Here is a 134,058-nt window from a genome sequence, read left to right as displayed (position 1 = left end):
TGGGCTTGGCACCCAGCGCTGGGTGCAGCCCTGCGCACGGATCAACACCCAGGGACGCCCTCCCGCCAAGCCCCTGCATGCAGAACCCATTCCCTGTACCCAGAGGCCCTGTGAGGTTCCGGGGATGCCCAAGAGCACCTTGCAGCCACCCTTCCCGGATCCCCACTGCACCTACAGACCACTCAGTAACATGCTCAGGACACAGACACGATAGGAACAGAGACCTTGTGCAACCCAGCTCCCACCCTGGACTGTACAGGGCCACTGCTGCAGACCCTGCAGAGCTGCCAGCAGTGCCCACAGGCTTGGTACAGCCTCAGTGGTGCTACAGTGCCCCATAAAAGCCCAGGTGTTGGGGACATGGCCCAAGAGAGCTGTGCAGGGTTCCAGGCACAGGCAGAGTGTGTGGGCAGGTACAGGGGGATCTGAGTGTGCAGGCTGGGGGGGGGGTGACTGAGGTGTCCCTGCTCTGGCCATGCACTGCTTGGCTTGAGAGGGCTCTGGAGGGTCTTGCCAGGACACTGGCTGGGACCTGCACCCCCCAGCAAATCTCATCTTGTGCTCATATCACCCCATGACATCCCCCTGCCCAGCCCCCCACTGATCTAGCTGTGGCTGTGCCCCCCCTGCCAGCTGCTGCTGGCCACAGCCCACCGCAGCCTTCTCCCCTGGTGCCACATCTGAGAGGAGGTCTCCGTCCCGCCACGCCGACAGGGTAACACCTATCTACACAGAGGAGGTGACCCGGGGGTGCCAGCGAGGTCCCCCCACCACGTTCACATGATGTCGTCCAGGAGGTTGGGGCTGGCCACCCAGTCGAGGGTGCGGGGCTCGGAGGCTGCCATGATCATGCACATGAACTGCTTGCCCGTCCTCTTGTCGATGGGGTAGATGGTGGTGGGGGTGAAGCGCTTGTTGCTCTCCACGAAGTCACAGAGCTGCTCGTAGACAGCAGGGAACTCGTGCCGCAGGAAGACGCCGCGGGTGCGCAGCTCCCGCTGGATGTTGATGAAGCAGACCTCCCGTGCCTTGCGGCCCTCCTCCCCCTCCTTGTCGATGTCCGCCGTGCCGGGGGGCGGCGTCAGGATCAGCGTCTCCATGTCCCGCTCCTTCTTCAGGATCTTCTTCTCGGGGCTGGCGGAGGCTAAGGCCACCTTGGCGTATTTCCTGACCGTCGGCACCTGCGTCTTGGGCGAGGGCCTGTCCGGCACCTTCTGGGTGACGGCCACGGTTACATTCAGGAGGAAACATTCGTTGGGGTCGTACTGGTTGCCCGTCTCCCGCAGCTCGCGGGCGTAGTCCCCCAGGTTGTCCGAGTAGCTCTCCAGCTCCCGCAGGGACAGGTAGGTGGGCGACATCAGCAGGCTCTCCAGCCCGAACTGGAGGAAGTTCTCGGCGGAGCCGGCGTTGGGGAAGCCCAGGAAGAGGACGCCGCGGCCGCGCGAGAGGTACCCGACCTTGGCGATGCGCGAGAAGGCCTTGTGCACCTCGGCGTCCTCGCGGCAGAACTGCAGCACGTGCCGGCAGACGCTGCCCACGCGCCCGTAGACGCAGCTGGCCTTGTGCGTGTCCCAGTCCTCGCGGCGGCAGTGCCGCGAGCAGTAGTAGGTGTAGCAGCTGTGGCACGACTTGAAGTACAGGCAGGCGTTGAACATGGTCTCGGTGCGCCGGCACTTGGCGTTGGAGCACATCATCATGTCGTCCTCCTCCGCGCTCAGCTCGGGCGAGCAGTTCTCCGGAGACTTCTCGAAGGCGCCGACGGAGAGCGGGACGGGCGCGGGGCGCGGGGTGGTGGCGCGGGAGCTGGGCGCCGGCTGCTCCTTCGTGGGCCGGGGTCCCTCGTGCACGCTGAGCGGGACCCTCCTGCCCTCGCCGCGCCGCGGCGGCCCTGGGGTGTTGCTGCTCAGGAGCTGCTTGAGCTGCTCGGCAAGGCTGTCCCTGTCCCCGGCGCGGTGGCCTGGCGCCGGCTTGTAGTCAATGACGAGGTCGGTGATGAGCTCGTCCAGCTGCTCCAGGCTGCGCTGGCGCCCCGAGCCGCTCTCCCTGGGCACGGGCTGCGGGGCGCAGGGCACGGTGTAGGGACCGCGCTCCCGCCCCGTGTCCAGCATGTCCCAGCTGGCCGAGCGCCTCTCGCTCCTGCCCAGCCCGTCGGCGCGGATGTCGTTGTCGGTGATGGTGATCTCCGGCGTGACGTACCAGGAGCGGCCCAGGGGAGCGCGGCCGCCGTCGGCGTGCACCCTCTCGAGGATGGAGCTCTCCGAGAGGGACAGGGCAGCGTAGCGCTTGGGGGAGCTCGACAGGTTGATCACCACCGGCTGCCGGCGCTCCTCGGGGGATAAGGCACGGTGCTGCTCCTGGGCCAGCAGGTTCTCGTAGCTGCGCCCGCGCTGCAGGACCTCCTCCCTGCGTGCTGCTGGCGCCAGGATGTTATCCCAGGATTTGGAGTAGTGCTGGCTCTCCCGGGCCAGCCGTGGCGGGGTCACGCCGTAGCTGGTGTGCCAGGAGGAGAACATGGCCTCCCGGCCGCTCGGCTGCGGTGCCATGCGTGACATTTGCAGGCTCTGGTAGGGCAGCGTGCTCCGCTCCGGGCAGTACCAGTCGCTGAAGTGCAAGGGCTGCGTGCTGCGGGGCGGGGGGCACGTCCGCGACAGCACCTCCCGCTCCCGGTACTTCCCATAGTCCTCGGCGTAGAAGACCCTGGCAGAGGAGCCGAGGGCCGGGTACGTCCGAGCGTCCTCGGCATAGAGGGTTTTGACGGGGGTGCCGCGGGGGTGGTAGAAGCGGGGCTCCTCCCCGTAGAAGGCGCGGGCAGGTGCCTCCTGTACCGGGTAGCTCCGGGGCTCCTCCACGTACAGTGTCCGTGGTGGCATTGTGTGGATGGCAGCTTTGGCTGGGTCCTCGGCGTAATAGTGTTGGGGGACGCTGCTGTGGCGGATGGGGTAGGGGTAGCTGGCATATCCGGAGCTGCGGAGGGGCATGGCAGGGCTGGGGCACCGTGCCGGCTCCTCTGCGTAGTAGAACTTGGCAGGGACGCCAGGGGCTGAGAAGGTCATGCAGCCCCTCTCCGGGTACTCCCTGAATTCCCGTGAGGCTGGCACCGGCACCGTCTGGTACGCCAGCGCCCGGGGGTCTGCCTCGTAGTACTCACCAGGGTAAGGCAGGAGCGTGGGGTCCCCGCTGTAGGAATCGCTGGGGGTGGGCGTGCGGGACATGGAGGCCTGCCTGCTCCCGGGCACGGCCAGGCTGCGGGCAGCCCCGGGCGCACGGAGCACGCGTGGCGGCTCCTGCCGGGCCTGGGCCGCCCGCATGCTGCGCGCCGCATGCACCAGCACCGCCTCGTCGGGCTTGATGTCCACCCGGCACTTGACGTGGGGGCTGGCGCCCACCTTGAGCCCCGGCCCCTCCTCCAAGCAGTTGCTGCCCACGCAGAGCGGGGAGATGCGGCTGCCGCTGCTGCGCTGCGGCTGCAGCTTGATGGGGTGCACCTCGTTAGCCAGAGCCCGCAGCGGCGCTTGGCTCTCCCGGCGCGGCGAGCGCTCGGCGCGGGAGGGCTCCCGTGCCACCCGCAGCGCCTCCCTCCCGCGGCGGGTCGGCGGCGACGCCGACACGGCGATGGGCACCGCGGTGAAGGTGGACTTCACCCGCGGCGCGCTCTTGGAGCGGGCACGGCGCTTCGGCTCGCTCCGGGGCGGGGGCGCTTTGCCCGCCTGAGGGTCCGGCTTTGGCGGTGCCCTCCTGCCCGGCAGCCCCGGTGCGGGCTCAGGGGTGCCGGGGCGTGGGCAGGAGCGCTCCATAGCCGGGGGGGTGCCCAGCTGCTCGTCCAGCGACTCAATGAAGTCAAAGCTCCTGCAGTGGCGCTTGTTGAAGGGCTGCGGCTCGCGGGGCATGGGTGAGGACATGGAGGCATCACATCGTGCCACGGGCTGGCAGACGATAGAATCCCCGGGGGCTGCGGTGGCCACCTTTATGTCTTGGTACACCGTAGACACCAGGATGTCAGGTGGGTCCGTTCGTGTCATCTTAAAAGCGACTCTTCTCTGCCAGCTCCCCTTCAGATGGCCTCAGAAGGCAGCCAGCCCTGCAAGAGAAGAGAGGAGCTCCTGAATCGCGGTGGGGACCTCGGGGAGCTGTGGCAGCGCAGGATACATCCCCGCAGCTCCTGGCTCAGGGGGGCTTGGTCACCTCTTCCAAAATGGGGGTGCAGGGGCGTCCCAGCCTCCGCTGCTGCTGTCTATATTTGGATCCTGACTTGGGGAAGAAGTTGGAGAAATTGCTCCAGATCTGGGGTACCAAGATAGCAGGGCACCCGTGGGAGCACTGGGCACCACGAGGGAGCTGGGGAGGGGTGCCAGCTCCCTGCAGGGAAAAGAGGCCACTGCCCATCACGCCCCTGCAGCAGAAGTGCAGGACATGGGGACCCTCTTGCAGCACCAGCTGGAACGGCAGCTCTGAACAGCGCTGGTGGGAGCTCATCTCCAGGGCTTTCCGTAGCGGGCAGGGAACGTGTGCCCAGCCCCCTGCTGCGAGCGTCCAAGGGTCTGCGGGGGCTCCTGGGACCGTGTGCCCACGTGCCAACTCATGCTGTGCCCAGCACCAGCACTGTAAGCAGTGGAGGATAGGAGCCAGAGCTTCCACCGTGGTGCCTGGGAAATCCCCCACAGCTCTGGGGCTCCTGGGGGGAGGAGCTGTAACTCCTCTCCGTGGTGGCTGCACCACCATGGCCAACGAACACCCCTGCAGGGTGCCGAAAGCCCCAGCTGCTTGCGGCTGCATCACCCCCTGGGGCTCCTCTGGACTGGCACAGGGGGCACCGGCGGCTGGCAGAGGGGTGTGTGGCAGGTGCCCCAACCCCACATGCCACCAGCAGCTCCTCCATTGCTTCCCACAGCTCCAAGCAGGACAGGCCAGGGTCCCCCTGCAATAACCCCGCACCAGAGCGGCTGTGCTGGCTCAGTGCCCACTAGTGTCCTGTGCCCACGACACACCTGCTGGGCTGCAGAGCAAGTGGGGTGGTGGCTGCAGCTTTCGTAGGACATGGGGCCTGGCACCCACTGTGCACCAGCACCGTGCACAGCATCTGCTGCATGGGTGGCCACGGTGGGCAGTGTGACACAGCTGTGTGGCAAGGGAGCACACCAGCACCAGCCCCCCAGAATGCCCAGGGGAGCAGATGAGGAGGTTTGCCCTCAGGATCTGCTGGGCTGTGCCACTGATCTTCACCAGCAGCCCATTGAGAGCCAGCTGCAGGCTGCCACCAGTGGACACCCAGCTGGCTTTGCCCACGGTGGAGACACCTGGGCAGCTTTAAAGCTCATCATGTTCTAAGGGTATTTGGTTCTTCTGTCACCTGGCCATGGGACCCAGCCGTGCAGGTGGGCACTGCTGCTCCACCAAACACTGGAGGTGCATGGCAAGGGTCAGCAAAAGCCATTTGGCTTTAAAGAGCAGCAGAGGACCGCAGGGCAGCTGCTTCTGGGAGGAAAGGACTCTGTTTGGCAAGAAACAGAATGGATCAGGCAGAGATGAGGAGGGGGACTTGGGGACCCCACCTTGCTACCCAGATAAAGCCCAAAGGTGGGGGTGCAGATGCCAGGGCTGAGGTGAAGCCAGTGGAGTTGGGCTGTCTGTCCCTGGGGTGGGCAGAGGAGAGCTTGATGCCAGGGGGAGACAGGGGATCCTGGTGCCTCTGGGGCTGGTGGAGCCGAGTTGCCCCCATGGCAGTGGCTCAGCATCAGTCCCCTGTGTTACCATGGGAGCTGGACTGGAGTCAGGATGGCAGCACCCTGAGTGCCACCAGCGGCACCCCAAGTGCCCCCAGCAGCGCTGGGAAGCCAATCCCCATGGCGCCGCGGGGCTGCTGGGCAGGGACCCGCAGCTCAGGGTCCTACCTGGTTCGGTGGCAGCAGGGAGGGGGTGGGAGGGCTGAGCTGGCTGAGGGCCCCGCGGCGGCTCCATCCCAGCGCTGCAAATAAAAGAGCCACGTGAGGGGCCCGGGACCCCCCTGGCCACGGCAGAGGGGCAGCTGCCAGGGCCATGGGTGCCTTGGGGGGACACCGAGCACGATCAAGAGAACCCTTTGGCCACAGCCCTGCTGAGCCAAACTGAACTGTGGCCCAGCGAGGCCACCGTGCAAGTCCCTGTGCCCTGGGGCCACGGGCACGGGGATGGCACCGCACGGGCACCGCATGACACGGACCCTGCACCGCACGGGCAGTGCATCCCACTGCTGCATCCCCCCACCCACCCCAAGAGTGCAGTGGCAGCGGGGGACCCGGGGACAGCGCGGTGCTGGCATCCCCAGCACCACCCGGGGTTGCCATGGTTTCTCCAAATTATTCCTCCTCTGCGAGGACAGCGTGGGGGGTGCGTGGGGAGGCTGCGGGGGGGGCGCGGGAGCCAGGCTTTTGCAGCACGGCAGGGAGAGCAGAGCACCCACAAAGCGATGGGCACCCTCTGCCCGTCATGGGAGCAGGGCCGGGTAGCCCCCTGGCACTGCCAGTGCCCAACACCACCGTGCTCCCACACTGCACCGGTCCCCCGGCACCGAGTCCCCTCTGCGGGGAGAGGATCTCTCATCCCCTCTGCTCTCCCACCCCCTGGATGGTGGGCACCGGGTGCCTGCCCCACTTCAGCCCCCGCCCTGCCCGCTGTGGGCAGGCTCCTGTCTCCCTGCCCAAGGTATCCGTGCTGTGTCACCCCGGGCATGCTGACGCCGGCTGGCAGCGCTTCCAGGGCTGCCGATGCTCGCTGAGCTTCCTGCCTGGAAGCCATCCCCTGGCCATATGACTGCTGGGCACACAACCAGCACCGTGCCCATATGCCCACCACGGGGAGAGCCCAGGTGGTTGTTGCAGAGCCCCCCCCCGCCCCCCGCCCAGTTTGCCCCTGACACAGCAGTTCCCTTCCAGCACACCAAGGGTGTTGCTGAGGGGCACCCTTCAGGTTGGCACCCCCTGTGCCAGTCCACAGGACCACCCCTCAACTCAGCCTGGCAGCACTGCAGAGCCTGGTGCTACCCACACGATTCTGCCCAGCTCAGCATCAGCCCTGCTCTCACCACTGCTCATGGGGCCCTGCCTGCAGCCAGGGCTGCCCATCTCCCAGCCGGGCACCCCACACTGCCTGGCACGCTGCTGTGCCATGTGTGAACTGTCCCTGGCAGCTCAGCATGAGGGTACTGGGGCCGGGAGTGAGGTCAGAGCTGCTGGAGGGGCTGTGAAGGTTGTGCAAAACTGGGTCACTGCCAGCGTGTGGCACATGTGGGCTGTGCAGTGGTGCTGTGCAGTGCCCTGCCACTGCATTCTGCCCTGCCCAGGCACTGCAGCACCCTGACTGTGCACTGCTCACCCTGCTGCCTGTCCCAGGACCATGGCAAGGGCATTGCCAGCCTATTCTGCACTGAGCACTGCCAGGGTACTGCCCACACACTGCCCACGCTGCACTGAGCTCTGCCAGCACACTGCATTACACACACTGCACTGAGCGCTGCCAGGGCACTGCCAGCCTGCTGCTGCCCCATGCACACAGCAAGGATGCTGTGTGCCCACACTGCACCAAGTCCACTGCCCTGAGCACACTGCCTGGGCGCTGCTCTATGCCCTGTCCACATGCTGCCTGGGCACGCTGCAGCGGGCACACTGCCAACACATACAGTGCACTGAGCATGCTGCTGCCAGCCCCAGCACACTGCCAGTGCATGCCATGCTGCACTGAGCTCACAGCCTGTGTGTGGTGCCTCGGGCACTGCGAACACGCTGGCAGCACCTGCGCTGCCCCGAGCTCCCTGGCAGTGCCCACGTCTGCCAGGGCAGCATCACCTGTGTGCTGCAAGTGCTGTGCTGGTGCAGGCGGTGCTGGAGGCGCAGCGCTGTCTGTGCAGCGCCTGCACGTGCTGTGCCACGGGCGCTGCCAGCCCACAGCCCCACTGCACACAGGCCTGGGCACTCTGTGTGCTGGGAGGGCACTGATGGCTGACACTGCCTGGGCACTGCCTACACAGGGAGATGGCACATGGCATTGCCTGCTGCTAGTGAATCCACCTTCCCCCTGGCCCCTGCCCTGTGTATGTGGCAAAGAGACTTCCCCTCAGCCCCCCCCGACACACACAGTGCCCTGGTGTCCCTGTGACATTGCCCCTCCAACACCCCCTGTGTCCCCCCAGCCCTGCCCCTCCCAGCCTGTGTGCCCCTGGCACCCTCCCCCACTCCCCCCAGCCCCTGTGCTCAGCCCTCCAGGCTTCCTGCACACATGGCACAGCCCCGCTGGTTCCTCAGCACCTCCCGCTCTGCCCGCACCCCTGAAGGGGCAGCATCCCCCTCCCAGGCGGGTACCCCCCCGTGCTGGCAGCCAAGCGAGGGGTGGGCAGCCCCCCGGGGGGGGATGCCCCCCAGCATCCCCCACTCTGGAGGGGAATCCGCAAATGGACGAGGCCCGGGGCGGGTGGCTGGGGGAGGCTGCGGGGCGGCCCCGGGCGCTGCCGCGGCCGAGCCCCACGGATCCTTCTCGCTGCGCAGCGGCACCGGGCGGCACCGGGCCCGCTGGTGAGCTCGACCTCCGGAACCGGGGGCGAGATGGCCCGGATCGGGCACTGCGGCGGGATGGGAAAGAGGAGGACGGGGATGCGGTGAGGAAAGGGATGGGATGGGAGTGAGTCTGAAGACGGGGATGGGGATGAGGATGGGGATAGGGAACGCGGGGGGATGGGGCTCAGTGGGCTGGGATGACTCGGGTCCGGGGAACGGGATGCGGGTGGCCCTAGGAGGCCTGGAGGGATGGGATGGGGAGGGTACGGGGGGGACAGGATGGGGCTGGGAATGTGGGGTGGGGTGAGGGGAAATTGGGGAGGTATGGGGGGATGGGATGGTTTAGGAGGGCCCGGGAGGGTCTCGCGGTGGGATGGGGATGTGGAATACGGGGGAGATGAGATGGGGGAGATGCGGGGGGTCGCGGGTGGATGACCCGGTCAGAGCCCCCGGGAATCTGACAGGCCCCAGCCCCCTTGCCCGGTGTCCCCGTTACCTGCTCCGCGCCCGGGGCGGCCCCCACGCCGCATCCCTGCCGCCGCGCTAGGCTCGGGCTGCCACCGCCCCCGTGGTCATGGCCCGGCTCAGCCCAGTTCCGCTCTATCCGGCCCGGCTCGGCTCCGCTCGGCTCGGCCCGACGCTCCGCCGCGGCCGCCCGGCTCCGCCGCCGCTTGTTTTCCCATAAATACGGCAGGCGGAGTTACCGGCCGGGGCCGCACCGGGAGCCACCCACCAGCGCCGCCTCCGGCCCCGGTCCTCGTCACCGGTCCCTGAACCCCGGTTCGGCTCCTCTCGGCCCCGGTCCCCATCCCCACCCCACGCAGCACCCCCCGCCCGCTGCGGAAAGCCTCGGACGGGGTCTGGGAGACCCCTGCGCTCCGTTCCCCTCTCCGGAGCCTTCCTTCGGGGAGGTTCCCCTGTAACCGCAGGACCCCCGGTACCCCCGCACAAGGCACGGGCATCTCCCGGGCCGTGCCGGCGGCTCAGCTCCGGGACTTGCACCATGTGCCTACCGTACCTGCTGTGCCCTTACGGGTGCCTGTCCTCATGCCAGCAGCTCCCCGGTGCCAGTAGCCCCCCGGTGCCACAAGCCAGCCAGGCCCTACGCCTTGGCCTGACCTTGGCACATCATCGTGGCCCTGCCAGCCGTGGCCACCCGGGCAGCGCAATCCCCTGTAAGCTGCCTGCGGAGTGCTCTGCTTTTCCCAGAGGCCCCGGGGCCGTCTCTGCCTGAGGCAGTCGGAGCCCCGCGGGGGGATGTGCAGCGATGCGCCGGGCAGTGTGCCCGAGACGGGCAAGGGCAGCAGCTTGGCACACACTGGCCCCAGCCCCCAAGCTCTGCCTCAGTTTCCCCAACTCCCACCTCGCTGAGCCGGCTGCCCACAGCCCCAAAGGCGCCAGGGGACAGTTGAACATCTCAGCACCTCTGGGTGCCCAGCAAGGAGCCTTGGCGCTGGGGATCTCCCAGGAGCTCAGGTGGCTCCAAGCCAGGATCTGAGGTCTGTGCCTGCTGCATGTCCCTGTCCAGCAGCTGACTACCAGGGTTTGCCTGGTCTGAAACCCTGCGTAGCCAAGACTCTGCCCTTGGCTAGGAACATCCTTCCCTGGTCTCCCGTGCCCACACTGGCCAGAGGAGTGCTGAGGTGAGCCCAAGGGCTGCAGGACACTGGTGTGGCTGTGAGTGCTGCAGGAACGCAGCCCCAGCTGATGGACTGTGCCCCAAAATGCTTCCTGTGCCCACAGCAACGTCCCCCGGGCCCAGCAGCATCCCCTGCCTGGCACCGGGCTGTGCCCCAGGAACTCATTGTACAGATGAGGAGGTACCACAGTGCCGGGACAGCAGGGGCAGCAGGGGCAGCAGGGAGTGGAGGGAGTGCAGGGGCAGCAGGGAGTGCAGGGGCAGCAGGGGCAGCAGGGAGTGGAGGGAGTGCAGGGGCAGCAGGGAGTGCAGGGGCAGCAGGGAGTGCAGGGGCAGCAGGGAGTGCAGGGAGTGCAGGGGCAGCAGGGAGTGCAGGGGCAGCAGGGGGTGCAGGGGCAGCAGGGAGTGCAGGGGCAGCAGGGGCAGCAGGGAGTGCAGGGGCAGCAGGGGGTGCAGGGGCAGCAGGGAGTGCAGGGGCAGCAGGGGTAGCAGGGAGTGCAGGGGCAGCAGGGAGTGCAGGGGCAGCAGGGGCAGCAGGGAGTGCAGGGGCAGCAGGGAGTGCAGGGGCAGCAGGGGGTGCAGGGGCAGCAGGGGCAGCAGGGAGTGCAGGGGCAGCAGGGGCAGCAGGGAGTGCAGGGGCAGCAGGGAGTGCAGGGGCAGCAGGGGCAGCAGGGAGTGCAGGGGCAGCAGGGAGTGCAGGGAGTGCAGGGGCAGCAGGGAGTGCAGGGGCAGCAGGGGGTGCAGGGGCAGCAGGGGGTGCAGGGGCAGCAGGGAGTGCAGGGAGTGCAGGGGCAGCAGGGAGTGCAGGGGCAGCAGGGGGTGCAGGGGCAGCAGGGGGTGCAGGGGCAGCAGGGGCAGCAGGGAGTGCAGGGGCAGCAGGGGGTGCAGGGGCATCTCGTCCCTGCCGCACGGAGCGGCAGCCTCCGGGGCCACTCCCAGCAGGGCTCCCTGCCTCCACCCCCAGCTCTTCCCCGCAGGACCCCGCGCTCGGCTGCCGGTTCGGCCGCTCCGGCTGCCCTCAGCTTCCTGCCCCCGCGGCCCCCTCCGTGCCGCTCCATCTGCTCCCTGCCTGTGCCAGCCCCGCGCTGGGCTGAGCGCTGGCACGGCTCATGACGTGGCTGCTGATGCATGTGGGGGCACTGCCCAGACCAGCCCAGGGGGTGCCAGGGCTCAGCGTCCCCCATGGGCCTGGTCACCCAAAATGATGTAGGAGCCCCAGTCCTATGGGAATGCCAGACTGCTGGTATGGAGAACGTGCTGCCAGCTAGGCACAGAGTTGCCTACCCTGAGGGCATCCCATGGTGCCACCCTCTGTCCCTCCAGCTATGGCCCTGGGTGACACCTGTCCAGTACTCAGTCACGGGGCCCTGGCTGCCTGAGGGCAGGGGATGAGTGAACCACGTCCCCTGATTCCCGTGGGGAGGTGGTGGGCACCATCTGCTCCCCCTGTGCAGCTGCTATTTCAGGCTGGAAAGCACTGAGGGCACATCTCCCTGCCACTGGAGATGGCAGAGCCATGGCACGTCTGGAGGTCACTGGGGCTCTGGACATCCTTTCCTACTCCTCCTCCTCGAGCCAGTGACAGCCTTGGGAAGGGAAGACCCCACAGGAGGAGGATGGAGCTGAAGACTGTGGCCACGCTGGCTGGCCAGGGCTTGCTGGGAGCTGGTCAGAGAAGCTCTGGCAGCAGCTGGCACCTTTCCCCAAGCACTGGGGCACGCTGCTGCTTTGGGCTGTGACACCCTGGGGCACCCAGTCTGGGGCACCCAGTCTGGGGCACCTTGGGAGGGAGGCAGCCCTTAGCTCAGCCCCACAGGTGCTGAGAAGCCCCAGAGTGGCCCTTGGGCAGGGGTGAGGGGCTGGCCCTTGACGTGTCCACTGCCCACAGGGGTGGCAGCCCCTCAGATGGAGAGGACCCCCTTGGCACGGCCCCTGGCAGCAGCACCACACGAACTGCAGGGCTTGGTGGGGAGGGACAGGCTGTCCCCTCCCCTGGTGCAGAGGACAGCAGCGCTGGGTCCTTGCCATGGCTGTGCAGGTCTGGGCTTGCCCCTGGCTGGGCTGCTGGGGGCCCCTCTCCTGCTGGTGGGGGACACACAGGCAGCCAGAGGGACGAGCTGGGCTCATTCCCTGCCAGAATGCAGAGCCCAGAGCCTGACCCCGACCAGGAGCAGCTTCTGCCCCCACGGGCAGCCCCAGGTGCCAGGCTGTGGCTTGCCATCGGAGCCAGGAACAGCCACGCTGGGGCAGTGCCAGGGCACGGCAGGGGGGCAACCCCCCCCTGCTTTCTGCCTGCTCAGTTCTCCCCCAAGCCCTGCAGGAAGCAGAGCCAGGATGTGCACTGCAGCCCCATGACTCAGTTTCCCCTCCAGCTCCTGCCATGGTCTCTGCTTCTGGTGGTTGGCAAGAGGCCTCCCTGTGCCCTGCTGGAGCTGCCCACACTTCTTCCCTGGCTGCTGGCACATGCTGAGCAGTGGCACGGCCTGGCGTGGCTCAGCACAGGCTGGGGCTGAGGGCTTGGTTTGTCACCTCCCTGTCACCATGTTCTGGGACCTGCTCAGTCAGGTGTGCCAGGCTGGCAGATGCCAAGCAGCCAGCGGGTCCCGAAAATGCCCAGCCTGGGGAGACAGGGACCGAGCTGCCTCCCCACAGGGTGTCCTGGCAAGCCCATGGGACAGGGCGGGCCTGATCCTGCCCCATGGGTGCTCAAGGGCTCGAGAGGCCTTGGTTTTGCCGGGGAAGGGCTGGGGGGCCCTCAGTAAAGGAGGGGATGGGAGGCGAGCAGCCCCTGCGCGGCTGCAGCTCAGAGCAGGGCTGCGATGGGAAGCGAGAGCTCGGCACGGGCAGCGCCAGCCGGGGCCGGCGGCAGGGCAGTCGCGGCTGCGGCGGAGAGCTCCGCGGGGGCCGGGGCGGGAGCCGGGGCAGCACGGACGAGGAGAAGGCTTCGGCGTCTCGCTTGGCTTCCCAGGGCAGCGGCAGCGCTGCCCGGCCCTGCTGCGCGGCTGCAGCTCCTGTGTGCAGCGCGGGGACATGATGCAGGATGAGTGCCGTGCCGTGCCGTGCCGCGCTGTGCTGTGCCATGCCGTGCCGTGCCACCCGTGCCCCGCACTGCTGCCGGAAGGGGAGGCAGCAGGGGCTGGCCAAGCTGGGCGGGCAGGGGCTGGCTGCCAGCCCTGGCTTCAGCCCGGGGCTGTCACCCCCGTGGGTGCCGCAGCAGCGCTCGGCAGGGTGAGGGCTCCAGCTCTGGGGAGTGCTGTGGGACACCCGGAACGGAGAGGGGGTGATGGGCACCCAGCACCTTGCCGTGCTCGCAGAGCCCACCGGGGAGCCGTGTGCAGTATGGGTGGCACCGGTGTGCTGCTGGCAGCGCTGGCAGTGCCCAGCTCCCTCCCACACTGCTCATTTTACAGCAGGGATTAATATTTGATACCTTCCCGTGCCCGGGCTCGGCGTGCCCCAGCTGCCGGCCCCCTGCCTGGCAGCCCTGCGGGGGACGGCGCACCCCCGCCGGGGGCAGCGCGGCGGCTTTGGGGCGGCCAGGGCTGGGGACTGGCAGCTGTTAGAGTCCCTCCCTGCCCACGGGAGGGGCTGAGCTGGGGAGCAGCATGGGCAGGCCTGGGGGGACGGAGCAGCGGCATGGAGAAATCCCCTCCCCCACCAGCCCACCGCAGGCAGCACCGCTGCAGCCTGCCGAGAAATCCTCTGTTTCCAAGGCAACGAAGGGATCCAACAGCTGGGAGTGGGGTGGGATGGGGTGGGACAGGGATGGGATGAGGATGGGATGGGGATAGGAAGGGGATGGGATGGGATGGGATGGGATGGGATGGGATGGGATGAGGATGGGATGGGGATAGGAAGGGGATGGGATGGGATGGGATAGGATGAGGATAGGATGGGATGAGGATGGGATGGGGATAGGAAGGGGATGGGATGGGATGGGATGAGAATGGGATGGGACTGGGATGGGATGGGATGCTGGCTGCTGCCCTGTCTGCTGGGCACCCCACAGCTCCTGCCTGGGGGTGATGCTCCTTGTCCCTGAGAGAGGAGCAGGCAGCTGGGCTGGGGGCAGGATGCTCTCCCCTCCTTAGAGCCACTCTCCTGCTCTCTCCACTGCTTGCCCTCTGTGCTCTCTGCTGGCAGGGCTGCCAAGGAGCTGGGCAGGGCTGGGAGCTGGCTGGGGGCCGCTCCAGGCAGACATCTCCTGCTCCCCCGTGGGATGCTGCTGGGCTTTCCCCAGGGCTGCTCCGTGCTGAGCCCAGCTTCAGCCCTGCCTGCCCCACAGCTCACCTGAGCCAGCTCTGCCTCAGCCCCTCAGGCTCAGCCACCACCTTCATCCCTGAAGGTGCCAGGGGATTGTTTCTCCCTGTGCTCAGCAGCTTCTCTGCAAGTGGCTGGAGGAGGAGTCTGGACACTCACCAGGAGCCAGCCCAGGGCCAGGGCCGTGTGAGACATGCCTGAGGTGCTGAGGGCTTCTTCTGGGGGCAGATCCCCAAGTGAAGGAGCCTCAGGCACTTGCCCTGCTGCCTCCAAGCAGCTGACTGAGCCAGCGCTGGGTTCATTTGATTATGCCACGACTGAGACTGTTGCTAAGCTACAGCAACTGCTGCCTCAGCCCAGCCTGCTGCAGGATCTCCCCAGCACCCCTGGTTTGTGAGCTCAGAGGCACCCCAGGAGGGCAGTGATGCACCCTGGGCTCTCCAGGAAGGAGCCTTGCCTGCAGGGATGCTGCAGGCAGCAGCCTTGTCAGACATCTCAGCCCCAGCCCAGCTCCCTCAGCCCCCTTCAGCTCTGCTTGGCCTGGCCTGTGCCAGGGCTGCTCCCAGCTGGGGTCTCTGCCCAGCTTCGTGAGCCTCTCCCCAGAGCACCTGCAGCTCCCCACATTCCCCTTCTGTCCTGCTAAACCCCAGCTCCAAGAACCTTTTCATGTTCACTGCTGGAGGGAAGCAGCAAAGTCCCACCCTGGGCCTTGGAAAGCCAGGGAGAGCCTTCTGGGAGCAACAGGCACAGGGGGCAGCTGGAGCCCTCACGGGAGGCCCTCGATGGCGAGGGCTGAAGACCTGGCACACTGTGAGCTGCAGCTCCCCAGCAGCACTCAGCAGGACCTCATCTGGCCTGGCCTGGCCACAGGAAGATGAACTCAGAGGGGAGCTGGTGCCAAGGATGGCTGTGAGCAGGTCTGGGCACAGCCTGTCCAGCAGAAGGAAGGCAGAGCAGGGGCACAAGCCCTGGCCACAAGGGGTAGGGAGCAGCATTTGCACTGGCAAAGCAAACCTTGGCCAGGAATAAACCTGGATGACCCCAGGAGCCAGCTCCTGTGTGCCAGGGCAGGCTGCTGGGCACTGAACTGGCTGCAAGGGCTGCTCAGCCTGTCCCTGTGCTGCTCTGCTACCTGTGTTTGACCAGGGGGTGGAGGAAGCCACAGGCTGGGTATGGAGAGCTGTGGTCCCTTTGGCAGGGGCTGTGCCATGCAGGGCTGGGCTGCCCAGCTCAGCAGCAGTGCTGAGCAGCTTGCATGCCCTTGCAGGACTGAGTTTTGTGACAGCCACTAACAGAGCAACACAAGCAAGAGCTTTAGCCAGCAGAGATGGGCACCTGTGCCAAGGGGAGCTGGGCCAGCAGGAGGAAGGTGCTGTGCCCGTGCTGCCTTTGCACAGGAGTCCTGGGGAGAGGAGGCACAAGCAGAGCAGTCAGACAGCTCCAGGCCTCTTGGGCTGGAGGTGAGCTGGGAGGGCTCCTCGAGACTGGCTCCCAGCTGGGAAAGCAGAGGGATGCCAGCACAGGAGGGATGCCAGCACAGGAGGCAGGCTGTGAAGCTGCTGGGATCAGGATGTCTGTCTGCTCTCAGAGTGTGGCTTCAGCCCTGCCTTGTTGCAGCAACTGATCAAGAAGCTGCCAGGAGGGACAGGAGCTGCTGCCAGGCTGGATCACCCCCCTCAGGGCACAGCTCAGCACTCCCTGAACACTGCCATGGTGTCCCGGGCGGCAGCACAGCCCTGGCTCAGCTCTGCACACGCCGTGCACAGCCTCCCGCAGCCTGCCCTCCCCTGCTGCTGCGGGGCTGCCAGGGCACGGAGGCTGCTCCGGGGTGCAGTGGCTGGGGGGGCACAGCAGGAGGGCACAGGGGACCTCGGAGCCACTGCTGGCTGCCGCTGGCCGCGGGCCGGCAGGGTCGGACCCAAGCTGCGGTCGCATTGTGGCCGGGGCCCTGTGGCTGTCAGGCAGCAGTGCAGGGCAGCAGCACTGCAGCTCTCAGCCCGCACGGCTGAGGCTCCCCTGGCTGTGTTTGGGAACCGGGCCCAGGGGCAGGTAACAAACCAGGGATCGATCCGTGCCCCTCTCCCCCGCTGCTCCACCTGCACTGCCCCCAGGGCGCTGGCCACAGCTGCGGCAGGCAGCACGAAGCTCCAGCCTGCGCTGCCTGCGCGGCGCTGCAGCTCCTCGGCCTCAGGCTCCGGCTGGCTCTGGGATGCCTGCTAAAGCCACTCCCCTGGTACCTCCCGAGATGCTCACAGGAGCTATTTATATCTGGAGAGCCTGCAGCAGCCGTGGCAGGCACAGACACAGCTTAGGCTGAGCTTGTTTGACAGGCTGGGCACGGGAGAGCCCAGCTCAGACCAGGTTTGTCTCCTCCTCCCCTCACACTGCTGGCACTGGATCAGACCTTCAGCTGTAGCTCTAAACCAGTCCAGCACTCTCTGAACCGGGGAGAAGTCCAAGTGTACAAAGCACCTGGACTGTTACCTGCTCCTGCCCTTCCCTTCCATGCTCAGGGAGCTCCCTGACCCTGCTGCCAGAGCCAGACCACAGCACACAGCCTCCCGGGGTGCTGGGCTAAGCACAGAGCTCCCACAGCTGAAGCAGCCTTGTGCCCAAGCTCTGCTTGGGTTTGTCTCAGCTCCTTGTGCTGGCAAGGGACAGGAGCTGTAGGGAGTGCAAGGGCTCCTGTGGTGGCCACATCAGCCCAGGTGAGAGACAACCCAATGCCAGCATCAGTGCTTCAGAACCATGGAATGGCTTGGGTTGGAAGGGACCTCAAGGATCATCCAGCTCCAACCCCTGCCCTGGGCAGGGACACCTCCCCCCAGCACAGCTTGCTCAAGGCCTCATCCAGCCTGGCCCTCAGCACCTCCAGGCAGGAGGCAGCCACAGCCTCCCTGGGCAGGCTGTGCCAGAGTCTCCCCAGCCTCACTCTCAACAATCTCTTCCTCCTCTCCACTCTCAGTCTCCCCTCTCCCAGCTCAAAGCCATTGTTCCTCATCCTGGCACTCCCAGCCCTTGTCCAGAGTCCCTCCCCAGCTCTCCTGGAGCCCTTCAGGTACTGCAAGGCTGCTCTGAGGTCTGCCTGGAGCCTTCTCCATGCTGAACAGCCCCAACTCTCCCAGCCTGGCCCCACAGGGGAGGGTCTGCAGCCTCTGATCATCTCTGTGGCCTCCTCTGTACCCTCTCCATCAGCTCCAGGTCCTTCCTGTGCTGGGGGCCCCAGGGCTGGGGGCAGTGCTGCAGGTGGGGGCTGAGCAGAGCAGAGCAGAGGGGCAGAATCCCCTTCCTGTGCTGCTGCTCTCCCTGCTCTGGCTGCAGCCTAGCACACAGTGAGCTGCCCTCCTGCCAGCCCCTCCTGCCAGCCCCTCCTGTGGTGAAGAAGACAACCCAGAGGCAGTTGTACAACAGAGCTTTATAGTCAGAATGGATTGTACCAGGGTTTGGTTTTCTTCTTGATGCCAAAATGGAACATGACCCAAAACCTCCACAGAGCAGAGATGCAGGCAGAGGGAGACACAGGCAAAGGGTGAAGGGCTGGCCTGCAGTGCCTGGCAGAGCTGCCACTGGGCAGGCACTGCAGACCAGCCCTGCACAGGGCACCAACCCAGGGGGGCATCACTTCAAAGCAAAAAAAGAACTGGGCTGGGAGGAGGCCTCTGCCTCAGAGGAATGGTTGTCCCTCCCTGTGCAGAGAGGCTGTAAGGATGCCTGAGCCATGCCAAACACTTCCCTGCAGACACTGCTGAAGCTCTGGGAATCTCCAGTTCCACATTGAGAGTCAGGTCCCTGAGAGGTCCCGAAGGGAAGGCAGGGTTCTGCTAGATGCAAATCCGAGGGTGGGGGCTGCAGAGCAGCACTGATTTCTCTCTCTCTCTCTGTCTCCTTTCTCAGGTCAGCTTTGCACTTTGCATTGTCTTCCCCCAACTGCATAGCAGCTTACCTGTAGTGTCTGGGACACTGGGGCCTTGGCGACACCCCGAGGGGTCCCAGCAGCAGCACTGCCCAGCGCCGACCAAGCTGCTGCGCAGAGAGGGCCCCCTCCGAGTCACACACACAGCCTCTGGCCCCGTGGCTGCTGCCAGAGAGAGCTGCACCACCACAGCGTGCCTCTGCTCCACTCCAGGCCCACCAGCTGCTGGCTGCAGCCACGTTTCTCAGTACAAAAATAGGCAGGATAAAAAGTGGAAGGCTCGGGAGGGGGAGCGGGCTGCGGGCGCGGGCTGCCGCGCTCCCCGGCCACACGGCGGCCGCGGGAGGGGGGCAGCAGGGGCAGCAGGGAGCAGCTCCCCTTCCCCTCCCACGCTCTGCCAGCTGCCCCAGAGGGCAGCTCTGGAAGGAGGAAAAAAACCAAGGGCCTGGAAGCGGGCTCAGGAGCCCTGCCCTGAGCCTTCCCCTTCTCAAGCGTGTCCCAGCTGGAGCTTCGCTGCGTGCCGAGCACACCAGACCAGCACAAGCAGATGCAAAGCTTTTGTGTTGCCAGCTCTGTTCTGAGAGGATATGCAGCAAACAGCCAAAGCTTTGCAGGTCTGCAGCTGTCCTGGTGTGGCTCTGGGGAGGGGTGGGGACAGCCATGGCTGGAGTCCGCCGCGGCGCTGCCCTACAGCTCCTCGTAGTCTCCTCCTCGCGGCTTGCCCGCGCCGGCTGCCCCTCCGCCGAGGAAGGCCTCCAGCTCATCCAGCTCACTGCTCTTCTCCTTGCTCTTCTTTTTCTTTCTCTTCTTCTCCTTCTCCTCTTTGCTCTCCTCCTTCTCTTTGCTCTTCTTGTGCTTGCTCTTCTTTTTCACAGACTTCTCCTCCTCCTGCCAAAGGAGAAGGTTGGTGCTGGTGACCCCCCGGGAGCCCAGAACCCTGCCTTGAAGCTTGGCTCTGAGGGGACCCGGCCTGGGCTGCAGCATCTCCCAGCAAGGCTGGCTGGGAGTGAGTTTGGACAGAGGAGTGGGAGGACCACCTGCCTCACGTGTGGCATGGGTGCTGGACAGGCAGGAAGGTCACAAAGCCTCCTGCAGACTCTGCTCAGTGCCTCAGGTCTGCCAGGGACACCTCTGTGCTTGGACAAAGCCACAGCCTCAGCCTGGCAGCACTGCACTGCCGTGGCTGAGCCTCTGCTCGACAAACTCAGACACTGCCCTGTCAGAACTCAGCTCTGCTAAACCCTGGTGTTGAAGCTCAACAGCTGCAGAGCCCTGGAGGCACAGCCTGGGCTGCAGGATGGGAGAGTGGAAGGGGCCCAGCAGGTACAGAGGGCACACTGCAGAGGGCACCCCTCTCCTGGGCTGGCAGAGAATGTGGCACAGCAGCTCTCAGCAACTGGCCATTACCTCTTTGCTTTTCTTCTTCTTCTTCTTCTTCTCCTTAGCAGATTGTTTGTCTGGAACAAAGCAAACACAGCTCTGAGTTCAGCTCCTGTGGCCCCCACGGCTGCACCCCACCCCGGCTCCCGGCCTGAGAACACTTCCCACTCTGCAGCCAAGAGCAAAGGCAAATCCTGACAGCTGTGGACAAGCTGCAGCCCTCCAGAGCCCAGCTCAGGCCCCAGCCTTCCCCCCTCACTTCCCCACAGCTCTCTGGTTTGAGAGGAGCTTGCTGTGAGCTGCGCTGCGCGGAGCAGTGAGCGCTGCCTGGCCCTGCAGTGCACCACAGCAAACTGCTCCACAGCCAGGCTGGCTCCACAGGACCATTTCCTGAGGAAGAGGTCCTGGGAGCGATTTTCTCCTTACCACTAAATACTCAAAGGCAGCTGGGGATCCCAGCAGGCCTGGTCTGGGCCTCTGAGTGAGCTCCTAACGGGAGGAGCGCTCAGGGCATGGTGCCAGTGGCAGGGAGCACCTGGCCAGGCTGCCACACTCTGCCCTGCAAACTGGGCAGGGAAACTGCAGCACCACGAGGCCAAAGTGCTGCAGCCCTGGACTGGAACATCTCCTGTGAGCACAGCCTGAGGCAGCTGGGGCTTGGGGCTGGCAGCAGAGCAGCCTGAGGGCTGCCCTCAGTGCTGGGGATAAAGATGTGCAGGGCTGGGGCCAGGCTCTGCTCAGGGCTGGCCAAGCACAGCACAAGGGGCACTGGGGGCAAGCTGGAGCAGAGGAGCTGCCAGGGGAACAGGAGGGGAAACTTTGTCCCTGGGAGGGTGCTGGAGCCTGGAGCAGGCTGCCCAGAGAGGTTGTGGAGTCTGCTCTGGAGGCATTCAGAGCCTGCCTGGCTGTGCTCCTGTGTGAGCTGCCCTGGGTGCCCTGCTCTGGCAGGGGGCTGGGAGTGGATGATCTCCAGAGGTCCCTTCCAGCCCCTGCCCTGCTGTGCTTCTTCAGGCTGTCACCAATGATTCCCAGAGCCTGTCCCTGCCAAAACCTTTGTCTGAGGTTCCTGTGGCTCTTGGCTGCTGCTTTGGCTGCTGCCCACTGCCTCTGCACACAGCTCTGTGGGCAGCAGAGCATCTCTGTGGCTGCCACACAGGAGGCTCTGTGCCTGCACCACCTTCTGCATGTGGTAACCAACTGTCAGTGGGAGCTGCACACTCTGAGCTGAGCTGTGAACACAAGGCAGCCATGGAGGTGCCCAACTGCTGGTCAAGCTCCAGCAGACTGCCTCTCAAGATAGGCTTTTATATTTAGCCCAGGAAGGGGAGCTGGGAGGAAGGGGAGCTGGGAGGAAGAGGAGCTGGGGGGAAGGGGAGCTGGGGGGGAAGGGGAGCTGGGAGGAAGAGGAGCTGGGGGGGAAGGGGAGCTGGGGGGGAAGGGGAGCTGGGGGGGAAGGGGAGCTGGGGGGGGAAGGGGAGCTGGGGGGAAGGGGAGCTGGGAGGAAGGGGAGCTGGGGGGAAGGGGAGCTGGGGGGGGAAGGGGAGCTGGGGGGAAGGGGAGCTGGGAGGAAGGGGAGCTGGGGGGGGGAAGGGGAGCTGGGAGGAAGGGGAGCTGGGGGGAAGGGGAGCTGGGAGGAAGGGGAGCTGGGAGGAAGGGGGGCTGGGGGGAAGGGGAGCTGGGGGAGAAGGGGAGCTGGGGGAGAAGGGGAGCTGGGGGGAAGGGGATCTGGGAGGGAAGGGGAGCTGGGAGGGAAGGGGAGCTGGGAGGGAAGGGGAGCTGGGAGGGAAGGGGAGCTGGGGGAGAAGGGGAGCTGGGAGGAAGGGGAGCTGGGGGGGAAGGGGGGCTGGGGGGAAGGGGAGCTGGGGGGGAAGGGGAGCTGGGAGGAAGGGGAGCTGGGAGGAAGGGGAGCTGGGAGGAAGGGGAGCTGGGGAGGAAGGGGAGCTGGGAGGAAGGGGAGCTGGGGGGAAGGGGAGCTGGGGAGGAAGGGGAGCTGGGAGGAAGGGGAGCTGGGAGGAAGGGGAGCTGGGAGGAAGGGGAGCTGGGGGGAAGGGGAGCTGGGGAGGAAGGGGAGCTGGGAGGAAGGGGAGCTGGGGGGGAAGGGGAGCTGGGGGGGAAAGGAGAGCTGGGGGGGAAAGGAGAGCTGGGGGGGAAAGGGGAGCTGGGGGGAAGGGGGAGCTGGGGGGGAAGGGGAGCTGGGAGGAACCTGTGCTGAATTATTAAAGCTGCTGAACTGAATGAAATGACTGAGCTGGGCCTCTGCAGATGCACTCTGAGCTATTTCAAGCTGTGCTGCTCAGCAGCTCTGAGTGACAAGGCAAGGAAGCCATGGAGCCTGTGCCACCTTGCTTGCACTTTGGGAGCAGCTATTCCAAGAGACTCCCCCCTGGGGCTGCTTACAGCTTCCCCCACCTTCAATCTCAGCTTCCCATCTTTCCTGGTGGCCCCAGGGCAGGTCCCCAGGAAGCTGCTTTGCAGGAATGCCAAGGCAGCAGCAGCTACTTGAGTGAGATTTGTTGCCCTGGGGGACTGAGGGGTGGGGGTGGGCAGGGTTAGGGTTATGAGGAATGCTGAGGTGATGAGGAGCCCACCCCCCCCTCCCAGAAACAGCAGCTCAGAGTGGCAGAGCAGAGCACCCTGCTCAGGCTGAGCCAGACTCTGGGGGGGAGGACACTGCAGTGCTCCAGCACTTCCCTGGCAGGAGAGGCAGAGCAGGAAGCAGCTTGTGAAGGATGTGCTGCTTCCAGCTGGGACTAAAATAACACAGGGCTGGAGCCATGGATGAGCCAAATTCCCCCTCCCCATGGGAAAAGAAAGGGATGATTCCATGGGGAAAAGGTGCTGGGTTGAAGCACCTTAAGGCCTGGGGCAGGGCACTGCTGGGGGGCTCAGGGGGGGCTCAGGTTGGGTCACTCCCAGCCTGGAAGCAGGTTGGGAGATGCAGAGGCCTGAAACGACCATCAGGAGGGGCAGCAAGGAGTGACCCTTACCTTCCTCACTGCTCTCCTTGGGACCAGGCTCCTCCAAACCCAAACCAAAGAGGTCTGAGTCATTCTTCAGCTTGAAGGAGGGGACTGCTGCCTTCACAGGGGGGGGAGGCTTGGCCAGGGAGCCCTCATCATCCTCATCCGACAGCTCAGAGACATCTTCCCGGACTGGGAACTCATCCTGCAGAGAGGGCAAGGCAGAGAACACCCCCAGAGCCTCACCCAGCCTGCACCAACCACCCCTGAGCATGCTGTGGACAGAGGGTGCAGGTCTGCAGGTGGGGGGGAGGGAAGGAGCTGAACCAAGCCCTTGGTGCCACAAGCTCTGCTGCCTGCCTTGGCAGCTCTGGCACTGGCAGTGTGCTCTGCAGCTTCCCCTGCTTCACACAGACACAGACTGCTTGGGCTGGAAGGGAGCTCAAAGCTCAGCCAGCTCCAGCCCCCTGCCATGGGCAGGGACCCCTCCCCCCAGCACAGCTTGCTCAGGGCCTCATCCAGCCTGGCCCTCAACACCTCCAGGCAGGAGGCAGCCACAGCCTCCCTGGGCAGCCTGTGCCAGAGTCTCCCCAGCCTCACTGTGCAGAACCTCCTCCTGATGTCCAACCTAAATCTGCCCTGCTCCAGTTTCAAAGCTATTGTCCTCATCCTGGCACTCCCAGCTCTTGTCCAAGGTCCCTCCCCAGCTCTCCTGGAGCCCTTCAGGTCCTGGGAGGCTGCTCTGAGGTCTGCCTGGAGCCTTCTCCAGGCTGCACAGCCCCAGCTCTCCCAGCCTGGCCCCACAGAGGAGGTTCTCAGCCCTCTGATCATCTCTGTGGCCTCCTCTGGACTTTCTCCAGCAGCTCCAGGTCCCTCTTATCAGTGCTATCAAAGTCACACTGGTGATGCAAAGGGATTAAACAAGACCTTCATGCCTGACTGTAACTCAACAGCATCAACCTCCAGGTGCCCTGAGAGGCAGCTCTGTTTTGGCAGCAAATTCACCTGCAGACCTGACAGACAAAACTCTCCTGCTGGGCAGCTCTGAGGGGTCTCATGCAGCAGAGGCAAAGGGCTGGGGAAGGGGTTTGTGTCTGCAGAGTAACTCCCTCCATGGAGCCACCAGGGAGTGTGCTGCCAGGGCAAACCTACCCTGGGGGTGTGGGCTAAGCCCCAGGACCTGCAGGCTGGACACCACCAAGCCCCTCTCTGTCACTGCATGATGAGATTGGAAATGAAGGTTAACCATCTGCTGACACCTGCCAGCTCCTCAGAGCTCACTAAGCTCTCTTTGTGTCCTCCCCACTGACCTCAGCTCACCCTGCTGCTGCCCCAGGCAATGCCCCTGCTCCCTGCTCCCTGCTGGTGGGGGAGGCCCTGCTGCTTTGCCTGACCACTCAACCCTGTAGGTAAAAGCCAGTCCCAAGCTGTGGGGCAGCTCCCTGCACTGCTGCAATGCCCTCAGTGTCCTCACAAACCCTGCTCCTCACCACCACAGGCTAACAGAAGTCAGCTTGCTCCAAATACTTCTGCTTTGCTATCAAAGAGCCAAGGGAAGCAGGTGCTGAGAGTGCCACAGGGATGGAAAATTACTTAACAAATAGTGTGACAAAGAGGCAAGGTCAAGGAAATGGCACAGCCCCTGCTCTGCAGCAGTGCTGCCAGCACACAAACCATTCCCAGCCACCAGCTGGCCCAGGCAGCAGGAGCAGCCCTGAGGAGTGAGTGTCCACCCCAGGCAGGGCCAGCAGCCTCTGGAGCCTGCTCAGGTCACTGGCACCAGGCATGTCTGGAGCCACAGCAGCATGGTCCTGCCAGCCCAGAGGAGGTGCAGGTGCCTCCTCCATCCCCACTGTGGGCACAGGCTGGGAGAGCTGGGGCTGTGCAGCCTGGAGGAGAGAAGGCTCCAGGCAGACCTCAGAGCAGCCTTGCAGCACCTGAAGGGCTCCAGGAGAGCTGGGGAGGGACTCTGGGCAAGGGCTGGGAGTGCCAGGATGAGGAACAATGGCTTTGAGCTGGGAGAGGGGAGACTGAGAGTGGAGAGGAGGAAGAAATTGTTGAGAGTGAGGCTGGGGAGCCCCTGGCACAGGCTGCCCAGGGAGGCTGTGGCTGCCTCCTGCCTGGAGGTGCTGAGGGCCAGGCTGGATGAGGCCTTGAGCAAGCTGGGCTGGGGGGAGGTGTCCCTGCCCATGGCAGGGGTTGGAACTGGATGATCCTTGAGGTCCCTTCCAGCCCAAGCCATTCATGGCTGTATGCATCAGCAGCTGGGGCAGAGGGGACTCCTGCTGCACTCTGTCCCAGCAGAGCCCTGCAGGCAGCAGTGTCCCAGGGCCGTGGCAGCCAGCCTGGATAGCCCTTCCCAGGCAGCCTCCTGCTTCAGCAGGAAGCTTTGCCAACACACTGGGGCTGGGCTGTCTGCAGGGAGCTGGCTCCCTCTGCCATGCACACACTGCTGCCCCTGGATCCTGGGGGGCAAACCTCTGCCCTGGGGGTTTGATCCCTTCCCCTGCTGGGCTGCTCTGGCCTCGCTGAGAACCAGCAGCCACACTAAGAGCCACAGGCCCAGGCCTTGCTGCTGTGTGGCTCCCACACTAGGGCCTTGCTGGGTTTGTGCTTGGCTCTCTCCAGGCTGCTGGGCAGCTGGGCTGCTGCTGGGGAGGGCAGCAGGGGGGCTGTGCCCGGGGGCAGCTCCGCGGCCGGGCGGTGCAGGGCGCTCACCGCTCTCTTCCTGGGGCTGTCAGAGTCCTCACTCTCGAAGTCAGGATCATCCATCACAAATGACAGCATCTGAGTGGCTATTGGCCCCTCCTGGTCGCTGTCAGACTCCTCAGGCTTCTCCTCTTTGCTCCCTCTCTGCCTGAGAGGCTGTGCCCTGCTTTGGGCAGCGCTCCTGGGGGCTGCGGCTGGGGGGGCAGCGGCTGGCAGGCTGCCGCTGGCCTTGCTGCTGCTGCTCCTTTCGGACCCAGAACGTGGAGGGAAGCTGGCAGCAGCCTTCAGCTCAGTTGCTTTGGTCAAAACTGCTTCACTCTGTGGTTTCAGAGAATTTCTGGAAGACCTGAGAAGACAGAAGCATGTCAGAGCCTCCTGAGAGGCCCTGGGACGCAGAGCACAATGAACAGCTCGGCCTGGCCCAAGGGCTGCAGTGTGCACCTCAGCAGGACAGAGAGCTCACCACAGGGGCTGTGTGGCCAAGCACACAGCACTGAAGAGGGCTGGAGACAACCTTGGTGTCCCTGTGGGTGCAGGCCCTGCATGGCTGTCACCCACAGGATGTGGGGAACGTGATCCAGAGGTGTGCTGGAGACCTCCGCTCCCTCCAGCACAGGACTTGGCTCCTCTGCCCTCCTCACCCCACCTCGGGAGCCCAGCTCAAGGCTCTGGTTCAGACCTGAGGAAAAGCCTGGGCCAGCCCAAGCAGGAACCTAGCAAGGACCACAGGAGCACAGTGCTCAGGGGAACACTGCCCAGGAGCGGTGCAGGAAACAGCCCAGGCAGAGCCCCAGGCTGGAAGAGCCATCAGGATTTGGCCTGCAGGAGCTCCAGAATGGTTTGGGATGGAAGGGATCTGTAAATGGCATCCAGTCCAAACCACCTTCAACCAGGGCAGGTTGCTCAGAGCCCCAAACAGCCTGACCTGGAATGGCTCCAGCCATGGGCAGCCTGGGCCAGGCTCTCACCTCCCTGTGTCAAACATTTCTCCCTTCTCCCCAGTCTGAATCTCCCTCTTGCAGTTCAAACCCTCAGCCCTTGGCCTGTCCCCACAGCCCCTGCTCAGAAGTCTGTCCCCAGCTTTCTGCTCAGCCCCTGAAGCCCTGCAAGGCCACCAGAAGGTCTCCCTGGAGCCTTCTCCTCTCCAGGCTGCACAACCCCAACTCTCTCAGCCTGGCCTCCCAGCAGAGGGCTTCCAGCCCTGCCAGCACTGCTGTGGCCTCCCCTGGCCCTGCTCCAGCAGGTCCCTGGCTGTGCTGAGGGCTCCAGAGCTGCCCCAGCACTGCAGGGAGGTCTCAGCAGAGCAGAGCAGAGGGGCAGAATCCCCTCCCTGCCCCTGCTGCCCACCAGTCAGTGAGAAGACTGAGAAGAGGCCCAAGTCTGCCCAGCACAACCCCCAGGCTCTGGGCTGTGCTTTGTTACCTTTTTTTGTCCTGCTCCTTCTCAGTGTCAGCTCTGGCTGTGACCTTAGAGTCCTTCAACTCTTCCTCCTCCTCCTCCTCCTCACTGGAGAGGGTGATGTTCTTGCTGGGCACTCGTTCTGCTGCCAGCACGGACCTGCTGGGGATTTTGTCATCCAGATCCAGGTCATCTTGGAAGCCTGCCACCATGGGGTTCCCTCCAGGGGCTTCTCCATCACTGCAGAGCAGAGGGGGCAGAGTGAGGCAGAAAGGAGGCACAGAGCCTGTCCCTTGCACAGGTTGTCCCACACAAAGGAAAAGAAAACTGCAGCCCTCTCTGCAGCCTCCCCTGCAGCCCTCCCTGCCCCCCCTGCAGCCTCCCCTGCAGCCCTCCCTGCCCCCCTGCAGCCCTCCCTGCAGCCTCCCCTGCAGCCCTCTCTGCAGCCTCCCCTGCAGCCCTCCCTGCCTCCCCTGCAGCCCTCTCTGCCTCCCCTGCAGCCCTCTCTGCAGCCTCCCCTGCAGCCCTCCCTGCCTCCCCTGCAGCCTCTCCTGCAGCCCTCCCTGCCCCCCTGCAGCCCTCTCTGCCTCCCCTGCAGCCCTCTCTGCAGCCTCCCCTGCAGCCCTCCCTGCCTCCCCTGCAGCCTCCCCTGCAGCCCTCCCTGCCCCCCCTGCAGCCTCCCCTGCAGCCCTCCCTGCCCCCCTGCAGCCCTCCCTACAGCCCTCTCTGCAGCCTCCCCTGCCTCCCCTGCAGCCCTCCCTACAGCCCTCTCTGCAGCCTCCCCTGCCTCCCCTGCAGCCCTCCCTACAGCCCTCTCTGCAGCCTCCCCTGCCTCCCCTGCAGCCCTCCCTGCCTCCCCTGCAGCCCTCTCTGCAGCCTCCCCTGCAGCCCTCTCTGCAGCCTCCCCTGCAGCTCTCCCTGCCCCCCCTGCAGCCTCCCCTGCAGCCCTCCCTGCCTCCCCTGCCGCCTCCCCTGCAGCCCTCCCTGCCCCCCTGCAGCCCTCCCTGCCTCCCCTGCAGCCCTCCCTGCAGCCTCCCCTGCAGCTCTCCCTGCCCCCCCTGCAGCCTCCCCTGCAGCCCTACCTGCCCCCCTGCAGTCCTCCCTGCCCCCCCTGCCTCCCCTGCAGCCTCCCCTGCAGCCCTCCCTGCCTCCCCTGCAGCCCTCCCTGCAGCCTCCCCTGCAGCCCTCCCTGCCCCCCCTGCAGCCTCCCCTGCAGCCCTCCCTGCCCCCCCTGCAGCCCTCTCTGCAGCCTCCCCTGCAGCCCTCCCTGCAGCCCCCTGCAGCCCCTGCTGACCTCTCGCTGTCGCGGCGCAGCTTGGCCTGCAGCCTGCCCCTCTCCCCCTGGGGGGGTGGCTCCTCCAGGAAGCTGTGGTCCAGGCTCTCCTCAGGGACAAAGTCCTCCAGGCTCTGCACTTTGGCAGGGGCTGCAGGGTGGGGAGGAGCAGTGGCAGCAGCAGCATCTGGTTGGGAAGCAGAGAGGTCACCGGGAGCGCCGCGGGCGCCGGCTCTGCTGCCCAGGGCCTCCCCAGCCGGCGGCAGGGCAAGAGGAAGGCAGCAGCCTCAGACTCCTGCAGGGGCTTGCATGGAGGCACTGACAGCCCAGACAAGGCTGCTGGGGTGCAAGGTGCAGCAGGCTGAGCACAGCACAGGCAGGACCCCAGCTGTGCTGGTGCTCCTCTGGGGGGCTCCTGCATTCCCCTTCTCCTGTTCCTGTCCAGCTCACTCCTCCTCTTGCTCTTCCAACCCGGCCAGAGCCAGAGCTGCTCACTCTGCTTTTAGGCTGCCTGTGTAGCCAAGAGCTCAGCAGCTACTGCAGCCCCAGGATGTGCAAGGTTCAACCTCTTTCCTCCTGCCTGGCCTGCCCTGCACAGCCAGGCTCTGCCCTCCTGGCTGAGCAAGGTTGCTATGGTTTTCCCCCCAGATGTTGCTCTACCACTGCAGCTTCAGCCCCCTGCACACAAGGGAGCCTGGGACTAAGGCCATGGGGCAGTGGTGGTGTAAGGGAAACACCACAGCCAAAAGCATGACTCCTGCAAGGCTTCAGGGGGAAGCTCCAGGAGCAGCTCCCAGGAACCATGGAATGGCTCAGGTTGGAAAGGAGCTCAGAGGTCATCAGCTCCAACCTTCTGCCATGGGCAGGGACCCCTCCCCCCAGCCCAGCTTGCTCAGGGCCTCATCCAGCCTGGCCCTCAACACCCCCAGGCAGGAGGCAGCCACAGCCTCCCTGGGCAGCCTGTGCCAGAGTCTCCCCAGCCTCACACTGAACAACTTCTTCCTCAGCTCCACTCTAACCCTGCTCTGCCTCAGCTCCAAACCATTCCCCCTTGGCCTGGCTCCAGACCCCCTCAGGAGAAGTCTCTCTGCAGCCTTCCTGCAGGATCCCTTCAGGTCCTGGCAGCAGCTCTGAGGTGCCCCTGGAGCCTTCTCCTCTGCAGGCTGCACAGCCCCAGCTCCCTCAGCCTGTGCTCCCAGCAGAGCTGCTCCAGCCCTGGGAGCATCCTTGTGGCCTCCTCTGGCCTCACTCCAGCAGCTCTGTGTCCTTCTGCTGGGGACAGCAGAGCTGGAGGCAGGACTGGAGGTGAGGTCTGAGCAGAGCCCAGGGGCAGAATCCCCTCTGCTGCCCTGCTGCCCACCCTGCTCTGGCTGCAGCCAGCACACAGCTGCCTGAGGGCTGCAGGAGGCACTGCTGGCTCCTGGGGAGCTGCTCAGCACCCCCAAGGCTGCCCTCCCTGGAGGTGTTCAGGGCCAGGCTGGATGAGTCTAGCTGAGAGGTGTCCCTGCCCATGGCTGAAGGTTGGAGCAGATGATCTCTGAGGCCCTTCCAGCCTGAGCCCTTCTGTGACTCAAAGTGACACATTTACAACAAAGAGAAACCCAAAGCCACCTCCAAGCCTGTGGCACTGGCTGGCAGCTGACCACCTGTCTCTGTCCCACACCTCAGGCTGCCAAAGGCTTTCTGCTGACCTCCTGCCCCTCTCTTTCTTTGTTTCTGGGTAGGAAGAGCCATAAACACACTGCCAAGGGTGTGCTGTGAGGCAGAATGCTGCCTGCAGATCTGAAGCTGCAAAGCCTGTTCCCAGCACCTCCTCCTTGCTTTCTGTGGGTGTCTGGAGCGTGCTGAGAGCTGGGGGGGGATTGACAGCTTGAGAGGGAAGGTATTGCCAACCACCTCATGCTAATGACACTCAGGCAGTGCAGCTCTGCAGCTCCAGTTAGCTTCACAAACAAAGTGAATGTGACAGGCAAATTAAGGCCCAGCTAAGCAAAGGAGCAGGCAAGAGAGCCCTGGCTGCCTCTGCCTTGCCTCTTGGCCTGGCACAGCCCTGGCCTGAGGGCTCTCTGCAGCGCTGAGGAAGCGGCCAAGGGGGGCTGCAGCCCCCAGCCCACCTCAGAGGGAGCCTCTTTCCCTGGAGGGGAATCCACTGCAGAGCCTGGGCTGAGGAGCTCACTTCTGGCTGAACAACCTTTCAACCCAGCACTCTGCTGCTCTGTGTTAACACAGAGGAGCCCCTCAGAGGCACCAGAGCTTTGTGAGGACAGAGCTTCCAACAGCTTCTCTGGCAAAGGCCTTGCTAGCCAAGAGCCATACGTGCTCCTGGCAGGAAGCTGACACCGATTTGATTAGTGTCCACTGCCTGCTCAGCACCCTGCAGCCACCACCCAGCCGGCTGCACACAGTCCCCCCCAGGGCCAGCCCGGAGACAGGCAGAGCGCTCAGCAGCAGGCAGGCACAGGGCAGCCCAGCCTCAGACCTGCCTGCGCAGCCGCCCCCGAGGGGAGAAGGGAAGCAGAAAGGCAGAGGGCGAGAGCCGGCACGGCAGCACCTACCTGGCTGGGCAGCAGCGGGCTCTGCGGCAGGAGCGGCCCCGAAGAGCCGGGCGATGATGCTGCGCCTCGGCGGCGCCGCTGCCGGGGGCGCCGCTGCCGGGGCCGGGGGCGCCGGGGCCGGGGGCGCCGCCTGCGGCTGCCGGGCCTCGGGGGCAGGCACCGGTGAGAAGGCCGGGGGCGGGTCAGGAGAGGTGGCAGAGCCGGGGGGGGCAGGCTGGGGGGGCTGCGGGGTGCCGGGGCTGGAGCTGCCTGTGGAGGTGGAGCTGGGAGGCACCACGGGGGACTGGGAGCCGGAGGAGGGGCTCTGGCCGTTGGCTGCGAGCGGCGCCCCGTGGCCTCGGCTCCTGGCCTCCATCATCTCCAGGAAGCTGCAGGAGAAGAAATGGCAAAGGTGAGGAATGGAGGCAAGAAGCTCAGCAGGGCCCCGAGCTCCAGGCGGGGCTGCCCTGGCCCCGTGCGGGGCTGCTGCGGCTCCCTGCGCCACCACGACCCCGGCTCAGCACCGCCGGGCAGCCGGGCACCCCCCCGGCCCTGCAGCAGCGAGCCTGCCGCAGCAGGGACCCGCGGTGCAGTGCTGCTGGGAGGCCCTGCACACACACACTGTCATGAGGTGCCAGGGCTGCAAGCACAACCCCCAGGCAGTCCCCGGACAGACGTCCCCAGGGCAGCCAGTGCCCCAGGAAGGACACAGCTCCAGCTTCAGAGCATCCAGGCAGACTCCAGGGCCAGGAGAACCTCCCACGAGGAGCCAGGAGTGGATGTGGGAGGAGAAGCCTTGAGTGCCAAAGGAAAGGACCTATCCAGGGGGCTCCCACGGGACTGACTGCAAGATCCTGGCAGTGTGCAGACACAGCCAGCCTCACACTCCTCAGTGTGGGAGCAGCAGCAGTGCTGCAGCAACTTGTGGTCCTGGCTGGGTTCCTGACTGAGGGAATGGGGAGATGGATGCTCTGTGCTCTCCAGAAGGGAAACCAGGCCTGCTCCTGCTGCAGCCTCCTGCCACAGCCTCCTGCTGCAGCCTCTCTGCTTGGCAGCCTCCTGCTGCAGCCCCTCTGCTTGGCAGCCTGCTGCTGCAGCCTCCTGCCACAGCCTCCTGCTGCAGCCCCTCCGCTTGGCAGCCTCCTGCTGCAGCCCCTCCGCTTGGCAGCCTCCTGCTGCAGCCCCTCTGCTTGGCAGCCTGCTGCTGCAGCTCCTCTGCTTGGCAGCCTGCTGCTGCAGCCTCCTGCCACAGCCTGCTGCTGCAGCCCCTCTGCTTGGCAGCCTGCTGCTGCAGCCCCTCTGCTTGGCAGCCTGCTGCTGCAGCCTCCTGCCACAGCCTCCTGCTGCAGCCCCTCTGCTTGGCAGCCTCCTGCTGCAGCCCCTCTGCTTGGCAGCCTCCTGCTGCAGCCCCTCTGCTTGGCAGCCTCCTGCTGCAGCCTCCTGCCACAGCCTCCTGCTGCAGCCCCTCTGCTTGGCAGCCTCCTGCTGCAGCCCCTCTGCTTGGCAGCCTGCTGCTGCAGCCTCCTGCCACAGCCTGCTGCTGCAGCCCCTCTGCTTGGCAGCCTGCTGCTGCAGCTCCTCTGCTTGGCAGCCTGCTGCTGCAGCCTCCTGCCACAGCCTCCTGCTGCAGCCCCTCTGCTTGGCAGCCTCCTGCTGCAGCCCCTCTGCTTGGCAGCCTCCTGCTGCAGCCCCTCCGCTTGGCAGCCTCCTGCTGCAGCCTCCTGCCACAGCCTCCTGCTGCAGCCCCTCTGCTTGGCAGCCTCCTGCTGCTGCAGCCCCTCTGCTTGGCAGCCTCCTCAGCAGCAGGATGCAAAGAAGCCCTGCCAGGAAGCCAGGCCCCTCCTGACAACAGCACTGGCTCCATGCTGCACAGCTGAGACAGGAAGAGGGCACCCAGGGAGTGCCAGAGAAGGCACCAGGACAGCACCAGAGAGGGCACCCAGGGCGCACCAGAGAGGGCACCAGGAGAGCACCAGGGAGGGCACCCAGGGAGTGCCAGAGAGGGCACCAGGAGAGCACCAGGGAGGGCACCCAGGGAGCACCAGAGAAGGCACCAGGAGAGCACCAGGGAGGGCACCCAGGGAGTGCCAGAGAAGGCACCAGGAGAGCACCAGGAGAGCACCAGGGAGGGCACCCAGGGAGTGCCAGAGAGGGCACCAGGAGAGCGCCAGGGAGGGCACCCAGGGAGTGCCAGAGAGGGCACCAGGAGAGCACCAGAGAGGGCACCCAGGGAGTGCCAGAGAAGGCACCAGGAGAGCACCAGGGAGGGCACCCAGGGAGCACCAGAGAAGGCACCAGGAGAGCACCAGGGAGGGCACCCAGGGAGGGCACCCAGAGTGAGGAAGCACCACACAAAATCCAGCACACCACACTCTGGCCTTTCACTTCATTCAGCCCAATGGACTCTGCCCAGTGGCTGTGGGCTCAAGTGCTTCTGCAGGACTGACAGACAGCCTGGGCTGTGCTCCAGGCAAGGAGCTGGCAGACAGCTCCCACACAGAGCATGACTTTGTCCTGCCAGGAGCAGAGCCAGGCAGACACTTATCATAGAACCATGGAAAGGTTTGGGCTGGAAGGGAGCTCCAGAGCTCACCCAGTCCAACCCCCTGCACCCAGCAGGGACATCCTCCACCAGCTCAGGTTGCCCAGAGCCCTGTCCAGCCTCACCCTGAACATCTCCAGGGCTGGAGCCTCAACCTCCTCCCTGGGCAGCCTGTTCCAGCAGCCTCCTGGGGCAGATCTTGTTCCTCACATCCAATCTCAATCTGCTCTGCTCTCATTTCAAACCACTGCCCCTGGGCCTGGCCCTGGCCCTCCCAGCCCTTGTCCAGAGTCCCTCCCCAGCTCTCCTGGAGGCCCCTCAGGTCCTGGCAGGCTGCTCTGAGATCTCCCTGGAACCTTCTCTTCTCCAGGCTGCACAGCCCCAGCTCCTCAGCCTGTCCTCATAGCAGAGCTGCTGCAGCCCCCTGACCATTTTTGTAGGAACTCAAAGTCTCTACAGCCCCTTGAGATGCTTCCTGTGTAAGGAGCAACCTGAGGCACTGTTAAGGAACAAAGTCCTGCCTTTTGTCAGCAGCAGTGTCTGGAGCCCTCAGGAACATCCCCAGGAAGCACTGGAAAAGCAGAACTGCTTCCCAAGGAGCTGGCTTAGGGCAGAGATGCAGGGGGGGCACTGCAAAGCAGGGCTGGAGAGCTGTCTCAGCACTGCAGTGAAGCAGCACAGAGAGCAGGGAGGTGCTCAGGAGCTTTCAAGTTGGGAGGCAGCATGAACAGAGAGGAGGACTGGGGTGACACAGAGGAAGAGCTGTATGGGGCTGGATGGTCCTGAGTAACAGACATGGAAGGAACTCAGCAGCAGGAAGCAGTCCCCTGCTGCCAGCCCTGCCCTGACAGTGGCTAGCAAAGGTTGGCTTCACTCCAGCAGCCTGGACTGAAGGCTGCAAGCCCAGCACTGCCTGAGGGGAGCAGAGAAGGGGCCTGGCTGTCACATGGATGTCCATTACCTGTCCCCCACCACTGCTGTCAGTGCCCCTGCTGCTGCCAGAGGGATCTGGGGCAAGGCTGATGTGCTCATTGCAGCTCCAACAGAGCCAGCTCCAGGCAGAGCTGAGATCAGAGCACTCTCAGAGCATCCATCCCAGCACCCTCCCTGCCAGGGGGGGAGCTGGGGTGAGCTGTGACACAACAAATGCCCTGCAGGAGATGGACCTTGTGTCATGCACCAAAGGCAAAACACAAAGGAGCTTAACTCTTGCGCTGAGCTCTCTGGAGGCTGCCTCAGGTTTGCCTGGAAGGTGCACACAGCACCCCCCACACCACCAGAGCACAGTGAGAGCTGCTCAGTGCATCTCCCACCGTGCTGCAGGGCTCAGCACACACAGCATCCCTCCAGGCAGACTGCACAGGGTGGCTGCTGGGGGGCAGAGACAAGCCAAGAGCACCTGCACCCCTGGCCACCAAAGCCAATGAATGCACAAGGGCAGCCCTGAGCCCTGCCCATGCAGAAGCCTCTGCAGAGCCAGCCAGGAGCAGGCAGCTGAATGCCACCAGCCAGGGCTCCCAGCTTGCAGCCAGGGCTCCCAGCTTGCAGCCAGGGCTCCCAGCTGGCAGCCAGGGCTCCCAGCTTGCAGCCAAAGCAGGATGGCTCAACAGCAATGCTTTGTGGGGCTCAGCTCTCTCCTCCCAGCTGGGAGCTCAGTGCTGCTGCTCTGCACCCCCTGACCTGTGGGCAGCCACAGCAGCGCTGGGAGCCTGCAGCAACCAGGAGCTGCTCCCTGCTGGCTGAGCTGAGCTCTGCCTGGCTCAGCACCAAACCCCCACTGCTGCACACAGCCCCAGGCTCTGACACCATCCTGGGTCACCATCAAGCTGGACTCAGGTAGGGCCAGATGATGTACACTGAGGGCTAAGGAGGAAGGGAGCTGAGCAAAGCACACCCAGAGCCTGGGGGGTACAGCACAACACAGGAGGGACAGGGACCTGCTGCAGGGGGGCCAGAGGAGGCCACAGAGATGATCAGAGGCTGCAGAACCTCTGCTGTGGGGCAGGCTGAGAGAGCTGGGGCTGTGCAGCCTGGAGAAGAGAAGGCTCCAGGGAGACCTCAGAGCTGCAGTTCAATACCTGCAGGGGAGCTGCAGGCAGGCTGGGGAGGGGCTGAGGGGAGAGGACCAGGGACAAGGGTTTGGAACTGGAGCAGGGCAGAGTTAGGTTGGACATCAGGAGGAAGTTGTGCACAGTGAGGGTGAGAGACACTGGCACAGGCTGCCCAGGCAGGGGGCTGAGACCCTGGCCTTGGAGACACCAAAGGTCAGCCTGGATGTGACCCTGGGCAGCCTGCCGTGGCTGGAGGTGTCCCTGCTGCCTGCAGGGGGGTGGACAGGAGGAGCTTTGAGGCTCCCTTCCCAGCCAGTGCAGTCTGTGACTCTGTACTTGCAGCTGGAGCCAGCAGAGCCCAGGACACTCCTGCCAGCCTCAGGTGCTTGAAGCTCTCCTGCACTTGGTAGGACCAAAGTGCCCCTTCTGGGACCCCCCTGCTGAGTGCTGGGCAGGCAGGCAGCCCCAGAGGCAAGGAGGCCTGTGGCTGCCACCTGTGCCTCCTGCAGAAGCACACAGGGCTGAAGAGCTGGGAGGGAGGAAGGCTCCCTGGCTGCAGCCCCAGGGCAGTCAGTGGCCTCCAGCAGAGCTCTGCAGCCAGGGGCTGCCGGCAGCCCTGCCCCCCCTGCCTCCCTCACCTCCTCTCGGTGAAGGGCAGAGGAACAAAGGCAGCAGAGCTATTTTTAGTGGAAGGATACAATGGCTGTGTGGAGCCAGCACAGCACAGGCTCTCAGCCCTGCAGGGCACCAAGCAGAGCTGTGGCAGTGTGCTCCAGGTCTCCTTCCCCAGCCCCCAGCAGCCACGTGGGCACAGGGCTGTGCTGCCAGGACCCCGGGAGAGCTGGGGGGGGCTGCACACAGAGCTCTGCTGAGCCCCCCTGCCCCCAGCCCTGCTGTGAAAGGGGTGGGTGGAAAGCAGCAGAGGGAAAGCTGCCAGGGAGCTGGCAGTGATTTGCAGGGGGGAGGTGTGGAGGCAGCCTCCACAGGCTGCAAATACTGCACCGGGAGGGCTCTGCCCTGCTCTGCTCACTGCTGAGGCACAGGCAGGGCTGGCTGGGGCACAGCTCACCCAGCCTGGCAGCTCCCTGCCCAGCCTGGCAGCTCCCTGCCCAGCCTGGCAGCACAGCACAGCTCACCCAGCCTGGCAGCTCCCTGCCCAGCCTGGCAGCACAGCTCACCCAGCCTGGCAGCTCCCTGCCCAGCCTGGCAGCTCCCTGCCCAGCCTGGCAGCACAGCACAGCTCACCCAGCCTGGCAGCTCCCTGCCCAGCCTGGCGGCACAGCTCACCCAGCCTGGCAGCACAGCACAGCTCACCCAGCCTGGCAGCACAGCACAGCCAGCCTGGCAGCTCCCTGCCCAGCTCACCCAGCCTGGCAGCTCCCTGCCCAGCTCACCCAGCCTGGCGGCACAGCTCACCCAGCCTGGCAGCACAGCACAGCTCACCCAGCCTGGCAGCACAGCACAGCTCACCCAGCCTGGCAGCACAGCACAGCTCAACCAGCCTGGCAGCTCCCTGCCCAGCCTGGCAGCACAGCACAGCTCACCCAGCCTGGCAGCTCCCTGCCCAGCCTGGCAGCACAGCACAGCTCACCCAGCCTGGCAGCTCCCTGCCCAGCCTCTTCTCCCCTGCAACCTGCCAAGGTCTTCAGACTGAGAATGGGTTGGGATGGAAGGGAGCTCAAAGCTCAGCCAGCCCCAGCCCCCTGCCAGGGGCAGGGACACCTCCCCCCAGCACAGCTTGCCCAAGGCCTCATCCAGCCTGGCCCTCAACACCTCCAGGCAGGAGGCAGCCACAGCCTCCCTGGGCAGCCTGTGCCAGAGTCTCCCCAGCCTCACTCTCAACGATTCCTGCCTCCTCTCCACTCTCAGTCTCCCCTCTCCCAGCTCAGAGCCATTGTTCCTCATCCTGGCACTCCCAGCCCTTGTCCAGAGTCCCTCCCCAGCTCTCCTGGAGCCCTTCAGGTGCTGGAAGGCTGCTCTGAGGTCTGCCTGGGGCCTTCTCCTCTCCAGGCTGCACAGCCCCAGCTCTCAGCCTGTGCCCACAGGGGAGGGTCTGCAGCCCCTGATCATCTTGGCCACGTTCTTTGCTCTTCTCTTTGTGTCTGTCCTTTGCTAAACAACTCCTCAGTGATGCCAGCAGCTCCAGGGCCACAGCAGCAGTGCAACCCAGGCCCTGCTAAACACAAATGAACTGAGCTGTGAGCTGAGCACAGTTCTTTGGCTGGGACACACAGAAACCCAGTCCAGATGTGCCACCCATCCACCAGGGCTCCTCACTGCCCTTCAGCCCTCCCACTGCAGACCAGGGACAAGGCCACAGCCTCAAGCTGCCAGCTGGACCTGCTCACCAGAGACTTCCATTCAGTCACAGGCTGGGCTGGAAGGGAGCTCCAGAGCTCACCCAGCCCAAGCCCTGCACTCAGCAGGGACATCCTGCACTGGCTCAGGCTGCCCAGAGCCCTCTCCAGCCTCACCCTGAGTATCTCCAGGGATGAATCCTCAACTCCCTCCCTGGGCAGCCTGCTGCAGTGCTCCAGCAGCCTCCTGGGGCAGAACTTGTTCCTCACATCCAATCTCAACCTGCTCTGCTCTCATTTCAAACCACTGCCCCTGGGCCTGTCTCTCGTGCAGCCCCCTTCAGGTACTGGATTGCTGCTCTGAGGTCTCCTGGAGCCTTCTGGGCACTCTGAGATATGAACATGCTCTGAGGGCACCAAACCTCAGGGCCTGAGCTCACTGCTCCTCCCAGAGCCCAGCAGAGAGCCACACAAGGACTTTCCCTCCTGGCTCCCCACACTCATTCAGTGCTGAAGGTGGGCACAGCCTGAAGCTGTTTGGCTCCTGGTTCTAAGGGGCTGGGATCCATTTCCCAAGCATGGCACAGAAGGCCTGGGGTCAATTTGCTGTGAAGAGGAAGATTTGCAGGCTGTGAGCCCTGGGTGGCTGGGGCCAGAGTCACCCCTTTGGCTTGGGCTCCTGCAGGCACTGAACCTGACTCCCCCCTAGGCCCAGGTCCATCAGTGTGAAATCCACTGCCAGGCAGGGTCCCAGCAAACCCCCAGCTGAAGAGGCCTCCAGGCTCACCCAGTCCAACCCCCACCCAGCACTGCAGCCTCAGCACCAGACCATGGCCCTGAGCCCCAGGCCCACAGCTGTGGAACCCCCCCAGGGGTGGGCACTGCAGCACTGCCCTGGGCAGCCTCTGCCAATGGCTGAGATCCCTTCCAGGGCAGAAATCTTTCCTGAGCTCCAGCCTGAGCAGGGGACTGCTGCAGCTTGGAACCATTGCCTCTGCTCCTGGCCCTTGGCACCAAGGAGCAGAGGCTGCCCCCTCCTCACTCCAACCTCCCTTCAGGGAGCTGCAGAGAGCAGTGAGGTCTCCCTCAGCCTCCTCTTCTCCTGCCTCAACACCCCCAGCTCCCTCAGCCCTCCTCTAGCCCAGGGGCTCCAGGCCCTTCTCCAGCCTGGCTGCCCTGCTCTGGACAGGCTGCAGCCCCTCAGGGTCCTTCCTGCAGGGAGGGCCCAGAGCTGAGCACAGCCCTCCAGGGGTGGCCTCAAATCCCAGTGCTGAGCACAGGGGGATGGTCACCTCCTGGCCCTGCTGCCCACCCTGTTGCTGACCCAAGCCAGGAGGCCTTTGGCTTTCTTGGCCCCTGGGCACTGCTGGCTCCTGCTCAGTGGCTGCCAACCAGCACCCCCAGGGCCCTCTCCCAGCTGCAGCTTTCCAGCCACACATAGAATAGAATACATAGAACAAACCAGGTTGGAAGAGACCTTCAAGATCATCATGTCCAACCCATCAACCAATCCAACACCACCCAAACAACTAACCCATGGCACCAAGCACCCCATCAAGTCTCCTCCTGAACACCTCCAATGACAGTGACTTCACCACCTCCCCAGGCAGCCCATTCCAGTGGGCAATCACTCTCTCTGGGTAGAACTTCTTCCTAACCTCCAGCCTAAACCTCCCCTGGCGCAGCCTGAGACTGTGTCCTCTTGTTCTGGTGCTGGGTGCCTGGGAGAAGAGACCAACCTCTGCCTGACTACAACCTCCCTTCAGGTAGTTGTAGAGAGCAAGAAGGTCACCCCTGAGCCTCCTCTCCTGCAGGCTAAGCAACCCCAGCTCCCTCAGCCTCTCCTCCCAGGGCTGTGCTCCAGACCCCTCCCCAGCTTTGTTGCCCTTCTCTGGACACCTTCAAGTCTCTCAATGTCCTTCTTGAGCTGAGGAGCCCAGAACTGGACACAGGACTCCAAGTGTGGCCTAACCAGTGCAGTGTACAGGGCCACAATGACTTCCCTGCTCCTGCTGGCCACACTGTTCCTGATGCAGGCCAGGATGCCATTGTCCTCCTGGCCCCCTGGGCACACTGCAGGCTCATGTTCAGCCTACCATCAACCAGCAGCTCCAGGTCCCTCTCTGCCTGGCTGCTCTCAGCCACTCTGCCCCCAGCCTGTAGCACTGCCTGGGGTTGTTGTGGCCAATGTGCAGAACCTGGCACTTGGATGTGTTCAATCTCCTGCCCTTGGCCTCTGCCCATCTGCCCAGCCTGTCCAGGTCCCTCTGCAGAGCCTCTCTGCCCTCCAGCAGATCAACTCCTGCCCCCAGCTTGCTGTCAGCTGCACATTTACTGCTGATGGACTCACTGCCCTCCTCCAGATCATCAATGAAGATGTTAAAGAGCACAGGGCCCAGCACTGCTCCCTGGGGCACACCACTGGTGCCTGGCTGCCAGCTGGCTGTGGCACCATTCACCACCACTCTCTGGGCTCAGCCTCCAGCCAGTTCCTAACCCAGCTCAGAGAGCTGCTGCCCAAGCCAGGGGCTGACAGCTTGGCCAGGAGTTTGCTGTGGGGGATGGTGGCAAAGGCCTTGCTGAGGTCCAGGCAGACTCCATCCACAGCCTGCCCCACAGCCACCAGGCAGTCACCTGGGCATGGAAGGACATCTCCAAGTCTGTAGCTCCCCATGGGGTTGTTGTGACCCAGGGGCAGGCCCTGGCCCTTGGCCTGGTTGAGCTTCACCCAGTGAGCCTTGGCCATGGCTCTCACCTGCCCAGACCCAGCTGTGAAGCTTCCCTATGGACACAGCCACCCAGCTTGGTGCCACCTGCAGACTGAGCTCCATCCTAGTGCCAGGCTCAGCAGAGCACAGCCTCTGCCCTGCACTGAGACAGAATGGCTGCTGCAGGATAACCTCTGCACAGCACCTGGGACCACAGCCTCAGCAGGCTCAGTGAGGACAGGCACAGCCCAAACCTGTCTCTCAAGCCATGAATTCCCCAAGGAAGCATTTCTCACCACTCAGGGAGGGAATGGGATCAGCATCAGCAAGCTTTCCTGGTGGCAGAACATCAGCTGGGTGCAGTTAAGGATGGAAAGTGGAGCTAATGAAGTACAAATTCAGACCAGAGCCAAAAAGGCACTGCTGGATGGTTGGGAAGCATGCAGAGAGCAGAAAGGGCTGAAATGAGTTTCCAGCACCATTGATAGAGACTCACAGAATGGTTGGGATGGAAGGGACCTCAAAGCCCAACCCCTGCCCTGGGCAGGGACAGCTCCTCCCAGCCCAGCTTGCTCAAGGCCTCATCCAGCCTGGCCCTCAACACCCCCAGGCAGGAGGCAGCCGCAGCCACAGCCTCCCTGGGCAGCCTGTGCCAGAGTCTCCCCAGCCTCACTCTCAAGGATTTCTTCCTCCTCTCCACTCTCAGTCTCTCCTCTCCCAGCTCAAAGCCATTGTTCCTCATCCTGGCACTCCCAGCCCTTGCCCAGAGTCCCTCCCCAGCTCTCCTGGAGCCCTTCAGGTCCTGCAAGGCTGCTCTGAGGTCTGCCTGGAGCCTTCTCCATGCTGAACAGCCCCAACTCTCCCAGCCTGGCCCCACAGGGGAGGGTCTGCAGCCTCTGCTCATCTCTGTGGCCTCCTCTGGAGCCTCTCCAGCAGCTCCAGGTCCTTCCTGTGCTGGGGGCCCAGAGCTGGAGGCAGTGCTGCAGGTGGGGGCTGAGCAGAGCAGAGCAGAGGGGCAGAATCCCCTCCCTGTGCTGCTGCTCTCCCTGCTCTGGCTGCAGCTCAGCACAGGGCTGGCCCTGGGCTGCCAGCACTGAGGATGCTCAGCCTGAGGAGCCCCAGGGAGAGCAGCAGGGAGAGCTGTGGCCGGCAGGGAGGAGGCCGAGCAGAGGGAAGGAGCCAGAAGCATCCAACGTGTGCCTGAGAGCAGAGCCCAGGCAGAGCCCAGGCTGCTTCCACGAGGCACCCAGGCAGTGCTGGCTGCCACCTTGTGTCTCCCCTGGCACCCAGGCTGTGGAGCCAGCATGCTCTGTCCTCAGGTGCCCAGCTGCAGCAGGCAGGGCCCTTGATCCCCTCCCCCCGGCCCACATGTAGCTCTGGTGCCCCTGGCAGAGCAGCCTGCAGCTGGCAGCGGAGCAGGGCCCAGCAGAGGGCACCCAGCAGAGGGCACCCAGCAGAGGGGATCCACAGAGGGGATCCAGCAGAGGGGATCCACAGAGGGCACCCAGCAGAGGGGACCCAGCAGAGGGGACCCAGCAGAGGGGATCCACAGAGGGCACCCAGCAGAGGGCACCCAGCAGAGGGGATCCAGCAGAGGGGATCCACAGAGGGCACCCAGCAGAGGGGATCCAGCAGAGGGCACCCAGCAGAGGGGATCCAGCAGAGGGCACCCAGCAGAGGGCACCCAGCAGAGGGCACCCAGCAGAGGGGATCCACAGAGGGGATCCGCAGAGGGCACCCAGCAGAGGGGATCCAGCAGAGGGGATCCAGCAGAGGGGACCCAGCAGAGGGGATCCACAGAGGGGATCCAGCAGAGGGGACCCAGCAGAGGGGACCCAGCAGAGGGCACCCAGCAGAGGGGACCCAGCAGAGGGGATCCAGCAGAGGGCACCCAGCAGAGGGGATCCACAGAGGGCACCCAGCAGAGGGGACCCAGCAGAGGGGATCCACAGAGGGGATCCACAGAGGGCACCCAGCAGAGGGGATCCACAGAGGGCACCCAGCAGAGGGCACCCAGCAGAGGGCACCCAGCAGAGGGGATCCACAGAGGGCACCCAGCAGAGGGCACCCAGCAGAGGGGATCCAGCGCTGCCACCTCCCATCCCCATGGCCTGGTGTGGTGACAGGAGAGCAGGAAGGGCCTCAGGGGACTGCTGAGCCCAGGGGCCTGCAGCCCCCTCCCCTGGCTCTGCAGCCCCTGCAGCCCCCTCCCCTGGCTCTGCAGCCCCTGCAGCCCCCTCCCCTGGCTCTGCAGCCCCTGCAGATGGCAGTACCTGCAGCAGGATGGCACCAAGCTGAGTGGTGCTGCTGGCACCCTGCAGGGAAGGAGCCACCCAGGGGCACCTGGGCAGGCTGCAGGGCTGGGCCCAAGCCAACCACATGGAGTTCAACAAGGCTGGGGCACCACTGGGTGCTGCTGAGCACTGCTGGGGCACTGCTGGGCACCACTGGGTGCTGCTGAGCACTGCTGGGGCACTGCTGGGCACCACTGGGGCACTGCTGGGCACTGCTGGGCACCGCTGGGCACCGCTGGGCACTGCTGGGCACCGCTGGGCACTGCTGGGCACCGCTGGGGCACCGCTGGGCACTGCTGGGCACCGCTGGGCACCGCTGGGCACCGCTGGGCACCGCTGGGGCACCGCTGGGCACTGCTGGGCACTGCTGGGGCACTGCTGGGCACCGCTGGGGCACTGCTGGGCACTGCTGGGCACCACTGGGGCACTGCTGGGCACCGCTGGGTACCGCTGGGCACCACTGGGGCACCGCTGGGCACTGCTGGGCACCGCTGGGTACCGCTGGGCACCACTGGGGCACCGCTGGGCACTGCTGGGACACCGCTGGGGCACTGCTGGGCACCGCTGGGTACCGCTGGGCACCACTGGGGCACCGCTGGGCACCGCTGGGCACCGCTGGGCACTGCTGGGCACCACTGGGGCACCGCTGGGGCACCGCTGGGCACTGCTGGGCACCACTGGGGCACCGCTGGGCACCGCTGGGCACAGCTGGGCACCGCTGGGCACAGCTGGGGCACCGCTGGGGCACCGCTGGGGCACCGCTGGGTACCGCTGGGACACCGCTGGGGCACTGCTGGGCACCCCTGGGGCACTGCTGGGCACCGCTGGGGCACTGCTGGGCACCGCTGGGCACTGCTGGGGCACTGCTGGGCACCGCTGGGGCACTGCTGGGCACTGCTGGGCACCACTTGTCTCTTCTGGGGCTTTAGTTCACTCTCACTGCCACAGAAGGGGCTGGGCTGGAAGGGAGCTCCAGAGCTCACCCAGTCCAAGCCCTGCACTCAGCAGGGACATCCTCCACTAGAGCCCTGTCCAGACTCACCTTGAATGCCTCCATGGATGGGGCCTCAACTCCCTCCCTGGGCAACCTGCTGCAGTGCTCCAGCAGCCTCCTGGGGCAGAACTTGCTCCTCACCTCCAATCTCCATCTGCTCTGCTCTCATTTCACACCACTGCCCCTGGGCCTGGCCCTGCAGGCCTTTGGCAGCAGTCCCTCTGCAGCCTGCTTGGAGCCCTTCAGGCACTGGCAGGCAGCTCTGAGGTCTCCCTGGAGCCTTCTCTTCTCCAGGCTGCACAGCCCCAGCTCCCTCAGCCTCTCCACTGCAATCCTCAGCACCCCCAGCACCCTCAGCACTCTCAGCACTCTCAGCACTGCATTTCCATCTCAATGCTAAATTGTTCTTCCTGCAGCCCCTGAGCTCTCCTGGGGTGCTGGGGAGCAGTGAGCAATGAGTGGCTGCCTGGTGCTGAGCTGCTGGCTGGGGCTGAACCCTGCCATGCCCACAGCTCCTCTGTCCTCCAGCCCCAGCTCTGTGCTGAGAATGAGAGCTTCAGCCCAAGCTGCCTGCCCTGTGTGCAGGGCTGAGGCCTGGGGAGCTCCTCAGGGATGGAGATGAGTGTGGGGAGAGCACAGTCTGCAGCTCTGGGGCTGAAGCAGCTCCCCTGCAGCTCCTCTCCTCCAGGGGTGCCACTGCACCACCCAGACTCTGTCTGCCTGGGCTGCAGAGAAGCACATCAGAAATGCTCAGCCCTGCAGCTGCCTCCCTGCCAGTGAGCTCCAAGAGCTCCAGAGGAGCCTGCAGCTTTGCTTGTGGGCTCAGGGGGAGCAGAGGGCTCTCTGAAGCCCTGTCTGCAGGAGGAGTTCCCTGCTGAGAGCAAAGCCCCCAGCTCCCAGCTCCCAGCACAGAGCTGCAGTGGCTGCAGGGAGGGCAGAGGGTGACCCAAGTGGCACTTTGCTTGCTGAGCCACAGCCCTGGAGAGCAGGTTGGCTTTTAACAGCTTGGCAGCTCCCCTGTGGCAGGCACCATGGCAAAGGCACCTCTGCTGCCACCCAAAGCCAGTGCCACCCAGCAGAGCCAGCAGCCACCTGCAGAGCCAGATCCCCCTGCAGCTGCTCCCTGCACAGTGCAGGAGGGCTGTGGGCATCTCCAGGGGCATGAACCTGCTCCTGCTCTGTGCCCACCACCTGGCTTGGAGCACAACAGGAACTGCCACATGGGCCACATGGAACAGCCCAGAGGCACAGAGCTGCTGCAGGCAGTGGAACATCTCCCTGTGAGCACAGCCTGAGGCAGCTGGGGCTTGGGGCTGGCAGCAGAGCAGCCTGAGGGCTGCCCTCAGTGCTGGGATAAAGATGTGCAGGGCTGGGGCCAGGCTCTGCTCAGGGCTGGCCAAGCACAGCACAAGGGGCACTGGGTGCCAGCTGGAGCAGAGCAGCTGCCAGGGGAACAGGAGGGGAAACTTTGTCCCTGGGAGGGTGCTGGAGCCTGGAGCAGGCTGCCCAGAGAGGTTGTGGAGTCTGCTCTGGAGACATTCAGTACCTGCTTGGCTGTGCTCCTGGGTGCCCTGCCCTGGGTGCCCTGCTCTGGGTGATCTCTGGAGGTCCCTTCCAGCCCTGCCATGCTGTGGCTCTGGGGCTTTTGCTGAGGTCCTCTCTGACTGCCCCAGAAGCTCCTCTGATCATGGAGAAGGCAGGGCCAGGCCTCTGGGCTTGTCAGTGCACAGTGCCCAGAGCAAGGAGACCTGCATGGCCCTGGGGCTCAGGGTGCCAGCAGAGTGCAGTCACAGAGCTCCTGCAGCAGCAGGGCCCCAGAGGTGCCTCTGCCAGCAGCAGCTCTCCAGCACTGCCACAAGGTGCCTGCTGCTCTGCCTGCACTGCAGCCAGGCCAGCTGCCACTGCTGCCACTGGCACAGGGAGGCTGTGGCTGCCTCCTGCCTGGAGGTGCTCAGGGCCAGGCTGGATGAGGCCCTGAGCAAGCTGTGCTGGGGGGAGGGGTCCCTGCCCCTGGCAGGGGGCTGGGGCTGGATGATCCTGAATGTCCCTTCCAATCTGAAGCACTGCATGGGGCCTGCCCATGCCCCCTGTGCCAGCAGCTCAGGTGCCAGTCTTGAGCAGAAGCTTCTGAGAGCCAGCCCAGCTGAGCTGGGCCCAGCAGGAGCCACAGCAGCAGACAGGTCCTGCTGCCCTGTGTGCTGAGCTGGCACCTGCCAGGGCCCAGAGCACGCTGCAGTGGTGCCAGCTGAGAGGTGAGTGAGCAGCAGGAGCTGCTGGGGTGAGCTTGGAGCAGCTCTGGGGGCTTGGGAGGAGCTTCCCACTGCTGCTGCAGCTGAAAGCCTGGAGCCAACCTGAGAGCAGAGCCCACAGAGCCCAGCTTGGAGCAGGGACAGGAAGGGAACTGCTGAAGGCACCTGGAGCCTGCCCAGCTGGCACCCTGGGGTCACCCTGCTGTGCTCTCTGTGGGAGCTTGCAGTCTCCCAGAGCAGAACACCTTCAGCAAGGTCCTCAGAACCCATCCCAGCTTCCACATGAAGCTGCCTGCAAAGAACCCTTCCCCAGCTGCCCCTGGGGCTGCCTTTTGCCATGCACAGCCCTGCAAGGAGGAGCTGGCAGAGGCAAGTCACAGCCCTGCCTGGCACCAACAGCTGGAGCTGAAGGGATTGCTCTGCCCTGTGCCACAGCTGCCTGGCTTGGCAGGGCTGCCCCTGGCAGGGCTCACTCCAGGCAGCAAGCAGGCAGAGACAGCTCTGAGCCAGCACAGGAACAGCAGAAATGCACTGAGGGGCCAGGAGCCAAAGGGAACAGCAGACAGTGCTGCTGCTGCCTGTCCTGAGGCAGCACCACGCAGGGCTGCAGGAGCCAGAGCAGGAAGCAGCAGCAGGCAGCTGGGAAGGGTCCCCTGCCAGCACCAGAGGCTGCAGCCTGTGCTGCCCAGCTCCACCTCCCCTGGCACAGGGCTCTCCAAGTGCCCTGAGCAGCTGCTGCCACCTGGAGTGACATTTGACAGGGCCCAGAGAGACCCAAACTGCACTCCCTGGGCCCCTCTGGCGGCCAGGGGCTGCAGCTGGGGCTGCCCAGCACTCAGCTGAGGCCCAGGCTGCAAGAGAAGAGGGAGGAAGGAAGGCTCAGGGACATACAGCTCATAGTTCTGATCCTCTGTCTCCTGCTGCACTGAGAGCTCCTCCAGGGTGGCATCGATGTCCAGCTGGTTGGTCTCCAGCTGCCGGAGCAAGGTCTCCCTCTGCAGGAAGGAAGCAAAGGAAGGCAGAGGTGAGCAGGCAGGGAGCAGGAGAGCTGAGCCCACAGGGCAGAGGTGAGCAGGCAGGGAGCAGGAGAGCTGAGCCCACAGGGCAGAGGTGAGCAGGCAGGGAGCAGGAGAGCTGAGCCCACAGGGCAGAGGTGAGCAGGCAGGGAGCAGGAGAGCTGAGCCCACAGGGCAGAGGTGAGCAGGCAGGGACAGGGAGCAGGAGAGCTGAGCCCACAGGGAGCAGGAGAGCTGAGCCCACAGGGAGCAGGAGAGCTGAGCCCACAGGGCAGAGGTGAGCAGGCAGGGAGCAGGAGAGCTGAGCCCACAGGGAGCAGGAGAGCTGAGCCCACAGGGCAGAGGTGAGCAGGCAGGGAGCAGGAGAGCTGAGCCCACAGGGCAGAGGTGAGCAGGCAGGGAGCAGGAGAGCTGAGCCCACAGGGCAGAGGTGAGCAGGCAGGGACAGGGAGCAGGAGAGCTGAGCCCACAGGGAGCAGGAGAGCTGAGCAGGCAGGGAGCAGGAGAGCTCTGAGCCCACAGGGAGCAGGAGAGCTCTGAGCCCACAGGGAGCAGGAGAGCTCTGAGCCCACAGGGAGCAGGAGAGCTCTGAGCCCGCAGGGAGCAGGAGAGCTCTGAGCCCACAGGGAGCAGGAGAGCTCTGAGCCCACAGGGCAGAGCCTGCAGGAGAGCTCTGAGGCAGAGCCTTCCTCACCACCCTGCCACAGCACTCAGCACCTCTGACCCTATCCTGGCCTGCAGCTGGAAGGAAGCAGCACAGGGGAGGCTGAGGCAGCACAGGGGAGGCTGGGGCAGCACAGGGGGAGGCTGAGGCAGCACAGGGGAGGCTGAGGCAGCACAGGGGAGGCTGGGGCAGCACAGGGGGAGGCTGGGGCAGCACAGGGGAGGCTGGGGCAGCACAGGGGAGGCTGAGGCAGCACAGGGGAGGCTGAGGCAGCACAGGGGAGGCTGAGGCAGCACAGGGGAGGCTGGGGCAGCACAGGGGAGGCTGAGGCAGCACAGGGGAGGCTGAGGCACCCAGGGGGAGGCTGAGGCAGCACAGGGGGAGGCTGAGGCAGCACAGGGGAGGCTGAGGCAGCACAGGGGAGGCTGAGGCAGCACAGGGGAGGCTGAGGCAGCACAGGGGAGGCTGGGGCAGCACAGGGGGAGGCTGAGGCAGCACAGGGGGAGGCTGAGGCAGCACAGGGGAGGCTGAGGCAGCACAGGGGAGGCTGAGGCACCCAGAGGGAGGCTGGGGCAGCACAGGGGAGGCTGGGGCAGCACAGGGGAGGCTGAGGCAGCACAGGGGGAGGCTGAGGCAGCACAGGGGAGGCTGAGGCACCCAGAGGGAGGCTGGGGCAGCACAGGGGAGGCTGGGGCAGCACAGGGGAGGCTGGGGCAGCAGCAGAGGTGAGGCAGGAAGTCTGCAGGAAAGAATCTGCCCTGCAGGCTGGGCTCAGCCAGCAGGGTCTGCAGCCACCTGTGGGGAGGCTGGAGCCAGGCTCCTCCCAGGGACAGCACAAGGGGCAATGGACCTCAACCCCATCAGGGGAAATTCCACCTCAAGAGGAGAAAAAACTTCCTTGGTGTGAGGCTGCTGGAGGCCTGGAGCAGGCTGCCCACAGGGGCTGGGGAGTCTCCTGCTCAGGAGGCTTTCTGAGCCCTCATGGATGTAGACTCACAGCATGGTCAGGGCTGGAAGGCAGCTCTGAGGCTCACCCAGCCCAAGCCCTGCACCCAGCAGGGACATCCTCCACCAGCTCAGGCAGCCCAGAGCCCTCTCCAGCCTCACCCTGAGTATCTCCAGGGCTGGAGCCTCAACTCCCTCCCTGGGCAGCCTGCTGCAGTGCTCCAGCAGCCTCCTGGGGCAGAACTTGTTCCTCACCTCCAATCTCAATCTGCTCTGCTCTCATCTCACACCACTGCCCCTGGGCCTGGCCCTGCAGGCCCTTGGGAGCAGTCCCTCTGCAGCCTGCTTGGAGCCCCTGCAGGCACTGGGAGCTCATTATGAGGTCTCCTGGGGACCTTCTGCTCTCCAGGCTGCACAGCCCCAGCTCCCTCAGCCTGCCCCATAGCAGAGCTGCTCCAACCCCTGAGCATGGCCTCTGGAGCCTCTCCATCAGCTCCAGGTCCTTCCTGTGCTGAGTGCTCCAGGCCTGTGCACAGCAGAGGGCAGGGGGCAGGATGCTCTCTCCAGCTCTGGCAGTGCTGCCCTTGGCCTCCTGTGCTGCAGTCTCAGCCTGCCTGCTCCTGGGCAGCTCCTCCCCCCAGCACCCCCAGGCTCTGCTCCTCAGGGCTGCCTTCTGTCAGGAAGGGCCCAGCTGCTGCCAAACCTCCCTCCTTTTCTTCCTCCTCTCAGGGCTGGTGGGCTCCAAGCTGCAGAGGTTGTTGCTGCCCCAGCACCCCCCTGGGCTCTCTCCTGGCAGAGGCATTTCTGCAGCTCATCATCAACCAGCACAGGGTTTCCAACCCCCTCTGTGCCAGCAGCCAGGCTCAGTGCAGCAGGATGCCCTTGGAATCCCAGCCTGCCAGCTGGGAAGGGCCCCCAGGGGTCATCTGGTGCCAGCCCTCCTCTGTCACAGCAGAGTGAAATGAGCTGGCCCAGCACCCTGGCAGGATGAGTCCTAAACTGCCCAGTGCAGGGGACTCCACTGCTGCCCCTGGGAGATGATTCCAGCCTCCAGCTGTGCTCACAGGGAAACATTTCCTTCTGGAGCCCAAAGGGAATCTCCCAGCAGAAACCTGTCCCCAGCAGCCCTTGCCTGCTCCAGGGCACTCCCTGGGCAAAGGGAGTCTCCATCCTCCTGGGGCCACCCTTCATGTCCTGCTCCATGCTGAGGTCTCTCCAGGCTGACCAAAGCCAGCTCTCAGCCTTGCCTTGGAGTCCAAAGCAAAGGAGGAAACCCTCTGCAGAGTGCCCAGGGCAGCAGCCCTGGGGATACCTCCTGGAGACAGCAGTGGAGTTCACTCCAGCAGCACATCCTAATGACAAAAGAGCCTTGGGGACAGCTTCTGAGCTGCCAGGAAGGTGTCCAGACCTGCAGAGCCAGGAACTCATCTTTCCAGGAGGGAGAGCAAAGCAGCTCAGGCCAGGGGAGCAGGCAGGGCACAGCCTGGGCCCTCCACTGGCAGGAGGATTGCTGTCAGCCTCTAGCACCACTGAAAGCAGCAGGCAAGGCTCCAGGGGTTGGTATTTGGCACTGGGAGAGCAGGGGTGCTGGTGAATGGGGAAGGGACAGGCCTGAGGAGCTGCCAGGAGAACTGCAGGGGGCTGCAGGCAGGCTGGGGAGGGACTGCTCAGGAGGGGCTGTGGGGACAGGAGGAGAGGCAGTGGAGAGGACTGGAGCAGGGCAGAGTCAGGTTGGACATCAGGAGGGAGTTCTGCACAGGGAGGCTGGGGAGAGCCTGGCACAGGCTGCCCAGGGAGGGGGTGGAGGCTCTGTCCCTGCAGACATTCAGGGTCAGCCTGGCTGTGTCCCTGGGCAGCCTGCTGTGGCTGGAGCTGTCCCTGCTGCCTGCAGGGGTTGGACAGGAGGAGCCTGGAGGCTCCCTGCCAGCCCAATGCAGTCTGTGACCCTGGGAGCTTCAGCTCCTTTATTGCCTCCCAGGCATTTTGATTCTTCATTCTCACCTCTGTGTGCAGAGCTTGGACTGAGCCCTGGGCCCCTGCAGGGCACAGCCCTCAGCTCCATGCAGGCAGAAATGTGACTGCAGGTAACTTGTGCCCAGAGGGGTCCTGGGGGAAGGAGTGGGGCACAGACAAGTCATGAATGAACTCAGGCCCTCTGCTACACAGAGGAGGAAGCTTCAGCACAGCACCCAGGACACATTCACTGAGCAGAACTGATCAGGATTTGAGTCACACAAAGATCACAGCATCATCTGGGCTGGGAAAGACCTTCAAGATCATGGAGTCCAACCAACAACACTGCAGCAACACAACCACACCACCACCACACCTACCACATCACACCCCCAGCACAAGGACCTGGAGCTGCTGGAGAGGCTCCAGGGGAGGCCACAGAGATGAGCAGAGGCTGCAGAGCCTCCCCTGTGGGGTCAGGCTGGGAGAGTTGGGGCTGTGCAGCCTGGAGAAGAGAAGGCTCCAGGCAGACCTCAGAGCAGCCTTCCAGCACCTGAAGGGCTCCAGGAGAGCTGGGGAGGGACTCTGGCCAAGGGCTGGGAGTGCCAGGCTGAGGAACAATGGCTTTGAGCTGGGAGAGGGGAGACTGAGAGTGGAGAGGAGGAAGGAATCCTTGAGAGTGAGGCTGGGGAGACTCTGGCACAGGCTGCCCAGGGAGGCTGTGGCTGCCTCCTGCCTGGAGGTGCTGAGGGCCAGGCTGGATGAGGCCTTGAGCAAGCTGTGCTGGGGGGAGGTGTCCCTGCCCATGGCAGGGGTTGGGGCTGGCTGAGCTTTGAGCTCCCTTCCAAGCCAACCATTCCCTGGCTCTCTGAATCCCCCACACCACCACAGCCCCCTCACCCTCTCAAGTGCTGCAGCTATGCTCTTGTAACTCCCCCAGGGATGGGCTCTCCTCTCTCCTCTCTCCTCTTCACCTCTAGGAAGCTTGCTCCAATGCTTGGCCTCTCCAGCAGCCCTGCACTCAGAAGGGACAGCCTCAGCAGGATCAGACCCCTGACCAACCTGACCCTGCTGAACACAAACCTGGTGCAAACCAGCCCAGCTCCTGGCCAGCTGCTGGCAAGGATCCTCCTCAGGCCTTTGCTTTGCAGTGAAGCTGCCACAGCCCTCCCCTGCCTCCAGTGATTGTGGAGCTCTGCATCTCCAGCTAAGGGAACAGCCCTGTGTGGCAGCCACAGAAGGGCAGGGTTGGAACTCTCTGCCAGAGCAGGGTCACCCAGGGCACAGGGACACATCCAGGTGGGTTCTGACTGTCTCCAGGGCAGGAGACTCCCCAGCCCCTCTGGGCAGCCTGCTCCAGGCTGCAGCAGCCTCAGCCTCTCCTGGCTTTGCTGAGGAGCTGAGAGATCCAAGGAGAGATTTCAGAACTCAAGTTGCAGCTCTGAGAATTCAAGGTTCAAGACATTGAAGGCTCTAGAAGTAGCAGAGCTCATCCCTGGATGTTATTCATGCAGCACAGAGAGGGAAGAGAGAACTTTGCTGCTGCTTTGTCTCCTGTTTGATACTGATACTGGTGGATGGTAGGCTGAACATGAGCCAGCAGTGTGCCCAGGGGGCCAGGAGGGCCAAGGGCATCCTGGCCTGCATCAGGAACAGTGTGGCCAGCAGGAGCAGGGAGGTCATTGTGCCCTGTGCTCAGCACTGCTGAGGCCACACCTGGAGTCCTGTGTCCAGTTCTGGGCTCCTCAGGTTAGGAAGAAGGTTGAGCTTCTGGAAGGTGTCCAGAGAAGGGCAACAAAGCTGGGGAGGGGTCTGGAGCACAGCCCTGGGAGGAGAGGCTGAGTGAGCTGGGGTTGCTTAGCCTGCAGGAGAGGAGGCTCAGGGGAGACCTTCTTGCTCTCTTCAACTCCCTGCAGGGAGGTTGTAGCCAGGTGGGGGTTGCTCTCTTCTCCCAGGCACCCAGCACCAGAACAAGAGGACACAGTCTCAAGCTGTGCCAGGGGAGGTTCAGGCTGGAGGTGAGGAAGAAGTTCTACCCAGAGAGAGAGATTGGCCATGGGATGTGCTGCCCAGGGAGGTGGTGGAGTCCCCATCCCTGGAGGTGTTCAGGAGGAGACTTGATAAGGTGCTTGGTGCCATGATTGAGTTGATTAGGTGGTGTTGGATGCTAGGTTGGACTTGATGATCTTGAAGGTCTCTTCCAACCTGGTCTATTCTATTCTATTCTATTCTACTCTATTCTACTCTACTCTGTTCTAAGGAGAGTGAAACAGCTGCTGGAGAGAGGCAGGAGGAGCCCTGCCCTGCCCTGCCCACCTCAGGCACTTGGGCCTGGCCTTTCCCCACAGCTGGGCACTAAGGGCCAGAGTTTTATTGCCCAGTTTGCACAGACCACAGCAGATGAAGAGTCTGGGAGGGAGTGAGGGGGAGCTGCATGTCCTGTGCAGAAGCCTATCAGCAATGCTGGATTTCCAAACACCTCCAGCAGCAGAGCTGCTGCCCCTGCTGCTGCTCCAACACTGATGGAGCAGCTCAGCAGGGACCCAGCAGCAGGGAACCCATCCTGTGCTGCAGACCAGTGCTTGGCCTGCACCTCCAAGGGCTCCCTGGGCAAGACCCCCTCCAGCTGCCTGCAGAATTGTCTCCTGGCAGCCCAGCCCCCCCAGGCCCAGCTGATCTGATCCCACTGCACCAGGGCCAAAGCACCTCCCGAGGTCTGGCAGCCTGCCCCTGGCAAGGAGCTGATCAATAATGGAGGAGCCTGGGCTGCTCTCCTCTGGGGTGTGGATTTCAGCCACTGCTCTTCTCATGAAAGATGCATGGAGGGAAGCTGAACACAAACCTGCAACTTAAAACCCATGCCCTGAACACCAACCCTGCTGAAGGACAGCCTGGAAGATCACACACAGCTGAGCTCCCTCCCTGGAGAGCTGCAGGAGGCTGAGCTGAAGGACACAGAGAAGCCTCAGAGGTGACTGCTTCCATCAGCTGTGCTCTCCATTCCTGCTGGGAGCTTGCTCTGCTCCACAGAGTCACAGATTGCACCCTCAGAGCTCCTCTTGCCCCAGCCCCTGCAGGCAGCAGGGACACCTCCAGCCACAGCACTCACCCTGGCCACAGTCATCTAAGCACAGCTGAGAGCTGCAGCCTCCTGTGCCCATCCAGCCTGTGCTGTCCCACTCAGTCCACCCAAGGAGTCTCAAGTAGCAAGGAAATAAGAGACCTGGAGCTCTGTGCAGGGAAGCCAAGCAGGGCAGTAACCAGGGCAAGGATCTGCAGCAAATGAGCTGAACAGGTCACGGACAGCCAGGGCCACAGCTCCTCCCAGCAGAGCCTCACCTGGGCAGAGCTGCAGCTGCAGCTCCTTTGGCTTAGGAACTGCAGCCCTGGATGCCATCTTCTTCCCAGTGTCACCCCAGAGCCTCTCCCCAGAGGTGTTTGTGCAGGCAGCAGGGGAACCTCCTCACCAGCCCCAGGCACCGCTGCGCCGACATCACTCCCTCAGCAGCGCCGAGCCCCTGCTCAGCACTGCCCTCAGGGAGCAGCTCCCACCACAGACAGGACAGAGGGCATCTGCCCCAGCCAGCCAGCACAGCAAGGGACCCCTGCCTTACCTGCAGCTGGAGGAAGGGGATGTTGAAGAACTTGTGCAGGTACTTGAGGCCAAAGCTGTTCTTCATGGAAGACTCAGCGTAGCGGAAGTAGGAGGCGCCGGGAGGCCTGTGCCAGACAGCAGAGAGCAGAGCTGTGCCAGGGCAGGGGCTGGCACCCACCTGGCAGCAGGGCTGGCACCCACCTGGCAGCAGGGCTGCCCCCCCTGGGGCTGTGCTGCCAGCCAGCCAGAGCTGGGCAGGCTGGGAGCTGGGTGTGGAGAGTGAATGAAATCAAGGAGGCCAAGGGGAGGGTCTGGCACCTGGCAGGGAACAGCCCCAGGGAGCAGCACAGGCTGGGGCTGACCTGCTGGGGAGCAGCACAGGGGAAAGGGACCTGGGGGCCCTGAGGACAAGGGGATGCCTGGGAGCCAGCAATGTGCCCTTGTGGCCAAGGAGGGCATCCTAGCATCTAATCCTGTGTGGACTACAAGGGCTGTGGTGAGCAGGTCCAGAGAGGTTCTCCTGCTGCTCTGCTCTGCCCTGCTGAGGCCACAGCTGGAATCTGGTGCCCAGTTCTGGGCCCTCAGCTCAAGAAGGACCTCAGGGAGCTGCTTGAGAGAGTCCAGGCCAGAGGCACAGAGCTGCTGCAGGCAGTGGAACATCCCCCTGTGAGCACAGCCTGAGGGAGCACAGCCCAAGCAGAGGCCCTTGCTGAGCTGCATCCCAGGATCCATCCTCACTTGCAAGCTGCCTCAGGCCCCAGGGGCCTGCAGGTCCTTCTGCTCAGCCCCCCCTGTGCCCCTGCTGAAGGGTGGCAGAGTGTGGCTGTCCCTGGGCCAGGGGCTCTCAGCTGTGCCAGCTCTTCACTGCTCACTAACAGTTTTGCTCCAGAAGCACAGAGCTCAGGCCCCAAGCATCAGTGGTGGCCATGAAACCAGTGCAGGGATGAACATGTGAAGGAATGATTCAATTATGGCTTCAAGCCTCAAAGCCCTGGCATGGAATGAGAGAATGCTTGGGTTGGAAAGGACCTCCAGAGCTCACCCAGTCCAAGCCCTGCACTCAGCAGGGACATCCTCCACTGGATCAGGCTGCCCAGGGCCCTGTGCAGCCTCACCTTGAACATCTCCAGGGCTGGAGCCTCAACCACCTCCCTGGGCAACCTGCTGCAGTGCTCCAGCAGCCTCCTGGGGCAGAACTTGTTCCTCACCTCCAATCTCAATCTGCTCTGCTCTCATTCCAAACCACTGCCCCTGGGCCTGGCCCTGCAGGCCTTTGGCAGCAGTCCCTCTGCAGCCTGCTTGGAGCCTCCTTCAGGTCCTGGGAGGCTGCTCTGAGGTCTCCCTGGAGCCTCCTCTTCAGGCTGCACAGCCCCAGCTCTCTTAGGCAGAGGTTCTCCAGCCTCTGATCATCTTTGTGGACTCCTCTGGACCTGCTCCATCAGCTCCAGGTCCTTCTTGGGTTGAGCCCTGCAGGTGAGGTCTCGCCAGGGCAGAGCAGAGGGGCAGGATCCTCTCTCTCCACCTCTGGCAATGGGCACTGGCAGCACAGAAGGCCAAGGGCAGCCCTTTGGGCTGCCCTTGGCCTTCTGTGCTGCCAGTGCCCATTGCTGGCTCCTGCCCAGCTCCTCCCCACCAGCACCCTCAGCATGAGGAGCAGCAGCTTTGCTGTGAGGCTGCTGGAGGCCTGCAGCAGGCTGCCCAGAGAGGTTGTGGAGTCTCCTTCACTGGAACCATTCAGAGCTCCCCCCTGGATGTGTCCCTGTGTGAGCTGCCCTGGCTGGCCCTGCTCTGGCAGGGGCTTGGGCTGGATGAGCTCTGGAGGTCCCTTCCAAGCCCCTGGCACTCTGTGGTTCTAGGGCTTGGCCATGCCCAGGGCCTGCATGCAGGGGTTGCCCTCAGAGGCTCTCCTGGGGCAGAGAACAGCTGTGCTGCAGGAGGAAGGCTGTGCCACAGGAGGAGGACTACCCAGGGAGAAGAAGACTTCTCAGGCAGCCCTTCTGAAGGCCATGCTGGGAGCTCCCTGCTCCCAGGCACACATCTGCCCAGGCCAGGCTCCAGGGCCCAAGCTGGGAGCTGCTGGTGAGACAGCAGGAGCTGGCAGAGGGGCTGCAGGAGGCTGGGGTGGGAGCAGGCCCTGGGGGGCTGCAGGCAGGGCAGGGGCAGGGCAGGGGCTGCAGGCAGGGCAGGGCAGAGCAGGGCAGGGGCTGCAAGCAGGGCAGGGGCTGCAAGCAGGGCAGGGGCTGCAGGCAGGGGCTGCAGGCAGGGCAGGGGCTGCAGGCAGGGCAGGGGCAGGGCAGGGCAGGGGCAGGGCAGGGCAGGGGCTGCAGGCAGGGCAGGGGCTGCAGGCAGGGCAGGGCAGAGCAGGGCAGGGGCTGCAAGCAGGGCAGGGGCTGCAAGCAGGGCAGGGGCTGCAGGCAGGGGCTGCAGGCAGGGGCTGCAGGCAGGGCAGGGACAGGGCAGGGACAGGGCAGGGGCAGGGGCAGGGCAGGGCAGGGGCTGCAGGCAGGGCAGGGGCAGGGCAGCACTGACCGGTGCAGGCCGTCGATGAGGTCGCGCATATCGCCGGGCAGGGGCAGGGGCTGCAGGCAGGGTGGGGGCTGCAGGCAGGGCGGGGCAGGGCGGGGCAGGGTGGGGCAGGGCGGGGCAGGGCGGGGCAGCACTGACCGGTGCAGGCCGTCGATGAGGTCGCACACGTCGCCAGGCAGGGGCAGGGGCTGCAGGCAGGGCAGGGCAGGGCAGGGGCTGCAGGCAGGGCGGGGGCTGCAGGCAGGGCGGGGCAGGGGCAGGGCAGGGGCGGGGCAGGGCGGGGCGGCACTGACCGGTGCAGGCCGTCGATGAGGTCGCGCACGTCGCCGGGCAGGGGCAGGGGCTGCAGGCAGGGCAGGGCAGGGCAGGGGCTGCAGGCAGGGCGGGGCAGGGGTGGGGCAGGGGCGGGGCAGGGCAGCACTGACCGGTGCAGGCCGTCGATGAGGTCGCGCACGTCGCCGGGCAGGGGCAGGGGCTGCAGGCAGGGCAGGGCAGAGCAGGGCAGGGCAGGGGCTGCAGGCAGGGCAGGGGCTGCAGGCAGGGCGGGGCAGGGGCGGGGCAGGGGCGGGGCAGGGGCGGGGCAGGGCGGCACTGACCGGTGCAGGCCGTCGATGAGGTCGCGCACGTCGCCGGGCAGGGGCAGGGGCTGCAGGCAGGGCAGGGCAGGGCAGGGGCGGGGCAGGGCGGGGCAGGGGCGGGGCAGGGCGGCACTGACCGGTGCAGGCTGTCAATGAGGTTGCGCACGTCGCCGGGCAGGGGCAGGGGCTGCAGGCAGGGCAGGGGCTGCAGGCAGGGCAGGGGCTGCAGGCAGGGCAGGGCAGGGGCTGCAGGCAGGGCGGGGCAGGGGCAGGGCAGGGGTGGGGCAGGGCGGGGCAGGGCGGCACTGACCGGTGCAGGCCGTCGATGAGGTCGCGCACGTCGCCGGGCAGGATCACCCGGTGCTCCCCCATGTCCCGGTAGTTGCCCAGCACGCACACTGGCACGTGGGTTGGCACCTTGGGCAGCTCCCTCAGGATGTAGTTGAATGTCCTTCAGCAGAGGGGAGAGAGACACAGGCAGGTGAGCAGCTCCATGCTCGTGGCTGGGACAGCAGCTCTCTGAGCTGGGTTAGGAACTGGCTGGAGGCTGAGCCCAGAGAGTGGTGGTGAATGGTGCCACAGCCAGCTGGCAGCCAGGCACCAGTGGTGTGCCCCAGGGAGCAGTGCTGGGCCCTGTGCTCTTTAACATCTTCATTGATGATCTGGATGAGGGCAGTGAGTCCATCAGCAGTAAATGTGCAGCTGACAGCAAGCTGGGGGCAGGAGTTGATCTGCTGGAGGGCAGAGAGGCTCTGCAGAGGGACCTGGACAGGCTGGGCAGATGGGCAGAGGCCAACAGGATGGCATTCAACAAGTCCAAGTGCCAGGGGCTGCACTTTGGCCACAGCAACCCCAGGCAGAGCTACAGGCTGGGGTCAGAGTGGCTGAGAGCTGCCAGGCAGAGAGGGACCTGGGGGTGCTGGTGGATGGTAGGCTGAACATGAGCCAGCAGTGTGCCCAGGGGGCCAAGAAGGCCAAGGGCAGCCTGGCCTGCATCAGGAACAGTGTGGCCAGCAGGAGCAGGGAAGTCCTTGTGCCCTGTGCTCAGCACTGCTTAGGCCACACCTTGAGTCCTGTGTTCAGCTCTGGGCTCCTCAGCTCAAGAAGGACATTGAGAGACTTGAAGGTGTCCAGAGAAGGGCAACAAAGCTGGGGAGGGGTCTGGAGCACAGCCCTGGGAGGAGAGGCTGAGGGAGCTGGGGTTGCTTAGCCTGCAGAAGAGAAGGATCAGGGGAGACCTCATTGCTCTCTCCAACTCCCTGCAGGGAGGTTGTAGCCAGCTGGGGGTTGGGCTCTTCTGCCAGGCACCCAGCACCAGAACAAGAGGACACAGTCTCAAGCTGTGCCAGGGGAGGTTTAGACTTGAGGGGAGGAGAAAGTTCTTCCCAGAGAGAGTTGTTAGCCATTGGGATGTGCTGCCCAGGGAGGTGGTGGAGTCCCCATCCCTGGAGGTATTCCAGAGGGGATTGGATGTGGCACTTGGTGCCATGGTGTGGTCATGAGGTCTGTGGTGACAGCTTGGACTTGATGATCCTTGGGGTCTCTTCCAACCTTGCTGATGCTGTGATACTGTGATGCACAAACCAGAGAGGGGAGAACACAAACCCAGACATTTTTGTCCCAAATCCTCCTGGAAGCTCTTTGGCCTCTCAGGGACCTGTGAGAGCCCTGGAATGGTTGGGTTGGAAGGGACCTCAAAGCTCATCCAGCTCCAACCCCCTGCCATGGGCAGGGACACCTCCCCCCAGCCCAGCTTGCTCAAGGCCTCATCCAGCCTGGCCCTCAACACCTCCAGGCAGGAGGCAGCCACAGCCTCCCTGGGCAGCCTGTGCCAGAGTCTCCCCAGCCTCACTCTCAACAATTTCTTCCTCCTCTCCACTCTCAGTCTCCCCTCTCCCAGCTCAAAGCCATTGTTCCTCAGCCTGGCACTCCCAGCCCTTGGCCAGAGTCCCTCCCCAGCTCTCCTGGAGCCCTTCAGGTACTGCAAGGCTGCTCTGAGGTCTCCCTGGAGCCTTCTCTTCTCCAGGCTCTCAGCCCCAGCTCTCAGCCTGTGCCCACAGGGGAGGGTCTGCAGCCTCTGATCATCTCTGTGGCCTCCTCTGGCCCTGCTCCAGCAGCTCCAGGTGGGTTTGATCATTCTCTGCTCCAAACCAGGCAGAGAAGTTCAACAATCCACTGCCACCAGCACCTCCCATCTCCTGCAGCAGCACTGCCCTCTGCTTGCCCAGGGAGGTGGCTGAGGCCCTGTCCCTGGAGATACTGAAGGTGAAAGCTGATAAGGCCCTGGGCAGCCTGCTCTGGCTGGAGCTGCCCCTGCTGCCTGCAGTGGGTGTGGACAGGAGGAGCTTTGAAGCTCCCTCCCAACCCAGTGCCATCTGTGAATGTGTCCTGCAGAGCTGTGTGGGCCAGCAGAAGCTGCCCCTCCTGCAGCTGCCCATGGGCTCACTGCCCCACACCCAGCAGCAGCTCCAGCCCAAGCCAGCAGCAATTCCCTCCCTCTCAGCTGGCTTCTGGATGCCTCTCACCTCCACAGCAGCTGTGCCAAGCCAGCAGCTCCTGGGCCCCTCCACCATCCTCACTGCTGGCAGGCCCTGGGAGTGCCTCCCTGGCACTGCCCTGTGCTGCAGAGCAGGGCTGCTGTGGTGCTGTGTGCCTGGCCCCTGCAGTGGCACCGGCTGCAGGCTCAGCCCCCAGGGAGCTGCCTGCTGCACCGCGGCCCAGGAGCGCAGCCAAAGCCAGGGCAGAGTGGCCAAGGTGGCCTCAAGGCACAGCCAGCTCCAGAGCCCACCTGGGAGCAGCAGGCCCAGGAGGGTTTCAAGCAGAGGGGTGAGGAGCAGCTGGAGCCTTACCACTGCTTGGTGATGTCAAACATCATCACTACGCCGTTGCAGTTCTTGTAGACATCCAGGAACTCTGCATCCAGAGCCAGCTCGGACTCTGCCTGGGGAGACAAAGCAAAGGCAGCACTCAGCAGCCTGACACAAGCTCAGGCTTGGCCACAGCACAACTGACAGCCCCAAAGGGGCAGCACTCCCTGAAGTATCTGTGCCCTGTGGGCAAGGAGGCCAGGGGCATCCTGGGCTCGATTAGAAGGGGAGCGGTGAGCAGGTCAGAGAGGTTCTGCTCTCCTCCTACCCTGCCCTCATGAGGCCACAGCTGGAATCTTCTGTCCAGTTCTGGGCCCCTCAGCTCAAGAAGGACCTCAGGGTAGTGCTTGAGAGGCACAGAGCTGCTGCAGGCAGTGGAACATCTCCCTGTGAGCACAGCCTGAGGCAGCTGGGGCTTGGGGCTGGCAGCAGAGCAGCCTGAGGGCTGCCCTCAGTGCTGGGGATAAAGATGTGCAGGGCTGGGGCCAGGCTCTGCTCAGGGCTGGCCAAGCACAGCACAAGGGGCACTGGGTGCCAGCTGGAGCAGAGCAGCTGCCAGGGGAACAGGAGGGGAAACTTTGTCCCTGGGAGGGTGCTGGAGCCTGGAGCAGGCTGCCCAGAGAGGTTGTGGAGTCTGCTCTGGAGACATTCAGAGCCTGCCTGGCTGTGCTCCTGTGTGAGCTGCCCTGGGTGCCCTGCTCTGGGTGCCCTGCTCTGGCAGGGGCTTGTGCTGGATGGTCTCTGGAGGTCTCTTCCAGCCCCTGCATGCTGTGATTGTGTGGACTTCACACAACCATCACCTAAGCAAGAGCCTTGGTGCTGTGCAGCTTCTGCTGCCCCCCTGATGCCAGCCTCTGGCAATGTCTCACAGGAAGGGAGCAGCCCCAGCCCTGCCTCCTTCCCCTGTGCTGGCCAGGCAGTTCCCTTGGAGCTCCAGGCCAGAAGAGAGAGGCCACAGTTCCCACCCCCCTCTCTGCCAGCCCCAGCTGTACTTCTAATGCTTCTGCTGCATCCAGCCCAGGTGCAGCTTCTGCACAGCTTCTCCTCCCAGGGCTCAGAGCATTTCTTAGGCCCTGATTTGCTTTCCAGCACCTGGGCTGCACAGCTCAGCCCTGGCCACAGCCTGACCCCCAGGACTCCTGCTGCCCTTTGGGGCAGAGGGACCAGCTCCCACTCATGTCCCAGGGGCCCAGGGCTGTGAGGGCAGAGGCAGCTGTGGCACCTGTGCTCCCTGAGGCTTTCCTTGCTCAGTCTCAGGTTCTCCCCATCTGCCACACAGATGGAGCAGCCTGGGGCAGGGGTGGCCTTCAGTGGCCTGACCCAGCCCAGCAGGAGTGCTCAGCTCTCTGCCCTCCCTCTGAACAAAGCAGCCTTGGAGCAGGCAGCAGGACAGTGTCTGAGCTCTGAGCCTCAGGGCTGCTCCCACGAGCAAGAAAGCTCTTCAGGAGCTGCAGCAGAGATCATGGGCTCAGGGGCCTTGGAGAGGAATTCTCCTGCCCAGCTTTCCCAAGAGAGGGCAGGGAAGTGGAGCAGCCCCAAGGGGGCTGGGGAGCAGGGGGCTGTGCTCTGCCCATGCTCTGCAGCAGCAGCTCCAACACCTTGGTGCAGGGGCCTGGAGGAAGCCTCTCTTTACCCTGAGACACTACTCTGAGTGCCACTTCCATGCCCACTTCCTCCTCTGCATTTCAAAGGCTACTGAGAGGCTCCTGGCCCAGTGTTAAGGAGCAGGCAGAGCACGGCCCCAGGTGGCTTCAGGTCTCACAGGGCATCCCTTACACAAGGGCCTCCTGCCCCTGCCCCGCTGCAGGCAGGCACAGAGCCCCACAGCAGACACCTGGGGCACAGGCAGCCCCCAAAGACAGAATGGAAACCAGCAGGGAGAGGAACAACAGGCACAAAGGAGTGAAGAGCATCAGGGATCACCCTGCCCCCAGCCCCCCAGGCTGGCCTTGGAGCAAAGCAAATCCAGCAGTGTCTCTGCCCCAGGGGCTGCTGCTGCAGGCTGCCCTCTGTGACTCACCTCCTGAGGGTCGTTCTCCAGCTTCAGGCCATCCCCTCGCTTCTTGCACTTCCCTGGAAGAGAGTTGGGGGAAGGCAGCAGGTTATGCTGGGCAGAGGGCCCCAGGGTGGGGGTGGGCAGGAGCACAGCACTGAGAACACAACCTGGAGGCAGATCCAACTCTACTGCAAGCATGGGGGTGTGTGTGTGGGGGGCAGGCATGGCCTGTGAGCAGCCCCAGGGGCCCTGGGGAGGAACAGCAGCTGGCCTGGGGCAGAGAGCCACAGCAGAGTCTGGGGGAGCTCAACCCATGCCCCCCACAGCCTGAAGTCATGCCTGAAGGACACAGGCTCTGGTGCCCCCCAGCACAAAGGGAAGCTGCTTCGCTGCATTCTGGGTTGCATTGGAGCTGAAGCAGCAAGAAGGCTGTGGGGCTGCTGAGGCTGCAGGGCACAGCCACCCAGGCAGCTCCCTGAGCAATGCAAGCCCCTGAAGCAAGGAACTGGGACTCCAGAGCCCTCTGGGGCTTTGGGCTGGCTTGTGGCCAAGGCAGAGGAGAGAAAAGAGGGGTGGCAGCAGACTGGGGATTTACAGACAGCAGAGAGCTCACACAGGGGGAAACTGAAGCAAAACCAAACTCACTGTGGCAAAGGGAGGTGTGGAGAGGCAGGGGAGACACAGCCTACAGGTGCATGAAAGGCCACAACCAGAGGGTCAGCTCTGGTGCCACCAGAGGAAGGCAATCCTCCAGAGACACCTTCCAAAGCCACATGGGCCAGAGACAAGCACAGGAAAGGGAGCTGGAGGAGAGGTAAAGCTGATGGAGCTCACAGAGAAGGGCAGGAGGCAACAGGTGAAACACCTGGAGAAGGCCCCAGAGAGTCACTGCAGAGCTGTGTCCATGGGGAAGCATCTGCAGGCTCCTCCCCAACCCATCTGCTGCCCCTGAGGCAGGGGGAACACAGCCCCTGTGCCCATGGAGCAGAGGCCAGCAGCCTGCTCCCTCCTCTGACAGCTTCAGCCAGCGCTGCAGCAAGTGCACAACAGCACAGCTCAAAGCACTGCTGGCCTCTGGCTCCACACCCCCTGACAAAGAGCAGGGGGGGTAAGCCTCAAACCTTTGCATTCCAGCAGCTGGGCAGAAATCACTTCCCCAGATCTGCAAGAAGCAGCTGGAGGAGACAGCAGCTGCCTGGACCCACAGCTAGAGAGTGGCAGCTGTGCAAGGGCCTGCAGCTGGGGCAGGGCAACCCCAAGCACAGAGCCAGGCTGGGTGAGGAGTGGCTCCAGAGCAGCCTGCAGGGGAAGGCCTTGGGGGTGTCAGCTGGTGACAACCTGCCCAGGAGCCAGCAGTGGTCCCTGGCAGCCCAGAGCCAGCTGAGTGCTGAGCTGCAGCCAGAGCAGGGAGAGCAGCAGCACAGGGAGGGGATTCTGCCCCTCTGCTCTGCTCTGCTCAGCCCCCACCTGCAGCACTGCCTCCAGCTCTGGGGCCCCAGCACAAGAAGGACCTGGAGCTGCTGGAGAGGCTCCAGAGGAGGCCACAGAGATGAGCAGAGGCTGCAGAACCTCCCCTGTGGGGACAGGCTGGGAGAGCTGGGGCTGTGCAGCCTGGAGAAGAGAAGGCTCCAGGGAGACCTCAGAGCAGCCTTGCAGGACCTGAAGGGCTCCAGGAGAGCTGGGGAGGGACTCTGGGCAAGGGCTGGGAGTGCCAGGCTGAGGAACAATGGCTCTGAGCTGGGAGAGGGGAGACTGAGAGTGGAGAGGAGGAAGGAATCCTTGGGAGTGAGGCTGGGGAGACTCTGGCACAGGCTGCCCAGGGAACTGGATGAGCTTTGAGGTCCCTTCCAACCTAAACCACTCTCACACTCTATGAACCTGGGGCAGACCCCCAGACAGCTGCCACCACCTGCCCCAGGGGCTCAGTGTGGAACACCCCAGGCTAAAGAGGCTCAGGCCAGGCCTGCTGGGAGCCTCTCTGTGCACAGCAGCTTCAGCAAATGCTGAGCACTGCCCAGGGCCTCACCCTGCAGCTCTCTCTGGGCACTGGGCACCTCCCTGCAGCCACTGACAGCAGTGAGGAGCTGTTGTTCAGGCTGGGGAAGCACAGGCCAGGCTCCCTCAGCAGCAGAGAGAGAACTCAGTTACCAAGCCTTGGAATTCCTTCTGCCTTGAGCTTCCTCCTGGCACTGCCAGCAGAACCTGTTGGCAGCCTGGCTGGACCTGCAGGGAACCCTCCCTTGACTCCTTAGAAGACTCTGCCCCCCTGCTGCCAACTGTGCCAGTGCTGGCTGCCAGGCAGGGGCTGCTCAGCCAAGCCAAGGAGCTGCCAGGGGCTGCAGTGAGCAGTGTCTGACTCCTGCAGACAGGTGGAGGACAAACAGCCCTCAGCAGCTGCAGTGCTGTGGGGCAAGGCAGCAGACTGCAGCCCCTGCAGCGAGCCTGGCTGCTGGGCTGCTCCCCCTGGGCCACCTTACTGCTGACACCTGAAAGGGGAAACCCTGAGGCCTGATCCTGCTCATCCCTGCAGGGTGCTTCCAGGGGGAGCCAGGCTCTGGGTGCTGCCAGCACAGCTGCAGGGCTGGGAGGCCAGGCCACGAAGGCCTCTGCCCACCCCAAGGCCTTCCAGGTCAGTGGCACTCCTGTGGCTCCCCCAAAGCCCACAGCTGCTGAGCTGCTGCTGAGCCCTGCCTGGCATGACCTCAATCCCCAGGGATTAAAGAGGAAGGCAAAGAGCCACAAACAATCCTCACAGCTCCTCCTGTGCCAAGCCACTGAGGCTCCTTCTGAGCTGGGCACATCCACAGCCAGTGCTCTGAGCTGGGCACATCCACAGGCAGTGCTCTGAGCTGGGCACATCCACAGGCAGTGCCCTGAGCTGGGCACATCCACAGCCAGTGCCCTGAGCTGGACACATCCACAGGCAGTGCCCTGAGCTGGGCACATCCACAGGCAGTGCCCTGAGCTGGGCACATCCACAGCCAGTGCCCTGAGCTGGGCACATCCACAGGCAGTGCTCTGAGCTGGGCACATCCACAGCCAGTGCCCTGAGCTGGGCACATCCACAGCCAGTGCTGTGAGCTGGGCACATCCACAGGCAGTGCCCTGAGCTGGGCACATCCACAGCCAGTGCTGTGAGCTGGGCACATCCACAGGCAGTGCCCTGAGCTGGGCACATCCACAGGCAGTGCCCTGAGCTGGGCACATCCACAGGCAGTGCTGTGAGCCTGACCACAGCCTCTCCCTGCTCTGGCCTTGCTGCATGCCTCAGGGGGAAGGAGGGAAGTCCTCACATGCTGCTCAGCACTGCTCCAAAGGAGGTCACCTCCCAAGGAGTGGCAGCTGAGGGCTGTGTGGCCACAGGCTTGCACAGCTCTATTTTTGGAAGCAGAGCTGCAGGAGGAGAGGAGGAAAGGCTGAGGGAGCTGAGAGCAGCCCTGCAGAGAAGGATCTGGGGGTGCTGGGTGGGGAGGAGCTGGGTGGGAGCCAGCAATGGGCACTGGCAGCACAGAAGGCCAAGGGCAGCCCTTTGGGCTGCCCTTGGCCTTCTGTGCTGCCAGTGCCCATTGCCAGAGGTGGGGAGAGAGGATCCTGCCCCTCTGCTCTGCCCTGGGGAGACCTCCCCTGCAGGGCTGGGGCCAGCTCTGCAGCCCTCAACACAGGAAGAGCTGCTGGAGCAAATCCAGAGGAGGTCACAAAGGTGCTCAGGGGCCTGGAGCAGCTCTGCTATGGGGCCAGGCTGGGAGAGCTGGGGCTGTGCAGCCTGGAGAAGAGAAGGCTCCAGGCAGAGCTCAGAGGAGCAGCCTGCCAGGACCTGAAGGGGCTCCAAGAAGGCTGCAGAGGGACTGCTCCCAAAGGCCTGCAGGGGCAGTGGTTTGAAATGAGAGCAGAGCAGGTTGGGATTGGATGTGAGGAGCAAGTTCTGCCCCAGGAGGCTGCTGGAGCACTGCAGCAGGTTGCCCAGGGAGGTGGTTGAGGCTCCAGCCCTGGAGGCATTGAAGGTGAGGCTGGAGAGGGCTGTGGGCAGCCTGAGCTGGTGGAGGATGTCCCTGCTTGGACTGGGTGAGCCCTGGGAGTCTCTTTCAACCCAAACCATTCCCTGACTCTCTGGCTGGGTTCCTGTGTGACCTGCTCTGGCAGGGGGGGTTGGGCTCAACGATCTCCCAAGGTCTTTTGTGTTGTGTGTATGACACAGACAAGATGGCAGTGAGGAGCTCAGCTCATGCTGCCAGGGGAAGGGCACAGTGAAGGCTGTGGGGGTGGATGAAGAGGGTCCTGTGGCTAAGCTTGCACAGAGGTGTGGTTCAGGAGCCTCAGCCAAAGGCTAAGGATCTTCATGTTGCTGAGCTGCTCTCCCCAGAGCCATGGCTGCTCCCTGCCCACAGGCACACCACCAAGAGTGAAGCCAGAGCACCCTGCAGCAGTGCCCTGAGCTCCACAGCTCTTCCTGGCTTTGTGGCCAGCACCTGGGAGCCTCTGCAGCTCCACAGCAAGGACTCAGCACTACCCCAGTGCAAGGGAGAGGCTTCTGCCTCCCTTCAACCACAGCTGCCTGCAGCATCTGCATGCCCTGGGTGACATCTGAAGGCAGCAGAACCAAACTCTGAGCTCTCCTCCTCCTTGCAGCACCCAGCTGGGAGGCAGAGGGCCTGCTGGAGTTGGAGGCTGGAACTCAGCCTAGGGTCTTAGGCACCTCCTGGACATCTTTGGGCAGCCTCAGTAGGGGTTGGACAGAGCCCAGTCACCCAGCTCTGTCTGTGCCACCCCCCCTGCCTGCTGCCTAGGATGCAGTGTGCTGCACAAACTCTTCTGGCTCCTTTCACTTCTCCCTGCAGCTCTGCATGGCCCTGCTCCCTCTCCTGACCCTCTGCTGGCTCACACTGCCTGAGGGGTACAGGGCAGGGGGTGAGGGGAGGAGGCTGCCCAGGGTGGACCTTTGTTTCCTCCTGGGTTGCACACAGATTCTGTACACTCTCTGCACTTGCTGCTTGCAGGGCTTAGCTCACCTCTGGTGACTCTGACTTCCATTCTGCTGCTGAGTGGATGTTTGGGGCTGGGGGTAAATTACCAAGCAGCTGGGGGGGATCCCAACCCACCCCAGGGCCAGGAGAGCAGGGAGAGGGAAGGATGCTCCCCTAGGAGGGAAGTGTTTATGCTGGTTGGGGGCAACAAGAACACAACCCCAGCCTGAGCCCCTCAGTGAGTGGGACAAGATGCTGGAGGCAGCCAAGGCAGGCAGCCAGAGCTGCTCCTGAATCATCTGCAGTCAGGATCTGCTGCAGCTTTGTGGCCTGCAGTAGTTACACAACTTGCTGCAAAGCCAGGAGGATGAGTCAGGACTGAGAGCTCTGCTGAGAGAGAGCTGTGCTATGTTCTGGCAGCTCCAAGGGCAGCAGAGGAGATGGCATTCACCACACACAGCTCAGCACAACCCAGAGCTGGGGGCCAGCTCAGCTGCTTGGGACTTCAGCAAAGGAGCTCAGCTCCCTGTGCAGGCCCAAGGAGCGGACAGCAGGCTGCAGGGAACCCAAATCCCAAGGCATGAAGGGCAAAGGGGGCAGGAGAGCAGAGCAGGACCATCCCCACTGCTTCAGGGCACTCAGTGCCTCAGAGGCTGGGAGCTCCCCCAGCACAGCTCCACATGCAAACCTGCCTGAGCAAAGGGCAGCAGGCAGGCAGGGCAAGGATCTGCCCCCTGCCAGCCCAAGCACACTGCTGAGCTACCAGAGACAGGCAGGCACACTGCTGGCAGTGCCAGGAGGAAGCTCCCTGCCTGCAGCCACATTCAAGTTCAGGGCAATGTACCTGAAGCTTTCCAGGTGCAACTCATCAAGTGTCCCCAGGCCCTCTGTGCACAGCCAGGGAGGGATGAAGCACAGCAATACTGCAGAGCAGAGGTGCAGCTGCTTTACAAGACTGAAGACTGCACTTCTGGCTGCAGCCCCAGCCCAGGCTCCCACCAATGCCTTCACACATCCTCCTTTCAGTCAAGGGCTCTGAAGTTCCCCTAGCAAGGAACAATTCAAGGCCAGGCTGGATCAAGCTTTGAGCAGCTAGGTTGAGTGGGAGGTGTCCCTGCCCATGGCAGAGGGGGCTGGGACTGGATGACCCTGGGAGGTCCCTTCCAGCCCAGCCCCTGCCAGGGCTCTGGGAACTCTTCCAGACTGGAGGAATGTGCCCAGGAATGCAGCTCTGTGGGGCTGGGAGTGCACTGCTGGCAGTTCCACAGGCAGCCCCCTGCACACCTCTGACTGTGCAGGCAGCCAGGGGGGGCAGGGCAGGGAGGGGAGGAGCAGCACTGCTGCCCTGGCAGTGCTGGGGAGCTCACTGCAGGGCTGCAGCAGAGTTGTTCTCACCAAGAGCATCTCGCAGGAGGAACTTCTGTCCTGAGCACACAGGAGGAAGAACAAAGATGTCATGAGAGAGGGGGGAGGGGGGGAGCAAGCTCTCTGGCTGAGCTGCACCTCTCCCTGCAGCTGGGCTCAGTGCAGGGCTGGGCAGCAGGGAAGCTTGGGTTACACAGCAGAGCTGTGGCCCACGAGGAGGCAGCTTCAGGAGTTTGACTTCCTCTGGAGACTGAGACCACCAGCAATGCCAGCAGGGTGAGAGGAGGCCTCTCACCAACACCTGCAGGATCTCATCCCCTTTCCAGCCCACACCACAGCCCCCAGCTGAGCAGCTGGCTGCTGGGAGGTCCCTGGGAGCAAACTGCTGCTCTGCTCCCTGTCCCAGGGCCCCACAGCCAGGCTGCCACAGGACTGAGCCCAGCCTGGGGCAGGGGTTGCCCTCACTGGGGGTCCCAGGCTTAGGCAGAAGAGCTGCTGAAGGCCCAGGACTGACCCTTCAGCTAGGCTGCAGTGCTCAGCTGAACTCCAGCTGCTGCCTTTCATTGCCTTCTTCACTACTTCAGACACAATTCAGCTGCCACCAGAAGCTGCACTTCTCCCTTTCCCCCTCCCTGCTGCACTCACCACCTGGGGTGCTGCTACCATGCACCAAGGTGCAGGGCCAGAGGTGCTGCCCTTGGCTCAGCTGCAGCAAAGGCAGCAGCAGCCAAACCCTAAGCCCCAAGGAACTTCAGCTTCAGGTACTTTGGGCAACAGATCTGAGGGGCAGAACCACAGGCAGCAGGAGCACAGAGCAGGAGATGCTCAGCTGCAGAGCTGCTCTCCTGACTATGCTCACAGAGGTGAGACACTGGGACAGGCTGCCCAGGCCCTGTCCCTGCAGACCTGATGTGGCCCTGGGCAGCCTGCTCTGGCTGGAGCTGTCCCTGCTGCCTGCAGGGGGTTGGACAGGATGAGCTTTGAGGCTCCCTCCCAACCCAGTGCAGTCTGTGGCTCTGGACAAAGCAGCACCTGCATTTGGGGCCTCACAGCAGCCTGAACCCCAGCCCCTTCCAGCACCAGGCTGCACAGCCTCCAGATGTGCACTGCAGCCAGACTGTGCCTTCAACAGCTGTTTGGGGAGGGGGTTTGGTTTGTACTCTGTCAGAACTGGAGAGCTCCTGGAAGCTGTGCTCAGCCATCAGGATGCTGCCCTGGCTGAGCACTCAGCAGAGATCCTGCAGGAAGCATCCTGCACTGTGCTCAGCCACTGGCTCCCATCCATCCTTCCCTCCTGCACCCCTCACCCCCTGCAGAGCATTCCCTCTGCCCAGCAGGAGCTCCTGTGAACAACAGGGAGCTTGGGAGCTGTCTGAACAGGCAGCAAACTGTACAGGAGAGGCAATGAAGTTGGGAGCTCAGCCCTTCTGCAGAGAGCAGCAGCAGGCACTGGAGCTGCACAGAGCACACCAAGTACCTGCTGCTGACCATTGGATTCCACCTGCAGCTCAGAGCCCCAGGCAGCAGCTGTGCCACAGGAGCCTCCTCTGCCACAGAGGACTTCCTGCTCCTGCTGGGCAGAAGCACAGACACTGCTCCAAAGCAGAGCTGCTGAACCTCAGGGAAGCTTCCAACCCCAAGGGAGAAAGGCCAAACCCCCCCAAGAAAGGGAAGGAGAACTCTTACCTTTGTCAACAACATCCCAGACCTCAACCTTGACGATGTCATCAGTGGCTGCAGGCAGGGGAAGAGCACAAAGGGTTAGAGAAGCCTCCCAGGGAGGCCAACAGCCAATGCCCACCAGAGAGAAAGCAGCAGGGGAGAGCCAAAGAGATCCTGAGTGGGTTAAAAGAAAACTCAAACATAAGAACCACCCAAACATAACCCCAGAAGGACACAGAGCTGCTGGAGTGAGCCCAGAGGAGGCCACAAGGATGCTGCCAGGGCTGGAGCAGCTCTGCTGGGAGCACAGGCTGAGGGAGCTGGGGCTGTGCAGCCTGCAGAGGAGAAGGCTCCAGGGGCACCTCAGAGCTGCTGCCAGCACCTGAAGGGATCCTGCAGGAAGGCTGCAGAGAGACTTCTCCTGAGGGGGAATGGAGCCAGGCCAAGGGGGAATGGTTTGGAGCTGAGGCAGAGCAGGGTTAGAGTGGAGCTGAGGAAGAAGTTCTTCAGTGTGAGGCTGGGGAGACTCTGGCACAGGCTGCCCAGGGAGGCTGTGGCTGCCTCCTGCCTGGGGGTGTTGAGGGCCAGGCTGGATGAGGCCCTGAGCAAGCTGGGCTGGGGGGAGGTGTCCCTGCCCCTGGCAGGGGCTTGGAGCTGGATGGCTTTTAAGGTCCCTCCCAACCCAAGCCATTCATGGCTCTATAAACCCAGGTGGTGCTGGCAGCACTGCCTCTCAGTGAGCTGCAGCAGCACTCAGTCACAGGCAGCAGGGTGTTTGTGTTGCTAACATTTGAGGCAGGGGAAGTAAAACTCTCCTGACAGAGGCAGCACTGCTGGGATTGGGCAGCAGCTGCACCTTCAGCCAGCAGGTGGAAGGGGCAGCTCTGGAGAGGGTCTGCACTGACTCCAGACAAGCAGGAGAGAGCTGCTGTGGGGAAATGCTCTCAGGTGCAAAGCCAAAGGACTGGAGCAGCTCTGAGCATTAAGCAGAGAACAGGAGAAGGCCTCCCAGGGGGGCAGGAGAGTGGCTCAGAGCTGTGCAGCCTGGGGCTGTGTCCTGCCAGGATTCACTGCTGGCTTCACTTCAGTGTTTCAACACTGCAAAGACAGAGCAGGAACCCAGGAACACCTCAATCCTCTGCCCCTGGCCACAGATCCTCTTCACACTTAACATGAGGCAAGCCCAGGCTGGCCTCCCTCACAGCAGCTCCTGCTTGGGCAGCAGAGCTCCCTGGCTCAGCCCAGCCACAGCACCACAGGCTCAGGTGGGACTGAAAACACAGCAGCCAGCAGCCCTGAAGCCTCTGCCCAGGGGCTTGAACTCCTCAAACTAATCCTGACCCTGAGCAGAGACCCTCAAGCCAGGCACATGCCCCAGCCCCCAGGCCATGCTGTGCCCCTGCAGGGGCTGGGACAGGTCACCAGTGGAGCTCTGCCCCCAGTTCAGCCCCTGCAGGGTGCTGGCAGTGCCACTGCTGTCTCTTCAGGCCAAGGGCAGAGGCAGAGCAGCACAGCCTGCAGCTCCCAGCAGCACAGCCTGCAGCTCCCAGCAGCACAGCCTGCAGCTCCTGGCACAGCCACCCCACAAAAGGAGGGCAGGAGCCTTCCTTTCTCAGACAGCAAGGAGCAGGGGCTCAGGAGGAGCCCAGAGGGCTGCAGCTCTGCCCAGCAGCACCACAGCAAGCAGCACACTGAGAAGGAAGCTTGAAGCCCACTTCAGAAGGCAGCCCTTGAGGTGCTGAGCAGTGCCCTCCCAGGAGGTTACCCAGCACACAGCACTGGGACTTTGCTCCAGGGACCTCCTCACCAGGGCACCAAAGCCACCCTCAGGCCAGGTCTGCTCTGCCAACTCCTGCAGCACACTCAGACAGCTGAGGCCTGAGCTGTGTGACCCACAGAGACTGCTCCACAGCCTGACCCCAGGGGAAGATGGAGCTTCACAAGGAACCTCACTGCAGGACAGCCAAGAACACCACTCTGCCATGGGGGGTCCTCTCCTGGTACCACCAGAGCTGCTGCTAGCTGGCAGCCAGGGAGCTCCTCCTGCTCATCACCAGCTCCTGATTATGCTCAACAGAGGATCCACAGCCTCCCTGGGCAGCCTGTGCCAGAGTCTCCCCAGCCTCACTGGAAAGAATCTCTTCCTCCTCTCCACTCTCAGTCTCCCCTCTCCCAGCTCAAAGCCATTGTTCCTCAGCCTGGCACTCCCAGCCCTTGCCCAGAGTCCCTCCCCAGCTCTCCTGGAGCCCTTCAGGTGCTGGAAGGCTGCTCTGAGGTCTGCCTGGAGCCTTCTCCAGGCTGCACAGCCCCAGCTCTCCCAGCCTGGCCCCACAGGGGAGGGTCTGCAGCCTCTGCTCATCTCTGTGGCCTCCTCTGGAGCCTCTCCAGCAGCTCCAGGTCCTTCCTGTGCTGGGGGCCCAGAGCTGGCTGCAGACCTGGTTCACTTCATCTGCTTGGGACCCCCTGGAGCAGAGCAGCTCTGCCACTGCTCCCAGCACTGCAAGGGGCTGCACAGAAGTGTTTGGAGTTTGTCTTTCAGCCTCCCTTGCTGAGACTGCCAAGCAAAGAACAACTGGTGAGCAGCATGACAGACAAGAGTGAGCAGGGGGGTCAGGAATCCCTCCTGGGGCACAAAGCTGACCAGTGCCCAGTGCAGGCCCAGCTGGCACAGCAAGGAGCTGTGTTTCCCCTGAGCAAGAAGCAGCAGCTCCAATTCCCCCAGCACAAGGTTGGGAAGCTGTGCCAGGGGGCAGGCTCCACATCTAGACTGTAAATCTAGCAGGATTCTTCCCTGTCTGCCAGCCACAGCTGCAAAGGTTTGCTGCCAGCCACCACAGAAGGTTTACTCAAGGCAGCACCAGAGGCTGAGCACAGGAAAGGCAAACTTCATTCTTCCTCTACAGATTAGCTCAGCCAGCAGGGAGGGGACCAGAGCTGAGCCAGCTCCTGAGTGTGCCCAGCACCACCTCAGCACAACACAGTCACAGCAGGGCTGGAAGGGACCTCCAGAGATCACCCAGGGCAGGGCACCCAGGGCAGGGCACCCAGGGCAGGGCACCCAGGGCAGGGCACCCAGGGCAGGGCACCCAGGAGCACAGCCAGGCAGGCTCTGAATGTCTCCAGAGCAGACTCCACAACCTCTCTGGGCAGCCTGCTCCAGGCTCCAGCACCCTCCCAGGGACAAAGTTTCCCCTCCTGTTCCCCTGGCAGCTGCTCTGCTCCAGCTGGCACCCAGTGCCCCTTGTGCTGTGCTTGGCCAGCCCTGAGCAGAGCCTGGCCCCAGCCCTGCACATCTTTATCCCAGCACTGAGGGCAGCCCTCAGGCTGCTCTGCTCCCAGCCCCAAGCCCCAGCTGCCTCAGGCTGTGCTCACAGGGAGATGTTCCACTGCCTGCAGCAGCTCTGTGCCTCTGGCCTGGACTCTCTCAAGCAGCTCCCTGGGGTCCTTCTTGAGCTGAGGGCCCAGAACTGGACACAAGATTCCAGCTGTGGCCTCAGCAGGGCAGAGCAGAGCAGCAGGAGAACCTCTCTGGACCTGCTCACCACAGCCCTTGTAGTCCACACAGGATTAGATGCTAGGATGCCCTCCTTGGCCACAAGGGCACATTGCTGGCTCCCAGGCATCCCTCTGTCCTCAGGGCCCCCAGGTCCCTTTCCCCTGTGCTGCTCCCCAGCAGGTCAGCCCCAGCCTGTGCTGCTCCCTGGGGCTGTTCCCTGCCAGGTGCCAGACCCTCCCCTTGGCCTCCTTGATTTCATTCACTCTCCACACCCAGCTCCCAGCCTGCCCAGCTCTGGCTGGCAGCACAGCCCCAGGGGGGGCAGCCACCTCACAATGCTTTTGAAGAAGGGCAGAGAGAGGCTTTCTGCAAGGGCCTGCAGGGCCAGGCCCAGGGGCAAGGGTTTGAAATGAGAGCAGAGCAGATTGAGATTGGATGTGAGGAACAAGTTCTGCCCCAGGAGGCTGCTGGAGCACTGCAACAGGCTGCCCAGGGAGGAGGTTGAGGCTCCAGCCCTGGAGATGTTCAAGGTGAGGCTGCACAGGGCCCTGGGCAGCCTGATCCAGTGGAGGATGTCCCTGCTGGGTGCAGGGCTTGGACTGGGCGAGCTCTGGAGCTCCCTTCCAGCCCATTCTGGATTCTCAAGGGAGGGCTCTGTCAGCAGAGAGTTTCCTGTGCTGCTGAGATCACCCTGTGCCTGGGGGAGCTGCACAGTGCCAGCTGTGGCTTCCAGGTGTTCAGAGCCCTGAGGAAAGGCCACAGAGTGCTGCCAGCTCCAAGCAGCAAGCCCCAAGGCAACAGCCCTGAGCTGCTAGCCCTGAGCATTAACCAATGCCCCCCAGGCAGAACACAGCCTCCCTCCAGCTGCTGTCCAGCCCACCCCTGCCCCTCTGCTGCCAAAGCTGCTGCCCAGGCTCAGCTCAGCTCAGCACCCAGGCCCTGAAGCATGCAGAGGCCTGTGGCTGCCTGGGACACCAGGCACCAGGACAGCCCAGGGACTGACCTGCTGAGAGTAGCTCCACAGAGAAGGACCTTGGAGTCCTGGCTGATGCTGAGCTCTGCAGGAGCCAGCAATGTGCCCTTGAGGCCAGGAAGGCCAATGGCTTCCAGGAGGAGGGTGGCAGCAGGTCAAGGAGGATCCTCCTCCTCCTCTCCCTCTACCCTGCCCTGCTGCAAAGCCCCTGGAGTGCTGTGTCCAGGTCTGGCCTGCCCCAGGCAAGAGGCACAGGGAACTGCTGCAGAGAGTCCAAGGGGGGCTACAAGGCTGCTGGAGGAAAGGCTGAGAGCCCTGGGGCTGCTTGTGTGCAGAGCAGGCTGAGAGGGGACCTGTGGGCAGCCACCAGCAGTCTCTGCTCACTCTGCCAGCACTGAAGCCCTGGCCCAAGGCTGAGTGCTGGTGACCATGCCCCAGGGCTCTGTGGTCACCATCACAAGGCTTGGGCACCATGGTACCAAGCAGCACCACAGACAAAGCACCTGACTGGCTGCTCTCCCAAGCTGCCTGGGGCTGCTTCCCAGCTCCTGAGCAGACAGAGAGCACCCAAGGCACCCAGAGGTCAGAGTGGTGCAGATGGACAAGGGCAGACCAAGGCCAACTCACTGCTGACCTTCCTCTGAGAGAAAAACCAGAGTGAGGTCAGAGAGTGCTTTGGGTTGGAAGGGAGCTCAAAGCTCAGCCAGCTCCAGCCCTCTGCCATGGGCAGGGACACCTCCCACCAGCACAGGCTGCTCAGGGCCTCACCATACTCCATCAGCAGCTCACCCCTGGGGGCTGGGGCATTGCTGACCAGGACTCTGCACTGCTGAAGATCCTTCTGCAATTGCTTCAGTAAGCCACAGAGTGGTCAGGGCTGGAAGGGAGCTCCAGAGCTCACCCAGCCCAAGCCCTGCACTCAGCAGGGACATCCTGCACTGGTTGCCCAGAGCCCTGTCCAGCCTGACCTTGTGTATCCCCAGGGCTGGAGCCTCAGCCACCTCCCTGGGCAACCTGCTGCAGTGCTCCAGCAGCCTCCTGGGGCAGAACTTGTTCCTCACATCCAAGCTCAACCTGCTCTGCTCTCATTTCAAACCACTGCCCCTGGGCCTGGCCCTGCAGGCCTTTGGGAGCAGTCTCTCTGCAGCCTTCTTGCAGTTCCATCAGGTCCTGCAAGGCTGCTCTGAGGTCTGCCTGGAGCCTTCTCTTCCCCAGGCTGCACAGCCCCAGCTGCCTCAGCCTGTCCCCAGAGCAGAGGTGCTGCAGTGCTCTGATCAGCTCCATGGCCTCCTCTGGACATCAGCACCAGTCAGATGTTGTTCCAGAAGCTGCTCTGCACCATGCTGCTGCCTTCCACACAGCACAGACACCAAAAGCAGGCCCAGCCTCAGGGAGAGCTCTCCACCCCTGTTTCATTAACAAGTCAAATGCAGCACACAGATTCTGCATCTTGACTTGCAGCTCCCAGAGGCTGAACCATGGCACTCAGGGCTTGAGTGAACTTTTGAGGAGCATGGCTGAGGAACTGTGACCAATGAATGGCAGCAACAGAGGGATGAGAGAGGATTTTCTTTCCCAGCAGGCACAGGAGAGAGAAGCAAACAAGGCTGCAGCAGAATTGCTCCCCCAAAGGCACTGTCTCCTGACTGTCTCGTGTCTGGGTCGAGGCAGCCCCAGGCACAAATCCAGGCTGGGCAGGGACTGGCTGGAGAGCAGCCCTGAGGAGAGGGACTTGGGGGTGCTGGGGGAGGAGAAGCTCAACAGGAGCTCTCAGTGGGCACTTGCAGCCCAGAGAGCCAAGCAGAGCCTGGGCTGCAGCAAGAGAAGTGTGGCCAGCAGGGCCAGGGAGGGGATTCTCCCCCTCTGCTCAGCTCTGCTGAGACCCCACCTGCAGTACTGCCTCCAGTTCTGGAGCCCCTATTGCAAGAGGGATCTGGAGGTGCTGGAAGGTGTCCAGAGCAGGGCCAGGAGGAGGAGCAGAGGGCTGGAGCACCTCTCCTGTGAGGACAGACTGAAGGAGTTGGGGTTGTGCAGTCTGGAGAGGAGAAGGCTCCAAGGTGACCTCATTGTGGCCTTGCAGGATCTGCAGGGGGCTACAAGAAGGCTGGGGAGGGACTGCTCAGGATCTCAGGCAGTGATAGGACTGGGGGGAATGGAATGAAGCTGGAGGTGGGGAGGAAGTTCTTCCCCATGAGAGTGGTGAAGCCCTGGAATGGGCTGGCCAGGGAGGTGGTTGGGGCCCTGGGCCAGGCTGGCTGAGGCTCTGGGCAGCCTGCTCTAGTGTGGGGTGTCCCTGCCCATGGCAGGGGGGCTGGAACTGGATGATCCTTGTGGTCCCTTCCAACCCTGACTGATTCTGTGACACTGTCACTCCCTCCAGCCCCCTGCCCCCTTACTTTTGTAGTTCCAGTGGATGCTGGTGACCTGGATCTCCTGGGTGGGGATGTACTCTTCCAGGAACTTCTTGCCCTGCAGCCGGTGCCACAGGGTGGTCTTCCCAGTGTTCCTGTCCCCTCTGATGACGATTTTCACTGAGGGAAAAGCAAGCAGACAAACAGAGCTGATTAAAACCAAACCAGGAGTGCTGTGAAGAGCTTCTGGCAGGCATTACTCAGCTGCAATTAGCTCTCCCACACCACAGAGCCAGGATGAGCTTTGTCAGAGCATCAGCCCCAGCCATCAGCCTTCCCTCAGCTCCATGCACTCAGCTCAGCAGAGAGCCAACACCAGACCTGCACAGCCCCTGCTGCCCCTCTGCCATATCCTAGGCCCCTGCCACTCTTCCATGCCAGGCTCCTCCCTCAGTGACCCCCTTGATCACTTCAGTTTCTCCCTAAGCCTTCTCCTTCCTGGAGAGGCCAGAGCCAGGCTGGCACAGAGCTGACCCAGCACTGCCAGGGCACCACCGAGCCACCTCCCACAGCTCCAAGGGTCTTAAACCCCTCCAGGGATGGGGACTCCACCACTGCCCTGGGCAGCCTGCTCCAGGCCTTGACAGCCCTCAAGGGGAAGAAATTGTTCCTCACATTCAACCTAACCCTGCCCTGGAACAGCCCAGGGCTGTCTCCTCTGTTCCTGCTGCTGGCTCCTTGGCAGCAGAGCCCAAGCCCCACCTGGCTCCAGCCTCCTCTCAGGGAGCTGCAGAGAGCCAGAAGTCCTCCCCCAGCCTCCTACTCACTTCCCAGCCCCTGCTGCCCATTGGAAGCTGAGGGCCCAGCTCTTGCAGATCCTGGGCCCAGGGGAGCTGCTCCCTGCACCCCCCAGAGTGTGGCTCTGAGCCCCAGCACCAGCAGAACTCTTCTGGGGAGGTGCTGAGAGGCAGCTTCTGGGGGACATCACTTCAGAGTCAAGCCAACATCACCCTCAGCTATCCTGCTGGGGGGCAGCAGCCTCTGTCTTCAGGGGCAGCAGAGCTGCCCTTCAGCTGCTGCAGCTCAGAGCCCTGCTGGCCTCAGGGGAGGCCTCCCTGGGCAGGGCAAGGGGCAGGGGCAGCTTAGGCACAGGGAGCTGTCTGCAACTGCCCTCAGTCCATTCACCAAAGTGCCTCTGCTGATGGCCACAGGCTGGCTCAGATCAGCCCCAGATCAGGGCAACTGCCAAAGAGAAGAGGATAGGATGGGATGGGATGGGATGGGATAGGATAGGATAGGATAGGATAGGATAGGATAGGATAGGATAGGATAGGATAGGATAGGATAGGATAGGATAGGATAGACCAGGTTGGAAGAGACCTTCAAGATCATCAAGTCCAACCTATCATCCAACACCACCTAATCAACTCAACCATGGCACCAAGCACCCCATCAAGTCCCCTCCTGAACACCTCCAGGGATGGGGACTCCACCACCTCCCTGGGCAGCACATCCCAATGGCCAATCTCTCTCTCTGGGTAGAACTTCTTCCTAACCTCCAGCCTAAACCTCCCCTGGCACAGCTTGAGACTGTGTCCTCTTGTTCTGGTGCTGGCTGCCTGGGAGAAGAGTCCAACCCCCACCTGGCTCCAACCTCCCTGCAGGGAGTTGCAGAGAGCAAGAAGGTCTCCCCTGAGCCTCCTCTTCTCCAGGCTAAGCAACCCCAGCTCCCTCAGCCTCTCCTCCCAGGGCTGTGCTCCAGACCCCTCCCCAGCTTTGTTGCCCTTCTCTGGACACCTTCCAGCAGCTCAACCTCCTTCCTAACCTGAGGAGCCCAGAACTGGACACAGGACTCCAGGTGTGGCCTCAGCAGTGCTGAGCACAGGGCACAAGGACCTCCCTGCTCCTGCTGGCCACACTGTTCCTGATGCAGGCCAGGATGCCCTTGGCCCTCCTGGCTGCCTGGGCACACTGCTGGCTCATGTTTAGGCAGCTGTCAACCAGCACCCCCAGGTCCCTCTCTGCCTGGCTGCTCTCAGCCACTCTGCCCCCAGCCTGTAGCACTGCCTGGGGTTGCTGTGGCCAAAGTGCAGCCCCTGGCACTTGGATGTGTTCAATCTCCTGCCCTTGGCCCCTGCCCCTCTGCCCAGCCTGTCCAGGTCCCTCTGCAGAGCCCTTCTGCCCTCCAGCAGCTCAACTCCTGCCCCCAGCTTGCTGTCAGCTGCACATTTACTGATGCCACACTGCAGCCAGCCCTTAGCTGCCTTTGGCTGTGAGGGCACTGATGGCAGAGCAGAGGGGCAGGATCCTCTCTCTCCACCTCTGGCAATGGGCACTGGCAGCACAGAAGGCCAAGGGCAGCCCAAAGGGCTGCCCTTGGCCTTCTGTGCTGCCAGTGCCCATTGCTGGCTCCTGCCCAGCTCCAGCTAAGCTCCCCAGACCACCCCCCAGGTTGTGGAGCTCTCTCTGGGGCACTTTGGTGCAGTGTCCTTCCACACAGCCAGCTGCCAAAGCACAAGGCAGGCAGAAAGAAAACATCTTTAGAGGCTGACTTCACTTCCAGCTCTGCAGAGACACCAAAGCATTCCCTGCACTCCCTCTCCCCCCCCTCTGGGTGTGATGCTGCTTCCTGCTTGCAGGTGGTGAAAGCATCAGTGGAGGCTGCTCTGATTCCCCTCAATTAACTCTCAGAGCACAGGAAGGGTTGGGATGGAAGGGACCTCCAAAGCTCATCCAGCTCCAACCAGCCCAGCTGGCTCAAGGCCTCATCCAGCCTGGCCCTCGACACCTCCAGGGAGGGCACAGCCAGAGCCCCCCTGGGCAGCCTGTGCCAGAGTCTCCCCCACTTTGCAGGCCCCCCAGAAGGGGCAATCTTACCTCCCCTGGCACTTGCCCAGTGCCAAGAGCATTCCTTGTGCAGCCACACAGAGGGGCTGAGAGCTGCCAAACAGAGAGGGACCTGGGGGGGCTGATTGACAGCTGCCTGAACATGAGCCAGCAGTGTGCCCAGGGGGCCAAGAAGGCCAAGGGCATCCTGGCCTGCATCAGGAACAGTGTGGCCAGCAGGAGCAGGGAGGTCATTGTGCCCTGTGCTCAGCACTGCTGAGGCCACACCTTGAGTCCTGTGTCCAGTTCTGGGCTCCTCAGGTCAGGAAAGAGGTTGAGCTGCTGGAAGGTGTCCAGAGAAGGGCAACAAAGCTGGGGAGGGGTCTGGAGCACAGCCCTGGGAGGAGAGGCTGAGGGAGCTGGGGTTGCTTAGCCTGCAGGAGAGGAGGCTCAGGGGAGACCTTCTTGGTCTCCACAACTCCCTGCAGGGAGGTTGTAGCCAGATGGGGGTTGGTCTCTTCTCCCAGGCAGCCAGCACCAGAACAAGAGGACACAGTCTCAAGCTGTGCCAGGGGAGGTTCAGGCTGGAGGTGAGGAGAAAGTTCTTCCCTGGGAGAGTTGTTGGCCATTGGGATGTGCTGCCCAGGGAGGTGGTGGAGTCCCCATCCCTGGAGGTGTTCAGGAGGGGATTGGATGTGGCACTTGGTGCCATGGTGTGGCCATGAGCTCTGTGGTGCCAGGTTGGACTCGATGAGCTCTGAGGTCTCTTCCAACCTTGGTGATTCTGTGAGACTGTGATACACACTGAGCTAGACCAGGCACTGAGCTGGCTGAGAGCTAACCCCAGCTGTATCCATCTCCAGTTCCTCCTGCAGCTCAGGTGCCCAGCAGCAGAGCCACAGGAGCAGGAGGCATGGCTGCAGTGGCAGGCTGCATGCCCTGCAGGCTGCCTGGGCTCACACAGGCTGCTCAGTTTGCACAAGTCCAAAGGCCCTTTTCAGCTTCAGGGTCTCTTTCCTCCTGCCCAGGGCATCAGTTTTCACTGACTTCCCTCCTGAGGAAAGGCCTTTCAAAAGCAGGCCAGGAAGGGGTCAGGGGATGTGCCTGGGATCTGGCTGGGGCAGCTCTGCCCAGTGACAGAGGTCTGCAAGGCAGCAGGGGCTGAGCCAGCTCCAGGGCACAGATGAGCCAGGGCCTCCCAGCCCCAGGCTGTGCCTGAGGTGGAGGCAGGAGCAGTGCACAGCACACCAACCACCACTGCCTTGTGCCACCTACAGCCAGGAGCTGCTGCACACAGCCACAGCCTTGTAGCAAAGGCCTGAGAACGACCTGGGGGAAGAAGTGGAGGGATGGGGAACAGATCAAGATGTGAGGAGAAAGCTGAACAAGTCCCAGAGCTCATCCTGCCCCTGCTGCAGGAAGAATCCAGAAGGATTTCCACTCTCCAGACAGGGAAACGGAAGCAGAGCAGACAGGATCCAGAGAGGAGGTCTCAGAGCAGCTCCAAAGCAGCAATCAGGAATTCCCAGCTCTGCCCATGTTCCCCCAGGGCACTGCAGCCAGCTCAGAACCTCAGACCCTGCAGCTAAGATCCCCAAACTCCTCTGCTGAGAGCCCCACAGGGGTCTGGGGACAGTGACCACAAGGCTGCAGCTCAAAGGCTTGGAGCTGCTCCTGCTGCCAGCTGCAGAGCTGCTCTGCAGGCACCAGGCCAGGCAGCACTCCCAGCAGGTTTGCCACACACTGCACAACCTGTGCCAGCCCCAGGAGAGTGACTCACAGCATGGTCAGGGCTGGAAGGGAGCTCTAAGGCTCATCCAACCCAACCCCTGCACTCAGCAGGGACATCCTCCACCAGATCAGTTTGCCCTCACCTTGAGTATCTCCAGGGCTGGAGCCTCAGCCACCTCCCTGGGCAGCCTGCTGCAGTGCTCCAGCAGCCTCCTGGGGCACAACTTGTTCCTCACCTCCAATCTCAATCTGCTCTGCTCTCATTTCAAACCACTGCCCCTGGGCCTGGCCCTGCAGGCCTTTGGGAGCAGTCCCTCTGCAGCCTGCTTGGAGCCCTTACTGCTCTGAGGTCTCCTGGAGCCTTCTCTTCCCCAGGCTGCACAGCCCCAGCTCCCTCAGCCTGTCCTCAGAGCAGAGGTTCTGCAGCCCTCTGATTATCTTTGTGGCCTCCTCTGTACCCCCTCCAGCAGCTCCAGGTCCTTTCTGTGCTAAGGGCTCCAGTCTTGGACACAGCACTGCAGGGGAGGTCTCTCCAGAGCAGTGGAGCAGGATCCCCTCTCTCCACCTGCTGGCCACACTGCTTGTGCTGCAGGCCAGGAGGTGGGAAGCAGCAGCAAGAGGCAAAGCCTTTGTTTTGGGAGTGCTGCTGAGTGAAAATCCTGCAGGCAGAGCCTGAGAACTCCTCCAGATGAGCATGGAAGCAGTGAGGACCACCACAGCTACCACAAGGAAGCAAGGCATGAATCACATGCTGTCCTCTAAAGCACATTTGAGGCAGGAAAGTAAGGAGGAGAGGAGCTGGGGCTCCTCTTGAGCTGTGAATTCAGCACTGGTGAGAGCTGAGGGCAGGGCTGCAGCTCAGCAGGAGCCTGTGCTCCAGGCACCCTGCAGTGGGGCCCATGCTGGATGCATGAAGAGTGAAGGTGGCTCATGCTCTGAGCTGAACATGCAGCACTTCCATGCCTTTTGCTCCTCTCACTGAGCATTCAGACCAGGCACAAGGGAGACATTTTTCATGCTGAGGGTGGTGAGCCCCTGGCCCAGGCTGCCCAGAGAGGTGGAGCTGCCCCATCCCTGGAACCATCCCAGCTCAGGTTGGGGCTGTCCCTGCTGAGGGCAGGGGGCTGAGCTCTAAAGGTCTCCTTCAACCCAAAGCAGTCTGGATTCTGTGAGCATCCATGGCTACCTGCCAGGAATCCTGCTGCCACTGCAGCCCAGCCAGGACCCTTCACCTCACCCTTGTTGGGTGCTCTACAGGAACCTAACATCTGAGCAGCCTGCTGCTGGCAACTCCTCTGCTGTTTGTTTGAACAGACAGCGCTGGCAAGGCTCTGAGACCCACCTGGCTTGGCCTCCCCCCTGCCTGTGCTCCCCTCCCAGGGCCAGCACAGCTCTCTGGTTGGTGATGCAGCAGAGCTGCTCCTGCTCCAGCTGCAGCTGCTCCTGCCCCAGCTGTAGCTGCCCCTGCCCCAGCTGCAGCTGCCCCTGCCCCAGCTGCCCCTGCCCCAGCCGCAGCTGCCCCTGCCTCAGAGCTGCCCCTGCCCCAGCCGCAGCTGCCCCTGCCCCAGCCACAGCTGCCCCTGCCCCAGCCACAGCTGCCCCTGCCCCTGAGCTGCCCCTGCCCCTGAGCTGCCCCTGCCCCAGAGCTGCCCCTGCCTCAGAGCTGCCCCTGCCCCTGAGCTGCCCCTGCCCCAGCCGCAGCTGCTCCTGCCTCAGAGCTGCCCCTGCCCCTGAGCTGCTCCTGCCTCAGAGCTGCTCCTGCCTCAGAGCTGCTCCTGCCTCAGAGCTGCCCCTGCCCCAGCTGCCCCTGCCCCAGAGCTGCCCTTGCCCCTGAGCTCCCCCTGCCCCAGCCGCAGCTGCCCCTGCCCCAGAGCTGCCCCAGCCGCAGCTGCCCCTGCCTCAGAGCTGCCCCTGCCCCAGAGCTGCCCCTGCCCCAGCCGCAGCTGCCCCTGCCCCTGCCCCAGCTGCCCCTGCCAAGTGCCACCAGACCCCACAGGGTCACCACAAACTGCTCACAAGAAGTACTTGAGAGCCACAGAGGCTGGCCCAGGACAGCCTGTTCTGAGCCCTGTGGCAAGGCACCAGGAGCCAGGCAACAAAGCCCTGGCCACTCAGTGCCCAGCTCAGCACCCCCAGTGCCCAGCTCAGCACCCCCAGTGTGCTCCTGGGAAGGAATCAGGCTCCAGGTCACGACCAGCAGAAGCTGTCATCACAGCATCCTAGGTGCAGGCACCTGCAGGGGAACAGTTCTGAAGATGTGTGTGTGGAGAGTGGCTACAGAGCACATCTGCCCTCCTCTGGTGCCCACTGTGTGCTGCTAAGGAAGGAGCAGTGGTGATGCAGCTCTGCCCTGCCTGAGCAGTGGCCCTGGCAACAGCTTTCCTTCACAGCCCACCTTCAGCCCTCTCAGCACGCTGGAGCTACCCTGCCTGCCCAGAGCCAGGGCTACAGAGGGTACTTCAAAGCCCTCCTGCAAGCCTGCCTGCATCTCCTATAAATATTACATAACAGCAGTGCTGGGAAGAGTTACTATGGAGATTGGAAAGCTTCCCTTAAGGCAAGGGCAGAGAGCTGCAGCTCCATTCCAGATAGGAAAGCAGTAACTAGAACACAGATACTGATGAGGCAGAGCACAACCCAAAAAGCCCTCCTGAGGCTTTCAACAGCCAGACAAAAAGCAGCCAAGCTACAGCTGGCAGCTCAGCTGCCTGCTTTCTGGCCTGGCTGCACTGATGGCATCAGGTCCTGCAGGCTGCCTGAGGATGCAGTCAGTCACCACAGGCGAAGGAGCTGGCCCTGCTGGCTGCTCTCCAGCAGGATGCAGCTGATCCCCGCTGCCACCACCTGCCAGCCAGCTCCTGGCTCTTGCATAATTCACAGGCTGCTGCTGGCTACCTGATCTCAGCGTGCCCTGCTGGAGCACAGGGCCACGTTCCACTCTGTGCAGATCACTGCTCTGTAACCAGCAGCTCTCCAGGCCCCTGTTGAGGGATGCAAGGCACAGCAGCTTCCCCCTCTCCCCTGGTCTTTCACCTGACAGTGCCACCACGCTCCTGCTCACAGCCAAGCCTGCTTGCTGAGGCAGCTCTCCACGTTGAGCAGGACTGGCACACCTAACAGATGTGCCAGGGCTAAAGGCACCACCTGCTCTGCCTGGTAAAGCAGAGCTTCAAACCACACCAGCCCCAAAGCACAGCCACTGCTGGGCACACTACCCTGAGCCACAACAGCCCCGAAGCGCTCAGGGCTCCCTTCACGCCGAGAGCCAGGTTAAGGTCCAGGGTGAGCTCTGCTGCTGCAACACCTGAGCCTCCACACAGCTCACTCAGTGCCACCTTCACCAAGCAGCCTCCTTCCCACCTGCCAGGCTCCCAGCCTTCTGCAGCCTGCCTTCGCTGCCTGCTGGGACCCACGCAGAGGAGCTGCTGCTCGCTGGGACCGTCTCTATTTTCAGCAAGGATGACAGAACTGCAGTCCCCACCTCACAGGAGGGACTTTGGGACCTACTCCACACACCTGCACTGCCCTCGTGAAACTCTGGGTTAGAAACAACCTTTACTGAGCTCAGGGGGGAAACAGAACCCCGAGCCCCGGCCGGGCAGAGCGCTGCGGCCCCGAGCCCCGGCCGGGCAGAGCGCTGCGGCCCCGAGCCCCGGCCGGGCAGAGCGCTGCGGCCCCGGCCGGGCAGAGCGCTGCGGCCCCGGCCGGGCAGAGCGCTGCGGCCCCGGCCGGGCAGAGCGCTGCGGCCCCGGCCGGGCAGAGCGCTGCGGCCCCGGCCGGGCAGAGCGCTGCGGCCCCGAGCCCCGGCCGGGCAGAGCGCTGCGGCCCCGAGCCCCGGCCGGGCAGAGCGCTGCGGCCCCGAGCCCCGGCCGGGCAGAGCGCTGCGGCCCCGAGCCCCGGCCGGGCAGAGCGCTGCGGCCCCGGCCGGGCAGAGCGCTGCGGCCCCGGCCGGGCAGAGCGCTGCGGCCCCGAGCCCCGGCCGGGCAGAGCGCTGCGGCCCCGGGCCTCGACACTGAAAGGAAAAGAACTCTGGAAACACTCCCTGAGAAAAGAGTCAACGTTTCAGCTGCAGAAAGGAGAGGGAGAATGAAATGAGGCAGCAAGGGCCGGCAGGAGCGTCCAGCACTTGCCTTTGGTTAGCACCCGGCAGGGCAGTGCTTCCCAACAGACCCTCATCAGAGAGCTGAATTACAGCCACCGCGACCGCGGGCAGGTCACGGCACACCCACCGGAGGCACTCTCGGGACGCTTTAACGGACAAAAATTGCTTCACAAGGAGCTGTCTCCGGTGCGGCAGGCAGGCAGCGGCTCCGACCCGCGGCCGGCCGGGGACGCCGCTGCCCCCGCGGCTGCCACCACCGGCTCGCAAGCGCCGCACAGGCAGATCAAAGTTTCCATCCCCTCCTCCCCTCCCGCCGCCGCGGGCTCGAAGGTTTCGCTGCCAAGCGGCTCGGGGCGCAGCCCGCCCGAAGCGCCCCGCGGGCAGGCTGCGCAGCCGGCGTCCCCCGCGGCCGGGCTCGGACTCACTGTTGTACTGCACTCCCTTGGCAAACCTCCGCTGCAGAGCCTGGTTCATGGACTGCAGCCCCGCGGGGATGTTCTTGTCCCGGACCGGGGTCTGGTCCGAGCCCACCAGCTTCTTCAGGGCGGAGAACATCTTCCTGGTCCCACGCCTCGCCGCCACCGGGGGAAACGGGCCGCGGCTGCGGGGCTCGGCTGCGGGGCTCAGCGGCGGGGCTCAGCCGCGGGGCGCATAGGGCGGCCGCCGGCTCGGGGGGACGCGGGCGAGTCAGGGCCGGGGCAGGCCGAGGCCGGCCATGAGAGGCCTCCCGGGCCGCGCAGGACGGAGGCTGAGCGCTCGATTCGGTCTGACCTGCCGCGGCGGGGAGGAGGCTGAGCCGGGCCCCGCCGTGCGCCGGGGAGGCGGCGGCTAACCGGGCATGGCCCGGGGCCGGGCCGGCGCGGGGGCGGGGGGGGGGGCCGGGCCGCTGCGGGGGGCTCAGCCCCGCCGGGCACCGCCGCTCGGGGCCGGGCGCGGGGAGCGGAGGCGGCACGGGGCTCGCGCCGCCGCCGCCATTTTGCCTCTTCCGCCTCGCCGCGGAGCGCGGTGCGCGCGCGGCGCCGGTACGGCGGCCGGCAGGGGCCAGCGCGGCTCGGAGCGCGGCGGCGGGGGGCGGCGGGTGTCCGGGGATGACCCCGGGGAAAGCCCGCGACCCGCCGCGGCCCGCCGCCCCCCGCAAGGTCGACTTGATCCGGAGCCGTCCAAGAGCCCCGCGGGCCCCTCCTGGCACCCCCCGGGGATCCGCCGTGGACCGCCATAGCCCTCGACCCGGGACCCCCATACACCTGTAACCCCCTCCTGAGACCTCTGGCGCTGCCCCGGGACCCCCATACACCTGTAACCCCCTCCTGAGACCTCTGGCGCTGCCCCGGGACCCCCATACACCTGTAACCCCCTCCTGAGACCTCTGGCGCTGTCCCGGGACCCCCATACACCTGTAACCCCCTCCTGAGACCTCTGGCGCTGCCCCGGGACCCCTGTAAACCTGTAACCCCCTCTCGGGGCTACCCCAGAATCCCTAGACCCCCCCCCCACCGAAACACTTCCAGTCGCCCCCTGGAGCCCCTTATACCCACCTGTGCCCCCTGTAATTTCTCCCTCCTGTTAGAGCTTCCATTTCCCCCTGTGACTCCCATAACCCCATAATTCTCTCCTGCGACCCCTCAGGGTCCCCTCTGACACCCCACAATTCCATGTATCCCCCCACTCTGATGGTTCTTCACCATGACCCCAATCCCAGTCCATGACTCAGCCTCCCCACTCCCACTGTGGCCATGGTGCAGCAGCAGTTGTTGGTCTATAGGGAGGAGCAGGCACCTTTGCCCTGGCTTCAGAACCCCTCCCAGCCATCCATCACCACCCCCTGGGAAATGGGGAGGTGAACCTCACCCAGCCCTGAGCCCCTCGGTGCCCCCATGGGTCACCCCAGCATGCTGTGGGCACAAGGCAGCGGACTGAGGAAGGAGCAGAGACTCGGTGGGGAGCACCCAGGGGAAACACTGCACCGCAAGTCCAGCGAGGACCCCACAGCAAACCCTGCCCCTTCTGGACCCCACAGCAAACCCTGCCCCTTCTGGACCCCACAGCATCCCCTGCCCCTTCTGGACCCCACAGCATCCCCTGCCCCTTCTGGACCCCACAGCATCCCCTGCCCCTTCTGGACCCCACAGCAAACCCTGCCCCTTCTGGACCCCACAGCAAACCCTGCCCCTTCTGGACCCCACAGCAAACCCTGCCCCTTCTGGACCCCACAGCATCCCCTGCCCCTTCTGGACCCCACAGCATCCCCTGCCCCTTCTGGACCCCACAGCATCCCTTGCCCCTTCTGGACCCCACAGCAAACCCTGCCCCTTCTGGACCCCACAGCAAACCCTGCCCCTTCTGGACCCCACAGCATCCCTTGCCCCTTCTGGACCCCACAGCAAACCCTGCCCCTTCTGGACCCCACAGCAAACCCTGCCCCTTCTGGACCCCACAGCATCCCCTGCCCCTTCTGGACCCCACAGCATCCCCTGCCCCTTCTGGACCCCACAGCATCCCTTGCCCCTTCTGGACCCCACAGCAAACCCTGCCCCTTCTGGACCCCACAGCATCCCCTGCCCCTTCTGGACCCCACAGCAAACCCTGCCCCTTCTGGACCCCACAGCAAACCCTGCCCCTTCTGGACCCCACAGCATCCCTTGCCCCTTCTGGACCCCACAGCAAACCCTGCCCCTTCTGGACCCCACAGCAAACCCTGCCCCTTCTGGACCCCACACCCCATTTGCTCAAGAATGGAGGCTGGGCTCATTGATCCCATTAGAGAGATTTACTGCTGGAGGGATGTCCTGTGCTGCCAGCATCCTTCTGCAAGGGCCCCGGTGCTGCGTGCTGGCAGCCTGTCCTCTGCCCGCATCAGTTTGACAGGTGCAGAAACTCCTCGTCCTCTGCAAGTGGAGAGACAGACAGGCTCACAGCCCCCCTGCCTGCCCCACGGACAGACACTGCTGGCTGCTGCTCCCCACTCTACCAGGGAAGGAGCTCTGTGCACCCCTGTGCTGTTCTGGGAGGTCACTTCCCGTCCCACCACCCACCGTGGTGGCAGTGCTGCACTTTGTGTTGGTGAGAGGGACGATAGAAGATGGGCTCTGCCCTAAGACGTTGCTCTGGCCCCATCTCCCATCTGTAGGGGCATGGTAAGCCCCTAGCTCCTGCCCTGCTGGGGGCAGGCTCACCCAGGGCTGGCCGTGTTGGAAGACCCCCGAGCTCGCCCCTCTGCCACGCTGCTGGAAGCCTGCTTGTCCATCCGCCCAAGGGCTCAGCGCTGCCCGTTCTGTCCCCCAGGGAGGTTCAACGTGGGAACCCCTTTGCGGGGGGACTGGCAGGCTTATCCCAGGTACAGGATGGACACATCCCAGGCGCAGGACAGCCCTGTGCCCACCTGGGGCAGAGGCAGCATACCCAGCCCAACGCAGGGCAGGAGATGGTGTGGGCAGCCCCGGCTCCCCTGGCACGGTGCAGTGCGGGCAGGGCGCGGGCAGGTACCTGCCAGCGGCGGGGCCCCGCAGTACTCCTTGCACTCCTTCTCCGAGTAGAACTGGTTCCCGTTGCCCTTGCAGCCTCCGTAGCTGAAGGTGATGCACTTGCCCTGGGCCGCGTCGAAAGCCCAGCGAGTCACCGGCTTCTGGCACGGCCCCGGGGCGATGGGCAGCCTGCAGGCAGCTGCGGGGACAGCGGCCGCGCTGAGGGCAGGGGGCTCAGGGCCCCCACCCCCCTCCCGCGCGGATGCTGGGAGTCAAAGCCGCGCTCCGGTCCCCGCCGCCGGGGCCGCGCCGCTCACCCTCGGTGCGGCACGCCTGCAGGCACTGCTTCTGCGAGGCGAAGTTGTTGCCGTTGCCCAGGCAGCCGCCGTACAGGAAGGTCTCGCACGCCATGGACGAGGAGTTGTAGAAGAAGCGGGAGAGCATCCCGCTGCACGGCCCCGCGTCCCGCTCCAGCCGGCAGGAGTCTGCGGGAGGCCAGGGCGTGAGGGGGGCTGCGGGGTCTGAGACGGGCTGTGAGCGGCTGTGAGCGGCTGAGAAGCTCTAGGGGGCTGCGAGGGGTTGGGGGGGGATTTGGGAGGCTGCGAGGATTTGGGGGGTCTGTGAGTGACTGTGGGGGGCTGTGAGGGGTTGAGAGGCTGCGGGGGCTGTGAGGGGCTGCGGGGGGCTATGAGGGTCTGCGGGGGGCTGTGAGAGTCTGCGGGGGGCTGTGAGAGTCTGCGGGGAGCTATGAGGGTCTGCGGGGGGCTGTGAGAGTCTGCGGGGGGCTATGAGGGTCTGCGGGGGGCTGTGTGAGGCTGCGGGAGCTATGAGGGTCTGCGGGGGGCTGTGTGAGGCTGCGGGGAGCTATGAGGGTCTGCGGGGGGCTGTGAGAGTCTGCGGGGGGCTGTGAGAGTCTGCGGGGAGCTATGAGGGTCTGCGGGGGGCTGTGAGAGTCTGCGGGGGGCTATGAGGGTCTGCGGGGGGCTGTGAGAGTCTGCGGGGAGCTATGAGGGTCTGCGGGGGGCTGTGAGAGTCTGCGGGGGGCTATGAGGGTCTGCGGGGGGCTGTGTGAGGCTGCGGGAGCTATGAGGGTCTGCGGGGGGCTGTGTGAGGCTGCGGGAGCTATGAGGGTCTGCGGGGGGCTGTGAGAGGCTGCGGGGGGCTGTGACCACGGGGCAGGGGCAGCCCCTCCGCGGGGCCCTACCTTCCTTATTTCCGGTGTATGTGGGCAGGGGTCCAGCCGCAGAGCCCTCCTCGGGGGGCAGGATGCCTCTCCGTGCCCTCTTCACGGTGAAGGAAGCACAGAGCTGCCGTCAGGCCCTGCCCCTTGGACCTGCTGCCCCCCACCTCACCCCAGGCCCCGTGGCTGTGTCACTGCCTGCTCTGCTGGGTCCTGCAGCCCGGGCGGGCTCCAGCTCTCCAGCCGCCTCCAGCCATCGAGGCTGCGATGCCTCCGCACACCACAGTCCTCCCGTCCCGGTGCTCACCCTGGATGGAGCCACTGAGACCCACGGTGCTCTAGGTGTGTCCTCTGTTGGGAATGTCTCTGCCCTCCCCGACACTGTTACCTGCTCCCAGCTGGGTTGTTTCTCCTGTGGGGAAGTCCCATCCCCTCTGGAAACTCTAAGCTCAGCCCCATGAGGATGGGAGGTGCTGAGTGACAGCAGTCAAAGGACCATGGAGTGCTGAGCTGCCTCCCCATACCGAGGAAGGAGGGCTGCAGCCTGGCTGGGACACCCACAGGCTGGCAAGGAGCAAGACCCCAGGCTCTGTGTGCAGAGCAGAGAAGAGCCACTGCCTTCTGTCTGCCTGACCTCTGGTGTCCACCTGACTCCCAGGACCCCCACCCGACTCCCAGGACCCCCCACCCTGCAGGCAGAGCTTGTCAGCAGGGATGAAAGGGCGTTCCCCAGGGTGGTCAGTGGAACTGCTGCCCAAACAATGTGTCCAGCCCCTAAAGTTTGGCCACTGGACACCAGGTCTCCAGTGCATGGTTTGGAGAGGATGTCCCCAGCCCCGATCCGTCTCAGGAGGTCCTAGCTGGGACACTCACCGGGGGGGCAGCTGCAGTCTCCTGAGGAATGCATTCTCCTGGCCCAGATGACAGGAGGGAAGGTCAGCAGCACGTCCTGATAAACCCATCTCACCCAGGTCCTCCCCATGAGCATATAGGACCCCGGGGAAGGGAATGCCTCCCAGGGCCACCCCAGCGTTCTCCCCCTTGTGCTGCCTCCCACTCACAGCAGCATCACCTAAAATCCCCACACTCAACTGCACCACACTAGCACCCTCAGGACCCCAGGCTGAGCAAGGGGCAACTCAGGTCCTGGGAGCACCCAGCCATGGGGAGCAGTCTCAAGTGCTGGGGGTGCATTGACCTGGCAGCCCAGGCTGGCAACCTTGACTGACACATGGCCTTACCTCCTGCCCACCCCATCCCACCGGAGCCCTCGCCCTTCCTTCCTCTCTCCTGACCCCATCTCCCCATCTCCCCAGCCTCACACAGCAAGAAGGAGCAGCCCCAGCGCCCTGCATGCCAGGGGCACAGGCAGTGGAGCAGGATCCTGCTTCCTGGTGGGTTACCTCTGTTGGTCAGGATGAAGATGGAGTCTGCAGGGATGCCCATCTCCAGAGCCAGCTGCTGGAAAGCCTCAATGAGGTCCTCCCTCAGCTCTGGACTCCTCCCTTGGCAAGGGAATGGGCTGTGAGTGGGGCTGGCATGGGAAGGGGTCTGCATGCAGCCCCCCAGCAGCCCAGAGAGCTCAGGCAGCTGCAGGCAGGCCCAACAGCAGCCTGCTGGTGCTCCTCAGCCTCTCCTCCCTTATTCTTGACCTGGGGCTTGGACAAAGCAGTTTCCATGGTTTGCAGCCATGGAGCACAGCATGTCCTGCCACTTCAGGGCATTGCCCCCTTCCTCCCAAGCTGCAGGCAGCTTTGGGCATTCATTGTGTGCTGTGGCTCCAAGGGGAGCCCTAAGACTCTGCCCCTGCAGTACCAAGGATTAGCTGCTCCGAGGCACCACTTCCAAAGCCACAGCCAGGTCCCTCAAGGCCAAGGGACCTGTGTGACCCCCGGGTGGTGTTTCTGAGCTGCGTTGGCCCATCCCAGAGCCTGCTTGTCCACCAGGGCCACAGCCAGACATACCATAGAGCTTCAGGCTGGTGCTAGGGCCAAAGCTGCTCTTCTTCTTCATCAAGATGACAGCATACTCCTCATAGTTGGTGCGGAGCACGTAGCACTGGATGGACACATCCCACTCTGGGGGAGACACACACAGCACATCACTCCTGCCCCTTGGGGACACATGGGGGAGATGAAACCAGGCAGCTAATCCATGAGAAGAGCTGATCCCTAGGAAGCAGAACCCTGCCTCCCTTTAGGCTCAGCAGCCTCTTGATCAAGGGGATTGGAAACGGAATGTTGTGGATAGCTGAGATGCCACCAGCGCTCCTGAAACGGCTGGTGGGAGGCTGCCCCAGCTTGGGACCCTGGGGGCAGCAGGGACCTGCTGGAACACCTGGTAGCACCTTGCCTGTTCAGGGACAGTGCTGAAAGCAGCCTCCTTCTGCCAGCTTCATCCAGACTTTGGCTGGAAAAGATGCCAGCTGTGGAGAGGCTTCTAAGCCCTGCTCTCCTGAACCCCTTCCCCAGCCACCAGCTGCACCCAGTGCTGGTTCCCCTCGCCCAGCCAAGCCACAGCTCCAGGGCTGAGCAGGTCAGCCCAACTCACTGGGGTTGTAGTAGGTGTATTTGCCAGGGGTGCTGGTTTTCTGGTACTCTCCTGAGGTCTGCTTGCAGTCACCTTGCCTGGAGGGAGAAAGTGTGATCACTGAGTGATCACTGAGTGATCATTGTTCTTGGTTACTGCACAAAACCCCTACCTGGGGTGCTGAGACCATGGCACAGGACCCATGAAATCCCCCTACCCAAGGCACTGGGTGTTGGAGCCCAGTCCAGCCCCTCCTCAGGGCACTAATGCCATCCAGAACAAGCAACCCACACACAGAATCATGGAATGGACCTCAGGGATCATCTGCTCCAACCCCCTGCCATGGGCAGGGACACCTCCCACTAGAGCAGGTTGCCCAAGGCCTGATCCCACCTGGTCTGGAACACCTCCAGGCAGGAGGCAGCCACAGCCTCCCTGGGCAGCCTGTGCCAGACTCTCCCCAGCCTCACTCTGAAGAACTTCTTCCTCAGCTCCACTCTAACCCTGCTCTGCCTCAGCTTCAAACCATTCCCCCTTAGCCTAGCTCCAGACCCCCTCAGGAGAAGTCTCTCTGCAGCCTTCCTGCAGGATCCCTTCAGGTCCTGGCAGCAGCTCTGAGGTGCCCCTGGAGCCTTCTCCTCTGCAGGCTGCACAGCCCCAGCTCCCTCAGCCTGTGCTCCCAGCAGAGCTGCTCCAGCATCCTGCCCCAGACCCCTGGGCAAGGTGGCTCTGGAGGAGCGCTGAGCACTCCTGGCAGTGCCCCATACCGCAGCCTGGTGCTGGTGGTGCTGATCTGGTCATCAGTGGGGCCAGGGCCCAGCACCAGTGTGCCCATGCTGAACTTCTCCTTGTAGTTCTTCATCCAGGTGCAGGTGGTGCCGATGGCGATGTCAAACCACTTCCCATACATCTGTGGGGAGGAGCAAAGGACATCTCCAGCAGGAGCCCCTGCACCGAGCTGGCACCTCTGCTGTTCTGTAGAGCTGAAATATCCACGGCCCAGAAAGCAGCTGGGGGTGATGGTGCAGGGAGCCAAGGCCAGCACAGCGGCAGGATTTGGGAGCTGGATCAGCACTGAGCAGGATTTTGCTGGGTCCCCTGGCCAGCAGGCATCAGACTGGCATCCTCCCGGGGCCGAGACACCAGCACACCGATGGGGCAAGGACCAGGGCTGGCTGTGAGAGCTCTGCCCAGCAGGCTGCACCCCACATGGATTCTGCACATGGGGGCTGCCTGCAGGCCCTGCCCTCCCCCCTTAGGGCAGGCAGATCCACAGACACCTCACCGGATCCAGCCGCCCTGGCTCCTTGGGCTCCTGCCTGGCTGTTTGCTGGGGTGAGGCCATCCCAAAAGCTGGTGCTGGCAGACTGGCACCCTGGGATGGCCACGCTGCCAATGCCTGTCCCACACAGCCTGACCTGGGTATAGGTAATGTCTCCCTGCCTTCTGCCCCCCCGCCGCCCCCAGCCCGAAGGGACTGCAAGCCGCCGTTACCCGCTCGGCCTCAAAGCCCTCCTGCACTTGGATCTCCTCATCCTGCTCCCCGATGGGGGTCCCGCTGGCCACGGCAGAAAGGAGGAGGGAGAGGAGAGCCCAGGACATCATGGCTGGTGGCTTCTGAGCGCTGCTGAGCCCCAGAGCTCCTGGACTCTGCGCTGGCCGCACTGCGCAGCCTCATGACCTTCAGACTGCGGCCAGCAGGCAGCCAGCCTGGCCGGGGGCACCTGCCGGGGGGGCTGGGGCAGCCGGGGGCCTTACACAGCCCTGGCTGTGGGGCTGCTGGGCTCATCGCTGCTCCTGATGGCAACAGGCGTTTGCAGGGAGCTGTGTGGGGTGCAGGAGGGGAGGTGAGCATCCTCCTGCTGTGCCAGGCTGAGCTCTCCCCCTCTCCTGTTCCTACACCGCTGCTTGGCCCAGACAGGGGTCCAGGCACTGCCTGTCGGCTTTATTCTGCTTTGGGATTCACACTCCTGCCCTGGCACCCTGCAAAGAGGTGCTGCCAGCCCTGTCAGAGCAGCCTGACCCCCCAGAGAGGAGAGGAAAGGACTAAGGAGTCCCTGGTGCTCACCCCAGGCTGCCTAATCGTCAGCAGTGTCCATAGGGAGCAGAGTCCTTGCTGCCTGCTCCCCTTCTGGACCCCTTCCCCAGGGGTCCCAAACAGGTGGCCAGTGTCCAGGAACTGGCTGGGTGTCACCACCCCACAGCCGAGGGTCCCCGCGGGCGTGGGCACCCCACCCCCACTGTTTGCCTTCACAGGATGAGCGACCCAAATCAAACAGCTCAGGGGGTGGCAAACAAGGCAAAGGGCAGCGGTCCCTCTGCGGCCCGGCTCGGGCAGGGCAGTGCCAGGGGCCGGACTTTCACCCCCTGCACGGCGGGCACCGGCCGGCCCTTTGCGGGGGCCGGGGGCGCGGACGCGGGGCTGGCACGGCCGGGCAGGGGCCACGCCGGGGGTGTCCCCGGCGGCGCTGAGGGGGCTCAGGGTGTGTGGCACAGACCCCCACAATGAACCCACCGCGGCGGCCTGCCCTGCGCTCCTCGCTCTCGGGGGGAGCCCAGCAGCAGCCCTGGGTTTCAGCCCCGGCTGGGAGAAGCCGGCACCGGCCCGGGGACCCTCCCGCTCCCGGCCCCGCCAGCGCTAGATGGCAGCCGGCGGCAAGGAATGGCACGGCACGGCACGGCACGCTCCTGTCACCGGCCCCGCTCCCGGCCGCCGGCCCCGCTCCTGGCCCCGTCGCTCCGCAGCCGCTCTGCTCTGCCCCTCGCAGTCGCCGTTCCTTCGGCGGCAGGGCCAGGACAGGTCCCTGGGCAGTGAGCGCAGCGGGCATCGGCAGCGAGGACTGGCAAGGACTGGCAGTGACGGGCATTGAGGACTGGCAGGATGGACAGTGGGGACTGGCAGGATGGACACTGGGGACTGGCAGGATGGGCAGTGGGGACTGGCAGGATGGGCAGTGTGGCCTGGCAGGATGGGCAGTGGGGACTGGCAGGATGGGCAGTGGGGACTGGCAGGATGGACAGTGGGGACTGGCAGGATGGGCAGTGTGGCCTGGCAGGATGGACAGTGGGGACTGGCAGGATGGGCAGTGTGGCCTGGCAGGATGGACAGTGGGGACTGGCAGGATGGGCAGTGTGGCCTGGCAGGATGGGCAGTGGGGACTGGCAGGATGGACACTGGGGACTGGCAGGATGGGCAGTGGGGCCTGGCAGGACGGACAGTGGGGACTGGCAGGATGGACAGTGGGGACTGGCAGGATGGGCAGTGTGGCCTGGCAGGATGGGCAGTGGGGACTGGCAGGATGGACAGTGTGGCCTGGCAGGATGGACAGTGGGGCCTGGCAGGATGGGCAGTGGGGCCTGGCAGGATGGGCAGTGGGGCCTGGCAGGATGGGCAGTGTGGCCTGGAAGGATGGGCAGTGGGGCCTGGCAGGATGGGCAGTGTGGCCTGGAAGGATGGACAGTGGGGACTGGCAGGATGGGCAGTGGGGACTGGCAGGATGGGCAGTGTGGCCTGGAAGGATGGACAGTGGGGACTGGCAGGATGGGCAGTGGGGACTGGCAGCATGGGCAGTGTGGCCTGGCAGGATGGACAGTGGGGACTGGCAGGATGGACAGTGTGGCCTGGCAGGATGGGCAGTGTGGCCTGGCAGGATGGGCAGTGGGGACTGGCAGCATGGGCAGTGTGGCCTGGCAGGATGGACAGTGGGGACTGGCAGGATGGACAGTGTGGCCTGGCAGGATGGGCAGTGTGGCCTGGCAGGATGGACAGTGGGGACTGGCAGGATGGGCAGTGTGGCCTGGCAGGATGGGCAGTGTGGCCTGGCAGGACGGACAGTGGGGCCTGGCAGGATGGGCAGTGGGGACTGGCAGCTGCAGGTGCTCACGGAGGGATGTTCCTGGGATGGCTCTGGCAGGGGGCAGCGGCAGGTGGGAACCAAATGTGGGGAGAAACCACCAGAACATTCCTGCAGACCAAACTCCTCCTGCCCCACCGGCACCAAGAGGCCCCAGCTCCCAAGAGCCCCTGCAGGGCCAGGCAGCGCTGTGGGGCACAGTGCAGCTGGCATGGTGGGGTTGGCATGGTAGGGTTGGCATGGTGGGGTTGGCATGGTAGGGTTGGCATGGTGGGGTTGGCATGGTGGGGCTGGCATGGTGGGGCTGGCATGGTGGGACTGGCATGCTAGAGCTGGCATGCTGGGGCTATCACTCAAGGCAGAGCCTGAGGCATGGTATTCCCAAGGGCTCACCCCCTGGCATGGTGGCTGGTGGCACATCAGGCAGGGCCCTGCAGAGGTGAGAGGCAGCAGGACTTGGGCCCTGGAGCTGGAGGCAGTGCTGCAGGTGGGGTCTGAGCAGAGCAGAGGGGCAGAATCCTGCTGGGCTGCCAGGGACCATTGCTGGCTCCTGGGGACTTTGTCACCAACTGACACCCCCAAGGCCTTCTCCAAGCTGCTCTTGAGCCACTCCTTGCCCAGCCTGGGTCTGTGCTTGTAAATGCTCTGCTCTGATTGCTTCTCCCTTGAGGTATCATCCTCATTTCTCTGCACCTGATCACCTGCTGCATCTTTGCTCCTTGGTTTTGTGAAGTCCTGGAGCGGCCTTTGGACAACCAGAGCTGCTCAGGGTCATCAAAGAGAAATCCTGAGGCTTTCCCTGTTCACTCCCTTCTCCTGTGGGTGGATGAAGACACCAAATATAAAACTGGTCTAAGGGCTGGTCTCTGAGGAGCCCCACAGCTGCCTGCTCTCCAGCCTGAAGCCCTGCAGGTTACTTCTGACCCTTTCAGGCCACAGAGGAGCCTCTCTTTGCTCCCACAGCAACCTTTTTTCTTGACTAACCTTTGCCATGGTGCCTCAGCAGAAGCTTTCTGACAGTCCAGACAGGTGATGTTCCCTGGATCCTCTGTATCTGTGACAGGCCCCTGCCAGCCTCTGCCCAGCTCTGTGGTCAGCCCCATGCCAGCAGTAGCTGCAGCAGCCCTGCCCAGCTCTGCCCAGCTCTGTGGTCAGCCCCATGCCAGCAGTAGCTGCAGCCCTGCCAGCCCCTGCCCAGCTCTGTGTTCAGCCCCATGCCAGCAGTAGCTGCAGCAGCCCTGCCAGCCCCTGCCCAGCTCTGTGGTCAGCCCCATGCCAGCAGTAGCTGCAGCAGCCCTGCCAGCCTCTGCCCAGCTCTGTGTGCAGCCCCATGCCAGCAGTAGCTGCAGCAGCCCTGCCCAGCTCTGCCCAGCTCTGTGGTCAGCCCCATGCCAGCAGTAGCTGCAGCCCTGCCAGCCCCTGCCCAGCTCTGTGGTCAGCCCCATGCCAGCAGTAGCTGCAGCCCTGCCAGCCCCTGCCCAGCTCTGTGGTCATCCCCATGCCAGCAATAGCTGCAGCAGCCCTGCCAGCCTCTGCCCAGCTCTGTGGTCAGCCCCATGCCAGCAGTAGCTGCAGCAGCCCTGCCAGCCTCTGCCCAGCTCTGTGGTCAGCCCCATGCCAGCAGTAGCTGCAGCAGCCCTGCCAGCCCCTGCCCAGCTCTGTGGTCAGCCCCATGCCAGCAGTAGCTGCAGCCCTGCCCAGCTCTGCCCATCTCTGTGTGCAGCCCCATGCCAGCAGTAGCTGCAGCAGCCCTGCCAGCCTCTACCCAGCTCTGTGTTCAGCCCCATGCCAGCAGTAGCTGCAGCAGCCCTGCCCAGCTCTGCCCAGCTCTGTGTCAGCCCCATGCCAGCAGTAGCTGCAGCCCTGCCCAGCTCTGTGTTCAGCCCCATGCCAGCAGTAGCTGCAGCAGCCCTGCCAGCCCCTGCCCAGCTCTGTGTTCAGCCCCATGCCAGCAGTAGCTGCAGCAGCCCTGCCAGCCCTTGCCCAGCTCTGTGGTCAGCCCCATGCCAGCAGTAGCTGCAGCAGCCCTGCCAGCCCCTGCCCAGCTCTGTGGTCAGCCCCATGCCAGCAATAGCTGCAGCAGCTCTGCCCAGCTCTGCCCAGCTCTGTGTTCAGCCCCATGCCAGCAGTAGCTGCAGCAGCCCTGCCAGCCTCTGCCCAGCTCTGTGTTCATCCCCATGCCAGCAGTAGCTGCAGCAGCCCTGCCAGCCTCTGCCCATCTCTGTGTGCAGCCCCATGCCAGCAGTAGCTGCAGCAGCCCTGCCAGCCTCTGCCCAGCTCTGTGGTCAGCCCCATGCCAGCAATAGCTGCAGCAGCTCTGCCCAGCTCTGCCCAGCTCTGTGTTCAGCCCCATGCCAGCAGTAGCTGCAGCAGCCCTGCCAGCCTCTGCCCAGCTCTGTGGTCAGCCCCATGCCCTGCAGTCCCACCCTTCTGCACAGGCTTTGCCATCTCACTGCTGCTACAGCAACCAGAATCTCAGTTTTCCAGCTCCCAGCACCCACTCCCAGAGCTGAGAGTTTCCTTGCCCAGCAGCCTGCTGCTGCTGTCAGGAGATGCCCCCTGCAGCCAGCACCTCTGTGCCTTCCCATGGGAGCTCTTCCCAGGCAGAAGCAAGCAGCCTCTGCCCCGGGGCATGCTGATGGCCACCCAGTCCCATCGGTCTGGGGCTTCCTCCAGATTAACTTCACATTGGTTTGGCTCCTCTAAGCTTCCTGCTGCAGCATGTGGGCCAGGCCTGGGGGTGTCCCCACCACTGCTGGCCTCTTCATCAGGCCTCACAAGGATCTTAGGATTGGTTGGGTTGGAAGAGACCTTTAGGCTCATGAAGCTCAACTGCTGGCTCAGCACTGCCAGGTCACCACTAAGCCATGTCCCTCAGCAGCACATTTCATGGCTTTGAAGCCCCTCCAGGAATGGGGACTCCACCACTGCTCTGGGCAGCCTGGGGCAGGCTTTGAGAACCCTTTCAGTGAAGAACATTTTCCTCAAGTCCAACCTAAACCTGCCCTGAAACAACTTGAGGCCATTTCCTCTCGTCCCATCCCTTGTTCCTTGGGAGAAGAGACCAACCTGAAGCTGGCTTCAGGGAGCTGCAGAGAGCTCTCCCCTCAGACTCTTCTTCTCCAGGCTCAGCACTCCCAGCTCCCTCAGCTGCTCCTCCCCAGCCCTCTTCTCCAGCCCCTTCCCCAGCTTGGTTGCCCTTCTCTGGACCTGCTCCAGCCCTCAGTGTCCTTCTTGGAGTGGGGAGCCCAAAACTGAACTCAGTGTTCAGAGTGTGGCCTCACTGGTGCTCAGTACAGGAGGATGATCCCTGCCCTGCTCCTGCTGGCCACACCACTGCTGCTCCAGGCCAGGCTGCTGGTGGCCTTCTTGACCACCTGGGCACCCCCTGGCTCCTCTTCAGCTGCTGTCACCCAGCACCCCCAGGTCCTTTTGCACTGGGCAGTTTGCAGCCACTCTGCCCCCACCCTGGAGTGTTCATGGGGTTGTTGTGACCCAAGTGCACTTAGCTCCCCACTTAGCTCTGTTGAGCTTCATCCCATTGGCCTCAGCACCATCCTGAGGGTCTCATTAGACTCTGGAAATCCCTTCAGCCTTAGCTGGCTCTCTGTCCCCCATTGTTGGGGTCTGTGTTCTTCCACCAGCTCTGCCAACTATTTTAGGGTGCTCTGATTACCCATTTTTAGCTTTCCAGTCTCCTGTTCCCAGCAGCACTGCCATCATTTGTGGCCCTCTCTGATCTCTCCTGGCCAAGCTTTCTGTTCCTGAGACATTGCTGTTTGCCAGGGAGCCTCCAATTGACTCTTCCTTCACACCAGAACCACAGGATCACAATGTGGCAGGAAGGGACCTCCAGAGGTCACCCAGTCCAAGCCCCTGCCAGAGCAGGGCACCCAGGGCAGCTCACACAGGAGCACAGCCAGGCAGGCTCTGAATGCCTCCAGAGCAGACTCCACAACCTCTCTGGGCAGCCTGCTCCAGGCTCCAGCACCCTCCCAGGGACAAAGTTTCCCCTCCTGTTCCCCTGGCAGCTGCTCTGCTCCAGCTGGCACCCAGTGCCCCTTGTGCTGTGCTTGGCCAGCCCTGAGCAGAGCCTGGCCCCAGCCCTGCACATCTTTATCCCCAGCACTGAGGGCAGCCCTCAGGCTGCTCTGCTCCCAGCCCCAAGCCCCAGCTGCCTCAGGCTGTGCTCACAGGGAGATGTTCCACTGCCTGCAGCAGCTCTCTGAGCTTGCAGGCTCTCCAGTCTCAACATTTCCAGGTGACTTACTGCTCTCCTTGTGTGCCACCTGAGCTGGACATTTGTATTCCTGGAGCCACTTCTCCACTGCTCTCAGCAGTGGTGTGAAAGCATTTCCAGCTCTGCCCTTGCTCCTGGGCCATCCATCTGGCAATGGCAGGGCTCAGCAGCCACCACTTCTGCCTCGTGTCCTTCTCCAAGTGCTCTGAACGCCCAGGGCTGTATTTCTCCCCCAGACACCTTTTTGACCCATCTGTGGCTCCAGCCCTGTCTGGACCTGTCCAGGCTGTGGCATTTCATCAGGGCTGGCTGAGGTTCTCTGCACCTATGGCTTTAAAATCACAGTTGCCAGGAAGAGAGCTGAGCCTGCAGGCTCAAGGGCTGGGGTTCAGGCAGTGCTGTGTCCCAGAGCCTCTCTCCAGGATCAGGATCAGCATCAGCTCCTTGTGCCCTGCAGCAGATTTCCTGCCTCTCCTTCACCTCCTCCTGCTCGCTGCCCACTGGGTGCTCTTTGCTCCTGCTCTGAGCTGTGGGAATTCCCTTATCCCAGCTGTGGCAGAGGAGTCTCTGGGCCACATATTGAAGGTGAAGACCCCTGGTCAGGAGAGCTGTTGGAGGCTTGGGCCATGCTCAGCAGGGAGGCTGGCTGGTATGCCAGGCACTGCCTGCATCTCCTTGCGCTGCAGCCCAGTGTCAGCCAAGGGGTGAGCAGGGATGGGGGCACAGGATGAGTGAGGTGAGGACTTGTAAGGGGCCACAGAAACCTCAGAGGGTGCTGCCTTGCATCCTGTGGATCACAGAGTGCAAGCAGGACCACCAGCATGGACAGCACAGCCCTGATGCTCTTCAGCAAGAAATGTTGAGTGTTCAGAGCAGCCTGGGCTGCATCCAAAGCAGTGTGGCCAGCAGTCAAGAGAGGGGATTCTGACCCTCTGCTCTGCTCTGCTGAGACCTCACTGGAGTTCTGTGTCCAGCTCTGGGGCCCCCAGCATGAAAAGGACCTGGAGCTGCTGGAGAGGGTCCAGAGGAGGCCACAAAGACGATCAGAGGGAAGGAGAACCTCTGCTGTGAGGGCAGGCTGAGAGGACTGGGGTTGTTCAGCCTGGAGAAGAGAAGGCTCTGGGGAGCCCTTAGAGTGGCCTCACAGTACCTGAAGAGGAGCTACAGGAAAGCTGAGGAGGGCCTGTCTAGAAGAGCACCAGCACCAGGGGCAGTGGTTTGAAACTGGAGAAGGGTGGATTTAGATTGGACCTTGGGAAGAAGCTTTTTGCTGTGAAGGTGCTGGAACACTGCAGCAGGCTGCCCGGAGGTGTGGTGGAGACCCCATCCCTGGAGACATTCAAGGTCAGGCTTGATGGGGCTCTGAGCAACCTGGTCTAGTTGGGGCTGGCCCTGCTGCCTGCAGGGGGTTGGACTGGGTGAGATCTGGAGGTCCCTTCCAACCCAGTGCATCGATTCTGTGATGCTGTGGAAGTGGGGCAGGGGCTGGACTGGGGAGGGAAGTTCAACCCCAATATGGGGGCTGCAGAAGGCACAAACCTCCCCAGGCTCGAGGAAGGCCTTGGGGGGTGGTGGAGGGGGATGAGCAAAGATGTCCCTGATGGAGACAGGCAGGGACAGGGTCTGTATCCTGCTCCCAGTGTCCCCTGGCACCCATCAGAGCTGGATGGCAGCTGTGGACCTGCTGGTGCAGATCTGAGGGGCTGCTGGGAGGTGGTAGATGATCCATGGGGGGCTGTGTCTCAGGGCTGGTTATCAGCTTCATCTGGGCACATGGCACAGCAGGAGAGGTGGATGGCAGAGCAGGAGACCTGCTGAGGCAGCTGCTTCCCAGAGCCCTGGGGCTGCCCATGTGCCCTCCAGGATCTCCCTGGGGCCGGCTGCACCAGAGGCACAGAAGCTCCACATGGAGTCATCCCCCTGCCTGGGGTGGCATTTGGTCTCAAGGTGGAGGTGGCATGGCTCTGTGTCTGCCTGGGGGCCGTGCTGGCATCCTCGGCTCAGGGTAGCAGCGTGCCACTGGGTGCCCTGCGTGTGTGTGTCTCGAGCTGCCGGCGGCATCAGCCCTGGCACCTCCGTGCCCAGGGCTGTGGGGACAGCTCTGCCTCTGCCCACGGCCGCCTGCCTGCACAGCTTCTTCCTCTGCCTGGCCCTGGGAACCCTCCCCACGGCCGCCCGAGGGTCGGAGCCAGCCCGTCCCGCTGCCGGCCAGCTCCCCGCCGCCCAGCCCTACAGATGGCTGCGCCGCGCCGGGCCGCAGCCCCCAGCCTCCCGGGCGGCTGCTTTTTGTGTCCCGATCCCGGGCCCTACCCCTTCCCTCCTGCCCCTCCGCCACCCCCCGGCGCAGCCCCCACCGGAGCCAGCCACACACAAGTGAACTTTTCTGCGTTTTCCAGCAATTAAAAAGAATAAAGCAACAGTTGTCTCCAGGCAGGGCATGGATCCTGGTGACCCTGATTTTCTGTGTGGCTGGGCAGGGTGAATGGGGCTATTGAGACCCCGATGACTGGCATCTCCACTCCAGGATTGTCTCCCCTTCCAAGTCCCCCTCCCCGAGCTCTCCTCCTCCCTACCCTCCTCCTCGCTTTTAATTTCCTTCCTGCAGAGAGCTGCTCATCCCCTTCCCATTGGCCAAAGGCCTGAAAGGGAATGGAGGAGACAAGGGAAGGATTAAAGACGCTCTGCTTAGGAGCAGGCAGCCTGAATACAAGATGCACCGGCTGGGAAAGAATGGGGGCTTAGTGGGGCACCAGATCAGACCCGCCCCCGCCGCATTCAGCCCGACCTGCATTCCTGCATCGCTAAGCAGGGACCGCTCTCCCTGGCTGGCCCATCGGAGGGACCCCACGGACCCCTGTCCCACCTGCCGCTGCAGGTAGACCTGCCCAGGACGCTCCCGCCATGCTCCAGCCCTCTGGCTGCAGCCGTGAGGAAGGACAGCGGTGCGGTGGTGCTCTCCAGCCTGGGACGCTGTGTCTGCAGCTGGGACCACGAGCGTGAGGAGGCGGCTGGGGCATCCCTTGCACCAGCCCAGGAGCAATGAGGGCTTCCCAGGAAGTTCCCAGCCCTCTTCCCAGCAGAGCTGGGGCCTTATCCTGCAGGGCTGGGTGCCAGGGCAGGCACTGCTGCTTGGAGCTTGGAGAAGGGATGGAGCCTCTGCATGCATGCCTGGAGAAGGGCTGGGACAGCTCCAGCCACAGCCTTGGTGTCAGAGATGGTGGTGGACCACTGCTTGTGGGCTTTGTCCTCTCACAGAACCCCCCCAAAATCCCTGGTGTCCACTGCCCTTCTCAGGACCTGCTGCAGCCATGCAGTTTGGGGTGCAGATGGGGTACAGTGGCTTGCACTGCCCCCTCCCACCGAACCCATTTGCCCCGTGCCACCCAGGTGTGTGAAGGGCTTGTCACACCCTGGCCTTTGGGCTGCTCAAAGGACAGGTCTAAGGCAGAGTGGATTTTGCTGCGAGGGTTGGTCCTTGGGAAGGCCTGGAGCACAATGGTGCAGCACAGGTTTGGGGTTACACTGGGAATGAGGGTCCCCAAAGGGCCATCTACCAGTGGGCAAACCCCTGCAGAGACCTGCAGGATGTCACCCAGCAGCAGGACTGTGGTGTTGGCAGCATCCTGACCTTTCCATGCTTCTTGCACCTGCCACACCAGGTCAGACCTCCATGTCTTGTCCCAGGTGAGGAGCAGGGAGAAGGCAGTCAGCTGCCCAGGGTGCTGCAGCTGACCAAGGACACCTCCCCTGCCAGGACACAGCCAGTCCAGAGCTGGAGCAGCACAGCTCCCTCCATGCATGCTGGGTCAGGCCCTAGTGCCTGCACAGCCACCTCCCGTGGCAGGGAGGGAGAGGATCTCTTTCTGTGGGAGCTGGGAGTCTGAGCTGAGCCTCCTGGCTGCAGCTGGGCTCCTTCACAGGGGAGCTGCAGGCTTTCTTGGGAACCTCTCCGGGGCCCTGCTGACATTCACTCAAAAGCTCTGCTTCCTCCAGCATCTGGGTGGTGCCCAGCAGGGCCCTGAAGTGATCAAGGCTGAGAAGCTGGGGTTCAAGGATGGAGTGGGACAGCAAAGTCCTACAGCCCTGAAGCATCAGCTGTGAAGGCAGCTGGTGATCCCACACCGCTCCCAGTTATCCTGGGCAGCCCAGGTTCCCCTGCAGGGACACAGCTCAGGGCACTGAGCACACAGCTTTGGGGCTCTGCACTGCAGGGGCAGGGGTCCGAGCTCCATGTCCCATATCCCATGTAGTGGGCAGTGTCATTCCAGGCTTCCTGGGGGTTGTCCCAGCACTCCCCATCTTCTGATAGAGCTGCCATGCTGGCCTCTGCACCCCAAAGCTGTGCAGCATCTGCAGTGGTGAGGATGGAGCCCTGGTGGCCATGTGAGCATGGCTGCAGGAGCCCAGGGTGGGAGGTGGCTGGGCACATGGAGGTGGCCTCTCAGAGCAGCCTCGGTCAGGCTCTGGGTCACATTGATGCAGAGCAGGATTCAGGCACTAAAAGGTAGCCACCATGTGCCAGCTGAGGTGCCACAGGGTGCCCAGGACATCTGTGCAAGGCTAGGAGATGGGATGGCCTCCAGACCCTGGGGCAGAAGTCAGACAGAACATGCCAGGACACCTCAAGCAGCTTAGGTGCTGCTGTTCCTCCTCTGCTTCCAGAGCCTCCAGAGGAGCCCAGACACCCTCTGGATGGACCCCCAGGCTCAGGGACACTCCACTGACCTGGCCCTGCACAGGCAGGGTCCCAATTACTGCTTCCCCCTGAGCACTGCTGGTGGCCGCCAGAGGCCCAGCTGGTATCCCTCAGACAGCTTCCATGCTCACATCCATGAATTTTGCAGTGCTGTGACTCTGGAAGGAGCTTGGCCCCAGAGGAGAGCAGGAAACCCTTCCTGGGGGTGCACCTCCATTCCCACCCCAGAATGCAGAGGGGAATGTCCATCTAGTGCTCCTCCAGAGATGAGTTACATCGCTTCAGGCAGCTCACCACCAGCCTCCACCCTTGTCATGGAGCCCACCTGCACGCCCACCTTCATCACTGCCTCCTCTCACTCAGGGAACAAGGTCTGAGGCCTTTGCTCCTGAAAGCTGCTCTGCCTCCAGGGCAAAATGGGCAGGAGGAAATCAGCAGCTTTGCCTTGGGACCTCCTCTATCAGCACGAGGCACCTGCCCTGGTGAGTAAGCTCCAGCCGTGCTGAGGCAGCGGTGGACACATCGCAGTGGCCCTTGGCTGTGCCTGCACCTGCAGGAGACCTTTCCCTTCTCGCCCCTCACCAGGACAAGGAGCCCTGCTCTTTGAGTTTGCCTGTAGGACACCTTTGCCACCTTAAGACTCAAGTGTCCCTGTTGCCCCCTCACTGCCACAACCCCCCCAGCACAGTCCATGGGCAGTAGGCGCTGGGCTGCACCTTCATCCCTCATGGCTCCCATCCAGCCCCCAGCAGCTGCCTGCAGGCGCCGGTAGCTCCATCCCAATGGAGGAGTCCAAAGGTCTCAGGTGGGGAAGAAGCCTGGAACCCCGGTGAAAGGCACCTCCTTGCCTGCCGTGCTGGCCGGGGGGAGGCTTTTGCCCCCCTTCCACCACGCAGAGGGGGCAGAGGCTGGCGGTTCCCAGCCCGCGGCGGGGATGGGGAACCCTTCCCTGCAGCCGGCCGGGCTGGAGAGGGACCGCGGAGCTCTCTTTAATGCAATGCTATGAATACTCGGGGGCTTTCTGCTCACTGTTTAATGGATTTGAATGTGAAAAGGTGCTGGAATTGGGAAGAGGGGAAGAGAGGGGGGAGGCCAGGCCTCTTTGTTCGGGGATGCTGCTCCAGCCTTGGATTTATTTAGCATTTGGAGGGCTCTGGGGTCTTTCTCTCCTCCCCAGCCTGCAAAGGCTCGCTCCCTTTTCTGCCTCATGCTTATTAGCATAGCAGCTGCTCGGGAGAGGGGCAGGCAGGAGAAAAGGACAGAGGCGGCCGGGAAATGAATAGGAGGGGAGAAAAATAGCTTAAAAGGACACAGGCTTTGAATGAGGGGGAGTCGTGAGTGGAAAAGGGGACAGGGGGCAGCTCAGAGTTGTCACCGTAGCTGTGAATGTGAGCAGGGTAAATGTGAGGACCTGCTGGGGATGCTTGTCCCGGCTGGGCACTGTGCCGGGGGATGAGGGCCTGATCCTGGCACTGCAGAGCGAGGGCTGCCCCACACTGCTCTGCTCACAGGGACACGGAGAGCAGCGGGTGCTGAGCCGGCACCCTCCTGCACCCGCAGCTCCGCTGCCTCAGGCCCCCCTGCAGGGTGTCTGCAGGGATTTGGGGTCCTCCAAACGGAAGCATTCAGGGGAAGATCCCAGCAAGTGCAGCAGCAGCTGGCAGTTCCAGAAGGTGTTTGGCTGCTGCAGGACCTGACTCTGCTCTGTGGGGCAGGTTGGGGATGGGGCAGCAGGGGAAGCCCTTGGGGCATGCAGCAAGCATGAGCCAGTGCCTGCGGCCACGGCCGTGCAGAGCCCTCCGGACACCGAAGGCTGAGTAGAAAATGCAGCAGTGAAAGGTGTCCAGAGAGCTGCCACTGCTCCTGCCCCAGCTGGCAGAGGGATGCCCACACTGCAGCACCCCAGCCAGAGCTTCCCAAGCAAACAGGGCTGTGAGGACAGAGGGCTGGTCCCGGGCAGAGAGCCTGGGAGAGGGCTGGGCACATCGAGAGTCCATCCATGCAATTGCATCTTCCATAACAACACTGCTGCTGAGGGGGGAAGTGGTTTTTCAGCTGGAGAAAACAGAGCTGGGGGTGCAGTGCACCCCCAGGCTGAGAGGTGACCACAGAGATACTTTCCAGGCAGAGGCTCTCCTGGGTTGTTTCATTCACGTGGAGCCCGCAGTCTGCTCGTTCAGCCTTCACCTTTCAGGGCACAAACCATCTTCCAGGGTGCTGCTCAGCCTTGCATTGCCTCACCAACGTGTCACAGAAGCTTTGCAGAGCTGCCAGCCCTTGCCTGGCTGATGTCCTCTCTGGCCACGTCCCCTTCTGCCAGGGGCTCATGTAGTCAACCCTGCCTCTGCCCCGTGCTGCACAGGAGCACCTGCCTGCACCCCAGTGCCAGCCCACCTGGGTTCTCCACATCTGTGGCAGGGCTGGAACCAAACTGGGGGTCAGCAGAAGCAGCCACACTGCCAGCATGTCCCTCCTGCCCCAGATGGACATGGAGTTGCTTGGTGCTGGGCTGGATGGCCAGTGGGGGATGGATTTGTCCGTGAGTAAGTGCTGGCTGGGACTGAGGACAGCTCACCCTGTGCTGCCCCACCAGCAGGGCTGCTGTGAGCACCTGATGCTCCCAGAGGGTTTCTGTGCCCCTCTGCATTCTTGCAGGCTGCCAGGGCTGCTGGCCACATCACTAAAGGAAAGGGGAAGCAGCTTCTGGGCAGCAGAGGACATTTTCAGCTCAGCTGGGCTAAGTTCTGTCACCTTGTGAGGATGCTGCCTGAGGTGCTGCTTTCCTTGTCCTGCCCTCAGAGGACAGAGCACTGTTGGATTCAGGCTGAGCAAGGAGTTTCCAGTTAAAAATGCTGTCCCAGCCACCCCCCAGCTTGTTGTTCACCCTGGAGTCCATCTTTGCCTCTGAACACTCTTCTACCCATCCCTCTCTCCATCCCCAGCTCTCTTCATCCATTCCTCCCCAGGCACCTCCCCATCCCTTCACTCCTCCATCTGTCCATGCCCCCAGCAATCCATCCATCCATCGCTCCCTCAACCTCTCCATCCAAGCAGTCTTCCAGCCCTCCAGACCCAAGCCCTCTCCACTGTCTTACCCCAAACAAGCTACTCCAGGATGCTGCCCTGCTTGGCCATTCCTTTAGGATCAGGAAGAGAACCCTGCTGACATGGAGAAGCCAAACCCACATTGCACCCACAGGTCTGTGTCCTGCCTGGTGTGAGACACAGAGGTCACCTCTCCCTGGGCACCCCTGGAGATGAGTGGTGGCAGTGGGATAGGGTAACTGAAAGGTTTCTGGTAGGAGAAGAAAGATGTTCCTCCTGCCCACCCGTGGGAGCAGTGCCATGGCCTGGGACAGCAGCTGCCATCAGACAGAACCAGGAGTTGCCTGTGGTCCCTGTGCTGGTTTTGGTTCAGGTGTTCCATACAGTGCTCCTCACCTTTCTTCTTTGATACAGTATTCTTCACCCTTATTTAGAATCAGTCAGGGTTGGAAGGGACCTCAAGGATCATCCAGTTCCAACCCCCCTGCCATGGGCAGGGACACCTCACACCAGATCAGGCTGGCCAGAGCCTCATCCAGCCTGGATGCTGCAGGAACAGGGTGGGCAGCCCTGGCCTTGGAAGGGTCTGGGGGCCCGGGGCCTTTGCACTGAGCCCCAGCACCAGGTACCAAACACCACAGCAGCAAAGCAGGTCGAAGCCGTGAGCCATCCTGTCCTGCAGGCCGTGCTGTGGGCACTCAGCGCAGCCTGCCGCAGCCGGCCCCGGCAGCAGCCCCGGGAGCTCACCCTGCCGGCAGGGACGGAGCCCAGAAAGCCTGGAGAAGGATGAGGCCAGTCTGGCCGGGCAGCCTGAGCCACCAGCTCCTCCCTGGCACCCAAGAGGAGTCGATTGTGATGATTTCTTGTTTGAAGAGGGTAGCTCCTGCTCGGCTCCGCGGGCTGCGCCCAACAAAGCAGCTATTTAAAACGGCTGAATTTTGATGGCAGCCCGGCCCCTCTCCTCGCCCGCTCGCCGCCTTTCTTTCTCATTCATTACTGACTGTGTTAAGCTCCCTGAAATTCAAATCGAGTCCCACCTTCCCCCCACCCCCCCGGGATGCGTTGGCCAATTCAGCGCCGCTGCCTGGGCTTGACGGATGAAGAGCAATAGAAGAGAAGACAAAGCTGTCAAACCTCGCCGGGCTCCGCTGACTTCCCATCGCCCCCGCGGCCGGAGGGGAGCCCGATCCATCTGGTTTGGAGTCAGCAGCGCAAACAAAAGCAAAAGACAATGGCAGGAAGCACTTGAAAGTTCAAATTCTTGCTTTGGTTTCTCTTGGAACAACAGCAGCGACGCAATGCGGCCGGGGGACAATGACCCGCAGCCCGGGACATGCGAAAACGCCAGAAGAATGTGCTTATGCCACCACACCATCCACTGCTCGCCCCTGATCGGAGCAGAAATAGAAAAGGGAGCTAAAGAAAAAGTGAGAGAAGAAAGCAAACAGCCAAAAAAAAGCAAGCAAGCCTCCGGCGTCCCTGGATCTCGGCTGCGGCTTCTGCGGCAAGCAGAGTGGCAAAGCAGGGTGGCAAAGCAGGGTGGCACCGGGGCAGCTGCTGCCCAGCAGGCTCAGTTCGGGGGGCTGGGGTTCAGCTGCACCCTCAGCAACCCCCTGCTGCTGGGGCTGTCACACGTGGGAGCCCGGGGACGCAGGATGGCCCCGCGGGTGCTGGGCTCGGTGCCAGGGAGGTGTGATTTGTATTCAGTGCCCAGCCCAAATGCCCTGCAAAGGGGCTGCCGGGGGGCCCAGCTTGCTCTGTGTGCTGCGGGGAGGGAGGAGCTGGGTGCAGGAGTGCTGTGGTTGCTCGGGAAAAGCCGCCCCGAGGTTGTGGCTGGCCCTGCCCTGCCTGGCTGATGGAAGCCCTGGGGCAAGGTGAGTGGTGAGAAGCCACAGGGCTGAGCTGAGCCAGGCTGAGCCCAGCTCTGTGGCAGCCCAAAGCAGACACCGGGATGAGGTCTTCTGTGGCATCCCTGGCATGGGGAGGCAGGCAGGGGGGAGCTGCAGCCACTGCTGTCACCCTGCAGCACCTCAGCCCTGGTGGGAGGTTTGGTGGCACTCACCGGCGGGTTGGTGTCACACGGTGCCCAAATGGGACAAAACTGTGCCACAGCAGGAGGAGAGAGTGGTGCTGATCCCACAGAACCCCCAGATTTGGCCAGCCAGGGGCTGCTGTGAGACCCTGGTGAGAAGCCTGCAGGGCACCAGCTGCTGCATCGTTTTTTCCATGCTCGACCTCAGCCAGGTCACTCTGTGCCCATCCTTTCCACCCTGGGCTGCCACCTGGGCAGGCTGTGTGTCGCCAGGGCACCCTGGGGCAGCAAGTTGTGTCCCTCCCAGCACCATCCCACACTGCCGCTGCATGGCACAGGACTTTTGGCGCATCAGAGCTGCAAAGGTCTCACAATCTCTTCTCCAGGTTTCCTTGCCATGGCCACTTACAGTCCCTGATGGCCCCAGGACCACACAGCCCAGACCCAGACTGCAGATGGCACAAATTTCCTGGGGATTTTGGCATTTTCAGAGCTGGCAAAACGATCAATATAGGAAAAGCCTCCTGCCAAACCCCACAGTGCTGCCAGGGCAGGAGGCCTCCCTGCACCCTGCTCCCAGAGCCTGGCTGCAGGCAGGGCCCAGCCAGGGCAGGCACTGGGCTGCCTCTGCTCTTCCCACTTCCTGGAGCAGCCAGATCCTGCCTGGAAAGCATCCAAAGGTGCAGGGCTCAGCCTGCTGTTGAGCATCAGCCTGCTCTGAGCCATGCAGGAGGACAGAGATGGTTTTGGGGCTAGGGACTCCATGTCAGCCCCCACCCCAAGACCCTTTCAAGAGGCAGCTAAAGCCACCACCAGTTAGGCAGCTAAAGCCACCACCAGTTTGACAGCAGCCTCTAGCTAGAGGTGACCTCATTCCCACAGCCCAGGGGCTTGATGAGGACCAAGCTGCCTCGCACCCTTGCTGGGGCCCAGGTGAAATGTGAAAGCCTGGGCAGGTCTGTAGGAGCCACAGGGTGCTCAGCCTGAGCTGGGGCTGCACCCCACACCCCCCCAGTGCCATGGGCACAGCAGCCATCCCAGGACTGGCTGCAGAACCACCTCAAAGCCCAGGTGCCTGGTCCAGCAGCAGGGTTTGGGCTGAGCCATCACCCACCCCTAGCTTACGAATGCTGGGACAGGGCCAACCAGGACATCCCCAGCCCGCCAGGGAGAGCCCTGCAGCCTGCAGGCCCTGCACACAGCAGCCCCTCCCCAGCCCCTCCCCGGGGATGCATTTGAGCCCAGAGGAGCTGCACAACACCCAGAGAGGAACCTGGAAACCTCAGCAGCTGCCCCCCACCAGAGGCACCCCCCAGTGTCACCCCAAAGCAGGCAGGAAAGAACCACCCCTCCCCCTCCCCCCCCCCCAAAAAAATGTATTCTCTTCCTTTTTTTTTTCTTTTATATAAAAAGATCAATGAAAAATTTATTTATAAATTGGGCACTCTGGGGCTACAACTTCTCTATCATACACTCAGGCATATGCTGTACTGTACAGACTTTATCCAGTTAGAAATGATCATATAGTGACCCACAAACAGCTTCAATATAAGCCTAGGGAAAAAAAAATAAAAAATTCCTTAGCATTAATTAACATAATTAAAAAAAGGCATTTTTGCATCTAAAGAAAAGAAACCAACCCAAAACTCTACAGAAAAACTCCTTCCTGGAGCAATCTGTGCATCAGCTTCAGTGTCTGCTTATGCCACTGACATTAGCAATATATTCTTCTTACAAAAATAATAATAATAATTAAAAGATGACTGCCAGGAGGCCACCAGGCACGCACGGAGGAGCCTCCCCCTCCCCCACCCCCACCCCCCCCCACCCCCCAGCCCCCGCCTCTGGGCGGCTTCAGGTTTTGTTGCACTCCCCTGGTTTGGCGCGGGAGGGTCAGCAGCACGAGGAGCCAACGAGGGGGGCGGGCGGGGGAAACCCTCATTTCAATCGGAATCAATCTGCATCCCTTTTACTTCTCAGGATCAAGAGAGACTCGGGGGCGTGGGGGTTGCATAGAAACTTGAAACGCGAGGGACTGGGAAGGGCAGCAGCTTCTTTTTTTTCTGTCTTTTCTTTTTTTTTTTTTCAGTAAAATACACAGGGATGTAAAAACACATCAACAGGGATTTGAGAGCAACCCCCCCTTCCCCCCCGGACAGCTTCCCGGCGCGCACACACACACACACACACACAACCAACATCATCAGCGTTAAAAACCACCGCCCCCCCACCCCCGCTCCGCGCAGCTAAGGCCCCGGGAGGCCGGCCGGGAGCAGCGCTGCTGCGGCGGCTCACGCCCGCAGGACGCCCCCGGCAGCTTCACAGTCTTCGCAGGTACTGTAGAAAAATATAAATAGGGGTTCCGTCAGCACGTTGTCTTTACAACGCTGCACACAGCTCCCTTCGGGCTGGCTTTAGAACCAAGAGTTCCTTTCTTTTTTTCTTTTTTTGTGTGTGTTTTGTTTTAAACTCCATCTAGAACTTGGCTTTTGCAATACTTTTTGCTCTTTTTCTCTTGGGTCTTTCCTCTTTTTTTCCCCCCCCTCTTTTTTTTTCTCTCTTTTTATTTTTTCCTTTTCCCCTCTTTTTTCTTTTTCCCCTCTTTTTTTTCCCCTTTTCCCCCCCTCTTTTTTTAAAAATATCTTTTTTTTTTTTTTTCTCCTTTTTAATACCATGTCATAAATGTTATGACATTTCAGCGTGGCAAATCCATTTCACTCAAACGACGACGACAACAAATAAACAAACAAACAAACAAAAAAAGAAGACAAATGTGCAACCATCTGGTAACGACAATAAAAACCTCTCCAGCAAGGATCTTGTTCCCACCCCGAAAACCGTCGCAGAGAAGCGGCGGGGAAGTGCCGGGGGAAGTGCTGGGCACCCCCCTTCCGTGCTCACAGAAAAGACTCCGGCCGAGCAGCTCCTCGCAAATTCCAGCATTGACAGCAGATGCTTTCGACAGGGCTTGGTTGGTTGGTTTGTTTTCTTCCCAATTGCCTTCAAACCTGCAGCTTTTCAATTTTATTTTAACCGTCACGAATCGTTGAAGCGGAGGGAAAAAACCAAAACTACAACCAACCCAACAGCGACCTGCACGGGAAACCGTCAGAGAAAAGCAGAACATTCAGTGCAACAGGACACGACCCTGGCAGACTCGAGTTAGTTTTAAGACTAGAAATTAAACCGAAGCAAAACACAGTTGCCCAAACTGCATTTCTGAAACACTCACCACCAGCTCCAGACAGCACCAGGCTCACAGTCTTCACCCCCAAAAATATATACAGACAGGATAAATAGTTAGGACACAACCCCAAAAATCAACCAGCAGGTAACTCTCTCTCTTTCTCTCTCTCTCTTTTTTTGTTTTGTTTAATCGTAAATGGTTTGGACGCGGGGAAGCGAAAGAGGGCAGGGAGACGGCAGCGACACAGATGGTTTAGTGCAGACGAAGAGGGCTGAGAAGACCAGCGGGAGACAAGGAGACTTCTGAAACCTTCCGCATTTCCCCAATGGATGCTCTTGTGCCACGGCGATCAAACCCAAACACGAACCAAAAGCAGCATTCGCGGTCGGAGGTGCAGTCACTTCAGAATGCGACTCCGGGAGGGGGGTGGGGGTGGGCTTCCTCTTCTTCCTCCCTCTCTTTTATAAATATATATATTCAGGCACGTTATACACATATATATATACTATAAAAGGCGGGCGCCCCTGCACGCGCGGGGGGGGTGGGTGTGCTGCAGTGGGAAGAGTTTGATCCAAGCTTCCCCACCAGGAAAAAGAGAAGGAAAAAAAAAAAAACCAAACCCAGCAAAACAACAAAATACAGTTCCCAAACTCTTTTCTCAGTAGTTTTCCGGCATCTCTCTCGGCAGCAGAGAGCGCTCACGCCCCTCCTCTGTGCAAAAGCAAAGCCTCTGCCGCCAGAGTTTATCTCACTTTTTTTTTTTTTTTTTTGTAAAAAGAAAGGAGAGAAAAAAAAAAGAAAAAGAAAAAAAAAAGAGTCCAGGATTTGCTAATCCCCCTTTACACACGAGCCCAGAAGGAGTCAGTGTCTTTTCCTGGGGTCTCTCACACGTGCTAAATGCATTCAAGGAGCGGGGCAGGATGCAGACTTTCTTCAGACACCCAACAAAAATCATTAAAAAAAAAAAAAACAAACCACGAACAAAAAAAGAACCAAAGCAGGAAACCCAACGCAAAATAAAACAAGAAAGGAGCCACGGGGGTGAGGAAGCCGCGTCTGGCATATTCCAATGGGGTCACCTCGGAAAAACACCCGGCGATGGGCGAGCCCTGGGAGAAGCTGGCAGGAGGAGGAAGGCGGCCGGGGGCTCCCAGCCCGTCCCGGGGTGTCCCGCTCTTGGCTCCGGGCCCTCCCGGGGACACCAGCACCATTCGGTAACGGCAGGGGATGGGGGGATGGGAGCGTTGAAATGAATTAGTTTCTGAGCCAGAATACTTTAAATGGGCGGGAGGGGAGTGAGTGGAGTGGGGAGGGGGATTAAATATTAGCCGGGAGGGACAGGGGAGCCTTTAAAGCATCTGCCCAGATGTCAAACTGAAACCGTGAATACTGTGAGTGCAGCCGAGGTAGATGGAGGAAAAAAAAACCATGTTACAGTAGGAGAACAACCCTTGGAAGGAAAACCAAACCAAAACAAACTGAGAGCAGGCGGCCGGTGCCGTGTGCTGCGGGGGGCCCCCAAATCCTCGCCGAACGAACCCCGCGGGGGCGGTAGCAGCTTCGGCGGCCAAGGGAGCGGGGTAGGGCCGGCGGCCCCAGCATCACCGGGCTCCGGCGGAGTATTTGGCCTTGGTGATCAGGTAGAGGACGATGTCCTGATGGCCCCCGAAGGCAGCGATGTGCAGCGCGCTCCAGCCGTCCCGGTTGGCCAGGCGGATATCGGCGCCGAACTTGACCAGGAGCTTGACCAGCTCCAGGTTGCCGTCGATGACGGACTGGTGCAGCGCCGTCTGCCCCTCGGGCCCGAAGGAGTTGACGTTGAACTCGCAGTTCGTCATGTTCTGCAGCAGCGACTGCAGCTCCTTGGTGTTGCCGCGCCGCACCGCCTCCTGGAAGACGCGCTGGCTGGGCGGCGGCGCCGCGCACGCCGACACCTCGCTCTGGCTCATGCCGCCCCTCACGCCCCGCCGCCCCGCATGGACGGCGACGCCTCCGCCCGCCCGGGCATGCGGTGGCGGACGGCTGCTGCCGGGCTCTGCCGCTGCTGCTGTTGCCGGTAGTGCCGCCGCCGGCTGCGCCGCGGGTCCCGGGCCCCTCCGCCGCCTCCGCGCCGCCGCCGCTGCTGCTGCCGCCACCACTCCCGCTCCGCAGCTGCGCCCGGACCTCTCTGGAGCGGAGCGGGCCCCGCGCCGCGCTTTTTACCCGCCCTTTTATTTGCATAACAATGGCACGGCGGTGACGTCACGGCCCGGGGCGGGGGCACGCAGCCGCGCGCCCATTGGAACGGGCGGGCGGGGAGCCCCGCCCCAAGGCCGCGAGCCGCGTTGGGGGGGCGGTGGGGGCTGGTGGGGGCGCTCCCGGCCCGGCCCGGCCCAGCCCTGGCTTCCATCGGCTGCGTTCTGCGGGTTTCGGGGTAGCCCGGCTCGGCTCGGCTCCGTTCGGCTGTAGTCGGTCCAGCCCCTGCACGGCTCGGCTCCGTTCGGCTGTACTCGGTGCAGCCCGGCTCAGCTCGGCTGCGTTCGGCCCAGCTCAGCGGGGCGGCCGCAGGCAGGGGGCAGCACCGCCCGCGTCTCCCCGCAGCGCGCTGCCGGAACCCGGCTGTCCCCGTCCCCAGCGGCCCCTCCACGCCTCCGGGAGGGACACCGCCGACCCCCGCCTCACCCCCGCCTTAGACGGAGCTCGCCAAGAGTCACGGAACACCAGAACCACAGCCTGGGAGGACCTCGGGGACACTCTGGTCCAACCTTTGGTCAAAGCCTGGTCTAGAGAAGCTGGCCAAGCACCTTGTCCAGCCAGACTGTAGCAGTGTCCGGTGCTGGGGACTCCAGCTGGGGATTCCAATGGCCAATTGTCCTTGTTGTGAACAACTTCCCTCTTTGTGTCCAGACGGAATCTCTCAGGACCAACTTGCCCTCATCACCATTCCCTTTCCCATGGGAATCCTCGTGAAAAGGGAGTCTCCAGCTTGTCTGTAGCCACCCTTTGGACACTGAGGTATGGTGAGAAGGTCTCCCCTGAGCCTTCTTCCCACTTCTCTCAACCTTTCCTCACATGGCAGTTCCTAGTCCCTGGATCATCTTTCTGGCCCTTCTCCATACCCTCTCCAGCCTGTCCACACCTTTCTTCTGCAGGAGGGACCAAATCAGAGTTTCAGATGTGATCTGGCCACCAAGGTGCTGCAGGGTGGTTTATAAGCACTCTCCTGTTGCGGGGGGAACACTGCTGTTGCTGTGGGTTTGTCCCCTCGTGAGCAAACTGTGACAGGTCATGGAGAGCGACGGAGGGATTCAGCCCTGCAGGATGTGTGCAGCGGGAGCTGCACAAGGTTTTGGGCATCCACAGATGGGTTGATTTGAGGGAGGGAAAACGGAGCCCTCGTCTGGTGCCCATGCGGTGACTCAGTTGGGCTGCACAGGGCTTTATCCAGGGTCAGATCCACTGCCCAGCCTGACTCCTGGAGAGGGCACGGTGAGCAGGCAGGAAAACAGGCAACAGCCTGCTGGAAAGAACTCATCAGCCAAAGCCGGTGCTGGAGGAGCTGTGCTGGTGCCCGTTTGGCCTGTGGGCAGCAAACGGCGGCGGCCGGTGGGAAGCGGCGTCCCCGGGCCGGCGCGCCCTGCCTCTGCAGCACATTTGGTCGCTGGAGCGGAGCAGGAGGTGCGGGAAGAAAGGAAGGAGCGTGTCGTAAAACGAGCTGCTGTCACCCAGCCCTGCCCTGGTGTCCATTTGGGGATGGAAAGGGAGAAATCAGCCAACTGCTAAATTCAGCCCCAATCGATGAAAAGCCATCCTGGAGCCGTCTGTCTCACGGCTGGAGGACAGAGGCTGTGAGATCAGGGCACACCTTGCCCTGTGGCATTTTCCCGTGGCTGTTTCCTGTAGCTGTTAGAGAAGGCAGCAGCTGGAGAAGGCTGGGACTCTGCTCCTGCCCTTGCTGAGGCCTTCTGCTTTGTTGGAGGAGGTCAAACCAGCTTGATCCGGGCTGTAAGGAGCTGGCAAAGCTGCTTCTGTTTGTCCTCCCATAAGGGTCTACTTTTCTAAGTCCACTTCTGAAGCCAGTGTTTCTTATCCCCATCTCCATTCCTATCCCATTCCCATCTCCATACCCATCCCCATGTTTATACCCATCTCCCCATCTCCATCCTTTTCCCATCTCCACCTGCATCCTATGCCCAAGCCCAGCTCCATGCCCATCTCCACCTCCAATCCCATCCACATCCAATCCTCATCCATTCTATTGCCATCTCCATTTCCATCCACATCCCCATCTCCTTTCCCAAGCCCATTCCATCCCAATCCCTATCTCATGGCATCTGATCTCCATCTCCATCTCCATTCCCACCCCATCCCATCCCATCCCATCCCATCCCCGTTCTTCCCTAGCTGGTCTCCATGTCTTTCCCCTTGGTTTCCCCTGGATGCACCCCTGACACGGGTGTATCACAGCATGTGGTTCTCCTGGAACCAGCACAGCACCGCGGTGCAGCTTCTCCCAGGACATCTCTGTGCTGAGGAGTGAAGCTCCTGCAGCGCTGGCTTCATGAAGGTGGGCTGAGGGCTCAAGGTCTGCGTAGGAGTCAGCCCCTGCCTGTCTCATGCCCGTGAGAACCCTGTCCTGGATAGGAGTTGGTAGCTCTGCCCTCCATCACCCCAGCCGTGGTGGCAGAGGGGGACGTTGGCAGTCGCTGCCCTCCTCCCCCCCCATGTCACCTTGCCGGGGTGATCGATGGGATGTGCCGTGACTCACGGTGACTCACGGGGAGTTACAGCTGTGCCCAGAGGCCCGGCACAGCCCGGCAGTGCAAACAGCCGCACCGCGGCGTGCAGGGAGCGCGGAGCCGCAGCAGCCCGCGCCGTGCCCAGCACCCACCCCGGCAAACCCTCCGTGGTGAAGCCAGGGGAGGGAAAGCAGCGGTGCTGCGGTGGTTGTGATGTGCTGGGGGCCTCCCACTCCTGCCCACTCTCCTCGTCCTCTCCACTCCCAAACATCACAGCGCAGAGGACTCTGTGCCTTTATGGGCCGGATCCTGTGAGGCGTCGAGGCCTCTTCGGGAGCCGTGGGAGAGTGGGAACTGCTCACACCTCCCGGTCTGGGGCTTGGCCAGAGTTACATCCTCGCAGCAAATCTGCATTTGCCAGTGACACTGGTGAGAAAAGTAAAGAGCCCGGGCAGGGACCCAGCCATGCAAATGTTCAGGGCTGGCAGGTGGGGGCAGGATTCAGCCTGGGAATGGTGCCAGAGGGGGGAGGGGAAAGAGCAGAAAAGTTAAAAAAAAAAAAAAAAGAAAGAAAGAAAAAGAAAAGAGAAAAGAAAAGAAAGGAAAAGAAAGGAAAAGAAAGGAAAAGGAAAGAAAAGGAAAGAAAAGGAAAGAAAAGGAAAGAAAAGAAAAGAAAAGGAAAGAAAAGAAAAGAAAAGGAAAGGAAAGAAAAGAAAAGAAAAGAAAAGAAAAGAAAAGAAAAGAAAAGAAAAGAAAAGAAAAGAAAAGAAAAGAAAAGAAAAGAAAAGAGAAAAGGAGAGGGGAGGCAGGTTTGGAACCCCTGCGGTTCAGCCTCCGTTCTTGCCCCAGCTCTGCCCAGGGAGGAGGCAGCTCAGCCTCCCCGCGCGGCTCGGGCTGGCCGCCGCCTGGCCAGCGTCTGCGGAGGGGCTGGCGGCAAGCACTGGAGGGGCTCTTTCCCCACTCCCAGCCCTGCAGAACCAGAAATCCCACCCAGGGGTTTATCTGCTCCCTTCTGAGAGGAGGGAAGCGGCAGCTGCGCTGCAGACAGGAGGTGGGGAGCGGGACCCGGCACCGCGGTGCCTCAAGCAAACGCTCACACCGAGAGGCGTGGGGCAAATTTCCCCTCCTCAACAGACCTGGCGACCCGCTCGTGGGAGCCTGCGGGGCAGAGGAGAAGGGGTGGCTGCCGCTGGCATTGCTGCAAGGGCTCAGAGCCTCCCCGGCGCTGGGCACGTCGGGCCGGGCACGTTGCAGCGCTCACCAAAAGAAAAACAAACAAAAAGCCGAGCGGGCAGTGCCCGTCCTTCGGGCCGGGCGGACAAGACACTGAGAGTCCAGCCACCTCTGGAGGCCTCCTCGAAGAGAGCCGGAGAGCCAGGGGGAAGGATCTGGGGCAGGCGGCGAGGGGGCGTGCCCCCACTTAATTCATTAAAATGTGTCGGGGAGCGTGGGAAAGCCGAGAGCTTTTCTTCCCAGCGCCGAGCGCCGCGCAGCCCGAGCGAGCGGCAGCGACCTGCCCGCTCGGCCCCTGCGAGCCGGGAGGAAGCGCCAAGGTTTCCTCCGCCGCTGGCCCTGCGCTGCTTTGCCTCCCAGCTTTTTGGCAACCCAAAAAGCCAGAGCCGTGGTGCGGCAACGCGGGGCTCGGCCAACCCTGCCTGCGCGGTCACGGAGATAGTACGGGGGGGTGGGCAGAGAGAGGAGCCCACGTGGGGTTAGAGGCTGTGGGTGCTGGATCTGCCTTGTGGAGAGGACCTTTGGGTGGGAGAGCTCTGCCCCAGGGAGTTGATTTTGGCAAGGGAGCAGTGAGGAAGGGGCTGCAGGGGGTGGGGGGCTTCTCAGGGGAAAAGCTTCCCCTGTGCTGCCTGAGAACTGCCCTGCCTGCGGTGGGGCACGGCCGTGGGGCCAGCCTTGTGCTCCCCATGGCCACATCACACCCCAAGAGTCTCCAGCAACAGCCAGAGCCCTGTGGCAGGGCTGGGCCCCTGCCAGGTCTGCAGGTTGAGAGCTCCTGGGGCCAGAAGCTGGTTTCCAAGAGAAACCTCACACTGATGTGGTGAGGACGCAGGTGAGGGTGCCCTGCATCCTCTGCAACACACCATGAGCAAAGCTCTCATGAGCGGTATGGGGAAGCCCTGAGGGTAAGGAGAAGTTCCAGGCAGCCCCCATCCTTGGGAGACACTCACAGAGGCCATCCCAGGAACTTAGGAGTGCTCCTTCTGTGGTTGCCACCTTCGATGCTGCTCTGCAGGTTTCCTCCGTGCCAGCCTGTGACAAACAGCATTTAACCCCTGAGGGAGACTGAAGCATGGCCACAGCCCTGCGTGTGGCTGCTGTCCTTGGAGGCACCACAGGTGAGGGCATCCCTGCACGCCTGGCCCTGGCACTGGTGGTCTCTGACTGCTTGCAGGGGCTGCAGGGACATGGTGCTTGGCTGTGCAGGTTGAGTTGCTGCACTGCAGCTTGACCTTTCATCGTTCCACTGCCTCATCTTATCAGGCCTTATCTTGCTGGAAATGCTGCAGCTCTTCTGATGTAGTCTACAGCCTCCATATCTGACAGCAGGAAAAAAGCCACCAGCTGGGACACCCTCAGGGCTGGAGAGCTCCTGCCCAGTGCTGCAGGCAAGGCTCTCCACCTCCACCAGTGTTGCAGTGCCCCTAGGCCACCCTGTGCTGCTGTCCCTGTCACAGCTGGGCACACAGGCACTGATCTGCCTCAGCTCAAGCCCAGGTTCTGCTGCAGTGGCAGCCTTGCACGTGCCTGGCCTGCCGTGCTGGGCATTGCTTGCAGGGCTTCTGCTGCTGCAAGACTTGTAGCTGGAGGGACCAAGGGTCCACTCTGGGGACAGTGATGCACTCAGGTGGAGACACAGACCTGCATTTTACATGCCCTAGGCCAACCTGCCCATCTTTGGGCCATAATGAACACACCCTGAGCCATCAAGGCAAGCTCTGGTATTGAATCCCATGCCAGCACAGGGCTCTGCCATGAGGAAACTACCATCTCTGGAGACACAGAGTCCCCAGGGTCCCTTGTCTGAGTGCACTGCGTGGTCACTGTGGCACCTGTGGGGGTGAGGGCACAGCTGCCTCGCTGCTCCCAGTGCCTGGGTGCCCTGGAAGACACGCTACAGCCATTGGCACTGGCATGAAGGCTGCATGACTGCTCTCTGGGGACATCCCTGGGGCCAAGGCAGTTTGGGGGGGGACACAGCCATCCCCCTCTCCAGGACACACAGCAAGGCATGCCTGCTGAGCAGGCAGGAGCTCATTTGCCCGAGGGTCATGCCCACACCTTGGCAGGCTGAGGGGATGGGTCAAGTCCCAGGGAGCAAACATCCTCCTGCTGCAAATCTCATGCGGCACAGACATCTCTCTCCTCTCCTCCCCGCGGCGAGGGGCCGGCAGAAGTGACCTTGGGAGCCAGGTTTCCGTGGTGTGGGTCAGCAGAAGGGGCTGAGCTGGCAGCCAGGCTCAGGCTCGTCAGCCCGGGGCCCGTGCCCAGACATCGCCGGCTTGTTTGGAAACGGCAGCCCGGCAACTGGGAGCCCGCCCGGAGCATCCGGCCGGGAGATCGGCTCCGTGTGAGGATGGGCAGCGCTGCAGCCCTCGCCCTCCTCCCCTGCCTCGCTGCCTGCCGTGGGGACCCACCAGCCCTCGGTCAAGGCACAAAGTCACGCCAGGGAAAACCGAGCTGGGTTCTCTGAGCCGGTCAAGTATGCGGCGAGGTTTCCGCTCCAGATTACGGGAGGAAGGAAGTTTGCTCGGAAGGGGATGGGGATAAGCCGGGGAGAAGGGAGGGAAGCACATTCCTGCCTGGTGAGGAACAATGTTGATATATTCATCTGTAAACCAAAGCTGGCCTGAGCACCAAACACCTTGTCCCCATCAGGCTGCGAAGGATATGCGAGGAGTACACAAGGCGAGGAGAGGAACCGGCCCCACATCCGACGCCTGGCTCCTCAGGGCCGAGCCCTGCTGCTCATCAGGGCTCCTTCAGGCTGCCGTGACAAAGCAGAGGGACAGCCCTTCCCCCAGGACCTTTCATCCCAGGTCCCCTCGTGATGGCGTCTTGCAGTGCAGGGGCAGGAGCTGAGGGCAGGTGAAGCAAGCTGGGGATCAAAAGGCTCTTGGCATGGGCAGCCCAGCCCGAGCCCCACACCCATGGACTGATCCAGTGACTCCATAAAGCCATGGAGGGCTCTTGGTGCCCCAGGTAGCCAGCAGTGGGGCACAGGCAATGGGGTGGCCTAAGCAGGTTGCTTTAAGGGAGCCAGACAGGGCAATAATGTCACAGGGTGATTAAGAATCTGGGATCATTGCCTTTGATCTGTATCCACCATTCAAAACTGGACAATTTATTACTTCCTGGATGCTGCTCCAGCTGCTCTGAGGTGGGGTTTGATGTTAACTGTGTCTATGACTGGAGGTGACCTCACTGCACCTACCTTGCCATCACCTCCTGCAGGCAGCAGAAGAGAGAGGTGCTGGGCTGGGTCTTAGCTGCTTTCCCCCTCCCCAGGAGCTGGATGAGACCCTTCAGGACCTGTTTTGTGCCATGTCCACATGTTCTCCTGGGTTGGGCTCCTCCTAAAACATGGTGGTGAGCTGACCCCAGCACAGCTGACTGCCAGCAGCCCAGGCTATAAGGACAAGCACTCTGAAATGAGAGATGGCAGGGAGATAAAATCCTAGAGGTGGCCAGGAGATGACCCTACAGTCCCCAGAGATCAGAGGGAAGAGCCCCTGGCAGGCAGCTGTGTGGCCAGGAGCCACCCCCAGGGTGAGGGACAGGGTCAGCACATCCCACTGTCCCCCAACAGCTCCCTTCCCCAGGGAAAGCAGTGGCAGAGCACATCAAGCCACAGCTCTGGAAACCCAGTGGGCAAAGCCCAGAAATGCCCAGGGGTTGCTCGGGGAGGCTTGGGGGTGCAGCTCTGCCCACCCTGCTGCTGGCCAGGATGACTCAGATGTTGGTGTGACTCAGAGGCTTTCCTCAGAAGAGGGCTGCAGGGGTTGGTCTCACGTCATGACGAAGCATCACCCACTGTGTGCCCACAACAGGATCCAGCTTTGTTTCCCCTCTGCTTCTGCCCTGCCAGAGCAAGCCCTGCAGTGGCAGGATGCTGACACACGGCTGAGTCCATGCAGAGCCCGGGGGGCTTGGGCTGCTCAGCCTCTGGCACCGGCTGCCCCACGCTCACCAGCTGGGGTGGTCCCACCAGTGGCTGCTGGCACAGCATGAGCCTCATTCTGCTGCTTGAAGGACAAGGCCAGGGCTCCACATAGCCTGAAACTGCCACAAGGGGTGAGGGTTTGAACTAAAAGAGGGAGATTCAGACAAGAGAGAAAGGAGAAATGTTTGACACTGAGGTGGCCCAGGCTGCCCAGGGGGGTGGGAGCTGCCCCATCCCTGGAACCACTGCAGAGGAGGTCGTGTGGGGCTCTGAGCAACCTGCTCTGGTTGCAGCTGCCCCTGCTGGCTGCAGGGCTTGGACTGGATGAGCTTGAAAGGCCCCTTCCAGCTCAAACCATCCCATGACTCTGTGACAGGCTTTAGCCCACATGCTGCTCCAGGGGAGCTGGTGGTCTGATTGCCCACAAGGGATGGCACAAACCAGGAGGCTGCTGATGCCCCAGAGGAGCCAGTGGCTGTTTTGCAGAGCACCAAGGGTGCTGGCACCAGAGATGAGTGAATGTAAGGACATGCACTGAACAGGTACTGAGCAGGCATTGAACTGCTCACCTGGACACCTGGGCAAGAGGAAAACCCTCAGAGCCAAAGCACCAGAGAGTGGCAGGATGTCCCCAGGGGCCCAGACACAGCTGTGGGCGGTGGGTGCTCCATGTGGGTGCTGAGGGTCCCTCAGCAGGGATCCCATGAGCCCCTTTTCACAGTTCTTCTACCACCCCTCTCAGACATTTGAGGGCTCTGGGGAGGGCCTAATGGAGAAAACTGTTCTGGCAGCCTCAGGAAGCCTTCCTGCCCCTGAGCAGGGATGGGGAAGCACTGAGGGGTGGAGGGATGGGGAGATGGAGACCTTCACAGCTGGTGACACTGATGGCAGAGATGCCACAGTGCTGAGATTGCCAGTGGCACCCTGGAAGCCTCTCCATCCAAGCTGGTCCACGTCCATGTGAGGCCACTGTCCTGTCACAGCACCAGAGATGACTCAGGCCAGGGGCACTTCTGCCATGGGGAAGAGGGGACAATGTTTAAAAAACCTGTCCCCAAGAGTGCCTTTTCCTAATGCCAGAGCCCTGGCATGGGATCCAGTAGCAAACCTGTCTTGATGGCCCAGGACAAGTTCATTATGGCCCAAAGATGGGGAGCTTGGCCCAGGGCACGTTAAACAGGGTCTGTGTCTCCACCTGACCGCATCATCGCCCCCAGGGTGGACATTTGGTCCCTCCAGCTCCCGGTTTTGCAGCACCAGAAGCCCTGCAAGCAACGTCCAGCACAACAGCTGCATGTAACGGTGCCAGGTCAGCAGCACACAGCTCAGCCTCTGCTGTCACCTCCTGGCACCAACCTGCTGCACCACCAGCAGCACAAAACCACCCTGGGAGTACGGACCGGGAGGAAATTCCCGTTTGAGACGCAGAGGAAGTTGAGACCAACACAAGAACGCCTGGGGGGCAGGGCTGGGAAAGCAGCACACGGCATGGAATGCCTTCAGGTCCTGTGCAAAAAAGGTAGCTGAGGAGGGAGATGGAGAGGATCAGTGGCAAAATGAAGGCCACCAAGGGGGAGCTCAGCAGAAGGCATTTTAATCTCCTTAGCAGAAATAATCCCCAGGGCTGGAGGTGTCAGCACGCGCGCAGGAAGCGGTGCCAGGACCCAGGGCAAGGGGCAACATCGCTGCCTGCCCTCTGCCTGCCTCTGGAAGAGAAACCAGCCCCAGGGCAGGCCAGGAGAGGTGGTGAAGGAGGTGGTGAAGGTAGTGGGGAGGGAAGATTTTGCTCAAACAGCATTGAGGAGAGGAGAGGTTTGGAGAGGTTTGGAAAGGAGAGGAGAGGAGAGGAGAGGAGAGGAGAGGAGAGGAGAGGAGAGGAGAGGAGAGGAGAGGGGAGGAGAGGAGAGGAGAGGAGAGGAGAGGAGAGGAGAGGAGAGGAGAGGAGAGGAGAGGAGAGGAGAGGAGAGGAGAGGAGAGGAGAGGAGAGGAGAGGAGAGGAGAGGAGAGGGGAGGGGAGGAGAGGGGAGGGGAGGGGAACAATGATGCAGTGACTTCCCAGGGGGACCCCCACAAATCCAGCATCCCCCCAGCCAAAGGCTCAGCACAGGAGTTATGGTTCTCAAGCCTCCTGTGTGCAGGGCCACACCAGGCTGCCATGGACATCTCTGGCTGGCACAGCACCGGTGTGGCTGCACTTTGTGATCCCCAAACCAGACTGAGAGGAGACAAAAAGTGAATCTGGGGCCAAATCTGCACCAAAACGTGAAGCAGTGCTCTGCAGCATGGCCTTGCTCTGTGGGAAGAGGAGTGGCTGGGGCAGGGAAGGTCTCACTGGTGCACAGCCCAACACCACTGCTGTGATCACAATGATGATGGTGATGCTCAGCCGTGGAGGACACTTTCTGCCCAAGCTCCAAGCACAGGGAAGGAGGGGAAATAACCCCTCAGATGGCCCTGGGAAACACAGGTCCTTGCAGGTGCTTCTGGCCAGAGCCAAACTCCCATCCTGGCATGTCCTGATGGGAGAGGGGCAGGCTCAGCACCGCTGTCCTGCCAAAAGGGATCCTTATCTCAAGCAGCCCTGGCCAGTGGTGGGGCTGCTGTGGGGCTGGGGAGTGTCCCTGTGCTCCTCACAGCTGAGGGAGCTGATTCTGTGCTTCCATCAGAAATGAATGTGGCAGCAGGGGAGGGGGTGGCCCTGGCAGGGCTGCCAGTGAGATGGGACAGAGGGGTGGGCACAGGGGTCCTCTGCCACCTCCTGATGGGGATCAGGGCAAAATGGCACACTGTGACCCTGGACAGTGCCACCAGGGAGAGGGTGGTGTCCATGGGCAGCACTCAGCAAGGGCCTCTGGGGAGTGAAGCTGGGCACAGAGCGCAGGCTGGCACTGCTCAGGGGCGCTGTGCTGATGTCGAGGCAGCAGCTCATGGAGAGAAGGATGCTCAGAGTGGCAAAAGCCACTGGGGGTTTGCCAAAGGGCTGATCCAGGAGGAGAGGTGTCCCTGGGGGGCAGGAAGTCCTGGCACTGCTTGCCCACACAAGCTGCCTGGGCAGCCTGTGAATGTCACACTTCAGCCAGCAGCCCCAAGGGCCTGCCCAGCAATGACACCAGGGCCTGGCAGCTGACCAGGACGAGAGGAGGAAGTCTGCAAAGGCTGCTCAGTTGCTGGTTGGAGCCATGTAAGCTTCCCTGGATGGGAAGGCATCAAACAGCAGTGCCAGGAGCTGCAGGAGCAACCTGGCTGAGCTCCTCACCTGCCCTGGTTCCTCCCTCTGCCCATGCAGCCTTCTCTGGACACTGCCAAGTGCCACTGGTAACAGTGGGAGCACACACTGCACTCTCCTGGGCACAGGGGATGGCTTGAGGGAGTCATGGAGCAGCCTTTGCTGCTACAGGACCCCCAGTCCCCTGGAGCAGCCCAGCTCTGCTGGAGTATTCTCAGCTGTGCTGCAGGGTGATGTGGGGGCCAGGGGCACTGCCATACACCCAGAGGTTTTCTTGTGGCCACCCAGCAGCCCTCAGTGGTGGCTGCCACCCTCTTGCTGTGCCCAGCCTGGAGGGAGGGAGAAATAAAGCAAATGCTCTGTTCCTCAGCTTCCTCTCATCTAAGGATCTCACAGAGGCCCTGTGCTGTGGGGCTGCCATGAATGTCACCTGCAGTACTGGGGTCAGCTTGGGGGCCCTTGCTCCAAGGAGCACATTGAGGTGCTGGAGCATGTCCAGAGAAGGGCAATGAAGCTGGTGAGGGCTCCAGAGCACAAACCCTCTGAGGAGCAGCTGAGGGTCTCGGGGTGGGGGGTGGGGGGGGAGGGGAGACCTTCTGACCTTCTACAACTCCCTGAAAGGAGGCTGGAGCCCCCTGGTCTTTTCTCCCTAGTAACAAGTGATAGGAGGAGAGGAAATGGCCTCAGGTGGCACCAGGAGAGGTTTAGGTTGGACATTGGAAGAGATTTTCTGGCTGGGAGGGTTCTCAAAGCCTGGCCCAGGCTGCCCAGGGAGGTGGTTGAATCCCCATCCCGGGTTTCAAAGGCACAGAGCTGTGGTGCTGAGGGACACCAGATGGCTGGACTCAAGGATTTGAAAGGTCTTTTCCAACTGAAACAGTTCCATGATCCCATCAGTGAGAAGGTGACAGCCTCCCAGCACACATCCATCCCCCCGCCCCGAGCAGCTGAGGCTCATTGGGAAGCTGTCCCCTGCTGTCCCCACCCCCCTGCAGAGCCCCTGGCGCCCTCTCAGCTCAGCTCGGAGAGGCTCTGCTGGTCCTCGGCGGTGCCAAGAACATCTTGAAACTGGGAGACGAGGCGGCCGAGGTGGGAGCCTTCCCAGAACACCTTCCCGCAGCGGCTGCAGCAGTAGAAGTCGGCCAGCTCGGCTCTGTCCAGCACCCCGGGGGGGATGGCGCTGACCTGCAGCACCGTGCCCGCCGCCGCCGCGCCGGCTCCGCGCTGCTCCGCCTGCCCCCCGAGCGCGGCGGAACTGGGCTGGGCTGCGCCACAGGCTGGCTCAGTGGCATCGTGGCTCTGGATGGGCTTCTCCTGGCTCATCACCAGGCAGCCTGCGGGGAGAGGAGACAGCAGAGAGACCATCAAGCACCGGTGTGATGAGTGGAGTCTGCTCTCAGCCTGGTGCACAACCCTTGTGAGGGGTCTGTCACTGCTGCAGGGAGGTCAGGCTCTGCCCTGCATCCCAGAGAGAGGAAACCTCTGGCTCTGGGAGCAGGTGGCCACCAGCATCCACCCACTGCCTGCCCTGAGTGTGGCTCAGCACCTCGTGCAGCTCCTCTGCTGTGTCCTGCTGCTGCCACACCAGCAGAGGGTCTGCCACGGCCCCGGGAGCCATCCCAGTCTGTGCGACCACAGCAGAGCTGTGTAAGGGTGTAAGGGTTCTGCCTGCCTGCTGCAGGTCAGGCTGCTCGCTGAGAGGGGCTCTGCCCCCACCCTGGGTGAGCAAGGAGCAAGGGCAGCACCTCCTGATGCTGTAATCACAGCCCCTCCAACAGCCCCCTGCACTGCTCAGGACACCCCCAGCTCTCCAGGTCTACCAAGCACACAGGTGCTGGGCTGTGTGACATCCACCTCCTGCCACACAACCCAAGTGCAATGCAGGGCTGTGCCCCATCAGCTGTCCTGAGACCCTGAGCTTGCTGCCATGGCAAACCAAGAACACAACCCCTGGCATCTTTATCAGCTTACTGCAGGAGCTCAGTGCCTCAGCCAGGGCTTGGCAGGTGGCTGCATCCAGACTGTAGAAGCCAAGGACCAAGCAGTCTCCCATCCACACATCCATCCATTTTCCCATCTATCCATCCTTCCATCCACCAATCCATCCATCCATCTATATCCATCCATCCATCCATCCATCCATCCATCCATCCATCCATCCATCCATCTATATCCATCCATCCATCTATATCCATCCATCCATCCATCCATCAATCCATCCATCTATATCCATCCATCAATCCATCCATCCATCCATCCATCCATCCATCCATCCATCCATCCATCTATATCCATCTATCTATATCCATCCATCCATATATCCTACAATCCATGCATCCATCTATCCATTCATCTATATCCATCCATCAATCCATCCATCCATCCATCCATCCATCCATCCATCCATCTATATCCATCCATCTACATCCATCCATCCATCCATCCATCCATCCATCCATCTATCCTACAATCCATGCATCCATCTATCCATTCATCTATATCCATCCATCCATCCATCCATCCATCCATCCATCCTTCCTCCAACCATCCATCAATCCATTCATGCATCCATCCATATCCATCCATCTATCCACCCATCCATCCATCTGTCCATCCATCCTTCCTTCCATCCATCCATCCATCCATCCATCCATCCATCCTTCCTCCAACCATCCATCAATCCATTCATGCATGCATGCATGCATCCATCCTTCCATCCATGCATCCATCTGTCCATCCATCCATCCATCTGCCCATCCATGCATCCATGCATCTCTCCTTCCATCCATCTATCCATCTATGCATCTCTCCATCCATCCATCCATCCATCCATCCATCCATCCATCCATCCATCCATCAATCTCTCCATCCATTCACCCATCCATTCATCCATGCATCCAACCATTCATCCTTCCATCCATCCACACATCTATCCATCCATCCATTGGCTCTGGACAGTTCCTGCTGGGCTCTGGACACTGGGATGGGTTATGCCCATCCTGAGAGCCAGGGGGGAGAGCTTGTGAGAGCTTTGCCCTCCCCGGAGGGGATTTCCCCCGGGAAGCTGCGTTAGGCTGTTCCACTCCCCCTCCCTGTCCAGCAAGCCTATGCAAAGGAAGACCCTGCAGCCATTGGCTCTCTTTTGCTTCTGCCTTGCCTGGGTGAGAGGACTGCTGCTGGCTTGCTGCCTCTCTGCCACGTGCTCAGGCCTGGTCTTTTCTTCCTCTGCATCTTCACAGGACTGTTGCTTTTATGTGTGTGTATCCTCCCTATGCATCCTTGTTCCTCACCCTCCTGAACCCTCCCTGTTGCTGTTATATACATACACACATAGACATTTATATCTACTGCTTAAAGAAATGTGACCTCTCTACTTCCAAACCAACTCCAAAGTGTTTCTTGGTTGATTTACCTCCTCCTTTTCTCCCTTATCATCCTTTCTTTCCTTTTTTGTTCTGGAGGAGGGGGAAGGGGAAGCAGGGGAGGGATTCTCTATCCTGCTCCCCACCATCTGAGCTCTTAAATCCCAGTTAAGGCTCAAACCACCACAGACACTTCCTGCTGAGCTCTGGCCTCTTACTGCTGGGCTCTAGACACTTCCTGCTGGGCTCTGGACACTTCCTGCTGGGCTCTGGACAGTGCTCCTGAATCAGAGGCTGGTTGCATCTGAGCCTTATTCACTCCTGTCCTGTGACCCTTCCTGCTCTGGTGGTTGGAGGTCCTGCACCTGGCAGGCAGACCTGGGGTGGCTCTGCTGGGCCAAGGTAGCACTTCCAGGGATGTCTTCAGCCTTGCTTTGCCCCACAGTAATCCCCAGCACGTCTCTGGTCCTTGCAGCACTGAGGTACAAGGAAATGCTGCTGTCCCTCTCTGGCACATCTGGCTCCAGCCAGGCTTCCTCTCCTCCTTGTCAGGATGCCCCAGAGGTGCTGCTGGAGCACAGCAGGCCTCCTTTTGTTGTCTTAATTGATGCTGGGGCAGGACAAGTGCCCCCCTGCAGCAATAGCTGCAGCCTGTGCCCTGTGCCAGCTCTAGGAGCAGGACCCCGCTGGGAGGGAGCTGCACCTCGCCTGGGACTGCGAGAGCCAACTGTAGTTAAATGACTCTGCCAGCAGCCAGCACTGATGGCCAACAGCTTTTCCCACCATGGACCCCTCCCCAGAATCCCACACCTGAGCCTGCAGCAGCCCTGCCAGCAGCATGGACGCTGGCTGCTGCTGCCCCAGCCCTGCTCTCCCAGCACTGCCGCTGCTGGGCAGAGCCAGCTGCAGACCCCCTCCTTCCCTGCATGCCAGGGGGAGGTGTAAGACTCCCAGCTCCCCCAAACACCCCAATCCCACTGCCCTGGGCTCCTGCCAAAAAGGCAGGCAGAGAGGAAAGGTTCACCCCTTAAAAGGCTGAGGAGAGCAAGGCAGTGGTGGGCACCCAGCAGCTCTGCCTTTCGCTCCAGCCCCCTCCTGGCCGTGGCTCTTCAAAGGCCTGGGAATGCCACATCACTTCAAAGTGACCATTTCTGAATGGGAGCTTGTAAAAGCCCTGCTCCCCCTCCCACCAAATTCTTTCCAGGCCTTTTGAAGATTCCTGCTCTCCCCTCACCACTGCCAAATGTGGAAAGGCCACCAGGCGCCAGGCGCAGGGTGCCAGCCGGGCACGCAGCGGAAACCCTGCAGGGAGAGGTCAGATCCCCAGGGAGAAGGGTCCCTGGGGAAAAGAGACCTTGGGAAGGCTGGAGGGGTGGGGGTTGTGCTCTGGGGTTTTTTTCCCTCTCTCCTCAGAGCCATCCCCAGTGGAGCCTCTGCCCCCATGGGGCTGCAGCCCAGCTTGTCTGGATGCTGCACTCTGTGGAGGCACTGCAGAGATGGAGCAAAGGCATCTGTGGGGCTGGGGCTGGAGCAGAAGGGATGTGTGGGGCTGGAGCAGCAGGGATGTGTGGGGCTGGGGCAGCAGGCAGGTGTGGGGCTGGGGCAGCAGGGATGTGTGGGGCTGGAGCAGCAGGCAGGAGTGGGGCTGGAGCAGCAGGCAGGTGTGGGGCTGGGGCAGCAGGGATGTGTGGGGCTGGAGCAGCAGGCAGGTGTGGGGCTGGGGCAGCAGGCAGGTGTGGGGCTGGGGCAGCAGGGATGTGTGGGGCTGGGGCAGCAGGCAGGAGTGGGGCTGGAGCAGGAGGCAGGTGTGGGGCTGGGGCAGCAGGCAGGTGTGGGGCTGGAGCAGCAGGCAGGTGTGGGGCTGGGGCAGCAGGGATGTGTGGGGCTGGGGCAGCAGGCAGGTGTGGGGCTGGAGCAGCAGGCAGGTGTGGGGCTGGGGCAGCAGGCAGGAGTGGGGCTGGGGCAGCAGGCAGGAGTGGGCTGTGTGGGGCTGCCAGGACACTTCCAGCCTGCTGGAAGGCTCTCGGCGCTGCAGCCGCGGCGCTGTGTGGCAGCTGCCGGCGCAGGCTGCGCTCCGGGCGCGGGGCACGGAAGCGATTCCCTCCCGAAGCGATTCCCTCCGAAGCGATTCCCTCCGAAGCGATTCCCTCCCGAAGCGATTCCCTCCCGAAGCGATTCCCTCCCGAAGCGATTCCCTCCCGAAGCGATTCCCTCCCGAAGCGACTCGCAGCAGCTCTGGGCACTGAGGATCCCCTTGGCAAACACCTTGGAAACGCGGAGAGAGAGAGGAGACAGAGCCCTGCACCCCCCGGGGCTGAGCTCCCACACGTGTCGGTGCCACAGAGCTCCACGGGCGGCAGGGGTTGTCCCCAGCCCCCAGCGCTGCCCCCAGCCCTGCAGCCCTGCTGGGCACGGAGCTGTCCCCTCCCGCTCCGGCTCCTGCCCAGCTGTGGGCACCGGCACAACCTGCTGCCGTCCCCACAGAGGGCCGCGGCAGGGGGAAAGGGCATGGAGCTGCCCCCCAGCTCTGCTTGTTTCTGCATCGGGTTCCCCCCCAGGCTGAGCAAGGCCACCCGAGGCAGTGGGAAGCCACCTCTGCAGCCCAGGACATGCACTGGTCGCCTGCGCTCTGTGCCCAATGCACTGCCTGCATCCCAGAGCTGGGCTGCTCCCCAGGCTCCACGGGCTGGGGTGCAGCCCGGGAGGGACCCCCTGGTACTGAGGTGATGTGCAAGACCCTGAGCAGAGCCACATCTTATGGCCTGGGGTAGTGCATGGCTCTGGGTGCTGGGTCCCCTCACCAAGGGGTGACAGAGCCAGGGGTTTGTGCTCCAAGGGCAGGTAGCACCCAAAGGACCCCACAGCCCCACAGAGTCACTCGGGGTGGTCCCACACGAGCCCTGCAGGAGGGGCACTGCGGAGGGCAGAGTGACTCTTCCTCTGGCAGGCAGGAACTGACCAGGAGCTGCAGCTCCACATCCCCACACGATCCTGCTCATGGCCGGGGTGCTGAGCCCAGCAGGAGCGGCACAGGAGAGGCCCTTGGTGGTGTGGGGGTCAGGCTGAAAGGCCACCACGACGGTGACACCAGGGAGCTGCAGTCCCTGCAGCCTCTTCCGCTGTCTGCAGGGCAGCACTCCTGGGACAGCACTGGGACAGCACTGGGACAGCACTGGGACTCCCCACCGTGGGACAGGAGGCACAGCAGGGCCTGGGAAGCTGGGACAGAGCAGGATGAGGCCAAACCTCCCCTGGGCCAGAGCCCCTTCCCCTTTTCCACACTGCACAGCTCTCATTCAGCTGCAAAAAGCTCATCCCCAGGGGAGCCCCAGGGCTGCAGTGCTGCGGGAACCCCAAGTCCCCAGGGCAGCTGGGGAACCCCAAGTCTCCAGGGCAGCTGGGGAACCCCAACTCTCCAAGTCAGCTGGGGAACCCCAAGTGCTCAGGGCAGCTGGGGAACCCCAACTCTCCAAGTCAGCTGGGGAACCCCAAGTCCCCAGGGCAGCTGGGGAACCCCAAGTCCCCAAGGCAGCTGGGGAACCCCAAGTCCTCAGGGCAGCTGGGGAACCCCAATTCTCCAAGGCAGCTGGGGAACCCCAAGTCCTCAGGGCAGCTGGGGAACCCCAAGTCTCCAGGGCAGCTGGGGAACCCCAAGTCCTCAGGGCAGCTGGGGAACCCCAACTCTCCAAGTCAGCTGGGGAACCCCAAGTCCCCAAGGCAGCTGGGGAACCCCACCTCCCCAGGGCAGCTGGGGAACCCCAACTCTCCAAGTCAGCTGGGGAACCCCAAGTCCCCAGGGCAGCTGGGGAACCCCAACTCTCCAAGTCAGCTGGGGAACCCCAAGTCCCTAAGGCAGCTGGGGAACCCCAAGTCTCCAGGGCAGCTGGGGAACCCCAAGTCCCCAAGGCAGCTGGGGAACCCCAAGTCCTCAGGGCAGCTGGGGAACCCCAACTCTCCAAGTCAGCTGGGGAACCCCAAGTCCCTAAGGCAGCTGGGGAACCCCAAGTCTCCAGGGCAGCTGG

General features: G+C 62.8%; 4 protein-coding genes across 7 annotated transcripts; all 4 read right to left on the bottom strand.

Annotated features, from left to right (window-relative positions):
- Positions 1 to 641: 641 nt before the first annotated feature.
- Positions 642 to 9,643, bottom strand: AJM1 (apical junction component 1 homolog). Of its 4 annotated transcripts, none has more exons than XM_054174510.1 (3): positions 9,541 to 9,641; positions 5,889 to 5,962; positions 642 to 4,078 (listed from the first exon to the last, which is right to left on the bottom strand). In XM_054174510.1, the coding sequence occupies exon 3, from the start codon at positions 4,017 to 4,019 to the stop codon at positions 777 to 779; it is 3,243 nt and encodes a 1,080-aa protein (XP_054030485.1). In that variant the 5' UTR covers positions 4,020 to 4,078; positions 5,889 to 5,962; positions 9,541 to 9,641; the 3' UTR covers positions 642 to 776. The 4 variants fall into 4 exon arrangements, with proteins under 4 accessions (XP_054030485.1, XP_054030484.1, XP_054030487.1 ...); XM_054174509.1 differs by lacking the exon at positions 9,541 to 9,641 and adding an exon at positions 9,019 to 9,133; XM_054174512.1 differs by lacking the exon at positions 5,889 to 5,962 and having other exon boundaries at positions 9,541 to 9,643.
- A 9,129-nt stretch (positions 9,644 to 18,772) lies between these two features.
- RABL6 (RAB, member RAS oncogene family like 6) lies at positions 18,773 to 85,947 on the bottom strand. The gene is made up of 15 exons (XM_054174557.1): positions 85,756 to 85,947; positions 76,717 to 76,851; positions 69,876 to 69,923; positions 61,888 to 61,940; positions 59,850 to 59,941; positions 57,311 to 57,451; positions 53,916 to 54,021; positions 46,615 to 46,718; positions 30,592 to 30,977; positions 28,076 to 28,241; positions 26,806 to 27,021; positions 25,393 to 25,729; positions 22,702 to 22,879; positions 19,742 to 19,791; positions 18,773 to 19,222 (listed from the first exon to the last, which is right to left on the bottom strand). The coding sequence occupies exons 1-15, from the start codon at positions 85,883 to 85,885 to the stop codon at positions 19,022 to 19,024; spliced, it is 2,343 nt and encodes a 780-aa protein (XP_054030532.1). The 5' UTR covers positions 85,886 to 85,947; the 3' UTR covers positions 18,773 to 19,021.
- A 2,115-nt stretch (positions 85,948 to 88,062) lies between these two features.
- On the bottom strand, positions 88,063 to 94,138 carry AMBP (alpha-1-microglobulin/bikunin precursor). The gene is made up of 10 exons (XM_054174567.1): positions 93,995 to 94,138; positions 93,268 to 93,410; positions 92,522 to 92,598; positions 91,936 to 92,049; positions 91,375 to 91,476; positions 90,845 to 90,882; positions 89,996 to 90,074; positions 89,109 to 89,276; positions 88,814 to 88,990; positions 88,063 to 88,215 (listed from the first exon to the last, which is right to left on the bottom strand). The coding sequence occupies exons 1-10, from the start codon at positions 94,103 to 94,105 to the stop codon at positions 88,184 to 88,186; spliced, it is 1,041 nt and encodes a 346-aa protein (XP_054030542.1). The 5' UTR covers positions 94,106 to 94,138; the 3' UTR covers positions 88,063 to 88,183.
- Positions 94,139 to 114,516: 20,378 nt separating this feature from the next.
- On the bottom strand, positions 114,517 to 115,662 carry NRARP (NOTCH regulated ankyrin repeat protein). Its single transcript, XM_009905671.2, has one exon. It carries the CDS (start codon positions 115,501 to 115,503, stop codon positions 115,156 to 115,158), a length of 348 nt encoding a protein of 115 aa, XP_009903973.2. The 5' UTR covers positions 115,504 to 115,662; the 3' UTR covers positions 114,517 to 115,155.
- Between the last annotated feature and the right edge of the window lie 18,396 nt (positions 115,663 to 134,058).

This window comes from Dryobates pubescens, chromosome 29 (assembly GCF_014839835.1).
Source record: "Dryobates pubescens isolate bDryPub1 chromosome 29, bDryPub1.pri, whole genome shotgun sequence".
NCBI classification, from domain to species: Eukaryota; Metazoa; Chordata; class Aves; order Piciformes; family Picidae; genus Dryobates; species Dryobates pubescens.
Note: the sequence above shows the minus strand (reverse complement) of the source record. Positions and strands in the feature narration are given on the sequence as shown.

What these genes read in the sequence shown, in the direction of transcription:
- AMBP (XM_054174567.1), bottom strand. Translation starts at nt 94,105, where the DNA reads ATGATGTCCTGGGCTCTCCTCTCCCTCCTCCTTTCTGCCGTGGCCAGC. An exon ending in AGACTGCAGCTGCCCCCCCG is followed by an intron (nt 90,075 to 90,844) that starts GTGAGTGTCCCA and finishes TTCACCGTGAAG; the next exon opens with AGGGCACGGAGAGGCATCCT. An exon ending in GCAGGCGTGCCGCACCGAGG is followed by an intron (nt 88,991 to 89,108) that starts GTGAGCGGCGCG and finishes CTGTCCCCGCAG; the next exon opens with CTGCCTGCAGGCTGCCCATC.
- NRARP (XM_009905671.2), bottom strand. Translation starts at nt 115,503, where the DNA reads ATGAGCCAGAGCGAGGTGTCGGCGTGCGCGGCGCCGCCGCCCAGCCAG.
- RABL6 (XM_054174557.1), bottom strand. Translation starts at nt 85,885, where the DNA reads ATGTTCTCCGCCCTGAAGAAGCTGGTGGGCTCGGACCAGACCCCGGTC. An exon ending in CATCCACTGGAACTACAAAA is followed by an intron (nt 69,924 to 76,716) that starts GTAAGGGGGCAG and finishes CCCTGCCTGCAG; the next exon opens with CCACTGATGACATCGTCAAG. An exon ending in TCCCCTTCCTCCAGCTGCAG is followed by an intron (nt 46,719 to 53,915) that starts GTAAGGCAGGGG and finishes TCCTTCCTGCAG; the next exon opens with AGGGAGACCTTGCTCCGGCA.
- AJM1 (XM_054174512.1), bottom strand. Translation starts at nt 4,019, where the DNA reads ATGACACGAACGGACCCACCTGACATCCTGGTGTCTACGGTGTACCAA.